Raw genomic sequence first — 121546 nt, 5'->3', positions numbered from 1 at the left:
GAGCCGGGCAACACCGTTGCTTTCGTAGGTGAGACGGGAAGTGGCAAGTCAACGATGCTGAAGCTCCTCTTCCGCTTCTACGACGTGAAAAGCGGCGGTATCGAGATCGATGGCCAGAACATCAAGGACGTCACGCTCTCCAGCCTTCGTGAGCACATGGGCGTAGTTCCCCAAGATTCCACCCTCTTCAACCAGTCGATAATGGAGAATGTGCGGTACGCACGACTGGAGGCCACCGACGAGGAAATCTACGAAGCTTGCAAAGCGGCGTCCATCCACGAGAAAATCCTATCGTTCCCAGACGGCTACGCATCTAAGGTCGGCGAGCGAGGCGTCAAGCTCTCCGGTGGCGAGCTGCAGCGCGTATCCATTGCGCGGGTGCTGCTCAAAAATCCCAAGATCGTCTTACTGGACGAAGCGACGTCGGCCGTGGATTCCGAGACGGAAGGGCAGATCCAAGATGCATTCAGTCGGTTGAGTGTCGGACGGACGACGTTCGTCATAGCCCATCGCTTGTCCACTATCATGGATGCGAATCTGATCCTCGTGGTCGACAAGGGACATATCATTGAGCGTGGCACGCACGACGAGCTACTCGCGATGAAGGGGAAGTTCTTCAAGTTATGGACGAAACAACGGGGGTTCCGCGACTCGAAGGACAGCTCAGTCACGGCGGGGGGCGATGACCTGATTGCCACTGACCCAAGTCAAGTGGATTGAGCAGCGTAAAGCAAGGTTAAAGTGGCGTGTTGCATTGGTGGGATACCGGAGACAGTGGATGGTGAAGAAGAGGAGAATAGTCGACCGAGTGAACAGGGTCCATTGCAGGTTTTGTCACCGAGGCCAACGGACGGAGCGGGAACGACAGACCAGACTGGAGATGTAGGCCAGGGGAGTGAGGAGCGATAGGAGAAAGTACGCTCGGAAGATGGCTGAGACGGCGCAGTGCGGTCTATTTACGATTTTATGGCGTCAACTCCTCACATGGCATTGCGAAGCATTGTTTCATCGGGCTCCTCTACCAGTTGCCCAGGAGAGATTGGCAGAACGAACGTCCCGTGGTTAGGAAACGAGCGATTCATGGTTTGTAAATACCAGAACTCTACCAGAGTTAGTTGAATCTAGCATCCCGAGCATAGTGTATGTCAGGGAGCGAGGCGCTTTGTGGAGCACCTGTCATTGATCAATATGATCCGTTCAACTCTATTCCTGACTCCACTTTCCATCTTGTTTCTCTCAGCTGATTGAGGTCTAAGATCTGTGTGCTTCCGGAAACCATCCACGGCAGTGATATGACTTCGATCAACAACCTGAATCAAGATGGGATACTTTCATATCTGAGACGCGGTTTATTTTTCGCATGGTCTATTTACTACCATGGGTTGGTGCCCATCTACGTCATCGGTACACACTTCCATCACGAGGCACACCGTAATCCCTCCTGGTTCGGTCCGACCGTTTCTCCAACGGCATTGTGAAATCGGTCGCCATCCATATCTAAAACTTTTCAATTCTTGTCAGTTATACAGCGAGTCATAACTTGTCTTTGTTATTTGAAGGGTGGTGTATAATTCCATCGCATTTTTGTTCTATTCTATCGCCCGTTCCGCGAGGGAGTCTGGATATGACTGACGCTCCAGTGAAGCTACCCCTGATATATCGATTGTCCCGCATCACTTGGCCATGGTTTACGTGCACGATGTCCACTGGTGCTATCGCCGCACTCCTCTCGCAGCAGCCATTTCCCTTCCGTGGGCTGGTAGCGATCGGCACAATGTTCTTCATTTTCGATGCCGTTCTCTTCTTCATATTCAATCTCATGATGTTCATCCGTATCACGCGGAATCCTCGTGCATGGCTTGCGAGTCTCCATCATCCCAATGAGTCTTTCTTCTTCGGCGCATATTGGGTGAGCGTTGCGTTGATCATCTATTCCATTCAAGCATATGGCGTTCCTAGGTCTGGACCGTGGCTCATCCGGGCGCTGGAAGTACTCTTTTGGGTCTATATATCTTGTTCCCTATGCGTGGCGATTTTCCAATATCAAGCGATTTTCTCAGTGGAGAGGCTGCTGATCGCAGACGCCATGCCGGCATGGATTTTGCCCGCATACCCTTCCCTCGTCACAGGGCCTTTGGCTGGTGTACTTTTGAAGTCACAGCCGGTGGAAAGTGGCCAACGGATATTAATTGCGGGGATTGCAATTCAGGGGCTGGGATGGACAATCGCGTTTATCATATACACGATGTATCTTACGCGGCTCACTACACATAAGATGCCTGCCCATGGGATGAGGCCGGGCATGTACGTTGCTGTTGGTCCGGCTGGTATGCATTCACCCAACCTACATTGTCCTAGCTAGAATGCTGATATCCACAGCATACACATCGGCGGGGCTCATATCGCTTGGCCGTGCGAGTCCAGGACTATTCCCTACCTTGAATCTCAGCTCCGCCTCACCCACACCTATCCCAGTGGGTTCAGTGATGGCGGTGCTCGGGTTCGTATCGGGAATCTTTTTATTTCTTGTCGCCTTTTGGTTTTGCGCACTTGCTACCATTACGGTGCTTCGAGTCGTACGAAGAATGAGCTGGACACTGAACTGGTGGGCCTTTATCTTCCCCAATGTCGGGTTAGCAATTGCGTGCATTCAGATTGGGGATGCGTTGGGGAGTAAAGGAGTGCAAGGAGTTGGAGCTGGCTTGACTCTCCTGCTCATAGTGATGTGGATATTTGTGATGGGGGCTTCCTTACGTGCACTTTGGAAAGGTCAAGTACTTTCTCCGAACAATGATCCAGGGTTGGACGATGTGGAGCTAGTCCTAGGGGATGCTATAACGACGGGTAGGAATCGAATATACTAGCACCATAATATTGCCAAAACACATGTTCTCGTTATATACCCGCCTAGTCTCTAGTTGTTGAATCCTCAGTGTTGAAAACACGGGTCATGCTAAGACAAAGCCACGTTGAGCCATCCGGGTATCATCCCTCGGCTTGTTGAAGCCATCCTAAACGCCGTTGATTCACGATAGGAAATGAACATCTTCCATACCGGCATCACGGCCTTTTCTCAAGGCCATACCCACCCTTTCCTTCGTGACTCTGGTAGCTCAGATACTGATTCCCCCTTTCATTTCTTGGACCTCTTTCAATGAAATCTTCCTGTAGCCATTCCAACACCAAATCGCCGAGCTTCGAATTACCGGTGCTTCCCCAAGTATCGAGCCGTTCTCCACGAGCCAATTCTTCCACGGTGCCTGCCTTCTTGATTTTCCCCAGCGACATGTGCACCAAATGTGTCGGCCACGTAGAGAGGTTATCCAAGATATGCGTCGCATACACAATCGTGCATGGTCTGGATTCCGTCTCTTTCTTCAGGAAAGTTAGGAAATTCGCGCGGGACAGCAAATCTAGGTCCACGGTTACTTCATCCAACAGCAGCACGCGCCAAGGCCGAATCAATCCCATTGCTACCTGCACGCGCCGTCTCTCGCCATCGCTGACGGCGTGCATGCGCCATTCCAGGTCGATGTCTAGGATGCGGATCAGCTCATCCCGTCGATCCGGATAGAAGTCTCCCCCAATGGACTTGAGCAGTTCGGGGACCGCAATATCGGTGCGAACAATCGGATTGAGCACCCATTCCACTCCAAGATAGGTGACGCCCTCCAATCCCGTGGTAAATGGGTCAACGGAGGCAATTTTGACGGTGTTTGTCGGGGGCATGCGCTTGCCAGAGAGCAAGCGAAGCAGCGTGGTTTTCCCCGCACCATTTGCTAAGGATGTGTAAGCCGACGATCGTGGAATCATTCAATGAAATGAAGGACGATACCTCCGATGAGAAGTGTTCTACTCCCGGAGGGCAAACTCAAGTCAAGGCTGTGTAGCCCAGAGGATCCATCGGGAAACTTGTAGCTTAAGTTTTGGACCTCGATTGTCGGTACCGAGATTGCTGAAGCGTTGTCCGGCATCGTACACCGAAAGAGTACCGATATGACTTAAACCGATTGACGGAGTGTACAGGCAGGTATAAATGGAAAGCGAGAGAATCTTCAGATTGACGACGAATGCCCGTCCGATAAACTCCTCAGTTTGATTTTATCAAAATTCAAGATACGAATCCTAAAGGTTCGACTGTTCCTACTTAACTAAAGTGCGGGATATTATTGCCGTAGTTGTTATCGCAGATGACGCTAGAACCGCGAGCTTCCGTTTGAGACCTAGAGTAGTGCAACGCTCCAGAAATCCCATTTCGTAATTATTATTATGGATAGTTAGAGTAGTTAAACCACCTTCACTTTCCATCTAATAAATGGTACTTTTATTCACATTTTGCATCTTCTTCACCTTAACATCCTAAAGAACGTAAACCCAGAATCTTCGTAGTGATAATCACGTACACGGACATATCCAAATATATTAAACCTTCCAAGGTGAAGCATACTCGTATAGATTGTGCTATCCACAAGGAATTAACGCTTCGCTGTCCCAATAATGATGACCTCAACACGCCTCGCAGCCTACGAGTTGATTTCTTTTGTCCAGCCCTCTTCGACTTTAAATCCTCCATATCGATATCGTTCATATCTTTCCAATCTTTTTTCCAGAAATACACTACACCCTCTCCGTCCCATCTCCAACCCCCCATCCCTCTAGCCCTCACGTTCTTCACCGTCTTCGAAATCTCTTTACCTTCTCCTCTTCAAAATCGGTATCGGTGACCGCTTCGCCTCGTATCCTTTTCCCAACGAATTTCCTCCCAAACCGACCTCGCCCAATCGCTCGCTCCCTTCCTCCTCGAAATGGAACGATCACATTGCGTTCCCCCCCTTGCTTCACCCCCCCCCCCCACTTCCCTCACCCCCCCAGTGTTTTCCCCCTCCCTAAACACTCCACCTAGATCAAGTCCTCACGATCATGCTGCTCCTCGAAATCAGACCGGACTGGGGTTTTCCAAGCCCCTTCGCTCCAATCTACGACCGACAGTGCCGCTCTCGGCTCTCCAACACACACGGCTGCAACAATTGCAGAGAAAAAATATGAGGAGGATATTGCGAGGGCTGTTAAGAGGGAGGGCGATCCTGTCTGCCGCTTCCCCCTGATCCGGGGATCGATCGGTTCGACTATTAAAAGGACACGATGATGACAGTTTTGATCAATTCCTTTCTCTGCTAGCTTACTCAGGCTTCCTCCTACCGCTTCACTCTCGTCGGCTGGTACCTCTTCCATCCTAATTTCCCCGGCATCTTTAGATCTCTCTTACGGTGATAATTCTACCCGACGCCGGCGACGATACCTCCTTCACCACCACTACTTCCTTCCCCTCTTGCTCCCGCTCCTGCAGCTACTGCTGCCATCTCTTCTCTTCTCCCCCAGGCTATGCCGGACTTATTAATGGGTCCGGGATTCACAGAAGCCCTTGGAGCGAGCAGGATTAGCAGCAACTCGGCACATGGAGCGTTACGCCATCTTCAAGATCGGTTTCCGAGCAAGCGCTTCGAGGCAGAACTATATGGTTTTGGCGCCATCAAGATCCTAGAAGTGCGGGGCGGGAACGAGGAGCAACTCAAGGAGTGCCTCCGTGGAGAGTTGGGTCCACTAGGGAGTACGAGCTCGTTATGAGCATGTTACAGGGTCCATCTTTGACGCAACAGCTCCATGTCCGCTTTAAGGTGGTAAGTCAGCTGCGCTCGGTATCACCTGCACTTAGCTGCGCCGTCATCCTTCTTTCCTTCTTCCTGCTCTCGCCTCCCTTCCACTCTCACCCACGTCCCTGGCCAGTCCCTGATCTATCCTTCCTTCGTTCTACTAGCAGCAACAACGCCATGCAACGCATAACTCCTCGCCACCACTGGTACAGTATCCCACCCCGGCTCCTCCGCCACTGCGGATCCCGCCTTCTTCATCATTTGAACCGCGCCCAGTAGGTCACGTCATGGTGCTTCCCGGTGCCCGGAACCAGTGCCTGGCTGAAATTGCGGACGGCTCCCATCAAACGAACCGCTTGGTCGCGGAACTACTTGCTTCGCAGTAGGTTTCGAACGACCTGGCACGTGAGATGCTCGACCACTACGTTGAGCTGCGGGGGGATCTGCGAACGGCTAGGGTGGAAGGTTACGGGTCCCCTGACACCTCCTCGCCGCCAAAAGAGGGTGAGCTGAGCGTGTCTGATGATAGTGGACGGACTTAGGCACCCGCGCTAGCACCGGCAGCGAACCTGTCGTTGCGGATCCGGATCCGGAATCCGAAGAGTTAGAGGGACCAGAGGGATCAGCAGGGGAAGCACGAGAAGAAGCGGGCGAAGCAGATGCGAAAGAGGATTCCCATCAGTCATGCTGAAGATGGCCTGCTTCTTCGCTTCGCCGAGAAGCACAACTGCCACTAGGGGACCGTCACAAAAGAACTGAATCGGCAAATGCCGACTGATCGAAACCCGGCTACGTTGAACCATCGCTGGAAACTTGTCTCGCATACAAAGTAGAGTACGAAGGAGTTGCGTGGCGGCGCAGCCATTCAAAGTCGGAATCTGGGAATGATTCTTCGGCCGAAAGGGGGGCATGGTTGTCTATTGATGGTCAATAGTTAAAGGGGCGGTTCTCCCTTCCAAACCGGCCTGTTCCAGCTGTTTTCATTTAGTGTAGGGGACCCAATTCGGTCTGTCCCTGTTGAAGGATTCTGGGGTTGCGCTCTTCCGGAAGTGAGTGAGGAGGCCTTCATGTTTGTCACTGTGCCGTTTGGTAACCCACTACTACTTTCAAGTCCGCCTTTCCCCCACCAACTGCGATATTAGTAGTCCTTGGAACTCCAATTTGCTCGCATGAAGGAACACGAAGAATTCACGGAGACTTCCAACGCCCTAATCAAATACGAGAGTTTTGTATGAGTTGATCTGACCGTGTTAGGCGGCTAAGCCGGCTCTTAAAGCCCACTTGCAAGTCAGGGCTTATCGTCCACTCGGTCCTTGCTTAGCTATCAACAACGTGCTGAGAGCAGACAATGGTTCTCAAGTGGCACGCCGCAGCTAGATATTAGCGCAGGGCCAACGAGCTTAGTAGCTGTTTGAGGGGGATCCCTCAACACTGATGATGTTGGAAAGGGAGGGTTCTCTCATTCCATTCCTCCAGCTAGGGGATTGGGTAGCAATGACCACGTCGCGACTCTGCCTCGCGGCCTTCGTCCTGTCGTCGCCTACCTTCTCTTCGCGATATTTTATCCGTATCTACTACATCTGCTGAAACAGATGTGTCCTGGCATTGGGAGTGGCTTGGCTTTGGTCGCCAGATCATCGATGGTCTCCGTCGCTATTTCCTTACCCAGAAGTTCAGTCAGGCCAGTCCTCAGCCTGACGGCGACCGTGTGAAGTTGATTCGATGTGAGTATCCGGAGCAGATCCGGCTATGCCTTCAGGGAAACAACGCCCTGCTACAGGGCGGACCGTACAGCATACAATTAGTTTGGTTTGGGCCTGTGGCGGAGACCCAAATGCCAGTGAGTCTCTCCCCCTCTCTCCACACTTCATGAGCCAACCCTCTTTCTTCTTTTACTACTACGCATGCGGGGTGGTCCCTTACTTTCTGTTTCAACCTGAGCGGTAAGATCTTCATCTCTTGCCCCCTGCATGGGGTTGATAAACTCTCCTCTGCCACCGATCATCCTTTTCGGGTATCGGCATCGACGTCCCGAACCCCAACGTAACTCGGAGCTCCAGCGACCAGCGAACCAACGAAATTCCAGGGACATGGATGACTCGGTCACATTGTCAACGGAAACCTTAGGCCGACTCCTTCCTCCATGAGATACCGACTTGGAAAGTCCAGGGCTATCGTCCACTCGTTTCCTCCACCTTTACGCCTGTCTTTAACTTTATCTCCTGACACCGTTCCCACAGCCTACGATAGCTTCTCAGGCCCTCGCCGCAAAGAAAGGGAGAAGCAGAGGGAAGAGCTAGGAGCGTCAAAATGAGGGACTCCCTTCTGCTGCTGGGAGGCAAGATGCCTATAAAGTGGGGCGATACCACCGTTCGATCCACTGGCTACTTATTTGCAACACCATCCTCTACTCATTTTCCTCTGCTCCTTTTCCTCTGCTCCATTTCCTCTGCTCCATTTCCTCTGCTCCATTTCCTCTGCATCCTCTTATGCTTTCTTGGTACTCTCCTCTACTGCAATACCATCCCTTCGGAACCCAGTCAGCTTTTCCAGTCGGTTTCTGTGTCTCCTTCTCTCTGAAAAACCGCTGTTCTCTTTTTACGCGCGCTCAGTCTCAAAGGCAACGGCAATGTTACCAGCACCGGTCTCAGAGATGGGGACGGACGAGCCCTGGTCTCGGGAGCTTGCTACCAACACAACAAAGCTTCTCAGGGCCCGTTTCTCAAGTGGACACTGTTCGGCATTCGTGAAACCGGCGAATAGACAGGAGACTCTGGTGGTGACTTGTCCTGATGAGACCAATATCGTTAAAGCCTGGCTCCACCACAGGCTGCGTTTACCTGACCATATCGTCATCCTCGTGCGGAATCATACCCTCGAGTCGTCATTTGTACAGCACCTGCCTTCTTCCTCCATTCCTTCTCAGCTTCCTCCTCTTCAGGCCATAGCTCCTGGAGCTCCTACTATAGCACCCCATCTTGGGTGACATATGTGATGAACCAAATCCTCGATCATTTCCGTCGCAGGCTTCCGGATCAACATTCCGCCGACGTGTTCACTCATCATCCCGATATGCCCCTGAAACCGGTGATACGGTGCTTGGATCCCACGTCCATCAAGCAATTCCTCAGAAAACCAGTCACTTACCGCCCCAGGGGAACTATGAGATAGAATTCAACCCATTTTCGCCTTCAATGGGGCCTAGGATTGTAAGTCGACCCTATTATTTTGACCCAGATCGCTACTGGCTCGACTCTCCTTCCTCTACAGCCACACCCGCCTCCGCCACCACCACCACCACCTCGGATTCTTAGCAATTCTCCACCGTTACAGTCAACTCCTCATCTGCCGAGCCAGGACTAGCCGCGCGGAATATTGAACATCTTAAAAGGTCTGAGCCGCAATCAATACAAAGGGCTTGAATTGCAGTAGGAAACGCTGAATATGATACGCGATGGCTTCCGCGAGCTCCTCAATCAACTTGCGACTTTGCTAGATACTCCTATAGGGAAGCGAGCCTCCACTCCCCCAAAGTGCCCCGAGGCTTCAGACGTGACCACTCCTGGAATTGCGCCCTGCACCGCCTCAATCTTGGCCTTTACCGCCGGCTTCTTCAACACCGGATCAACCGGCGAGTCGTCCTTGTTTCTGATGTAGAAGCTGAGGTCGCTCTGCTGAACTTCGGCTGCGCTGTGGCCATTACCCAGGTATATGTATTTGTTTTTGCCGGCTGGATACTTGTAGGTCCAGTCCTCCCAGCGTGGGCTCTTGATCGTTTCCAAGTAATGCAGGGTGCTGCCTGGCCAGAGGGCCAGAACTTTTCCGAGGCTGTTGCCTGCTTTGTACCACGAGCGGCATTCCTCGGTCCAGACTAAGAAGCATGAACGTCAGCTATAATGGATGCGCCGCAAGGTTATGGGCCTATTGCTTACTAGTGTCTTTCATGAACTCGTCTTTCCACTCGTTGAACTGATCCACTGATTCCGTCTTGACCTCAAACGAGTCAAGGTTCTCCTTTTGGAACTTTGAGAGCATCTGGATGATATACTCGATTTCGGCCTCGATGGAGATGAGCACTGGTCCATTTCCAATTGGGCAGTTGGGGCCAAGTGTAACTACATTTGCGTCAGTAGCTTTCATCATTTGGAGGCGACCCATTCGATGCTTACAGAAATAATTCGGGAACTTGTCAGCTGCAATACCAAAATATGCTTTCGGGTCGTCTGCCATCCAGCGTTAGCCTGTGAGCAAGTATGAATGGTCACTCGAGACGCTTTACCCTTCCAAAGCGTGCTCAACTGTTCTCCAGTCGATCCGATCAAGGGGAAGCGGGGCTTGAACGTAGTGTCAAAGCCAGTCGCACAAATCAGCACCTCGACTGAGTGCTCTCCAGCACCATCATCACAAATCACTCCCGTCTCCGTGATCTGTGTGATCTCTCCATAGACGACCTTGACATTATCATCGCTCAGCGACTCGAGATAATTCGTGCCCGGCGTCAATCGTCGACAGCCGACCGACCATTCCGGAATTAGTAGCTTGGAGAGCTTCTCATCTTGCAGTCTCTCCTCCATCAGGCCCTTCATATACTGGCGCGTGTCCTTCTGAGGCTGAGACTCAGAGTGGAAGATCGCGAAGCTGCTGTTCATGCGCGCCTCGATTTTCCGGCGCTCCGCGAGATGGTACTCTGGATCCTCGGCGAACCTTTGCTGTTCCTCGGGCGAGAAGGCTTTGAACCCCTCTCCCACGGGCGGAGCAACCCACGTGGCCTCGCGGATGAAGGTCTTGAGCTCCTTGACCTCGCCCTTGATTGCAGGCAGAATTTGGATACCGGACGATCTACACAACGGTCAGTCTCATATGCATTCATGATATTGTTTGCCGCCGTCTCCGCTTACCCATTCCCAATAAGTCCGACCACTTTCCCCTTGAGATCAAGATCCTCCGGCCAAGCGGCGGAATGCACCAGCTCCCCCTTGAACGTCTCAATACCCGGAATTGGAGGGTATCTCCACGCATTCAGGATCCCACCCGCATTGATCAGCACATGCGCCGAGTCAGTGCTCACACGCCCCGTCCGCAAGTCTTTCGTCTGCACATGCCACTTGCTCACCTTCGCATCCCAGATCGCGCCGATAACCTCATGCTCAAGCTTGACGTACTGCTCCAGACCGTACTTGGTGGAGAAGTCCTTAAAATACTGGAAAATCTCCTTGGAACCCGCGTAGTTGGCGGACCAGTCCGTCTTGGGCTCGAAAGACCAGGTGTAGCAATGGGACGGGACGTCGCATGCGCAGCTGCAAATATTGCAGTTAGCATCGTGACTTTCCACTTGGTTTCTCGCCCATCATGGAGGCAGATGCAGCGCCTGAGTGAAGTGACCTTACCCGGGATAACTGTTTTCAAACCATGTGCCCGAAATTTCTGGATTTTTCTCAAAAACCTTAAGGTCGAAGTCATCAAAGTGTCGTTGCAGCTTGTATGCCAACAGCAGCCCCGAGGCGCCAGCACCAATGCAAACCACGCTCAATTTGCGCTGTGGTGTGAAAATGCTGGGCAGGTTGCGGTGATCGATGCCATGGCCGTTGGCTATTCCGTTTCCGTTAAGATGCGGCATCTTGGCGTCGTTGGGGAGAAGTGAAGTGGAGTAGGCTAAACTGCAAAGAAGTTGTTCAAGAGTTGTTGGTTTCGAAGGTATATTCTCAAACTGACAACACTGTATTATTATATCTCCTTTCACCCGTAGTCAATCAGCAGCGTTTTACCATCATACTATGCGAACTACATGTGAATACCAGGTAACCATGACAATCGAAAGTTTCTTATTGTACCTGTGCTGCTCATTCCCCATTCGAGTAGTTGGTGTGGTATTGTCATATTTCCTTTTCGTTGTCAGATTTTAATGACAAGCACCGACGCGTGGTGGTTGCCAAGCCATGCATCTCGAGGCCAGCATCCCATGGATTCCCCGTATATTTCTCCAGGCCTCCGCAAACTGTGTGGACGCACTAATTAGTGTGAAGATCAGATTGGGACGCCGTATATGTACATGTGGAGCCTATTCAAACATTGACCATTTACAGCATCCGCTACAGGCTTTTCATACCACTTGGCATGGCCGCTTTGGCTGTGCCCCCGGTCGCACTAAGCCCAATTCCGGGTAATCATACCGTCACATTCGATTAGCACCAGAATCTCATAACTACAAAAGTAGATAGTTAACTACCCGTGCCCTACGCACCCACCTACCCGGGGTGGGCAAACCACGCAAAGACGCAAACCACGCAAAGACGCAAAATGGACTATACAAAGCAACAAAATGATTAATTACTGCAACGTGCCTTGAGTATCTACAAAATAAAGAGGATTTTCCTCCTGTCCAGTAGCCAGAGCAGCAATATCACCAATAATTCTGTCCGCTTCTCTGTTTCCTTGCTCCTCACGCGTCTTCTTCGCATCAAGGGCACGGCGCTTTTCACGTTGCGCCCACTCAGTCTTCATTTCCTTCGCCCTCCGCTCTTCAATCTCGCGATTTGCATCCTTAACATAAAGAGGACCTGCTGCTTTCACCTGCCGTCTAGTATCTTTTCGTTTGCGCTTGTGGCTAGCCTCCAAGTAGCGATCCAAATCATCTCCTCGCTGCGCGCCAAGCTCGGCTTGAACAAGGCTGCCACTGAACACCTTATTTATTCGCTTGTTGAGCGACGGAGAGGCCTCCTCAAGCAAGGTACCCAGCTCATTAAGGTTCTTTTTCACTTTCTCAATGCTGCGGCGGAGTTTTCGAATCGACTTTGGTGAGGAAAGTTGTGAAGAAGAGGTAGATTGGGGCTCTTCTGACTCGGCTTCAGAGCCATTAAAATCCTGAAGTTCAGGCCCCTCATCCGCACAGATTTTCTCCAACTCTTTAATCACAAGATCAGGTTTAATTGGCCATACTCCTCGCTTTGACCGGCCAGCTCGTAAAACGCGTGGTGTGAAGGCTTTTGCTCGTATCCCAGGTAAGGCTGTAAGGAACTCCATCCAAAGGCTGAAGATAATGTGTCATATGTGGAGGGAGGAAAAAGGGAATGGTCCGGTGATCTTCATAGAACTTGAGAAAGTCATATGTCAGGTGTGAACCATGGTTGTCAAGCAAGAGAAGTCTCCATTCCCAGGAGGTTGCTGGACGCGTCTTAATCTCAAAATGATGAACCCAGTCAAAGCCTCCTTCATCACTGGTGTACCCATTAGGAGAGACCAGAATTATCCAGTTATCTGGAAGCCCACAATCCTTGTACCAATCTTCAAGATGGTTCTTTCCTGGTAGAACAAGAAAGGGATTGGTAGGTTTACCCTCAGCAGAAATACACTCAATGACAGTGACCAGTTTGCGTGACATGGCACTTCCAAGGACTGCATTTTTTTCTGGAAAGGCAGTAATGACCTTCTCAACCTTTCCTTGACCAATTGCAAAGCCTGTCTCATCCATGTTGTATATATTTCATGGGCGTATGCGATGGCTCTCAATAATGACTTTCCAGTGGTCATAGAAGCTCTGCACAATCCCAAGATCTTCTGCTTGTATACGCTTTGGATCCTTTGTTTTCTGCTGAACTCGCTCATATTCAGAAGGAAGTCGTTTGAGAAAGCGGTAGGTCCACATCTTAGAGACAGTTGGTGCGGGTGTGGGCGTCTCAGGATCAGGATCATGGCTTCGACAGAGGATGGCATTTGCACAGTTTGTTACCATTTCACTGGTTGGTGGTCGGCCAGCTTCATCAAGCTGCTTAATCCATAGTTTAAGTGCATCCTCCTGTGTTTTATCAAGGGCTCGGTTCGTAGTTCGTGGGGTTTTATTGGAGGCACGACCGTTGATGCGCCCTCGAAGGCGATGGTAAGGAACTTCAATTTGTTGGTGCAACTCTGTGATATTTTTGCAATCACCGCTGCAGTATATATCAACGGCTTTAAGGATTCGTCTCTCTTCATCATCTTCAGTAATATCAAAAGTTCGTAGAGTTTTCCTTAAAGGACGACCGTGGATGCGAGTTCGGAGGCGATGGTAAGGAAGCTTAAATTTCCGGTGCAACTCCATGATATTTTTAATTTTACCGTGTCGGTACGCGCTGATGGAATATCTGCGAGAAGAGTACCAGCGGGAGATCCCATCACTCGATAAGCTATTTGAAGGATGATGGACGGCGATTATGAAGCAATGGATCTAGGTACTGGCCATCACTATGGGAAATGCCGCAGCCTATACAGCTAGGATTTCCACATAGAACATTTTGGGTGTCTGTAGGATCAATGGGGCCTGGAATCCTAATCGGGAGATCAAGCAGCGCCTCCGGATTATGGTAATAAGAGACGTATCCCTCCATCTTCTGAAATGGAGTTCCAGTCTGACCCAGAGGCCTCTTACTAGCCGGATCAATAGCTATATAAGAGGCCTCTCCATGGCGCCCAATTGGGCAATTAAGATATCCAGCGGAAGAGCCTGGAGGTGGCTGTAATGGGGACTCTGGTACGTCTGGGTCCACTTCTGCAGCGGATGTCGCGTCGGATCGAGCTCTTGATATAAATTCGGTGGCAAGCTCATCGTCGGATGTATCATCAGAGATAGAGGAGGCCACTGGGGCGGATGGGAGCGGTATAGACGACATTAGACAATACGTTGAGACGACATGATTATTGATTGCTTCGATGCTCCTGGGATCGAAGCTGCGTTTGGGTGTAAAGACCGTAAAGCTGAGTAATTTTTAGTTCGCCTCGTGATTGGGCTTTACTAGTACGCTAAGTGTGCGCCATTAAGCGCCATCCGGCGCTAAAATGGAATAAATTAAGTGGGCCATGTCAGGGATAGCATGTTGGATCTGAGGCTGTTTTTTGAAAATCAGGAGCTGCACTCTTCATCCCCTTAATCATGTTACTGTTCACGCGGCCTAGCCGCACGCAAAAGGACATTAAACAGTTAAACTAGCCCAAAACTATGAATCCCCCACATGGTCATACCTCCGCACTACTCTAACCGGTAAGGCGATACGTGGAAAGGGTCATCGTCTGTGCATGTCACTAAAGACCGGTCACCGGTGAGACTTTCGTCTCCATCACTGAAGGTAATGCTACTCGATCGCTGTATTCGCGCTCTTGACTCCAGATAATGCCCAGATTTGTGGAGAGGAGAGGGGCTGTTAGTGGCTTCAAGTAGGGCTGGACTCCAAGACTTTAGTCCATGTGGCGGGTCAACGGAAAAGGTCCAAAACCGAAAGTATCATTTCCGTCATTGTTACCTGACAGCCCATCTCTCGACCCCGATCCACCCAAATTGCTGGATGAAAATCTGGGGAAATGAGGGGTAAGCGATAGGAGGAGACGCTTGGCCAAACGAAACGTGTGGAGTCGTATGGAGTACTTAACCTAGCTGTACATCAAATCTGGGGTAAAGAAGCACTATCGACGAACACTTGGTCGCCGTCTCTCACTCTTAAGCAATATACTCTTGATCTTGTCTTGTAATCATGGCTGCAAACGATAAAGCGGAAACGGATCATGTAGAGATGGGAATGAAGCCCAAGAGCGACTGGTCTCCATCCTCCCTCGAAGAAGACAAGGAGGAGGTCGTTGAAGATTATCCTGATGGGGATTTCAAGTTCACACTTAGCAAGTTCCTGGCTTGCATGGTAAGTACATCTTTTTTAATCTTTTCACCCTCTAACACATGTCCCAGAGCTTTCAGTTTGGATACTTGAGCGATGTTTTTGTCATCTCACTTGCTTCCGCCGTTTTGGGAGACATCAACAACGATATTGGTAAGCCTTATTTGCCACCGCAGCTCCTTTTCCTCCGCTCATCCCCAGTTCAGGCCCCTCCACGGCGTACAGCTGGATGGCAACGGCCCAGATCATCTCAGCGGCCGTACTTTCGCCTCTTGTCGGACGTCTCGGCGACATCTTTGGTCGAAAGACCTTCCTCCTGCTTGGCAATACCATTGGCGCGGTAGGCTGCGCCGTTGCTGCAACCGCGCACGAGGTCAGCACAATCATCGTTGCCAGCATCTTCATCGGGTTTGGTGCAGCGATGCATCAGCTCGCATGGTCGTGCCTCGCCGAGGTCGTGCCAAGAAGCCAGCGAGCCTTTGCTTTGGGTCTTTTCCAAGTATCTCTGACACCAGCGTCACTCTTTGCTGCGGTTATTGGTAAGTAATATCTCATCCAAAGATGTCATGGAATATTCTTACCTAGCCGCTCACAGGCAAATCTCTCGTCGTTCATGCAAGCTGGAGATACTGTTACTGGATTCCATTTGCGCTCGATATTGCCGGCTTGGTACTTATTGTACTCTTTTACCATCCCATCAATCAGTTTTACAATCCTGAAAGGAAAACGAAGTTTCAGCAGTTCAAGGAACTTGACTGGATTGGCTTATTCCTTTTTGCTGCCGGCCTTACCCTGTTCCTTCTCGGAATTACCTTTGGGGGATCGGAATTCCCATGGTGAGTAACGCTTTATCCGAATATTATGAGTCCGAGAGAAATAAACTCACTCAAGAATTAGGAAATCGGCTGGGCCAATATGCATGATCGTTCTTGGATTCTTGACACTTGTCGCTCTCGGCTTTTACGAAGCTCACGCAAGCCTCGAATATGCACTGTTCCCGCCAGTTGTCCTGGGAAATATTAGAGGTTGCACAATGGTCCTTCTCACGACCGCTTTGGCCGGCATGCTATACTATTCTACTATCCTGCTTTGGCCAATGATGGTCGAGAAGTTGTTTGCAAAAGACCAAATCCAGGTCGGCTGGTATTGTACAGCTCTTGGAGCCGGCGGTGTCCTGGCCTCGCCCATCTGCGGTTGGGCATTCAGGAAATGGGGGAAATTTGCAAGGTATCAATTCACGCTTTATGCCATGCTCCTCACGGCTTGTTGCGGCGCTCAAGCCCATGTTGGTAAGTTGCATTTGGATTTTTCAGTCCCGTTCTGAAGCTCACTTGCGGTAAAATTTCTTCAGCTAACATGGACACAGGGATCAATACAAATATCAGCTGCACGGTGCTTACCGTTTTGTTGGGAATGGGCCTCACAGGCGCAACGCTATGTTCTACGACCATGGTTCAGCTGGGTCAGAAGCACGAGTATATTGGCATCGCTACTGCCATGGCCATCACGGCACGCTCTATTGGCGGATGTTTAGCAACCACCATTTACACCTCCATCATCGAGAACAAAATTGGACACAATCTTGTACCTGGCATTGCCAAGGCATTGCTTGGCGCCGGTCTGTCCCAAGCAGAATTGCCGGAAGCCATCGAAGCAATCGTAGAGAAAAACGCCGCAATTCTTCGGACGTTGCCACAGTCAGTCGTGGACGCTGGACTGATTGCCATGAAAATGGCGTATATCAATGCGTTCAAGCTGGTTTACTATGTATCCATAACTTTCGGTATCCTTGGTTGTTTGGCGGCGTTTTCAACTGCCGAAGTTGGCCACCTCATGACAGAGAAGGTTGACATCAAGCTGAGAGAGGGCCTGGCAGCCAAAGACAGGGACACGGACGAAAAGAAGTAGCGTTCTTCTATGCCGGAACTAACAGAATTGCTGATATCAAGGGACCCACGATTGTATTATGGGCCAAAAGTAAAGTCCCAGTTTACTGGGACTTAACTAACTGACGGCTAACTGCTAAGTTAGTTAACTACTTCAGAACAAGAGCGGACGAAGTCATTGTGGAATTAGCCTTGAGGTGGTTTATTAGGTTAGAAATTACAAGTTGGAGTATTCGACAGCTGATGAACGGCTCTCTTATGTTTGAAAATGTGGTTATCATCTCCACCTCAATGTCGAAATCGATAAGTTAACACAGGCATTGGTCCAGCTACCTAACTCAACACGCAATACGCTGCGCGACCATCCGTATCTCCGCGGAATTTTGGTGGCCAATTCTTTTTGTTAGTTCTCCGTTTGCTCTTACCTGGTAAGATCAAAACTTCCCAATGGTCTCTTAAACCGTTGATTTGTGTAACTGAAGCAAATGCTGGAAAAAGCGGTAGTTATATAACTTTCAAATAAAGCACGAGTTGGTCTTGCGGATGAAATATGTATTCATTGAAAACTCATCACAGCCGTCCCGCTTCTTCAAACACAAAGTAATTCTTTCCATTGCCTCCAGCCCTCACCCACCCATTCCTTCCAACTTGTTCTTTCGTTTGACTTGCAAGCTGCTGCAGGGTACCTTCGTCCCCATGATGGGCCACAAAGCGACGTCCACCCTGCAATAATCCTACAATATGACCGCGAGTCGGCTTCCCTTCCCTGGTGAACTCGACGGTATATGTCTAGAAGCGTGTCAATTCGAATCATTGTATTGATCCAGACTACTCTCATCACGTACCTCAAGTATTGCCTTTCCATCTGCCTGCTCTGCGATTGGTGGAATGACAGCTTCCAGTTTCCACTGTGCTAGAGGGTTCGTTGCGGGATAACGAGAGCCATCCTTGCGGGGTTTGCGGGAAAGGCAGAGCACATTGTGTTTCGTGAGTATCCCCCCATTTGCCAATACGAGGCCGTACTGCCGCGCTCCCTTTCTCAACTCGCGCGCCATTTCGATCACAGACTGCACTGTATGGTCAATATCATGCGGAATGCCTTTGGGATTGTCCGCTGATTGTAACTTACGTGCATAGAGTAATTGTTACCAGCACCACCGAACGATGTTAGTCCACCCAGAAAGGTTACCGGCTTAGGAGAATTGGCAATAGGCAAACTGAGATGATGGCATGCGAGTTTAGGAACTATGGGGAAGCATGAATAGAAGTCAAAGACTTCAATGTCGTCCTTTGATAGTTTACAAACTCTTAATGCCGCATCCAGTGCGTTTGAGAGAGCGGGGCTAGAGTAGTAGTTGAGACGCTCCCAAACTGATTCCATGTGGTTAGCCCTGGCCTCACAGAGTGTACAAGGATGAAGTAAACGCAACACACAGTTCTCACTATCTTCTGCCCCTGCGCCGCCCAGCGGATAGATCCATTTGTCCTCAGAAATACCAAACTCTGTCGCGAATTTGGTGGAGGTCAAAAGGCATGCTCCAGCAAGGTTGACAGCGTTGAAGGCGTTCATAAGTAGCGGATCTGAGACTGGAGTCAGCGGCAATCACCTGTGAGGGCCATAGTTGAGCCTTACAAGGGGAGCATATCAGTCTGTTCTTTTTGGTGACAGTGCCAATCTCTTTTGCTGATTTGGCAGGTTGTCCATAGTTCCAAGCCATGGGATTCTGCTCTGCAACTTGGGCAAATTCTGCGTACAGGTTTGCTGACTCTGCATTATTCTCTTCGGGTGTTTGGCGTCGCTTTGCTCGGAATCCGTTTTCGTATAATGGATAGATGTGGATTGGTAGCCCAATGGAGTGGACGGAGCCGGGAGCTATGATACGAGATTAGGAACACAAATTTCTTTGAAGCTTAGCATTTGAGACCTACTCTGCTGGGTGTCTGGCAGTTTAGATGTAGACACACTTTTCGTTTTTGGATCGCTTGGTGTCCATCTCGGAGGTGATTTCTTCGCGGCAGCACATGCATTTACTATAACGCCAAAGGTTTAGAATGTGCTTCTTAAGATGAGAAGTCAATCACATCCAGCTACTCACCGGAAGCCAAGGCCTCTCCACCGGTTACAATACAGGCTTGGCTCTGTCCCAACGAAACCCGTCTCGCAGCTTCATCTATAAGACTTACTGGATAGTTTCCGCCGTGAGGACTCAGAGTCTTGTGAGAAGGGCTTATTCCCAGTTTCTCTGAGAGAAGGGCAGGCAGGTCAGGATAGTTCCAAGTCCATGTTGCAACGACACTGACACTGTCAACACTTGCCAGAAACTGTTTCGAAGCTTCGGATGAGAGACCGGTGTCTTCAAGAGCACGTATGGTTGCCAGGCGCATTAGTTGCATCGGCTCGATCGCATCCTCAACTGTTAACTTTTTGTTTTTGATATCACCCACGCCAACAATAACAGGAATTAGTGCGGGTTGCGCCATTATTAATGAACTGGCTGATATAAATAACTGAGCAAGTCAGCAACACGTCGGTTTCTGAAGATAATTTTGAAAACATAAAAATCTTAAATGAAAAGAAATGTTTGTGACAAGACGAACTACGCAAAGAAGGGACCTTAAGGGCAAGGGAGATTGATTTTGCAGCTGCCACAGTGCCCGATACTCGGTGCATTGCGCATATGAACATGGCTTTTGTTTCAGCTTTACTATTCCATGTATTCGCCCACAAAAACTGTAGCATTCTCCATTCCTCATGCATGTTACAGTGTAAAGTAAGTAAATTCATATTTCTGTCATGAAAGCATGACATGCCGCCTTGCGGGAAGCGTGAGAGATTGCCCCATGAGCCATATTGCGCTAGCGCAAGACTAGCAAGCAGTAACCCCTTTTGGATTTGCTAGAGAATCCCATATCCCTGCAATCGCAGAGATAGAGTTTTTGGTGTTACAACTCGAGCATTTGAACATAAGTCGATGGCCCAATGCACATTCAAGTGAGCATTGTCTGACAGCGCGCTTCTCATTATAAGCAGCACTACCACAATTCCTTAAAAATCTGGTCAAAGTGCTCTAGATCATTGTGAGACGACATCAAACCCCGATTAGCTCAGAATAGGGAAGCCAAGGCAGAAAAACAATATCTAGAGGGAATATTCAGCTGCCCGAAACCTTGATAGCTATTCATGTCTTGTTGGTTTTGTTTGACTCTATCTCATTATCCGAAATATCCCAAAATTTTCCCCAAACTCTCTCTATCACAAAGATCCAACTCAACACAATGGCAACCAAAACTACAATGAGGGGCGCAACCGTAGTCGAGGTAGGTAGCATCTGCTCTCGCCTTGAGTTTATCTCACGGCAACATCTTGCACTTTACTGACGACAATCTCCCAGTACAACAAACCTCTCGTGATCAGAGACGATCTGCCAATCCTCAAACCAGGTGCCAACCAGATCTTGGTCAAGAACAGCTGCTGCTCGCTCTGCATGTCCGACATTTCCGGTATCCAGGGACACGTCGGCGGAGCCCTCCCGTATTGCCCTGGTCACGAACGTAAGCCACGACCCCTCTGCGGGACGGCCATATCTTGAGTCACAGACTTCTGATGTATGTCTCATTTAGCTGTCGGCACGGTCGCAGAGCTAGGAGAGGGCGTAAGAGGGTTTGCCGTTGGGGACAGAGTCGGTTTCATGCCAGCGAGCAATACTTGCCGTACGTCGTGGCCTCCATTACCCAAACTATGACACTTTGTAACTCTGTGATAGTGGACTGCAGCGAATGCCTGAGCGGGCAGCATCGATTCTGCTCTGGCAAAACGGCTGTCGGCTTTAACGGTATGCAGGGTGGCTTTACAGAATATTGTGTCGCGGATCCGCTTTCTACGGTCAAAATTCCAGACGGGCTGCCGGACGAGAGGTTTGAGGATCCTTCAACATGAGCAGAAAGAGCCAGAGACTGAATTCCGCATTAGTGCTGCACCGCTTCTGTGCGCTGGTGTAACAGCATATGGTGCCCTGAAGAAGGTCTCCCAGTTCCAGACCGGAGGCACGCTGCTCAACATCGTTGGAAGCGGGGGTGTTGGTGAATGATGTCTAGCCGTTGATATAATGAACATGCATGCTCATATTTCCCTAGGTCACCTTGCGATCATGTACGCCAAGGCCATGGGCTACCGGGTCCACGCTTGTATGTGTATCCTTCTCCAGAGCTATTCCGTCACGTTTAACCGGCCCAACAGTTGATATTGCGAACGACAAGCTGCAACTGGCGAAAGACTCGGGAGCTGAGGAGGTCTTCAACTCGATGACCGGTGACGCAGCCACGTTCGAGAAGACACTCTGCACAGTCGTGGTCAGCGGCGCAGCTCCAGCCTACGATCTGGCCTTCAAGATTACGGCAAAACATGGAAAGGTTATTGCCATTGGTGCGCCAAACGGCCCTGTAGCTGTTAACATTTTGAACATGATCCTGAACGACCTCTCCCTCATTGGTAAGATAGCCAACGGCTTTACTCTTCAAAGTGCACAACCGTTGACCGTTTCAAAGCTACGAACCAGGGTACGAAGGACGATTTGAGCAAGTCACTCACCTTGGCTGCTTCGGCAGGTATCAAACCAGTGTACCAAGTATGTTGTACCGCCTAATAACTTGAGAATTCAATTCTAACACGTGTAGTTGCGCGACATTAGCCAGATCAACGAAGGGGTTGAGGACATGATGAAAGGCAAAGTTAATGGCCGCTTGGTGTACAAGTTTTGAGATTTATCAGTGTCACGCTCTACCTTTGATCGATGATGATGATGATGATGATGATGATGATGATGGAGATACGAGGATAAGTGTTCTGCTACTGTAGGAGGTTTGTATGGTTTGTGCATGGCGAAAGCAAGAAGAGGAGTGAAGCTGAGGAGCAAATGTTCGGTATCTTATCAACGTCAATCAATCCCGTGGTTCCCTTGTATCCCCCTCCTGCTGGTAGTATGTCGTATATGTGTATATACAAGTTTGAGGTGTTTGAAGTCAAGATGTATGCGGAGTTGAACGGTATGCATTAGTTATGAACGGCTATATTTATTTATACATCACTCATAACACGAATCAGGTAACACGAAGGAATGGCACTATGACAATAGCGCAGGATATTTGTATCAAAGTCTACACAAATGTCTCCACAACCCCACAACCCCGCCCTCACTTAGGCCTCGGATGGGGCGGGGTTTAACCCCATTACCCCAGGGTTTGCGGTTGGGGTTGCTAAGAACCTCACCCGCGGCGGGTTTTACCTTATTATTGTCTGAGCCTGCGGGTTGGGTTGGGGTTAGGGACTTAGGGTGCTAGGTTTATAAAGCCCCACCCACCTCAACCGCACGCCAAGATAACCCGACCCCATCCGAGGCCTAGTTGTATTCCCAAGGGTTCCTGCTCTCGTCCTGTCCTCACCCATATTCTGATATCTTTGAAAACCAAACCTCAGCAGGTGATTCCCGTCGACGACAAGTGGACAAGCTCCCCATCATACGCCAGCCTCACAGCAGCATGGTTTCGAATACCACTGGCGTCCGGACCTCCAACCGAGGCGTCGGAAGACAAGGAAACGCCAGAAAAAAGCAGACCGCTACTGATGGAAAGACTCGCCATGAGCAGGAACGGATCAACCGAAAAAGAGAACAGAACCGGATATCGCAACAGTGTCTCCGTGAGCGGCAGCTTGCACACTCCAAGCAGCTGGAAACGCTAGCGAGCATCATGAAGATCTCGACGGGTGAGGATGCGGACCATAGCAGCCTCAGAGCCGCCCTGATGAGCAATCAGCTGGCGTTGATCGAAGAAAACAAAGATTTGCGGGAGGCGCTGTTGAGGATGAGGAAGAAAACACTCTCGCTGAGTGCGGCATTGTCGGCCGTTGCAGGTATGTCTGTTGCTCGGGAAGTTTAGGACTTTCAGCAAGATTCTTACCCCCTGGCTCTAGATGATGCGATATTCGACAAGTTATTCAGCAAAACCAGTCAAGAAATCTCGTTGAAACGGAAAGCGAAGAATATCTCTAGTCTAAGTGCAAGCTTCGCGCCAGGATCACCGCTGAATCCGGCACTGAGTGTAGGGGATGCTGGAAGTGATTCCGGAGATGATAGGGACCAGATCCCAGCTTACGATGAAGAGATGGCTATGCAGCTCCAACGCCAGAAACATCGAGACTTGGACGGAATGTCCCTGTCATTGGCTCCTGAAACCAATTCTACGCCACATGGCTCTCTGGGATCCTCCAGCTCCCATGCTTCTGGTCTACCAGCTCAAAAGGCGCTCCATACAAGTGGACCTGCATACAATGTCAGGCTTGAGTCTGGGTACGTCGTAGAGGGCGACGAGGGGCCCGGTCCCGCAAAAGGCGAATTCCACAAGGAGCTCTGCTTTATCGATCCCATGCTGAATCTGCTCGATTGGGGTGCTGACATGGACTTCTCATCGGCCTACGAGTTCTTTCCCCAAATCCCAGATCATGTCCCAGCCGAAATTCCCAGACGCTGGTTGTCGTCCCAGTCAGAAATGGTCGTCTGGAGGGTCGAAGAAGCCTGTCTTTGGTACCTATTGGAGGAGCTCGGTCTGCAAGGTCACGGCGTCGCTCGCGGTCTCGAACAGCCGTCCTCGTGCTACGAGCCCCTGCGCGCAGCCATCGCGACCCTAGACAACAGCATCAGCTACCCCGTTGTGGCGATCATCGCCAAGGCCGGCATCAGCCTGACCTCCAAAATGAGCGGGCTAACCAACTACCTATACGGTGTTGGTGCGAATGAAAGCATGGAGAAGGTACTTTTGTGGCGGCTCGCGGCGAACGCGAGTAATCGGACTGCAATCTCCGAGCCGTTCAAGCCGACGCCGCTGCAGTTTATGCGCCCGGATCACCCGCTCGCTATCAGTTTTGTCAATTGGCCCTCGATAAGGGATCAACTAATATATAAGCAGGGAACATACGAGCTGTCTGGTGTCTGTCATGATATCGTTCTGCATACGGTTATTGAGTTTCCAGAGTTCCATGCGGCCATCAACATCCATGATGCGTTCATTACTCGGGTGTTTTCTCAAGTGGCGTCATCACTTGAAACTGGGTATGCATACCTCCTTACCCTGCATTTACCTCCACTGACCCTCTTTTTAGTTCTTCCAATTCAGAGTCTAGCAATTTCAGCGCAGAATTTGAGGGCTTCATGTGTAGCGGAAGCGCGCCAGGCACCGAGGAAATTTTCCAGTGCCTCAAACACACGATGCAGCAGCTGCCAGACCCCACGCTTCCTGGGTACCAGCCATCGTCTACTACGGTAAGGGGCTCACCGCCCTTTAACAGGCTTATCGCAGATAAGCAACCATTGTCATCGAGATGGGGGCTCGACAATCTGGACCGCTGGAAACTGAGTAAGGAGTTTGAGATGGCGTACCCTTGGCTTGATTGCACTGGTGGTGAGTTTTCTCCTTGACAGCTCACCGGTTTAGTGACTGACATTCGCAGTTACGGCGTTGTATCCGATGTACTCTTCGAGGATACTCCCTGAAATGTGAAGTTGCTTGGTAAATACCGACAAACCGATTTAGATAGATTTAGTCATGTAGGAGTGGAGGATTATATGTTTCTGAGCAGTTATATGCATGCTAGCGTAGTTCTAGAGGTAAGTGAAAGCAGATTTAAACGCTTGTAAAGGACCACAGCCATGAATAGACCTACTATCAAACACATACATGCAACTCTTCAGCGGGAAGTAGGACAAATGAATATGTCGATACTTCGATAATCAGTGAGAGTCTACAATCGTGGTCATGCGCCTGTGTTTTTCGGTGACCAGAACTGCTTAACCTTTAATTATTGCACTTATTCTAACCTGATCCAAGTGGTTTTCGGCTCAGTGTAATGCCTCAGAGCATATTCTCCAAGCTCGCGCCCACTCCCGCTCATTTTCATTCCTCCCATCGGAACCTGAGGACCAACTGACAAAGCGCAATTGACCGAAACAGTGCCAGCTTGAAGCTTCGAGCTCACCCTCAAAGCCCTGGAAAGCTCTTTTGTGAATATCGCAGCGGCAAGTCCGTACTGCGTGTCATTCGCCCACTTGAGCACCTCCTCTTCCGTCTTGAAAGATTTGGCGCACAGAACTGGGCCGAAGATCTCCTCCTTGTAGATCACCGAGTCCTCGGGTGGGTTGACAAAGATTGTTGGCGCGATATATGTTCCGTTTCCGTCATACTTCGATCCTCCTGTGAGTAGCTGAGCACTCGACTTCTTACCAGCTTCAATATACTCCCAAATCTTCTTGAACTGCTCCTCGTCGATCACCGGACCAAACGTTGTTGCGAGCTGTTGTGGATCCTCACCAAGGGCATTTCCAATCCCTTCAAATGCATCTTTCAGGGCCCCCATAAAGGGCTCCATAATACTTTCGTGAACATACAAACGCGAAGAAGCAGCACAGACCTGCCCCGAGTTGATAGTAATGCCTCTGACCGCCCACTGGACTGCCGATGGAATGTCAGCATCGTCAAAGACAATGGACGGGCTTTTGCCTCCCAGCTCAAGAGTGACACGCTTGAGATTGCTCCTTGCCGCTGCCTCCTGGATCTTCACCCCCGTTGCCGTACTCCCCGTAAAGCTCACCTTCGCAATCCGCATATGTCCGCTTATCGCCGCCCCGAGCGCGCCACCACCCGGCAGGATCTGGAAAACGCCGGGCGGGAATCCGGCGGCGGCGATCAAATAGCCGATGGCCAGGGACCCGAGCGGGGATTTCTCAGACGGCTTGATGATGACGGTGTTACCGGTTGCGAGCGCTGGGGCGGATTTCCAGGCGAGGAAGTGGAGCGAGGCGTTCCAGGCGGTTATGCCGGCACAGACGCCGAGGGGAACGTGGGAGACGAACTTGAAGTGTCCGTCGTCGGGGGGGTAGGCGTCGCCTTTTATTTTGTCGGCCCAGCCCGCATAGTCTACGTATTGTCAGCACATTTCCAACCTCACGTCACCGCAGGGAGGCGAGTGCACGCAGACTTACACCTGAATACCCGCGCAACAAGCGGGATCTCATACCTCACCATGGACAGCAGGCGCCCAGAGGCCACGCTCTCCAAATAGGCGATCTCCTCCACATGCGCCTCGAGCAGGTCGGCGAGTTTGTTCATGCATTCCGCGCGCTTGAGGGCGGGGAAGGTCGACCAGGGACCCGACTCAAACGCTTCGGTGGCGTACTGGACGGCTATGTCTAGGTCGGACGGACTGGCTTCCTGGAGAGAGGTGACGATGCTGGAGTCTTTGGGGTTGGTGATTGTGAGAGAGGGGCCGGAGCCGGCCACCCACTGGAAGTTTGGTCAGTTAGGTATCCATGTGTATGGTTTAAGATCCTGACCTCGTTGTTTAGGAATAGCTTTGATGGGACATCGTTTGTGATGAGCTTGGCGGCCATTTCTCGACTGTAGGCAGTTATTTTCCTGGGTACAATTGTGTTCTGCCGCTATTGTGGGAGAAACATGGGGAGGCTTGAAACTATATGTTTTCGACCATATGTGTATGCAAGCAACAATATTACGTTTATATGTTCTGTCGGAAATGTCTGACAGCACAAATACACTCTAACCTTAACTTTGTAACTTTGGCCTACACCAAATTCCATATTGACGTGTTTTTACAAAGTCAAGATAGAAACAAGAGCTTAAAGTTTATTCTTTCATGTTAGTATCACATATTAGGGTTTATTTCTCGTCTCAGTACTCAACACCGCGCATCCGCTTGTTTTCTTGAAGAGGGTAAGTCTAGGGGAAATGCTTTGTGATATCCATAAATAGCATGGGGATGGGTGCTCACTTCGTTCCCATTACTGGTCGCAAAGCCTTTTACGGAGTACGACAGGGGAGACTATCAGAGCCCTTGGGATATCCAGATTTCTGCATGAACAGCAGTCACCCACGTGAATAATAGAATGCGTAGGTTTCTCTACGTATCTCCTCTAATCTAATATGTCGGGGACTATAAAAGTTATGCGTGGATGTTTATGAGGGAGCCAAAGCGGTCAGGTCATCTTTTTCTGACAGACCTGATGGCAGTAACTACTTTCATAACATGCAAGAAGGGTCCATACCAGGGATATACTCGACAAAATCCCTGAGCTAGAGTCCAAAGTCCAAAACCTATGTTTTCGCCGAGGCGTCAAGTAGAAGAGAAGATAATCGATGAAATATCCAAGATGCCAGGGGCAAATAAGTTGCAATTGAGGCCTCATTCTATTTTCTGAAACAACAACCCAAAAACCGAGTCTTGAACATACACCAATCTTGCCTCCACACAAAATGGCATCGCCACGTAACTCTTCTCCTCTCCTCATACCTTCAATGGACTATGCAGCTCACGTACCGACGCAGAGAAGATCCGCACCGGAGCGACAGACCTTCTAGGTATTAAGCATCCTGTCCTGCTCGCCGGAATGAACAAGACCGCTTCACCCAAGCTTGCCGCCGCAGTCACAAATGCCGGAGGGCTCGGTGTTATCGGCGGTGGGATGTACACGCCCCAGCTCCTGCGAGAGTCAATCGCAGAACTGAAGTCATATCTTGTCGACAAGAATGCGCCGTTTGGGGTGGATCTGCTGATTCCAAAGGTCGGCAACGGCGCAAGAGCAACAAAGTAGGTCGCAGGTCTCCTACGGGAACCACTTTCAGAAAACAAGCTAACCTTGCTCTCAATAGCTATGACTATAACAAAGGCAGGATCATGGACTTAATAGACGTCATCGTTGAAGGTGGAGCAAAACTCTTCGTCTGCGCTGTCGGTATACCTTCTCAAGCAGTCGTCGACCGCCTCCATGCCGGAGGCGTCTTATACATGAACATGATAGGCCATCCCAAGCACGCGCAGCGGGCCATCGATCTCGGTGCCGACCTCCTCTGTGCCGCCGGCGGTGAGGCAGGGGGCCACACAGGCGATGTTCCAACAGTCATCCTCATCCCCGCTGTGAAGAAGATCATCAAAGGCCAGATCAGCAAGTTCACCGACAAGGAGATCCAGCTCGTCGGCGGCGGCGGCATGCACAATGGCCATTCCCTCGCAGGCGCGATGATGCTCGGCGCCCAGGCCATCTGGGTCGGCACGCGGTTCATCCTCTGTGAGGAGTCCGGATCGGGCGCAGAGCACCAAGAGGCCGTGCGCTCCGCCGACCATGGGCAAATTGTGCGGACAACCATCTTCTCCGGGCGCCCGATGCACGTCCGGTCGACGCCGTACATCGAGCGGTGGATTAGCAAGCGGCAGGATGAAATGCAGGCGCTGCAAGCGAAGGGTATTATACCTCTTCAGAACGACTTTGACAAGTTTCCTGATGATGCCGAGCTCACTGAAAATGCGTTTCCAATGATTATGGGGAAGGTGGCGGCGGAGGTGAAGGAAAGGAAGAGGGCAAAGACGATTGTGGATGAGATGGTTGAGGAAGCCGCGGAGTTGCTTGCAGAGGGTGCGCAGACGCTAGATAGTGGCAATAAGTCGAAGCTGTGATCGGCGAGTTATGAGCATGTTCTTATAAAGGTCGTAATGAGATAATCCAAATGTAATATCTAAGAACCTAATGCTTGTATTTGCTATCAACGGTTACACAACATACTTCACCTCTCGCCAGGCCAAGGGATCCATCCATCAAGGCTAGAAAGCAACGAAAAGTGCAGCCGTGACAATTGTAAACTTTAGAAAATAGTCCTATCGAAATACTAGAGACATCTTGTCGCATTACGCGTGGGTGATGATTAAGCACGTTCGCAGCTTAAGCTCAGTTACTCCAGAGTCACAACGCAAATTGGTATTGACTATTATTCCCATTCTCTCCCAAAAGAGATCTAGCTAACTAGCAAAACAGTTGAAGATAACTGGGACATAAATCAAGACTGAGGAGTCCTGATTAGGCTTAGCTCAGGGGTAATGGGCTGCGAATGGAATGCTGCGTGGCATTGGAATCAACAGGGCACCTTGCGACACATCTTAACTCTTGCACATCTTCATAATCTTACAACATCGAGTTAAGACCTATTTAATGCCTCAAATAGCTATACCAGAAATCATTGATCCTAGCCTACTTTCTAACTAATAAAAAGCTTCCGTGGGTATCGAGATATTCTAGTTATAATAGTAGGCCATGGTTGAGATGAGCGACTCAGTGGTTTGGGCGACTCGCTGGCAGATTACGTTTTCTCTGTCACACTACTTTTGAGGAGATATACATTGTGGTCCTGCGTTTTTCCTTTTGATATGGGTAAGTGTGCCCTTTGCTCGCAGCTTGTTGAAATTCCTAAGCATCTTTTAATTTCTCTATCACAGGTATACCAATAAAATATACAACCGTTTGGTTAAGTGAAGAGGATCTCGATAGACCAGCAAAGAAAAATTGAGAGTAGCTGAATCCGGGCACTTTACGCAGGAAAGCTTATTTTCAGCTAGTCTAGCATCAAGGAATAAAGCTAGTAATTGGGACATGATGTGAGCTTGTAGATAGAGTACGGAGGTGCGTCAATAAAGTTTTGGCACACTCCATTTCAAAAGTTCTTGCTCGCCGAGAGAGTGGCTTGATTATATAAGCGGTTTCGAGAGCCCTACCACGGGCACTAGACTGCCTATCAACTAACTAGGCATTTAATTTAACTAGGTCTCACAGAGCCTAATTCGAACCAAGGGCGCCGGATATTCGATTTACCGCGCCTAGTACCCGCCCGTTGGCTAGGCACCCTACCGCCTGTGCTATCGGTTTTCCAAAGACCATCTAACTAGTTGAAAAGAGGCTCAATGTCATCAATACGTGACAGACAGATCTTATTACTTCTGCAACATTTCTGCGGCATTTACAAGATGTGGTCTACCAAGCCATTTATTATCGACTGCGCTTTATGTAGGCGCATATTTTCATGGGCCCAAACCTGTCACATATTTATCCTCAAATTTATATATGCATTGCCCAGTTTTTAAGGCCTCTTTAATACAAAGAGCCACCCTCAACAACAGTAACAAACTGTAAACCACAACAGATCACACATCGCACCGTTTCTACAATGGCGGAAGACTGTGGAGCCAAGAACTTTACTACGCTTCCTCCTCAAACCACGACATTCTTGCTTTTGTACCCGAGTCCTTATGTCCTTCTCGTCACCATCGATAGGGCCCAAGCCATGAACTCGATCCCGATAGCCGGACACTGGGAAGCGCACGACCTCTTCCAGTGGTTCGACAACGAGCCCAACCTACGCGTCGCCATTATCACCGGATCCGGGACGAAGGCCTTCTGCGCCGGCCAAGACCTCATCGAGCAGAACAAGAAGCGAGCAGAATCCACCAACGTCTCTCGATCCTCGCACCCACCAGGAGGCTTTGCAGCTCTGAGCAGACGGCTTGGGAAAAAGCCGGTCATCGCTGCTATCAATGGCTTTGCGCTTGGAGGGGGGTTCGAGATCTGCTTAAACTGCGATCTTGTCGTCGCATCCCCAAAGGCATCGTTTGGTCTGCCCGAGTCAACTGTCGGCCTATATGCCGGAGCTGGAGGACTCGCGCGAGTGGTACGCAACTGTGGTCTGCAAATCGGCTCTGAGATCGGGCTTACGGGACGCAGGCTGTCAGCACAGGAGGCAAAGGGGTTTCACTTGGTCAACGTGATTGCGCAGACGCCCGAGTCTGTCGTGGAGGAAGCACTGAAATTGGCGAGACATATAGCTGATATCTCTCCGGATGCGACGTTTGTCACCCGGCAGGGACTCCGTGAGGCTTGGGAGACGGCCAGCGTGGAGAGAGCCACGCAGCTTACTGGCGATCGGTGGGCGGAGAAGCTGATGAGGGGCGAGAATGCTAGAATTGGTCTGGCAGCATTTGCAGCAAAGAAGAAGCCACAGTGGGTCTCTTCTAATCTATGATTATACTCTGTACTGTGAGGGTTCACAATAAATGAGGATTATGAATGGTAGGGACGTTATCGAATTACTGGAGAAAAGAAGAAGAAGAGAAAAAGGCCTCTCCTCCCGAAGTTCTAAATGCACGTTTGCCATCCTCTGCACCTTCCCGAATACTTTGGTTGGAGGCCTCTAAAGCCGATAGTTCGTAACCAATAGTCTGGGCGTACAGCCCAAGACTCTTATATGTACAATACATAAACAATTAACTATATTATCGTATAAGAGTATCAGGGCACGAAAGGATGAGGTCAAACTCTGTGATTCGTGATATACGAGAATCAATCTACAAAGGAGGAAAGAAGATCTAAAATACAAGCCGCTGTGTGAGGGGATGATAAGTAGGCCTTGGGGTGAACACAACCTTTGCAACGTGCAAAGCTGGTGAGATTTCCCCCCCGTATTTGAGATTTCCCCCCCTGTGAGATTTTCCCCCCGGCTAGCAATGGTGGAAAATAATCTCTCAACTAGGCGTAGCTGACAGCCTGACACGGTTTGGATGCGCAAGGTCTGCGATTACCAAGTTCCATTAATCTAAACTGAAGAGAGAGAAGGAAGAAATCTCCCAGCGCCTTTGTGCGCGAGGTATAAACTCTTCTCTCTGCTATCCTAACACAGCTCAACACAGCTCCTTAACACAGCTCCGTCCTAACATAGCTTCTATATGACTATCTCCTTGATAATCCTCCATGCCATCCACTAGCCACATCCCTGTGGCGTCAGCCATACTCAAAGGCCCAGGCCACAGGCCCGGGACCATAACATAGTCGCGCTAAGATCTTATATAGCGTTTAACACCATCATGCTTTCGAAATTAGCATGGAGGCATAGCAGTTGCGAAGGTCGAAATACCAAAACTTGGGAGATGGAATCCAAAATCGGATCCCTCCCAGTTTGGACTAATTACGGTAGTTAGAGCAAGGATCCGGCGTGGTGAGCCCCCGCAGGGTCTTGGCACCGTAGCAGAGAGTTTTGGGCACTGCCGATAACGAAACAAAGGCGTTTCGCCTAGGCGGAAAGTCCGCAGAAAACGGCGAGGCAATTTCGGTAGCACACACATTTACTCCGTAGACTGTGTGCTACCAAATTCATGTATAGTTTAGCGCTGGCATGTCGGGTAATTCTGTTTATCCGTTTTCATATACTAGTTACGTACGTAGGACGGTGTGGGGCGACAGATATGGGCACGGATAGTACATGTAATTAGAAGAGAGAGGATTAGCGTGGGGCTTAGCAGATCTGCTGCGCCTCCGTAGTCGGGAATGACGAAGCTTACTACGTATACTCATGGCTCCTCACAACCTTTACAGGCCATCGCTGCAGTATGTAAAGCGTGGAGAACTTATACTTTGACAGCGGGCAACTAATCCAACCTCACGAACGGCTTTTTATCTACAGTAAACAGTTCTAGAGTCTTCACCTCATCTTCACGGCCACTATTATATGCCAGCATGGGCGGAATGAGCCATGACGGCAATGGTGTCAAGCATGTCGCACGCGGAAAAGAGGAACACGACTCTCAGCTACCAACATACCAGGAAACCGTGGAAAGTCCATCCCCAAGCGCAAATATATCAAATGATGGGCCATCGACAGCACCACTAGGACCGACAGTCTCTTCTCCGTTCACCTTCCCATCTACAAATCTACCTCTTGGTAATACACCTCCTCCCACCGGTCGCAGACCAATTGCGATACCCCAGAGATATCCCGATCCGGCATCACCGTTTCTCGCAGCTTATCCTCCGTCGCTGTTAAGGCATGGCATCCCAGCGATGACTTGGTACTCTTTTGTGGATACAATATCCGCATTCTTGACTGCGCGTGTCGGGAAGCGAGCCATCAGCCATGCTGGTGATATCGCTGCTGGGCTCGGAAAGGTGCCTCAGCAGTTCTGCAAAGATACCGTAAATCACGCCAAACCAATAGTCAAGGACCTTGGCAAGCATGCGAAAAAGGGAAATATCCTCAGCGTCGTTGGAGGTGCCATTGGTGGAGCAGTTAGATTGACTGTGGGCACTGCTACTCGTCTAGTTGGCTCGGTTCTATCGCTTCCTGGTAACGCGATTACCACAGCAGCGAACCCGCAAACACCCCGAGGCCGAGCGGAGGCGTACGCGGCGGCGGCAAATAAAGACTGGCTATATTCCAGAGGGCTGCAATTATCTTTGATGACTACTGAAGAGCTTTGTAACCTGGTTGGGGTGTCAGTTGCACAGGTGCTTAACACGGTTAACTCGCAGTCTGCCAGCGGTGGTATCCAGCTGAGAGCACTAAGGGATATTCTCGAAGATGTTGACATCCAAGGCGAACGACTCGACGAAGAGCCACGGATAATGCCCGTATTTCCCGCTGAAATTCCTACAGACGTGAAGAAAGAGTCGGACGAGCCTGCTGCCTCAGCCTCAGGTGGAGAGGCTAGCTCGAGCGCAGAAGGTAGCTCAGCAAAGGTTTTGCCACTGAATTTATCTGCGCAAACAATCTGGCTAGTTATTGTAAGGACACAAGCTGCCGGCAAGGGGTGAAGGGCTGCTCAAGGGTCTTTTCGGTTGCACAATTTATCCTCTTGATATCCTGCTTATATGCATCCAGTCACCTAACAAATAGATTGCACTGCTCGCTGTTCATCCTTCGGTTATTATCAGATTCTACGATAGTTACAAAGACAGACAATCTGGACGTAGCTCGATGTAAATCGGCGCCGCTGTGTTAGGACATCACCAGGTCGATGATCACAATGATCACAATGATCGGATCGATCAGAATGATCAGAGGCGATCAGGACCAGGACAATGGGAGCTGGGCAGCTATGTGTATATAACTGAGCAAAGCCTGCACTCACTCACTTGCGTGCCTCCTTGACTGCACACTCTGCTCCAAGAGTTCTAAACCCATGTGTTGTATCCCTGATACCAGATCATAACACATAAACATTGTCCATTATATGAGAAAACAGAGGGAGACTCCGCTGCAGACCCATAGTGTTTAACATCATCACGCTTCCGAAATTAGCATGGAGGCATCGAAGTCGTGAAGGTAGAAAAACTGAAACAGAGAGTTGGAAGTCCAAAACCGCCCCATCCACCTCCCCAAAAAGTATTCTTTGACTCTATAGTTGCCCCGTACATTACTTTACCTAACTTAACTAAGTTAAGCCAACTAAGTTAGGTAAAGTCTATCTATCAACTTTTAGATTTTATTATCATGTTGTTGTTGAGATATCGGGATATGAAATATCCTGATTCTGGTGAGATTCGAAGTTCGCAGCTCGGTGGTATTCGCAACTCGGTGGTGGATTACGTTAGTTAGCGTGCTAAGTTAGTTAGCGTTTACGATGCGCTAGCGCTGGTCACCGCCAAGGCGCTAACCCTGCATATTCCCCAGACTTTCTATTCGAGGTACTTTCCCCACAATCTACCTCAGTTTATCACCTCTAACTAGTTAGCACTAATTAGTGCTCTAAGTTAGTCCTGCTCCGGTTTAACGTGTATGTACACCATACCTGTACCCTACTTGCCGGTCTCATTTTGTCAGAAATGGATGACTTCCTTTCTAGCGTCAATGTCTATACTAGTACTTTGCTCCTCATGCTACACTCATTCCAGCAACTACGACCGCAGTTCACGGCACAAGTTGCCATTTATACCATGATGCCGTGATATGATATTTCTGACTAGGGATTATGTTCGTCTCGGCTGCTTGGAGAGGCGACTATGTAATGTCGCCCAATTACCGTCATGGCTCTTAACGCGCTGCTGCACTACTTTAAAATATTGAGTTGAAGTGTTGTCTGCGTTGTTGATTTCTTTTCGCCTTGCTCCGCACATCCAGACAGAACCACACGTCCACACATCATGGCACCAATAATCTACAGCTCGATTTATCCCGAATATTTGGTCCCAACCAACAAATCACTCGGTCAGTACCTGCTCGATGTCAATCCAGATGATATCTCGCCGGACAAGGTCATCTACGAGGACATTGACCCAAAGGGCAGCAAGATTACATATGGCGGGCTTCGTAGAGATGCCGCAAAGCTCGCCGCCGAATTGGTGCATGCTTTCAACCTAAAGATGGGCGATGCCGTAGTTGTGTACGCTGCAAACTCGGCAAATTATATTCTACTGGCACATGCCGTGATGTGGTTTGGTGGAACGATCATGTGAGCTTCTTCAGGTGTGATGTCGCGAAATGAAGTTTGCTAATGTAGAGCAGCGGAATCAATGTTGCAACCTCGGAACATGATCTGGGGCATTATCTTTCAGTAGCGGCCGCAAAGTTAATTGTCGTGGAGCCTCATCGTCGCGGCGTCGTTGAGAGGACAGTGGCCCACCATCATACGACCGTTCCTTCGGCACCAATTATCAACATTGACAATCAATCGGCGGTTGCCGTAAGAAGTCCAACTCCAAACGCCAACCAAATCAAAACCTAACCGGTCTCAGTTCCCACACAAGTATCTCCGCTCGACTGCCGTAAATCCAATTCCGCCAGTCGACCTGTCAAACATCGACAACCGCACCCTCCCGGCTGCCGTTGTTTTCAGCTCCGGGACGTCTGGAAAACCAAAGGGTGTACACCTGAGCCACTACGGAATGATTGCCAATGCATTGAGCAACCGCACCGCAAATCCCGAGGACGCGAACGCCGACTCGCGCGAAGTCTTCTTCGGTCCCTGTCCGTACACCCATTGAACCGTTACCCTGCAAGACTAACATGCTAACATCGCGCAGTCCCACACCTATTCGGTCTCCTGGGCGGCGTTCTCATCCCCGCCTTCCTCGGAAACTACATCGCCATCCTTCCGGCATTCGTCTACGACCAGTATATCCAGTCCTGCTCTAAAGTCGGCAGCACGGTCATGAGGATGGTTCCCGCAGTCGCCGTGGCGATTACCAAGGACCCGCGCATCGATCAGCTCGACCTGACGACCGTCAAGACGCTCATGTGCGCTGGTGCGGCGCTGCAAGTCGAGGTTGTGCAGAGGCTGCAGCAGATCATGCCAAGGGTTAGCATTACGCAGGGTTACGGGTAAGCAGAAATTGTCCTCCAATTGCAGTGTTGCAAGCATTTTCTAACGTCTGGCGTAGCATGAGTGAAGTTTCCGTCGCTGGGCTCCGCGGCCGGCGCTCAGCAGAGAAAGCAGGCAGCGTAGGACGGCTCTACCCAGGCGTGTACGTTCCCCCTCCCCTGTCTCTCACTACACCGCTCTAACACCAGTCTTAGCAAGATGCGCATCATTGACGACAACATGAATGACGTCAAGCTAGGTGAGCCTGGCGAAGCGCTCATCAAGGCGCCCACCGTGTTTGCGGGCTACCGCAATAACCCCAAGAGCACGCAGGAGTCCTTCCATGATGGCTGGCTGCGCACTGGCGATACACTATCAATTGATAAGGATGGGTTTTTATGGTTTAAGGATCGGAAGAAGGAGATGATTAAGTATAAGGGGTAAGTCCGACAATCCACCATCTGCTGCCCAGATAGCTGACTGTTGCAGCATGCAAGTCGCCCCCGCCGAACTCGAAGACCTCCTCGCCTCGCACCCCGAAGTCGAAGAAGCAGCCGTCTGCGCCCTCTGGCACGAAGATGGCCAAACCGAAGTTCCAATTGGCTACGTCGTGCTCTCGTCCTCCGTGGCGCAGAACGATCGTGAAGCGGCGCTGAAACGCATCCGGGAGTCAGTGGATAAGATTGTGAGCCCGTACAAGAAGCTAAGAGGGGGCGTTTTTGCAATCGATGCGATTCCCAAGAACCCGACGGGGAAAATTCAAAGGAGTGAGCTGCCCGCCAGGAAGGAGAAGGCGGGGAGGGGGGCGGCCGCCGCGAAGACGAAGCTGTAGAGTGAAGGAGGCAGATTTGAAGAGGTTTATTTCGTTTTGTAAATCTTTAGAAATTGTTAGCATAGCCGTTATGATTGGAAATCTGACGCTTGATCTTAATTTCATCGACTACTCCAAAGTCGCAAGCAAGAATAAACTCACGCTGTGTAGTCTCATATAAGAGTTGTAGTGGCTACAGCTGCAGTCAATCTAGACACGTTATGCACCAATCATTTAACAGGTCTGAAGTATTCCATGTTTATTTAAACAGAACCGTCCATACCTTTTCAAATAAGTTATTATTCACCCTCTAACTTTCTATTCCATCCCTATCCGCGCATCCACACCCCTCAATCAAAAACCCCCGCAACTGCCCTCCCAATCCTCTCCACGCCCTCCATCTCTCCCTCATCTCTCGCCCCCCTCTCCTTCCCCAAAAACACCCCAGCATTCTGCACACTATCAAAAAGCTGCCAATCATGGAATTTCCCACTCTCAATCTCGTACTCCACCTTAACCCCACTCTTCCTGGCTTCATCCACGAAGCTCGTAATATTATGCAGAAAAATCTCGTCTTCGCCGGCAGACACCCACACGTGCTCAGGCAACAACTCGTTAAAGTTGCACGAGCGACTAGGCGTTGGTGTGGCGAACTCAAGATACGGCGCTGCGTCTGCAACGGCAGCAGGAGTAGGCAGCAAGTAGCGCACACACCCCGCCAAACTCGCGGGATGCAATATATCGCTCGCCTCCTTCTCCTTATACCCCTTCTCACTCGCCAGGCTAACCCAGGGACTCAGCAAGAACAGTGCCTTTGGCTTTTCCTCCCTCGGCAGCACCATTTCCACCCCGGGATTCGGCTGGCGCAAATGTGTAAGCAGTGACAGCGCGATCGAACCCCCCGCGGAGTCGCCCGTGAGCACGATGTTAGAGGGGGGAATGTTTAGTTCAGTGGTGAGGTACGTGTACGCTGTTGCAGCTTGGGAAAGTTGGCAAGGGAAGGGGTGTTCGGGGGCGAGAGAGTAGTCGAGGGCAAAGATAGAGACGGTAAGGCCCCTGGTGGCGGAGATGGTCTCGGATAGGCGGAGAAGGAGAGGCATGTATTGGTGTAGGTGGCCGGTTACATACGCGCCGCCTGAAATTGGGGATTAGAATGGCGGGGGTGGGGACTTAGAAGAGGTTGAGGAGGGTACCATAGGGGACGTACCATGGATGAAAAAGATTACGATGTCTGACTTTGCGACGTCGGCTCCGCCGTCAAAGTTGGCCTTGCAGACCCAGTTTCCAGCGAAGTCTGCGCGCTGGATACGCTGATTGAGGTGCCCGCCATCAAAAAGCGCTTTATAGCGCAGGGATGTCTTGACAGGGTCTAGACTGACTGTTTTTCGGCTCACGGACAGCACAGGGAAGTGGAGAATGCTAGGCAAACGTTAGGATCGGCACGTCAACTCTAAAACAGGCGCGTTTTGGCGCAGTGAAAGAAGGAGGAGAAGGAGGAGATGGGAGCCGTACTTGCGTACGAGGGCCCGCCTCATGTACTCCCTGAAGGAAAGAGAGGTGTTCATGAATGGGCGAGTGATTGCTGCAGTTGTGAGGTGAAAGGGGAGACTGAGGAGCAGCCAGGCGGATTGTAGGCGGTCGGAGAGGGAGGCGGATTGGCCGAAGTTGGGGTTGGGGTCGTATTGGGATTCTGCCATTGTTACGGCGAGAATGGTGAGAATGGCAACAGACAATCAACTGCTATTTGGAACAGACAGTATAAAGTTTATCGTGACGGGTCAAATAGCGCATATTGAAGGAAAATAAATCTCAATTGAAACCCGACGTGGTTGCAGATCGTGAGCCATGTCTATATCTATAGTCCTCAGTATTTTAGTTCGTGTACCATAAGTTAACTATGTGAGAATTTATCTTTCCCGTTGTATCCATACTCCGTACAGATTTGATTTGATTTGCTCATTGTTTACTCGTTTGCATGTCTCGACGTTTTGCGGGGTACGTACCGCGTACATGGGTTGGTGTGACGTTGTGGGGAAGCTAGTACAGGGGCACCTGCAGCTAAAGGATAAGCGACCAAACCCGTAATCGCGGCTCGTCATAAAAAGATGACAGGAATACTTATCGCTGTTAGCTCCGCCCTCATAACGTGCACCGTCTATGCCTCCTAAGTTTTGAAATGCAACAACAACAGGGTGGTCAAAGAATGTCAGAGATCTTCTAATGATGTCATGTACTAACTAGCTGCACTATTCTAGAATAGCATAAACTAGTATAGCCAAGCATAAAAATGAGGTGAGTCCTATAGTATTACCAGCCGTAACGTACCACCTCCACTCTCTCTCAGCGATTCTTATTGTTTTTCTTCGTTTCTTTATCTCTACTCTCTGTCATCACTCCCTTCTCCATGTCTCCAAAAGAAACATTCGGCGAGCTCAGCCCTTGGGCCGAGCCAGCCTGGTACAACATCCTCGACTCGCCCTACTACAACTCCACGCACAGAAAGCTGGCCGCCTGGGCCCGCAACTACATCGACGAGAATGTTCTTCCGTACGCGCAGGAGTGGGAGGAATCCGGATGTGTCCCAAAAGAGGTATGCCTCCGCAAACGTAGTTCCACCGCGAAAGCAACCAGACTCGGCGGCTGACACGCATCCCAGGAAACTATGAAGTTCGTCAGCGCAGGCTTCGTACTCCAGAGCATCCCGCAAAAGTACCGTCCGGGGACTTCTCTTCCTGCCGGCATCTCAGCCGATGGTATGAAATTGGAAACCCAGCAATTCCTCAAAAGCTTGAAAAGGAAAACACCACTAACACTCCACTCCACAGACTGGGACATCTTCCACCACCTCATCCTCACCGACGAGACCGCCCGCGTTGAGTCCGGCGTGCTGACTGCCCTCTCCGGAGGTGGCACGAAAATCGGCGTCCCACCCATCATCGCCTTCGGCACGGAGGCGCAGAAGCAGGCCTGGCTGCCAGGCATCTTTACGGGCGAGACGCAGTTCTGCCTCGGTGCGACGGAGCCGTCTGGGGGCTCGGATTTGGCTAATCTGAGGACGACGGCGAGGAAGACGCCAGATGGGAAATTCTATATTGTGAAGGGGACAAAGGTGGGCAGAGACTTTTTCAGAAAGATATTCGGGCATTCAAACACAGTGTGGACGCTGATGGTTACGCACAGAAATGGATCACGGGCGCACTTCAAGCAACACATATGACAACCGCTGTGAGGACCGGAGGCCCTGGCGCGGGCGGCGTCTCCGTGCTGGTGATCCCTACCGATCTGCCCGGTTTCTCGGCCAAGAAGATCTACAACAGCGGTGCGAACGCAGCAAGTATGACAAGCGTTCCTACTTTTAGGCTTTCGAGTCGTGGCGCATGGTACTGATCGTTTCTCCAGATAGTGCGTGGGTCTACCTCGAGGACGTCAAGGTGCCAGTCGAGAACATAATAGGGCAAGAAAACAAGGGCTTCCTCACCCTTATGACAAGTACGCCCCGTCCCCATCCCCCTTCCCTCTGTTTCCTCCCTCCACCCATCGCATGCTAACACCTTACACCAGACTTCAACAAAGAGCGCTTTCTCATGTCCGTCGGCTCCAACCGCAAGGCGCGCACCTGCCTCACCACGGCCCTGAAGTACGCGCAAGACCGTGAAACCTTCGGCGCGCCCTTAATAAGCAACCAGATCATCCGTGACAAATTCGCCACCATCGCGCGGGGCGTAGAGTCGAACTTCGCGTGGCTGGAGCAGATCGCCTACCACGCCAGCCGCCGAGGGTGGTCGGGCCCGGAGCTGGCGAGCCGCATGGCGCTGTCCAAGGTCAATGGCACGAGGTTGCTGGAGCTGGCGTGTAGGGAGGCGCAGCAGGTGCTTGGGGGCGCTGGGTATCAGCGAGGGGGGGTGGGTTGGCAGGTCGAGCAGATTAGTAGGGATCTGAGGATGTACTCTGTGGGTGGGGGGAGTGAGGAGATTATTTCGGATTTAGCGGTGAGGCAGGAGTTGAAGGTCTCGAAGGCGCTGGGGGCGAAGCTGTAGTTAAAGAGCTGCGTCTTGTGTCGTGTGAAACGATGTATACGTTATGGTAGAGTCACTAGAGCACTTTGCAATTGTGTTGTACGGCAATAACCTCTTGGAAACGCAGCGCCTTTAGTGCGCATTAATCCACCGCTTTTCCGCATCTTCTACGACTATCTCCCAACTATGAACGCCTAACAGCATGACAACCCCAACCTTTGCGCGATATAACGGAAAGGTGCAAGATCTCAAAGCATCCCCACGAAATGAGGACCATGGAGTCTTCACCCGCCCACCTCAATATCCGCACCGTGGTTTAGCTCCCACATAGAACCATACCCGAAATCTGCAACAGAGGCTGGGCGGAAGGCAGCACATATCATCACTATCTGACGAGTGTTGCAATGTGCTTATCTCTATACATATGCATGCCAAAAGAGCAAAAATGGTTGCTATAATTAGCACTTATATGGGAAGGTCCGCATTGAGAGCATGCCCAAAGCACCCGTTCCAACCGTTTCCGTGCGTGGTGTAGTAAGCCAAATGTTCGGTGCCAGTTTTGGGTAATGTCTCCTTCTGACTGAATAACCTCCATCGCCTCGTTCAGCCCATTCGCATTTTCATCGTGGACTAGTTCGTCAAAATCATCAAGCGGAAATGTCTCTTGCAAAGATTCTTCGTGTACAACGGGGTTAATGAGAGGTTCATAGGCTTGAGCCCACTCTTTCGCAGAGAGCGATGGGGCACTGATCAGTGTATACCTAGCTGCTCCCAGCGGTTGTCGCAGCAGCTGCCCTATCGTGGGCATTTTGATTGAAAACGAAGTAGTGGGGACGGTTTCGGTGCTGCGACTGGTGCTTCTGGCCAAGTAGGAGCGCCGAACAACCACCCAGTGATCTACTAGGTATATATACTTGATTTCTATACGAACTCTAAGCGATATCATTTCTCAGCTCCAGTAAAGCATAGAACTTCAAAATAAAGCAGTTACCGTGAAGTAAGAGAAGGTCCTGCCCTACCCTGGCCTCTCTGGTAGACAGATATGGGTGAAGTTGGTGCGCCGGTTCTTGCATGATCCTGCAGTTCGTATTGTTTGATCGCGCTAACACTGATCGTTATAAGCGATAATTAGCAGATATTATCTTCGCTTGTCTTCCCATCTTCCCTTGTCTTCCCGTCGTCCCTGGACAATGGTTTCACTGATGTATCCATGGCATACTATCCCACACCTGGTGCTGAACCCATCGATCATGCCCACTGTGCCTTGTCAATTGCTTCCTTCTACTAGAATATTTTTATTTGCGGGAAATACCGAGTTGTGCAAGCCCAGCCTCGAAAATCAATATTCATTTGAAAGCATGGATTTGCTAAATAGTCGCTGAGAGTGACCCATCCGACATGACCCTTATTCAGTGGGTAGGCAAGGTAGTAGAGGGGATTCAACCACTAATTACTACTAGTGGATACTCTAGGAAATGCAGATGTACATTTGCCGTGACCCAAGGTAAAAGGAATGGGAAAGAAGATCCAGCACAGTAGCCTATCCATGAAATGAACCCCGTTAGAAGTATGCTTTGAAAGACTCATTCATCACTCCATCGCCCATGAAACCTGAGCGTACTGCATATGCAAAATCCTTTTGTCAACTTTGCTACCTGCTAGCAGAAACCTCGCTGATTATCTGAAGAAGCACGTACAATGCAGGCGGATACCATGTACTGTGGCCACATGATTCTTGAAGTGCATCCGGCTGTCGAACTCCAAGTCACGACAGTACGGATATAGACCTGATATGGCGCTCTCAGTGCTGTCACAGAATATACATATATGTTTCTTGGCGTTTCCGCAGGGATTAATTCCATATTCGATTCTATATCTCTATTCTGTCCCTTTTTAGGGATTAGATCTCCATTGTAAATCATATAAAATAGCTGCAGGAACAGCCTGTTTTCGCAGGATTCCTGTTGGAAAGGCCTGGCGGAAGTTTGTGTTTCCAGAATAGTCTGGCATACCTTTGTACTAAGAAGAAAGAACACGGCAGTGTTAGGAACGCCTTTAAGACCGTGGTTACTCTGTATTCTAATCTTGCTTTTCTATAACTAACTTAGCTATCTCAATCTAAATGAGTTCGGTTCGGAGAAGCTTATGGTCCGTTAAGTTCAACAATTCCTGCTCTTCAGGATCAAGGTCAATCTATCTATGCTCTTTTGGAATCTAACGGTGTTTTCCCACTGTGTCGCTGCACCAATCACCTGATTGAGCGAAACTGCTATTTATCTCACAGGTCCATATGATACATCAAGAGTTCATCTACAGGCCGGTGCATGTGTTGCATTCATGCCACCCGTCCTAGGAAGCCTGCTTTCAAATTCCCGTTCGCTAATCTAACTGTCTACGTCTCTCATATATCCCCATTCATCCTACAACTGAACTTGATAGTCGCTAGTTTATTTTGCTAACATGTCGAGGGTAGGTAATATGGGTGGGCAAATGTCATCTCATTTGAATTATTTTGTTAACTGATCGCATGAAAAGAGCTTAAGAAAGTCGAAGTCCCCATGAATTCTGCTCTTCCTATCACAACCAGTTTAAACACGTCTCATTGTGTTAACTCTCTTCCCTTATCAATTGTCTGTCCTATGGCAACAGATAGTCTACAGAGACAAAGGACAAGCATTACCAAGTTCTTCCTTCGGAGAATTGTCTCTATTGTACAAAGGAATTGCTTCGTTGAATGATACCCATTGTGCTTTTGTCACTATCACAGTGTCTATCAAACGTTTCCCCCAAATGGGTTCCATTTGGCATTTGCTCTATCCAACTTTCCTCCTCTTTCAAGCTCCCTTTACATTATACACCTCATCTAGTACTCAGTTGCAGCATGTCCAATTAGAGCAGATTCTTTTCTTTTCGTTTGCTATTCGGCATCTGAGACTGCCACAACCATGACTCTAGTAAACGCAATCCTCCAGGAACTCATCCCGGTTTCGTACCGGTGCTGTGTATGCGGTGAAGTTGGCTCTAGACGGACTGACAAGCCGATCATGTGCACTGCGTGCAAGCATGAAATGAAACAGTGCATCCTTACGAACAACGGGTGTCGGTCGATCTCCGAATGGACCAAAGCAAAACTCGCGGTCTGGAAGCGTCGATCTTCCAAAAATGCAGAGAGACCCGGGGAGAAGCTGGAGGAATGGATTGTATTGTCCAATAAACCGTCGCAAGTACTTTCATATTTCAGAAATTGGCGCTCTTCGGTATCAATGTTATGATTTTATAGTTCTGCGTTTCATGTTTTAGTTCATGAAGCTGATACTTAATCACAGACTATTGGATTCATTCCAAAGCGGATCAGTCAGTCCCAGTCATGTCCTAAGGTAAGCGAACAATTGAAAAGAACAAGTCATAACTCCCAAATATTGTCATGGACTAAACAAAGTCCACAGATCCTACAAGCACAGTATCCGGTCACCATAACGATATCAGGCTGGATAGTCTGTGTAACTTTTGACATCCTAGTAGAGATAGACACGGCCACTACATTGGTTTTGGGGCGCGGTTAATTGCAAATATGTATGCACTTTCTATGTTTTCTGATCTGTGCGAGCTAATCAAAGACATGGAACCCCTGACCACATAATCACATTGGATAATTTTCTCAACCCCTCTTTGACCTATAACCTGCCAACTATTGGCCACAAGGGTATCGCCTGCTTTACAATAGGACATCGCGGTAGCTACCAGGGACACTCCTCGCATCATCATCAGTATCGTGGTTCAGTTTGGAAATGTTGACGTGAGGGCGAGGCCAGCACTACAAAGTAAACATGATAAAGGATCAAGTGCGGCTGATACAACGCGCCAGTACATCTTCTTTTCTGTAGAAAGTGGTCAAGCCCTATATAAAAAAACGATTGTTGCCAACCTTAGCATTTTGGATGATGAAGACAACGTGAATATCTACGTGGGAATTTGTCCACTGATGGAAGTAAACGTCCCTCTTCTACAGAGTACTAGATTAATTGCAGACTCATGTTGCCACTCCACCTCTGCCTGATTTAGGAATAGTTTAAATTACGTTCTGATACCGCTCCGTGGGGAAAGGACTGAGGTTAACTGCGGAAATTGTTTTAATTCCACTAACATTGGCTGAGACCATGGCCTTGCCATTTCCAGTTACTAACATACCAGCCAAGATAGCTGCTCCTATGATAATCACTTGGTGCTTGTGCAATATACCTAGACTCAAAACTAGCGGAAAACTGTGTACATAATCAAGGCTCAATCAGAATCGCGGGGACATAATATCCAGTAAAGACCGTCTAGCTACAGCTCTGTGCCTTCTCTCTTGGACAATATCGCGACTTTGGACCTAAACAGGACTAACATTCTTCTCCGTAGCAGTATACTCGACCTTAGTCTCTTCAACTGCCTCTCCCTCGATGCTCGGAGTAACGTCTCCGATTTGCGGCGGAAGCACTGCCTCTTCAACCAAGCTCTCTTTCTGGGGCCAGATCCACGTGCAGATGACATAGTAGGCCAAAGACGAAAAGGTGAACCCAAAGATCCATGCGAAGGAGTATATCCTCCAGCCACCGCCGACATTGAGATCATGGTCGATGCTCTTAGCGAAACCCGGCATCAGTGGCGCGAAGCCGACGATGAATGCAATGTAAGCACGGTAATTGAAGCCTCCCGTGTACCAGTAGATGCTCTTATCTTGGTACATAGCATGGACATCAAGTTTCCCTTTCTTGATGATGTAGTAGTCGCAGACCATAACACCAGCAAGAGGACCCATGAGACAGGAGTAGCCGGATAAAAAAGCGAGAAGACCCTCGGCATTTTTGATGATGTTCCATGGCGTGGAGACCACGCAGAAAAGGCAGATGAAAAGGGTGGCGCGGAAGATATTGATGTAACGAGGGAAGAGTCCGCTGACGTCGTTGGAGAAGGGGTATGTACCTGTGGCATACACTGTTAATATCTCATGTTATGCTAGGCAACATTGGGATGAAACTCACCAGCCGCAACCTGGTTGCCGATGGTAGCGAGGATAAAGGACGCAGAGACAAAAAATTTGGCGGCACGGGAATCGAAGTTGGCAATGACAGCTGGCATATACCATTCAAATTCTCCCCAGATGTACTGGTGCGCCGAAGTGACAAAAATGGGTGTGAGAGAACCAAGGGTTCCGATGATGGGAAGAGCGAAGTACTGGTGAATACCAGCTAGCCGGTTCTTGGAGAATCTATATGAGCCTGTCAGAGCTGGACCGTTTCACCCCCTTGTATGTGAAAGGCTAGAGCGGAGCAAGGGTGACGTACCGACCAAAGTCAGGCATGTTCACTGCCATTGAGGAGAACAGGCCGATTATCGCATTAAGTCCAGTCAACGCGGAGTACGCCGTGTTCATGTAGCTAGATGTGAGCTCAGTGCGACCGGTGACAAGTGGACCGCCGCCCTTCGTCACGATTGCAGCCCAGAGGAAGAGGGCAAGGAATGTGGGGGGAACAACGACACCCTTGATCAGGAAAAGAATTCGGAGCTTCCTGATGGGCATGAGGGAGAGGCCTGTCTGGATGAACCAGTACAGGAAAAATGAGAGAAGTCCAGCGGCTTCCTTGTGTCAGATTCATTTCACGCTCCGGTTGACGGCATACTTACAAGTAATTCCAGCGCTCTCTGGTAAATGGTTCGGGAAAACGATGAATGATGGCCAGATGGCCTCAATGCATCGCTGGAGGAAGGAACCGGCTTGGACGGTCAAAATAGCAGTCCACATGAGAGCCACAAATGCTCGAATGCAGATCGCCGGCAGAGACCCGTACATGCCAAAGATGCTTCGAACAATGACAGGGAAGGGGACACTATATGTAGCGCCCATCTTCCCGGTCAGGGTAATGACCCCGGAGCAGATCATGAAACCAAAGAAGACAATGGGAATGGTCTCTCGAGCAGTGAATCCTAATGCCATGACACTGGACACTGTCGATGCAAGCGGCGGAGCGAGCTACACGGTCAGCTCATCATAATAACTATAGTAGAGCTTCACTCACCATATCGGACGTCCAATATGCCCAATAGTCCAACCCACCCCAAGTCCTCCCTTCTGGAGGAATGGGATCTAGGTCTTTGTTGGACCATCGTGGACTGTTGGCATAGATACCAGGCTCAAATGGTACTCTCCTGTGGAGCTGAGGCTCGATCTTGGCTCTTAGCCTTGATGCACTCAGTAATGAAGGCCGACGCATAGCGTGGATCTACCATAAGGTACAATGAATATAATAAGTTGGTTTAAGTTGAGACCCAGGACGTTGACTTCTGAATACTTTCAACTCTGACTTGAAATTGCGGAGTAGAAATGCGATAGCATACAGTATAGGGAATGAATACGGACATCATCTGGTTGATACATACACCTTCGCGACCACGACGATAATCGACCCCAGCATTAGAGATAGATCGACGGGAATGCCTTGATAGCCTGTCGCCCAGTGCCATCTCCACGGCCCCCATGCCGCCCGATATATCGGCATCGCAGATATGGACAGCACGTTGCAGCCTTGCAGGTCCAGCCCTCGAAGATCGTGTTCTAGACCACATCTATCACAACGTCAAGAATTGCGACCGTTTGTGATTGAAGGAGTGAAAAGAAGGCTGAAATGGTTGTACGGTTTCGGACAAGCCCTAAAACCATCCACTGTGGGGAAATCCCTGAAATGTGTATCAAAGATCATTCGCAACACGATAAGCGGGCGCCGACGCGCCGGTAGGCCCGCCGTCGGGGTGCCGCACAGCTGATACGGCGTGGAGATTGGAATGTTTGCCTTGGGATATTTCAAGGATCGAGAGCAATTTGTGACGATCTCCTAACCAGATTCCTCCTATCTGGACCCGGTGGTCGAAGACGCAATTGCAACGTCCGCTACTTTTAAATACGGCAGGCCCTGTCGAATTACCTGAAGATAAACCTACTCGTGAATCCGATTTGTTTTCAGGTTATTATTCATGCGTTTCGACTGCGCAGTGCCCAATAAGATGGAGTTCCTCACGGTAGATGCGAAGCCATACCCTTACGCATTTCCACTAAGGAAGACGGCTCTGGTCATCATTGACATGCAACGAGACTTCCTGCTTCCAGATGGCTTCGGTGAGATCGAAGGGGGTGATCTAACCGACGTCCAAGCTGCAATTGAGCCTGTCGGGAAACTCCTCGCAGCTTGCCGAAATGCGGGAATGACAGTATTCCATACTCGAGAAGGCCAGAGGCCAGACATGTCCGACATGCCTTCAAATAAGACAGTTCGACAAGCAGAAGCGCCTGATACGCAATACAAACTCGGAATTGGCGACAAAGGAAAGATGGGAAGGCTGCTTATCCGCGGCGAGTACGGTCATGACATCGTGGATGAGCTCCAACCTGTGCCCGGAGAAGTAATAATTGATAAACCCGGAAAGGGGGCATTCTGGGATACCCAGATCATGTACAGGCTAAAATCCCGCGGAATCACACATTTATTGATTGCAGGTGTGACTACAGAGTGCTGCGTGACAACAACATATCGAGAAGCAAATGATAGAGGCTTTGAGTGCTGTGAGTATCATCGGAATGTTAGTATACTGTTAACAAGAATGGCTAACGAACAATAGGCGCTGTTTTCGAAGCTACCGATGGATACAACCCCGGTTTCAAGATCTCGGCTCTAGATATGTTGCATTGGTCTCAAGGACTTTTCGGATTTGTGGCCAACTTACAGCCTCTCCTTGATGTCCTCAAGCCTCTCTCTATCACCACACCTTCCAGCGGTCCAAGCCCCCTAAAGACTATTCCAGAGTGGGATGGTGATTTACGTCTCGCAAGTCTACAGGCAGCGTACCGATCTGGGCTCCCAGCAGTCGCCGTCATCGAAGCCCTCTATCAGAAAATCGAAGCCTACGAAAAAGTCAACCCTGGTGCCTGGATCCATCTCCTCCCCAAATCCGATATCCTGGCAGCAGCAGAATTGTGCATCACCAGATTCCCCGACCGCAGCAAACTTCCTCCCCTCTTCGGCATCCCATTCACCGTGAAAGACAGCATCGACGTCGCCGGTCTCCCGACCACCACCGCATGTCCCCCTCTCACGCGCACCCCCACCATCTCTGCCCCAATCTACACCAAAGCCCTCGAATCCGGCGCCCTCTTCCTCGGAAAAGTCAACCTCGATCAACTCGCCACCGGCCTCACCGGCTGCCGCAGCCCCTACGGCCTCCCTAGCAGTGCCTTCCACTCGGACTTCATCCCCGGCGGCTCCTCGTCCGGCTCCGCCGTCACCGTCGCCGCGCAGCTCTGCACCTTCAGCCTCGCCACCGACACCGCGGGGTCTGGCCGCGTGCCCGCTGCGCTGAACGGCGTCGTCGGATACAAGCCGACGCGGGGACTGCTTCCCTTCGTCGGCATTACGCCGGCGTGTCTGTCGCTAGACTGTGTCGCGCTGATCACGCAGACCGTCACGGATGCGCGGGCGATCTGGAATGTTTTGGAGGAGTATGACCCACAGGATCCGTACGCGAAACTTCCTGAATCCCGCGCGGTATCCCGCCATATCAATAGTACAGGGAAAGCGAGCAAAACATTCAAATTTGGGATTCCGCCTTTTGAAGCATTGGAGTGCTGCTCGCCGCCTTATCGCCGGATGTTCAACATAGCGATCGCGCGGATGCAGGAGATAGGAGGGATCTTAACTCCGATTGACTGGTCGCCGTTCGAGAAGGCTGGCCGGCTGTTGTACGATGGTTCGTTTGTTTGTGAGCGGTTGGCGTCGTTACCCGATGATTTCTTCACGAAACATGCGGATGTACTGCAGCCTGCCATTCGGGAGCTGTTTGGGGCTGTGGAAGGGAGGAAGTCAACCGCCGTAGATGCCTATCGAGATCTACAAGAAAGGGCCGCGTTGACTCGGGCGGCAGAGATTGTATTTGCGGAAGCTGCGGAAGGGGTAGACGTGGTCGTCTGCCCGACATTGCCCACACATTGGACGATCAAACAGGTTCAGGAGTCGCCTCTTAAGCGGAACACCGTCAATGGCACTTTTACACAGTGCGCAAATGTCTTGGATTTATGCGGCATTTCAGTGCCTTCAGGGAGGCTCCATGCCTCTGAACTGAGGCTTGAAGATGTCAAGGAGGGAATGCTACCGTTTGGAGTCATGTTTTTGGGTGGAAGCCGCATGGATTCCGAAGTTTTGGAAATCACTCGACGATTTGAAGAAAGCATCATAGTTGGAAAGTAACAAGTAACAATGGGCGATTTGACGATTGTTGAAACGACTGGATCTCATGAGCATCACAAAGGTATGGAATTGGCGCATTTGTTACTAATTAATTCATTATTTGATGTAGCAATGCTAGGGATGCAGTAGGAATAGTGGACATGTCCTGTGTGAAACAATTTTTATGTTCCACATGACTGAAATAATGAACAGCCGCAGTCTACCACAGCTCACAAGTCGGCTCCTTGACAGGACAATTAAATGCCTCCTTGAACGGCCGAGAATTCGCAAGAGTGCCCAAAATGCGGTATTGCGGCGGGCTATGCGGATCCGTGTACACCCGATTAACCGCCGTCTCCTTCCTCACCTTCCCACACCACGTCGTCCCGAAGCTAATGAAGAACATTTGCTCCTTCGAGAACCGTTCCAGCCCAGGCAGCAGCTGGTTCGGCTGCGTGAACTCTCGCAGTGACCACGCGCCGTACGCGGCGGAGACACCGCCTGCGTCAGCGATGTTTTCGCCGAGGGTGAGATCGCCGTTGACATGCAGCGGCTGGTTGTCGAGGCCGGGGACGGTGAAGTTTCCGTATTGCTGGACGAAGCAGTTGGCGCGCTGCTCAAAGGCCGTCACGGTGCTGTTGTCCCACCAGTCGGTGTAGGTGCCGTTGACGTCGTAGTTGCGGCCGGAGTTATCGAAGCCGTGAGAGAGTTCGTGGCCGGCAACAGCGCCGAAGGAGCCGTAGGAGACGTATTCGGGGAGGCCGAGTTGGAAGACGGGGTATTGCATGATGCCGGCGGGGAAGACGATCTCGTTGCCGGGGGGGTTGTAGTAGGCGTTTACGGTGGGGACGGTCATGTACCAGCGGTCCTTGTCAGTGGGTTCAAGGAGGCGGATCCACTCCTTCGCATCGCCAAACTTGGAAAAGGCCACGCCATTGGCAAAGTACGTCTCATTGCTGATAGATAGTCCAGAATAGTAGTCCGACAAGTCTTGCGGGTCCAGAACGTTGGGGGACTTGGTGGGGTATCCGATCTTCTGGACAATGTTGCGAACTGGATAATTATCAGTGAAACCAGTCTCAGTGGGAATAATCCCTTGCATATTCAGCTCACCTTTCTCTTGGGCAACCTTCTTGACATCTTCAGACATCCAGTCCAAGCCAATCAACTTGGTATTGAACTGAGACCTGATATCGGCGATGATACGGTCACCAAATGCCTTCTGGTCTGGACCAAATTCACGTTGCACATATACTCCACTCTCAAGCCAGCCTAGATTTCCATCCACTTCTGCTACACATGTTCTCCACCGATCGGCAATGGCGTCTGGATCGCGCCCGGCTAGGACATTGTTGAATTGCCGCCATGGCTTATTGAAATCCTTGTGCAAGCGTCCAGACCAACGCCGTATGATTCCCCATATAAAGTAACCATGGAGGACCTCTCTGGGAGTGCTGGCAATGATTGCAGATGCATTCTTGTAGTAGGCCGGGTCAGTGTTGATGACTCGGTCAGAGGTGAAGTTCTTCGGAACCTGGCCCCTCACAATATCCGTAATGCAGATGGAGGGAATCCAGGCATCGACTTCCGCAAGCGTCATGGGGTTGTAATATTTCGTTACATCGGCAGCATCAGCCGGGTCAGCTGTAAGGACATCAAGTGAACCCTCGAAATCCGAGATCTTCTTCGCTAAGTCTGCAAACCCGGCGGCTTGACGGTTTCGATAGCCTGAGGGGGCCGCGGGACCAGTCGAGTTTCCGTACATGGTTTCGAACATGGCGGTGATGGCGGTTTTATATTTCTCCACGACATCGGAGATGTTGTAATACTCTTTCGACGGAAGTCCGACGCTGCCAGGAGACAGATATACGGCCATGACATCGGGCTCCTTATCATCGGCCTGTGTTTCGTTAGCTGGGTGAAATACGATTGTATTGCAAACATACAGATGGACCGGCGCCCACCAGGGCTCCCACGCCTTTCCCGGACAGATTCAAGATTGCTTTGGTCAGTTCATCCTTTCCCACGGTCTCAGGTCCATCAAGTGGGAAGACCTCCTCAAAGCTATCTAAGATATCTGTGAGCGGCTTGATGCCGAACGACCGAATGGTCTCCTCGTCAGAGCAGGCATGGTAAGCACTTTGCATCTTGTCAAAGTTGGCTTTGTCAACCGCAGGGTCTGTGCCTGGTGGGATCGAATTGGACGTATAGGGTGACTCAAGGATGGTGTGGAGCACCTCCTGCAGTTTGTCGTCCATATCAGAGAGGGTTCCAATGGCTGTATCATGTTAGTTTAGCGCAGGTAATATACTAGCAGGGACTTACTAGACTGTTCCGGCCGGTAATCATGAGTAGCCTCCCAACTACGCCGAGTTAGTCTATCGCAATGCATAAGGTAGTGCGTGCTACGAACCCGGTGCAAACCATTGCGTTGAACTCCGTGCATGGATCCATCACCGTATAGTTCGAAGCCATATTGGTTAGAATCTCCGCAGCTGCAGCCTTGCACGCCTCCGTTTCGCAAACCGACGTCTCATTCGGACCAGACTCTGGGCGTGATTGATCAACCAGAGGTATAACCCGCCTCCTCTCCAGCGTAGACTGCACAGAGATATCGTGCGCTTCGAGCCTTGATACGGGTACGGGAGGCGCTATCTCGACATTAGAAACCTCGGAAAGCAGAAGGCTAGCCGTCCTGTTCCTGTTGCGCGTACCTAACCCGAAGCTGATATGTCGACTTAGGCAACTATAAGCCGCTACCAGTCCAAGGAGAAGCCCCATGTAGACTATCAGCTTCACGAGGCTTCGAGTCCTCGATTGACTTTCGCGAATCCTGCGTTCGTGGTCCATATCTTGCTCCGTTTCCTCGATATCCAAGAAGGGTATTTTTTCCTCGCTCCTTGAGCCTTTTAGCGGCGTTTCTTTAAACGACTCCATCGCGCCGGTGAACAGAACGAATGACTTTCTTCCGCTGGTGAAATACCGCTTGAGCGCTGCAGTAACGACCGATATAGAGGTTATTCAATATAGACCGGAAACCAATGCCAAAGAAGTCACAGCGTCACATGTGAAGACGACCGCATGGGATGTAACTAATATGACTCGAGCAGCGCAGGCTTCGACGACGAAGCAGAATTGAAGCAGCGCAGTTGAGGTGAGGTCAAAGTAAGAACGATCGACGCGAGTTCATATAGCTACGGTACCACTCTTTCCAACCCTGCAATATCAACGGTGGAAGATCACTGTGCAAGGCTGGGATCACGCTGTCGATGGGGAACCCCTGCCATCCACTATCGTGGTAATTGCAGTTAAACCCAGAGCGGCAAGTGAATTGTTGTCTCGTTGAGAATTGAGATGTTGTCCGTGGGGGCGACGTCTGTACAAGGCTGCAAGACTGGAGATCGGTGGTGAGTCGGTGGTGAGCCGGTGCTTGTATCACTCTCTTGCATGTCCTGATACGTAGAAGGGGAAAATGAGATGCCACTGTGCCACCATTCCTTGGGTATCACACGGGTATCAAGATGTTCTGGAGGCCTTGGGATAGGTTGAAGAGTAAGAGGATGACCATAGTAGAAGAATCAAAACAAACCGATCTGCAGTTGCGGGGATGTTTGTTTGTAATACTTCGGTTGCCCCTTATTTCAGGCTTAAACAAGCTTCCTCGTGTTGGTTAAGCTCGGTTGCGTCCGCAGCCACCATCGGACCCTTGCACAGGTACATACTATGTATGGTGATTAAACATGGACTCATGGAGATTCGGAGATTCCTAATAGCAAGATTCAAGGCTGAAGGTATTCAAAGCGGCTGGGAAGGTTTTATTGCGTTACCTCCTAGGTCTTGCGGAATGGGCACGTCTTCGCAAGTCCAGCTCTCTAAGCATAAATCATTCAGTGACATCGAACGAGGGCTGAGCCAACCCCATACTGTATATTCCGTATCCCTAGCGGCAATGAAACAATATCCAGCTGTGTTTCATACGCATCCTATGACCCATTCTGTAAAACCCCAGCCCAGGCCACCCACCCTCCCTCACCCAAACCTCTCCTTTGCCAACGCCCGCAACATCTCCATCGTCCCCCTCTCCTTATCCTGATACCTCTCCAACCTTTCCGCCCGCTCCTCTGCCCTCGCCCTCCACATCTCCTCCTTCCTCACCTCCCGCTCCGTCTTCTTCCGCTCCTCCTCCTTCTTCTGCACCCGGTATCCCTCGATCCCATCGTCGCCCATCAGCTCCCCCTCGCCGACCTCCGCCGCACCCGGTGAGCGTCGGTCCGCGAACGTGCGGTGCATCGCGGTGGTATCGGCACGTTTTTCGAGGGCGCGCTCGCGCGTGTTGGCGTCCGCGCGGGGCGCGAGCTCGTCGAGGCGGGCGGTTTGGAGGGCACGGTCGGATTTGCGGGCAGCGCGGTGCGCCTGGAGGCTGTCGTGGCGGTCTTCAGCGGCGATCTCTGTGGTGGGCGTCAGTAGTGGAACGGTTGACGCGAAAGGTGTCGGAAATACCGCTTCGTAATGCCAGGTCTTGGGCGGTAGGTATGGCGGGACCAGATCGCTTCCCGCGGCCAGATTGCTCGGGAAGAACCGGACCTATCGACTCCTGCGATGACTCTCGTGATGTCCGCTCCATCTTCCGGCCACGCTCTCGACTCTCATGCTCGTTCTTGGTAGACGGAACTGCCGCAACCTGCTCCTCAACGCGCTTCTTCATCTCAGGATCATAATAACTCCTCGCTAATATCCCCCGATTCCTCACCCAAGTCAGCTTTGCTTCCACACCTATCATAAACCCTCCATTTAGCTAACTAAACCTACCATTTTCCAAGAAACGACTTCCACCTCCCCTTCACCTCCTTCTCATCGAGCTCCTCGATGGCCATGCCCTTCTGGATATCAAGGTATAGCCCGAGAAGTCCGCGGTAGGCGGACAGATCGGACTTCTCTAGCGGACGGGCATTGTATGGTAGGTTGTCGGCGTGTCGAGAAGGGCTGGAGGACCGTCGACGTCGCTTGGATCCGCGGTGCGAGTCGACGTGTCGGGGACGGGGACTGCGGGAACGGGAGCGGGTGACATGGGTTTGGTGTCGGTGCCCATGTGGTTGTCGCTCGTGGGAAGGCATTGTACTGATTCTGGAATCTAAAGTCCTTGGATTGATGGAGTGGAAATATATATTCCTGAAGTGAGGCCGATTCATACAGTTCATTCTCTTGTCTGGCGATGATATCACATTGCCGCCTTGCTGCCTTGGTAATTACCCCACAAACGTTCCAGGCGTCACTTTTGCCTGTAACCCATCCAGACCCTTTGTATTATGTAATCCAGGATTAGGGACTTCATCGACTGGCACAGGAACGTGGAAGTGATAGAGCGTCACTCGCCAAGTCCTGAGGACGGGAAGCTATGATGATACTGGACAGTGTAAATGCAGCTCGGTATATCCTAGAATTCGACGATCACATACTGCTCATATACCTGACTACCGGTATCAATGAACCGTAATCCAACCAATATATAGACCTTAAGACTCCATGAAATGCAGCCGCTCGACGTCCATGATGCGCCATCGGATAGACATGTATTTCCCTTGCTCCATAAAAACAACGTATTCCATCCCCCCCATAAATCTCTTTCACGGTCTCTTCCCCCGACTATTTCGCATTCGCATACTTCTTCGTCCACTCCTTCGCCGTCTTCTCAAACGCCTTCCGATCCCCCCGATACTGCTCCGCAATGCTCGTCTCGATGGCGTCCTCGGCGTTCGGCTCAACCAGCAGGTTCCTCGCCATGTTGAGGACGGCGAGGATCTTGTTCGGGGGCTTCCATTCGTCGGAGCGAAGCATACCGAGGCACATGGAGCCCTTGTCGTCGTTGCTGACGTTGGGGTGGTAGATTTTGGTTTGGAAGGAGAGGATTGGGGGCTTGAAGGGGTATTCGATGGGGAGGGTGAGGAGGAGTTTGAAGTGGCCGCCCTGGTGGGTGTGAGCGAAGTGGAGCTAGAGAGGCGTTGGATAGATAAAGGAGGTACCTCGTAGGGTGATGACGCGGGACCGTCCATGATGATCTCCCATTTGTGGACATTGCTCTCGTCTACTAGACGCACTTTCATCCCCGACGGAGGTTCTCTGGTGATTTCGTTCAATTCCTAGGACGACGGTTGTTAGTCTGGGGTAGCGGTTCGGTGCGGGACGGTCCGCCCACCTTCGCAATGCGTTTGTTTGCTCCTGCGGTCGCCATGGCTAGTGGATGATGCGAGTGATCACCGAGGAGTCTCAGATGATCGATACAGCCCTAGGAGGAGTGGTTGGAAGGAAGGGAGTCCTTCAACGAGGGATGCGAATATGGTGGTGACGTGTAGCCTGTTGGATGCTTGTTCGACAGCGGGGTACTCAGCACTAACGAGGGGATTTATATCCGGGACGGTGTTTTTCTCGTAGATGATAGGATGGCGTTTCAAATCCGGCTAGACAGTAAAGAGGGAAGTGTTCATAAGTGAATTAAAAGTATGTTTGAGGAACCAACTGGGTATGAAGAGTCTCTCTCGAAGTCTCATCCTACGTCAACGCCTCATGGCCTCAGCATCATCAGGGTCCACCACAGCCAATCGCCCTCCTCTCTCCACGCCCCCAGACACCAACAGTCACTCACTACTTTCTCCTCATTTCTTTGGGAAATATAAATGCTTGATCGTCCCCATTGATAATCGGAATCGCATGAGAGTTCCATTTGACCAGTCTTTGCATTTCATTCTTTACTGCTTGTTCAACCTCTGATCCGAACCATTCACTTGCCGCTGTGCGTCATTCAAGCTTGCGTACTCCGTACTCTCCAAAGGGCTCAGGGCAATAATTTGTGTGACTCAAGCCCTTCTAGGACACTGATTATTTCGTTCAAGTGAAGGGTACAAATAATACGATGTTCCCTTTCGTTTAATCATTGCCCCATCCTCAATGGTTCGATGTCATTCCATCGCTATCAACTACAAACTTGGGCGAGTCTCAGCCAAAACCAATTGAGCATGGAATTTCATTCAATTGGCAAGGTTTGGCAAGGTTTGGCCAGCGCCCTTTCAATTCTAGTTTGTCCAATTGCCTTGTTTTTATCTGCGAAGTCTTATTTGTTGCCGTCATATGCTGTTAAGTATCCAGTTTCTTGGTTGATATCTGGTACTTGTCCAATCGTACCGCTGTATGCCTGTATCGTGCATAGCCATGCACGGAACACATGAGCAAAGTTTCCAGTTGCCATTAATGGAACTCTTTTAGGGCGATTGGTGCGAACCCCAGCCAACCGGATGCCCCAACTTTCGGGTTGAGCACGGCTTACACAGCCTCATCCCGCATCGCTAGCCCGGGCCCCGGGATGTGTTGGCGCCCATGCAGGGGATGTGGAACCAAAGGTGAGTCGACGATTAGGCGCCCCAGCCCTGTTTGGAAGGGTATATAAACCACCCCAGACCCCCACCGTTCGGTGCCTTCTGTTCTCCGCACGCCAGCAAGTCAAGTTAGAGCCAGCCGAAACCACTTGGTATTCTCACACAACACTGTGTGCAGAATCCAGCCGAGTCGCCAGAACGCCGATTTCCGTCCGACGAATCGCGATTCGCTGCGGGGGAACGTTCTGAAGGCTTCCGGAGCTCCATTCATGCCCTCCATCGCGTCAATCTAACTCTCCTCGTTCACTTTCCGCATCCCCCCTCTCGTCGCTCGTTACTCGTTCTCCTTCGCTCAAAATGTTCAAACGCTCTTTTCCCCCGAAAGATCGTTCGGGCAAGATCACCAAACCCACGAAGAGATCGATTAGCGGGACTGCGAAGAAGAAGATCATCGAGAAGGTGGACAGTCCGATGGAGGGAGGGTATGATCGTCCCGCTGCTGCCTACCGACGGAATCATTCTCACAACTCTCCCAGCGCCTCGCCGCCTCTCACCAGCGCCATCGTCACCATCGTCGTGGGACGAGACGAGCGACTGTTCGCCGCTCACGAAGACGTACTGAGTCACTCACCTTGGTTCACCGAGGTGTGTCGGGACCAGTTCTTCGAACCCAACTCTCGACGTATCTTCCTTCCCGACGAAGAACCCGAGGTTTTCTCCTGTATCCTCGAGTACCTGTACAAAGGTGACTACTACCCGCGGCTCGTCCACGACAAGCGGCGGAACACCTGGCTACTCGAGGGCGAAAACCTCGACCTTAAAACCGGCGGTCGCGGGGCCGTCGAGCCGACAATCTTCCATTCCGGCGTGGGCGACTTCATTCTCCGCGACACGGCCGTGTACTGTGCGGCGCATCGATACGGCCTCGACGAGCTCAAGAAAGTGGCTCTGCGCAAGCAGGGACTGCAGTCTGGCATCGAGGTCGCCATCATCCTGCGCAGCGCCCGGTACGCCTACGAGAACACGCCGGACACCGACTCGCGCCTGCGCGCTCACTACCTAGCACTGATCATCCGTTGCCGCAAGACCTTCAAGCGTAGTGGCACTATGCAGATGGAGATGGAGATGGGTGGCAAGCTGTTCTTTGATCTGTTCGTCGCCATGTGCAACCACATGGATGATTTGGAGGGGTTGTCCACTAAGGCGTCTCCCCGAACCATCTAACAATGTCGGTTTTCATATGTGCGATTCGGAGTAGGTCGGAGTCATGTTTGCTATTTCAGACCACCGAAACAGAAACCCTAGATTGGTCCCAACTGGTTTCGATGTTGGGCAACCCTCAGACCGCGAGAACCTCGAACCCGTGCCCAAGGCGTTTACCTGGATTTTTGCTTTGGCGGAACCCACTTCGCTATGGTCCTCGTTCCCCTTTCTTTCAGTCGACTGGATTGCTTATCCTTACCACGAGTTCCCTCAGACTGCCAACTTCATCACTCTGGTACCCTCGGCACCCCTGGAACCCCTCTCCTCGGAAACATTCTTCCCCGTCAATTATCGCGAGTGTTTTCCCCTGACCCTCTGGTCTCTCACTGGACTGAGAGTCCCCAGAGCCAGGATCCATAAATCCCCAAAAAACGGAACAAAAAAATCCATATCACGCAACTGAAATAAACAAACCGGACGTCTGCGACGACACCCGTCTCCTTTGTTTGGACCATTGCTGATCGCACCTCTACTTCCCAAATTGTCAATCAATTCCTTCCAGCCTGCTACTTCGGCTGCCACTACACCTACCTCCTTCACGCCATCAACACTCGTTTCTCGTTACCTTTCCTTTGTTCTAAACCCCCGCTAACACCCTCATCCGTACCACGCAGACATTCACGGTTTTCCTGCTTCTCCCCTCGTCAAGTAGTCATGGACGGCTCAGCTTAGTAACGGCGAAAGCGGAGGGGAGAAGGGAATCCCGTCTGTGTGGAGTGGGTGCGAGGATAGCGGGGATGGATGGAGGAGATAGAGAGTAGATGTTGTGGATTGTTAGGAGGCGGAAAATTGTTGAGAGGCGCGCGTAGAAGCGTATATCGTGCTAGGTAGAAAGAAATTCGGCCGCCTCAAAACTTCATGGTGCCATTTATTGCTTGTGAGCTGTGATTGTTTGCCGACCGTCTTTTGGAAGGCCGTCCAATCCCACGGGACTAAATGCTGCACCAAAGTGTCATAGTATTGACGCTCAGCTAATACTTTGGGCTTAGAAACATACAATACTTCCTATTGTTCTTCCTATTGTTCTTACATTTAGTTTTCGGAGCACTATGGCATGTCAAGGTCCTGAAAACCCGAAAAATAGCAGCGCCGGAGAAGGTAATATCCTAAGTATCACACACCTCTGATTTTATCCAGCATTCTTCTACCATTCTGCTGAAACCTAACCAGTCAATCAAATTAAGTAAGGATCTAGGTTCAGTCCTACCATTACGGCAATGAAGCCGGCGCTACACTGATACATAAGGTATATCCTCATCCACTCCCGTTTTTCATGAGTTACTCACCGCAGGTACATTTTAGGCGCTGTTCATCCGTTGTGATAGGTGACCGAACTTTCACTGCAAGCACTGAGTGCTGTTTGCTGTCTACACACGTTTAACGCCTTATATATCTTCCGATAGGCTCCCTTATCCTTCGCTCTAGTTTTCCATTCAATCTTGTCTTTTCCCCTCTCAAATTCTTATTCTACCTTATCTTGCACCAATCTTTCGCCTGGGTATTCCTATTAGTCTCTCTAGCAGCATGCCAGCAAAGTCGACATTAATCTTCAAGCGTGCCATTTGCTTGAAGGCTTTGAACGGAATCCAAATGAAACTTTTCAATACGAAAACGTATGAGGTGCGGGAATTTGTGGGTGACATTCCAGATTATGCGATCCTCCCTCATAACTCGATGTTCAGTTGGTATCAGGATGCCGCAGTGTGCTATGTCTATCTTTCCGACTATTGCAGTGAAGTCCCCTTCAACCTCGATCTTCCTGTGGAGCGCGATTCGTTGAAACATTGCAAGTGGTTCGGGGGAGGTTAGACTCTTCAGGAACTGATTGCACCTATAGATGTCATCTTCTACAACAGATCCTAGCACGATATCGGCGACAAATACGGAATGGTGAAAACACCCCAGGAGATCATGCATATCGACACGGCGCTTCTTCAAAGCCGAAATCAATTGTGAGATTCTAGCGTCGCTCAGAAGAGGTCCTGGGCAGCCAACAGGAGCACAAGAAGGCTTGAGGACCGGACCTCTTCTTTGCTCGGAATCTTCGAAGTCAATATACCGCTTATATATGGAGAAGGTAGCGAGGCTTTCAAGCGGCTCCAGGAATAAATTATTAGGAGTTCTTCCAATTATACAATATTTGACTGGAATGAGCCGGGGACGATATTACCCCAGTTTGCGCGGTTTATACTCAAAACCTACACCCCCGGCATGTTTGCAGTATCACCGGGCGCATTTCAGGACTCTGGGGATTTTATCCATGATCCGGATGCAAACAGGGCTTCGTTCGCTATTACAAGCCTACGTGTAGAGATAACGTTGCCGGTGCACCAAACAGCCGACGATGATCTGTATCTAGGCCTCCTAATCTCCTATGCATCAGAGGAAATGATATCAAGAGAAGGACCTTTATTGGGCCCTTTATCAGACAAGACCCGTCAAATGCCAGTGGTCTGCTGTTGAACTTCATTGACAAATCCGGACGAGACACTCAAATTCAGAAAGCACCATATCGGGAATCTAACCGGAGTGGAGAACGCACTTGTTGAAAGGAAGGCCCTTGTGATTTGTCCAACATGGTCCAAGGACAAACTGTGGAGGAAACCGAAGCTGGACGTACAACTCTTGTTAGAGTTTCCGCAAATTGCCCGCTCATTGGCCACGCCAACGAATTTTGGTCTTCGAAGAGGGGTGGAGAAACCAGTCAAGCCGACTTGGCACTTCCGAGCGAACGAGCCGCAACCACTTCCGGCAGACCACGCGGAGGCTTAGATGAGAGGGGCTTTATTGGTGACATTATTCAAGCCGTTGTACATGAGAAACAAGGTGTCATAACCGGGCGTCTCTCATCGCCTACGCGTTGGACTTGATACGCATATCCAGAAGTGGTCTCGAAACCCCAGAAGTTTATGGAATCGAAAGATGAGATGGGATTGATCTAAGAACTTCGCGCGATTGAAATCCCTGAGATTGTGAAGAGGAATAAGTCCAAGATTCTGAAAATTCTCCCCGCATACGCGGCTTCAACTCCGTGGGACTCGGTGCAACGGCCGCCGCAGCATAGGGTCGCCCCAAGTGGAAATGGACCCTACGTTGGGCAGCTAATCCCAGTTGGAGGCATCGGATTCGGATGGACAGCAGGAGAGGCCTCTTGAAGACCAAATAATTGAACTAAGACAGACAACTCTAAGATTTTCAGGGGGAGATACTAAAGAATAGAAGGGGAATGATGGCCTGACACAGTTCCTGCCGGTGACATTATCGTAAATACTTAGGTATGTCCAAGAACTCGGTATTAGTACATCCAAAGCCCTCATCCATGAGCGACAAAAATACAAACAGCCTCCTACCCTTGCCAAAACTACTGAACAATGAGCACAAAAGTCGAACGCCCCTTCACCAACATTGACATGAAAACGAAATGACCCTACCATGCACATAAATCCCCGAAGTTCACCTGATAAAAACGCTCATCTCCAACCTCTCCACCTACTTCACATCGTCTACACCCTCTTCCTCTTCGCCCCACCCCCAGGCTCCCCCTCATCCTCCCCCTCCCGCTCCACCGTCTCCGCCGGATTCAACAGACTATGCACATTGCTCGCCATACTGCTCCTCCTCGTCGGCGGCATGCTCCCTCCACCTGGCGGCTCCAAGCCCCCGCTGCTACCCGGCGCGCCGAACCCCTTAAAGTTGAACCGCGCGCCCGGCAACTGCCAGCTCGACCCGAACGGCGCGTCCATCGGCGGACCGTTGGGCCCGTCGCTAGTCAAGGAGAGCGTGGGTGGCGGCGTGACGTTGCGAGCGAGACTGGAGGTCGGGTTTGTGGAAGAGGGGCCGCGTGGGAGTTCATATTGCGCGAGGGTGGCTTGGATGGCGGAGTCGCCGACGGGGGCGCGGGAGGGGGAGGAGGGCCATTGGGTGGAGTTGGCGCCGGACGCGTACGGGGAGTGGGCGTGAGGTGGAAGGGGGGGCTGGGAGGACTGGGGTTGGCCGGCGAGGGAGGGGTTCCAGCCGTGGAGGCGGATGTCAGCGGATGTGTGGCGGCGGGGGAGGTTCGCGGGAGGAGAAGAGGAGGATGAGGTGGCGAGAGGGTGTTGTGTAGGGGGTGCCGGGGGTTGTAGAGGCACGTGCTGGGGGGTGCGGGCGGATGAGGGTGAGTACGTGTTGCTGGAGGAGCCGATGGAGCCGTAGCGACGCGGGGAGATGGCGAGGTGAGGCGCGAGAGGAGTGCGGAATGGAGACGGTCGGGGGATGGAAGCAGTGAGGGACCCGCGGCGCTGTTCAAGGATATCTTGCGGTAGCTGACGTGGGGATAGTGATTGGCCCGTGTCGTGGAGGCTGTTGAAGTATGTTTGTCGAGACGACGACAGGGGTTCTGGAGGCTCGTCAAAAGATCGAATCTGGTCGATCTGCCGGGCGATTTCCCGCTGCATCATGGTCACTGCCGCGTGTTAGCATATTGGATCTGACTCGCGTAGCACGTTCGTATCCGGGAAACAAAATTACCATCTTTGTGTACAGGATTCTCAGGATCGGGAATCATGTGGAGCAAATAGCTGGAAAGCTCATGGTTCCACTGTACACGAGTCAGAAATCGAACTTCAATTGTACTCGACACAAGAGCGGGGAAAGAACTGACTTGGTGGCACCGTAACAAGCCATCACTGACAAATTGATATCGCTGGTTAAGGTATGCGTAGCTGTCTTCGGTGCGGTTGGCACGATGCAGCAGCTCATACATAGTGTGATCCATCTGCTGTAATCGGGAATCGAGTGCATTTCCCATGGCTTGCGGATCTTGCATATGCTCCACACTGGCTTGGGCGCCAGGTGGTGGCGGCGCCACTTTCGGTGCAGTGGAAAACGAATCTCGATGGATCAGTGCATGCCTTGAAGCTCTGCGTTTGATCTCTCTCAATCCGACCAAATCGCCTCGTTTGAAGCTGCCATTCCCGTGCTTGAACTCCCACAATGGAGAATCGGGCTGGCCGGTGTGAAAGACATCGCTGACTGCTAAGAATTAGCAATACTATCGTCGGACCTGTTGCGAGCTTATGCATACCTTTATGGAATCCGTACATGTTCAGTTGGCGAACAAAGGATGAGATATTAGTGTGTTTGAAATAGGATCTGCCAATAAATAGTTAGCTTTGGACTGGTACATATCGCTGGCGATATACGTACGATAACACTTTGGAAAACTCGCTAGATGGCGACATGACAAAACTCTCATTTGTACTTGACCAGGAAATCAAATGTTGTATACTCGGATCTTCCAACATACTGGCATCCGTTAGTTGAGTTCACGGCCCTTCGTGGCAATTTGTCGGCACTCACTTGTATAGCTTATGAATAAATGCGGTCTGAACAACTTTAGGCTGCTGCGCAGCCGCGGCAGCACCTACTGGCAGAGAAGATGAGCCGTTCGTAGTGGGTGGTGTATCCAAAGCTGCCGCCGGAGACTCCGATTGACTTTGCGACGACTGCTGGTTCTGATTTTGGGAGGCCGCAGGTCGATCGCCATTTTGGCTATTGGCAGCTGGTGGTGGTCTCATTCTTTGGGAATCGTTCGAATTGGTCGGTGTGATATCCATTGGATCTCCTGGGGGAGTGAAGGACGACGAAGGTAAAATCGGTATTGACTTGTGTATCGGCCCGTGATTGTGATCCGTTGCGAAGGGGCTTCGGCGGATTGATTCTGCCGTTGAAGCCATCGTGTCGACCTTGCTTCTCAGCCGACTTGAAGCATGTAAATCCTGGACCTTGAAGGCTTCAAACACCAAATTTTTCAGACTTCCCCGGAATGTCCCAGCGCGCTAACGAGACACCAATCCCGACGTACTGAGGAGCAACTGCAGCAAGGGATGAATGCCCCAATAAAGAAAGAAATGTGCCACCGGTTTCAGATGGCCCGTTATATCATCGCAATGTCAAGGAAGGTAAGGGGAAGCCCGTTTGTCCCTGAGTCTGGCAGAACTATTCACGAGGTCGGGTCCAAGGAGTGTATATGACCTCGGAGATATTCGTTGGGCTCGATTTCCAAAGCTAACGCGATGCTAAGAAATTGGACGGTCGTAGATCATGACAGGACAGGCCGTGAGAAGGTCAAGAACAAAATGTGGAAGTCTTTGTTCACTGCAGCACCAATGGCGGTTTAGCTATGAGTACCCCAAATTGGTCGCTTGGAGAACGCTACATGTGCGAATAGATAAGATAGATTTCGCAGAGCAATGCTGGATGGCAAAGATATGCGTCGCGAAGATCGGCCGTGAATAGGAGTTCCAAGTCGGCGGAAAGGAGAACCGAAATCGTCAAGTGGTGGTCGCGGGGTCTTTGAACACGAATCACCCAAGCTGTCGCGACTAATGGATCAGTGCGCCAAACAAAGAACTCGATCGTGAGGGCTGGCGAAGAAGACGAGGAGAAGAGAAAGATGGAGCGAGGATCGGGGCAGGCTCATTGTAAAGCGCAAGTCTCGCAGGAAACGACGGTTTAGGAGACTTTGGGACAGTCTGGGTATATGGCGGACATGGATGTGAAGGTTTGAGAAGACTGTATTGAGTTTAGAATGGAGTTTCCATGTCGATTTACTGGCTTGCTGGGCTGCTGGCATCATGGTGGGTGGCTTTTGCTTAAGCTGGAGATGGAGAGTTCCGAGGCGGAAGAATGGTCAGTGCGGTGCTGCCCGTTAACGCATAAACGCAAGCGACGTGACGCCTCCCCCATCTCCAGGTTCCCCAAGTATCCTCCGTATCTCCTAACCTCCTAACCAGCTGCAGGAATCCAATCGAACCCCCCGAACGCCTCACTCCCTATTCGCTATATTCTCCCGCGAGAAGGATCGCAAAAATGCCATTCCGGAAATTGTTTCATGGGTCCTGACAGCCCAGAACCATGGCTCTTCCCTGCCCACGAGGTGTCCCAAATTCCTCGTTCAAGCCATATCATAAATAAGCCATTGTACAACGCTGGCATACCGCCGCAATCGGTCGGTTTCTCCAGTGACAGCTCGAGAGAGCCACTTTCTCCAGGGTCTATGGAACCGATCAGCAGCAGCCGAGCGCTCGACGCAATTCCAGAACGCCTGATTCAGAGGCGGTGGGGATGGCGGTTCCGCAAGTCTTGCTCTCCCTCCCGTTCCTTTGACATTTGGGAGTTGGGACCGTTTATCCCCTGGGCGCATCTGCGGGAGAGTCTTAGACTCTTCGTAGTAAATGCGCTCCCCCTAACTGAGACCTTGGCGGCTTGACATGGGTGATGGGATCCCCGGTTTGATGACAGGCAGCGGAACGGGTGCCCTAGCTCCTGGCCAGAGCTCCTTTTCCGCCTTCAACTCCAATGAAATGGAGGGCGAGATTTCCTGGGCAATGATAACGGCGCTTCCTGCCATAAGTTCGATAACGCTGTACAGCCGCAGGTGCTTTTCCAACGGCATATTTCTTAACTTGCTCGTCTGTGGAAACCTGCTGATTACTCCGGTCCATGTATAGTAGTGGCCTATGATTTGACACGTATCATTGACAATGCTTTTGTATTGACTCGAAAATGAACGACATTCCCATAGCCGAAATAGTGCCAGTAGTAGTGTCGTTAGCGTCACATGCCGCGACTGCTAAATTCCCACCACATTAAGCTCCATGATGCGATATGCTCATAGGAGCGCTGTTGACTGGATTTATTCCCAGCGGCACAGCTTTACATTCCCTTGGCACTCTAGGGAGGGAGCTTGCAAAGACTGGCCAACCGATAAATTGGCCCCAAAAATAGGCGCCGATCAATCTCAATATGAAGCAGTTGTCATGCCTAGGTACCTGTACCTCGAATACATGTTGCAGATTGAAAGATAAATCGCATCGGAATCCTTGGCGGTTGCGAACAGTGACAGGATATCAAGCCCGCTGATCAGCACGGTCAAAGAGTTGGTCAAAGCCATCGGCAGAGCGATCTCCGATTCCCGGTTCCTCTCACTGCCTCAAACTCAGCCGCCAGGCCACCTCAACCTTGGGGTCCATGGCTGATGGCTGATTCTGAACGTCCGAACTCGCGACGACGCGCCGCCAGAAGGCGTCCATTGCTCGTTCCGACGCGTGTGCTCAGTGCTGCCCAGGACGAAATTTCGCCGAATCCTGTGGCGACCGTTCCTACCGTCGCCGATTAATCTCATCGACAGGCATCTGAGTTCGGCAGAGGTCGTCGTCTATTTAGCATTTCCACGTTGGCTCTGTTCCTGGACGCAATTCGGCGCCCCTCAAACCCGGGGTCGCCATGAATGGGATCCCCAGCCGAAAAGGACGTGCCAACGCTGGGGGGGTGGGGATGGAAGCTTCTCCTTTCCCATAGCTGGAGGCGAGAAGAATCTCCGAGCGGTGTTCGCAGCTGAGTTGAAGCCATGATCGCTCCTGAAAATCCTGATCAGTTAGCGTATTTTCCTGGCTAGACTTCAACATCGGCGTCCGGTAGGCGGTATACAAGGTGCTCATAAGCCATAACAATCATGGATGAGGTCACATGCCCAGTCCCATGCCTAATGTACTTTTAATATCAAGCCCTAATCTACATCTCCTTGGACAGCTTACCATTAGTATGGAAGATGATTCTCGCAATCACATCCCAGCTGTATGCGAAATGCGCCTGTAAGGGGAAGTAACATCGCATGAATATTGCGCCGCACACGTGCTATTATACATACTACCAGTGGAGCGCCTTCTCGTGCAACGGATACAGGTCTGGTACCGAAACTGAGAGGGCGCTGTTCGTGGTTGCGAAGCATATGCAATCCCCTATGCATTGAGGGACATTGGTACACACTTGATGCATTGTCGATGATGTGCCCCATATCCACCCTCATGCGCGTGAGATGAAATTCTCGAGTCGTGTAACGGTGGTGGAAGCGTACAAACGAAATGAGATTGGCTTATTTCATCCTTATCTGCAATAAATGCTCTTGATATTGCATCTAGCTTGATACCTTACTTTCTACTAATATTGGGAATGGGCAAATGAAACCGAGATGGGAATGGCAATACCTGGCGATATGTAGGACATACAGACGGTAAATAGGGGAGCCTTGCCAATTTCCATGGAATCCCTCTATTCTGGTCAGCCCATGTTCCCATTTGGACGGCTGCACTCTGACTACAAGCAATGACGCAGTTCGACTCGTTCTTGCCATCCCTACGTTCATCGGTGCGATATAGGATGCGTCTTTCTGTTCATTCATCACCAGAACACCCACCCCAGGCGACTACGATTGAAGAAAACGGAGTGAGGTTGAAAGGGCTGAAATATGCTTCTTACATAACCTCAATTTTCAGTGGATTTGCCAGTATACTTTCCTGATCGAGCTTAGCGGTCCATCGGAGGGCTCCGCCGACAGAGAAATTCCAGTCATGATGAGTTAACGCCCACCGTAAAGTACAACATCAATTCTTTTTCTCTGGCAAAATACTTGCTTAAGCGCCTCTCTCTTCTCTCACTTTCGAATCCTTACTCCGAACGGTGGGAATCTCTCAAGATGGCCGAGAAGATCTACGTTACATATAATGAGGTTCATCTCCCCACTATCCACCCCTCCGCGTCGCTTCAGATAGCCGTATCTGGCGCTTCGAAGGCAGGCTAGTACCGGTAACATGAAGATGTGCTAATCACGCTATTCGGGCGTATAGGTCCACAAACTCTGTGCCCGTTCCGCAAAGGATATCCTCCATGAGTTCCAACCGACTCTCATGATCGCCATCGGTGGTGGAGGTTATGTGCCGGCACGGATCCTGCGGTATGTGAACATCCGCCCACAGCGTCCGAGTTTCTCTCGTTCCACCGTGATCTTCCTACAAAACCAGATGGCTGAGATGGTTCATATAGGTCCTTCCTCAAGCAGCCAGGCGCGCCGAACATCCCCATTCAAGCCATCGGCCTCTCCCTCTACGAGCAGCTAGGCGTCTCCGACAACCCGATCGAAACCCCCGGCACCAAAGTCACCCGCACACAATGGCTGGACCTGTCGTCCCTGAGCATGACGAGCCTAGTCGGGAAGAATATCCTTATCGTCGACGAGGTGGACGATACGCGCACGACGCTGGAGTACGCGGTTCGCGAGCTGGAGAAGGATGTGCAAGAGGCAAAAGAGCGGATGGGAAAAGAGGCGGAGGGAATGGAGACGCGGTGGGGGGTGTTTGTCCTGCATGTGGGTTGGGTTGACTCTGGAAACGTGTTGGCGGATGCTGATTGAATGTAGAACAAAGATAAAACTAAGAAAGGGACGCTCCCGACCGATATGATGAGTGGCGGACGGTACATGGCCGCGCGCACGGTGGGAGATGTGTGGATTTGTTATCCGTGGGAAGCGAAGTGAGTTTTCCGATTCCCCTGCGTGAAACACTACTGATTGGAATATAGGGATATTGAGGAGCACGACCGGTTGGCTGCGGAGGCCGAAGCCAAAGGCAAGAACTAGACAAAAGTGACCAATTGCATTGCAAGGGAGGTGTTTGGCGATTCGGTGGGAACGGTGTGTATTATCAATAAAGAGTGCTTAGACACGGCCTTGATATGTCCAGGAAGCGATTGGCGAGTGAGTATCGAATGGGGGATCGGTCCGCTGCATAGAGTATTACACTATTCCTAGAGAGGGGATGATTACCCACTTGGGACTTCAAATTATGTCAAAAGGTGATAACAAGGAGCGAACCATTTTAACATTACCCTTTAGAGCCGCCCACCCACAGTTCCACTGGCCATTACCTATTGCTGCCCACCCAGGATATCTCCACCTGCCATCCAACCCGACTCGACGAGACATCACTCCCTCCAGACCAAAATCCCCTTCTCATAAAGCCCGGCCACAATCCCGATCTTCTCCCTCACGTCCCTCACCGCCGTCGTCGATGTCCCATACTCATTCCCCAAATACAACAGCCTCAGCACCCCCTCTGCATTTCCATCCCACTCCGCCACCCCGCTCGCCGCCCTCGGCCGCTCTTTCACATCCAGCCCCTCCCCCGTCCCTTCGAAGTCATACCTATGATTCTCCCTCGCCACCGTCCCCAACGCCATCGGGAACGGATGCCCCGCGATTAGCAGCTTCCCGTCGCCGTCCATGCTGAGGTTGTCGGTGAAGAAACCCGCCCGGATGGTCTGCTGCAGGGTCAGGGCATGGGTGGCCGCGTCGACGGAGTAGAGATATACGCCGGGGAAGGTGGTCGACGCGACTGCGAGGGTCGTCGCGTTGAACATGACGATTCCGTTCGCAAAGGGGGCGCGGGCGACGGTGCGGAAGGCGTTGGTGGCGAGGTTTACGTACGTCACTGTGCCGCCGGGGAGGGCGAGGTAGGTCTCAAGGAGGTTGAGCGGGCGGCTGTACTCGGGTTTGAAGTAGTGGTCGTTGGTGATGTACAGTTCGTTTTCATTCAACGCGACGAGGTTGTTGGGCGCGTTCAGGAGCGGGTGCGAGATGCTACGCTTCAGCACGGCGCGATGCTGCTGGGGTTGGTATTGGAAGACCTCTATAGTGGGGCCGTCGGCGTCGTGGTTGACGAAGAAGAGCGTGTTGGTGGGCTTGTGGAGTTCAACCCCCAGAGCGTGGATAACTTTGTCGTACTGGTGGAGCTCAATGGGATACAAACCATTGCTCTCGCCCGCGGTGTCCGTATAATCGTAATGGTACAGCCGACCCGAAATGTTTGGCGTAATGAATATCCCCTACACCCAGTGAATGAGGGTTGTGCGTCTCTGATTCAAGCAACCATATTTACCAGGACGGTATTCCAGCGATCCCGTCCGGGGTCACAGCTCAAGATCGCATACTTGTGCTCCGGAACCATGATCACGTCCTCGCAATTCCGTAATACATTCTCGAACTCGATCGTCTTTGCCGCGAACTGATCCACCTCGATCATTTTTCCCGGGACATTGTCCAGAATGATGCGAACGGTCTGATACCGCCCCACAATGGACGGATAAAACGCTGCCGCTATAGCGAGCAGGGCCTGACTTCTATGAGATTGAGGTCTCCGAGATACGGCAAAAAACATGGACTTACAGCAACAGTCTGGTACCAAGACATAATTAAGTAACCCAGCTTTTGTTTCCCGATTGATGAAACGGCGAGAAGTTGAAGTTGAAGTCTCACGGCATCAGTCGGATGTCAGCGCAGAGAATGAGCATGCACGGTGCGGGTCGTGCTGAACTATGCATGTTGCATAAATCAGATTCATTCTGGATTCCATTACAGAGCCGAGGAGCAAGGATACGGCAGGATGAATTCCTTGTAAGATATTCCACACCTACAGGTAAGCAAATACGGTCCTACCTATCAGCATGATACTGATCTTTCATGCTTTGATATACCCGAATCCGCACTAACCACCTATTCAATCTTAGGTACATTTTATTTATTCTGGGTAAATGGCGCAGTGGTAGCGCGTTCGCTTTGCATCTCTAGCTTGCGAAAGGTCCGGGGTTCAATCCCCTGTTTATCCATTATGATTTTTCTTTTTGATTTAATTTTGGCAATTTGGGGTTGACATATGGGGGGCAGATAGATTTTTTTGGATAATGATCAAGAGGCATGAAGAGGGCAGAAAGATGGGCGGTTGTGGAAATAGGCGTTGCCATGAGCCCATGCTGGAATATCGTGATTAGAGGGGAATGTCCGTTGTTGCCTTGAAATGGCACCACACATGGGATAACTAGATTTACATAGGAAATGAGTCTAGTGAAGAAACGCTTGGTATGCATCAATATATTTAATACTAATGAATCTATGTACACCAATGCCATGTGGTCTATGGCAATTGACGTTATTTAAAGTATTCCCCTGTTGAGCAAATGCTTGAATACCATGCAGGACTGATACGCCCGCAAAGCCCGGTCAAGTATTTCTAAGATAGCATAGAAACCTTGTCTCTAACGTTAGTATTAGGTATAATATGTCTAACAACCTGGATGAAAGTTCCAGATTGAGCGATTGGAAGCCTTCCGTGACCCTTTTCGCAAATGGAATTGTGCAGTCCGCCCAGGTCGACTGTAAGCCCGATGAGCCCAAGGATAATAGATTACTCCTTATGGTCATCAGGGTGCCATTGGCCGAAGCCCTTTCGCTATCCTTGCTATCTGCATGACATAGTAAACCTAACAACCGATTAGCACTGGATCCCACCTCAAGCCAACGACCAAAACCTACCGTCTCCGACCCCGCGGCCACGAAATTCAACCCTAATTTCTTCGCGAAACTCGGAATATTGACCGGATTCAGCAACAACTGCGCCTCCTCGTTGCCCATGTTCTCGTTCAACAACACCTCTTTTGGCCATGCCGGGTTGACGACGGCCGGCCGCCCCACACCGATGAGGTCGCACGCCCCGTCAGCCAGGGCGGCTTCCATGCCGGCGCGGGTGCGGAATCCGCCGGTGAGCATCAGCGTGAGGTTCGGGAATGATCGGCGGATTTCCCGGGCGAAGTCGAGGAAATGGGCTTCGCGGGCGGAGGATTTGGTGCTCTGAATGTTGGCGGCAGACCGCGCGTGTAACATCTGGGGAGGGTTGTCAGTGCTACGATTTCTTGGAGTCGCACGGATTTTGGCGAGAGCATACCTGGGGATCCTCGTAAGTTCCGCCGCTGATCTCGAGGAAGTCGATTCCGGCGTCCACGATGGCCCGAATTTGTTCGATGGCATCGTGTAATGACTCTTCCTGTTGATGATCGACGCTGTTGAATTTGATCCCGACTGCGACGTCCGCCGGCACGGCCTGTCTGATTGCTCTCGTGACCTCTACGGCAAACCGGGCACGCTTCAGCGGAGTACCGCCATACTCGTCCGTTCGTCGATTTGACTTCGACGACAGGAACTGCGCGAGTAGGAAGCCATGGGCACCATGGATCTGAACGCCTTTGAATCCCCTTTCCACAACATAGCATGCGGCGTCTGTAAATAGCTGGGTAGTCGTCCGGATTTCTTCGATGGTCATCTCCCTCGGCGTGCCCCAGATCGCAGCGCTGAGGAACCAGGCCAGCAGCCCGGACCCCACGTTCAGCGGTACGGCACTGGGCGCCATATTTTTTGTCCAGAACCATTTTCTACCGCCCATGACCGGCGACTGTCGTCCCGGATGATTGATCTGTACGAACCCAGGGGTGCCATGTGACTGAGCAGCTTCGGCATACGCCTCCCACGCCTCGTCCGGGCGTTTAAAGGGATCTGCTTCGAAAAGGACATCAGTTGAACTGCCGCAATGGCGCTCATCAACCATTACATTTCCGGTGAGGATACCACCCCAGCCCCCAGCGCCCCATTGGCCGTAGGCCTCGAAGAACTTGAGGTTAGGCTGGTGGGACGATGTGGCGAGTCCTTCCCCAAGGGCGGCCTGTGTGGGATATCAATAATTGGGCGCGGGGATATCTGATTAGGAGACCAATTGTTACCTTTACCAAGCGATTGGGTAATCGAAGTCCACAGGGGAGGTCAACCGGATCGGAGAGTGAAGGAGCCATATCTACAATTTAGAAAGGGAATGTAGAAAGAATTCGGTTGTGCTTGACTTTGACAAAAACTTAGATAGGAATACAGTTCCAGTTTTATAAAACTTAGATTGGAGAATGCAATGCCATTACCCCGAACCGTGAAAAGGGAAGTTAGAAAGTCTAAGCATTTAACCAGTAAACCGAGGCCCAGGTATCTTCACCAAACTGATACCTAAATAACGCATCACTTCAGATCCAGCAACGCCCCACAGAACTCCGCCAATCTTGTCCAAAGATCGAAGGACTCGGCGTCCTTTCACACTTGAAATGGTAGAGAGAGAAAAAGAAGATGAGAAATCGGACATATGGTTCGCCCGAGTCCGTATTTATGTCACATGAAATGTAGTTATGGATAGGGGACAATCTTAGTCTCGGCATCCAAGGCCATTAGGCCACCGAAGTTCAGGCGCTCGGACACGGAGGGATATTCCATGCCAGCAATTGGACCGTTCCACTTGAACGACAGGTCAATGTCGATACATTGATGAGTATCCGTATTGACTATTGAGGGGTGTATTCTGTAGAATAATTGAAAAATGGCAACATTGAAGTTAAATTTACTATGTAAGGTGATGTTAGTAATATGTACACGCGTAAAGCCCCTTGCTAGCTAGTACCCACAACTGCCGCCACTAGCTGCAACAGGTGCATTTCAGCCAACCCAGCCATAGCATGTATCCTAATTGCGCAGCGTAGTGGAGCAGTTTAAAATCCAAATGGAGCTCCTTTTCCAAAAAAGCACACACGCTCATTGGACAGTTGAAATGTCTCTGTGATTTGTCCATACAATTCCTTGGCAAAATGATTGGCTGAAAAAAGGTCCGGAAAGTTCCGTGTCACATCATTCTTTCCTTCTCCATGTATCTCTACTGTCTACTGTCGAATCCTGCTGGGTCGCTGTGGTCGAGACGCTGTCTACTTATCATCCTATAACTGCTATCATTCTCTACTGTAATTATATGCCACCTGTTCTTCCATCTCTGTTAACTCTGTGGACTTCGTTGTCGTCGCTGTCCCCAGGGCCTGCGCTCTCGTTAACTAGAAGCTCAAAGCTCGACATAGAGCACCTTTTCACCAGCATCACGGCATCAGACACGTCCTATATCCGATTTCAATGGGACAACAGCAGATTAGCATGTATGTAGTCTTCTACATTCTAGGGGGTTGTTCGGGGAAGTGAGATATAGTATCGCAAAGTATAGATAATTCGACACTGCAGAGCAACCGAGTCTTACGGACAATATTAATAGAAGAAAGTAAAGAGAAGGAAAGCAAGATCCTTGAGACATCTCCGGGCATTATCTATGTTCTTATACGGCCTATAGTCCTGAAACCATCTATATGAACACTCGTTGCCTTCAGCGTGTACGATATAGTGTCGTCTTAGGCGATTCCGTCCCTCAAAATCAACCAGAGGAAGTCATGCGGGCGAAAGCGGGTAGAAACAGATATACATATAATCGAGGTAGAAGAGTGAACAAAGTAGGGCCGATCACATAGATTCTACTCAGCTCCTCTGCTTAAAATCTATCTCTTTTTTCATCTCTTCCTTATTTCTTCCTTCTCTACCTTATCGCTTTCCTAACACCTTTGTCGACTCTCTATCAATTAACTACTATCGGTCTAGCATCCTAGTCTATACTGTCGATTGGAGATTCGTCGGAGCGATCCCGCATCGCGAGGTTAACGGCGAAAAGCTCGTGCCTATATTCCGGTCCCGCCGAGACTTCGTTCGCGGTTCTGTCGCCTGCCTGTGTACCCAGTTTCCATTGGTCCTGGCGTATGCTATCACCATCCACAAGAGCCAGGGAGTGACACTTGAAAAGGCAGTTTTGAACATCGCTGATAAGCGGGACTTTGCGCCGGGATTAACTTATGTAGCTGTCTCGCGTGTTAAGTCGCTGAAAGGGGTGTTATTTGAAGAATCGTTTGATCTACCGCGATTGGGCATGCAAGTAACTGCTACAACTCGAGCCAGGAACGATGATGTCGCTCGACGCGCATTGCATCATATTGCGTCCTCCGTACATACTATATACCGTCTACTCCTTGCGCAGCATGGCTAATGTGTCTATACAGGATCCTCAGCAATTCACGGTCGGTTTTATGCCACCGCCTCTACGACGTGTTCAACTTCCTATCCGATCATCCTCTCCACCTCGGAGGTCGTCCCCGCCACTTGCGAGTGAGATCGATACACCTATAACTGGGTCTAATCCGTCCGGCACTTAAGGTTCCTGAATGGAGATTTGGAGTGCTTAAAAAAGTTCATGGTTTGCTTAATCGTCACATCGATCAAAAGAACACCTCAATAAGGTTGGTTGTTAGGTGTGACCTAAGTGAGCGGGAATCGCTTGATTCATATCCTCTATAACATTGCGGATATAGAGTCTGCGTAGATAGATCAAATTCAACTAGTTATAGTATACCATCTGCTGTTTATTTAATTATAGGCGGTTTAGCTACCGATGGAATCAGTACTAATAAGCGCGTGTGCTTGACTCTGATCGCCCAAGGGCGATACAAGATACACAGATGAATGAATCAAGCACACGGTCAAATCAAAAGTTGCTGTTATTGGCCGCAGAGGTTCAGGACTTCATCAACAAACTGTGGCTGGGTAATTATGCTGTTAAAACTTGGGAGGTTCTGCTCCCTACGCTCCGCATCCCTTGGGTCCATTTATGACCCTCGGCCCTATTTTTATATATAGAAAGGTGCACTGTCCCTTTGGGTTCTCTTGGGGTTTCGTTCGGCGGGCCTCAGGATCCAGAGCCGCCGTGATGTGGTGTTGTTTTGATAATTGATACCGTCTTAATGATATGGTTTATGAATGATATCGGTATGTTGATGCTGCTCTGAGAGACCGACGTGCAGTCCTCATTGGTACCGAATACAATCGTTCAGTGGCATCCCTCCGAAGTCATCATTCTCCAAACACAATACGTATCCGGTTGAAAGATGAGAAAGCTGGCCTTGTCATGGCGCCGATTGTCTGTCGGCGCCCTCCTTCTTCTCGCCGCTGTGGCAAAGGCATCCATCGGGGACCGTCTTCCCGAGTTTAAGGACTGCGTGGAGGTTGACGCATAATGTATCCCCAGCAGTATAACCCCCCGCTGACTTTCCTCCAGGTCTGCAAAGAATCGAACTGCATCGCCAATGGCCCCTCAATATGTACGTTCCACAATCACCTCCATCCACCGCATCCTAACCATTCCAGCTCTCCAAAACCGCCTCCTCCTCTGGGACTGTCCCTCGGAATGCGACTACACCTGCCAACACCTCATCACCGACGCCCGCCTTTCCCAACACCCTCCCCCCCCCGACCCCGTCGTCCAATTCCACGGCAAATGGCCGTTCTACCGCTCCCTCGGCATGCAAGAGCCCTTCGCCGTCCTCTTCTCCCTCCTCAACTACCTCGCCCACGACCACGGCATCGCCCTCCTCCGCGACCGCCTCCCCGCCTCCTACCCCCTCCGTCCATACTACCTCTGCTTCGGCTACGTCGGCCTGGTGAGCTGGGGCTTTAGCATGCTGTTTCACACCCGCGACTTTGATTGGACGGAGAAGCTCGACTACTTCGCCGCGGGCGCGAACGTGCTGTATGGGTTGTATTTCTCCCCCATCCGCATCTTCCGGCTCGACGAACCCACCCCGCGGAAGCAGAGCGTCCGCCGCGCGTGGACACTCCTCTGCATCTTGCTGTACATCGCGCACGTCACCTACCTCACCGCGTGGCGGTGGGACTACACGTACAACATGACCGCGAATGTGGTCGTGGGGACGATCTCGAACGTGCTGTGGACGTGGTTCAGCATCGCGCGGTACCGGACGGTGAAGCGCGGGTGGGCGGCGTGGCCGGGGATGATCGTGGCGTGGATCATCATGGCGATGAGTTTGGAGTTGTTGGATTTTCCGCCGTGGGGGGGGATGGTGGATGCGCATAGTTTGTGGCATTTGGGGACGGTGTTGCCGACGGTGTGGTGGTATAAGTAAGTGGAGATGGCGCGGTTTGATGAAAGACGGATGGCTAACGTGCGTACAGTTTTATGATCAAGGATGCCCAGGAGGAGCTCCAGGGGGCGCATTTGAAGCAGTAGTTTCGGGATACACTCGACGTGTTCCCTGCTGCAATAGTAATGTCAGGACCAAACGCTCATGGTGCCCATTATTGAGACGGACGCCTGATGGCCGGTGCTATTTTTCTATGATTTGTTCCCAAACGCTCCGATGAACCGAACAAAGACCAGCGCGAACCCTACGCGATGAAGCTAACAACATCCTTCTTCTTTGCCTGCACCTCCGCAATGGCGTCCACGTAATGCTCATGCGTGATCTTCGACTGCCCACCCCTCAACGCGATCATCCCCGCCTCCACGCACACCGCCTTCAACTGCGCGCCCCCAAACTCATCCGTACTCCGCGCTAACTCCGGCCAATTGACCGCCTCGTCCACCGTCATCTTCCGGCTATGGATCCGCAGGATCTGCGCCCGCGCCTCCTCGTTCGGCAATGGGAACTCGATCTTCCGATCCAGCCGCCCACTGCGCAACAGCGCCGGATCCAGCACGTCCACGCGGTTCGTCGCCGCGAGCACCTTGACGCGGTCGTCGCTCGCGAACCCGTCCAGCTGATTCAGCAGCTCCAACATCGTCCGCTGCACCTCGCGATCGCCGGACTTCTCCGAGTCGAAGCGCTTGGTGCCGATGGCGTCAAGCTCGTCGATGAAGATGATTGAGGGGGCTTTCTCCTTGGCGAGCGCGAAGCAGTCGCGGACGAGCTTGGCGCCGTCGCCGATGAACATCTGGACGAGTTGCGGGCCGGCGAGCTTGAGGAAGGTGGCGTCGGTTTGGGCGGCGCAGGCTCGTGCGAGGAGGGTTTTACCGGTTCCGGGGGGTCCGTACATCAGGGCACCTAGTTGAAGTTAGTCGAAGTAGTTTCGAGGTTTTTGATATATTGCGCATACCCTTTGGAGCCTTGATGCCTATCTTCTTGAACCGCTCCGCTTCCTTCATCGGCCACACGACAGCTTCCACTAGCTCCTCAATCTGCTTGTCCAAGCCTCCAACATCCGTGTACTTTTCCGTCGGCTTCTCATCCACTTCCATCGCCTTGACTCGGCTGTCGTACTCGGCAGGGAGTGTATCTAGGACGAGGTAGGAGTCTTTGTTCACGCCGATGAGATCGCCTGGCTTCAACTGCTCGTGGTCGACAAGGCCGATGAGCGGAAGGAAGATGGTTTGGCGGGTGGAGGTCTTGATGACGGCGGATTTCCCAACGCGGGTGGCGTCCAGGTCGATGTTGGCTCCTTCTTCGGCAGCTTCCTCGGTGACATCTAGATCGAGGATCTCAACAACGTTGCCGACGAGATATGGTAATTGTCTGTCGATGATGTTAGCTTTCCTGGGTTTTCTTGAGTGGCGGGAAACTACCTGTTGTTCTCAATCTTGTCCACATTATCCTTGATCTTCTCCTGCATCGTAGCCTTCTCATGAGTTAACCGCTGGAACTCGCTCCTCATTATCCGCGTGTCATTCTCCAGCAGCCGCCGCCGTGATGTGATGTCTCGTGTGTTGGATCGTAGAATGTCCTCGTCAATGAGCTCCTCTTCCTTCTCGGCTTCGGCGGCGTCCTTCATATCCGCATCACCATCTTTCTTACCACCCTCTCCACCTTCTCCACCATCGATCTTCTTGTCTTTGCCATCGTCCTTCTTTTCTTCATCGTCATCTCGGCGTCCATCGTCGCCGAGGAGGTCTTCTAGTGTTGACATGATGTGGCGGTGTGATTGGCAGAGGTCTGGTGATTTGGTGTTGTTAGAGGAGTAAAATAGGTGGGGGATGGTCGTTGGAGGCTTTTCTGCCGTGGAATCTCACTTTGCAGGTAGAATGGAAAGCAATGTTTGTATGAGTTCAGGCAGATGAAGCTTACGATGCTTGTGTCGTTCGTTGGTAATGGCGAATGATGCTCGGGAACTCAACCGAACTTCAACCGATGGGGGTCCCTGTTGGCCCACTTTTCTTTTTTCTACCTCCGTCTGCTCAAACCACTGTTGTAAACAGAAAGTGATCTGAAGTACTCCGTAGATACATCTAAATGCCGGTACCTGTAACACATGCGTATTGCGGTAATTTAGATCATCGAGTTGACAGCTACGCTCAATACTCCTTGTTGTCAATCGTGTTTCTGCAGTAAGTCATTTTGATACATATCAATGAAATAAGGCCCTCATACTGGATAGGAACAATTAACAGTCTACCTACCGCGGGCATATCGGCCACAGGGTTTCCTCACCAAACGCCGACGTCCTCTTCTGGGCCTCCAATTATGACTTCAAACTTTCAAACCCTCGATCCAGAGGGGGATCTGACCGTTAATATCACCATCCCAGAAGAAGATATCAAACGTGAGTCGTTCCTCGCCTCCTCACGTCATTTATCTGTGGCTTCTCCTTATTTCGATCGCATGTTTTCCGGCCCTTGGAAAGAGTCAGAGTCCGTAAAGTCTGGAAGTTTGGATATCGACGCCCTTCCTTCATGTGGACCAACAAGTTACTCAATCATTTTGAATGCAATGCATGGCCGGTTTCGAAAAGTGCCTAGCTCGTTGTCGAAGGCGGAACTGGTCTAGATCGGAAAATTGGTCGATTACTACGAGTGCCTAGAAGTTATCGAATACCATGCCGACCGATGGGTAGATGACACGTTCGAACGCGATAAATTTGCACTTGAAGGTGCGAAACGAGTCTCGAGTGGCTCTTCCTCTCTTGGATTTTTCCCAGTTCCACAATTTTTCGTCTAGTTTCAAAGAACTGGTTCCGCAAGGCAAGAAAGGCAGTCGATCCAGGAGAACTGCCAATCCCTAAAATCGTCACAGGTATACGAATTACTCCACGACTACAAACCATACTCTGACCCTTTATTAGATGCGATAGATCGGGGAAGAATTGATATTGTATCCAATGTGATGACGAGATTCGAAAAGGTTTTCGATCAATTGGCTTTCGAAGGCCCTGGCTCCGGCTTCGATCAGTCCAATAGAGGACTTTGTAGCACGCCGGCCTGCCAACTTTATATGCTTGGACTGCTGGCCAAACAGTTGGCCGAGCTGCAGGTTCTCCCGGCATTTGGAGGGAACGCGGAAGGCAATTTTACATCGCGAGAGCACGGTTATGAAGGCATTTCATATGACAACTTATTCAACATCACTAACGAGTTTACTAAACCCTCTATTTGCGGCGGGATCGGGCCATACTCCCGTATGTACCACACCGTCCAGCACATTAAAGTAGCTCTTTTTTCTGAAAGCAGCACAGAGCTTTCTGGTCTTGATCTTCAAGCTCTCCAGCGTGAGGATCTGTCAAAAGCGATTCCTGAAGTGGAAGGTCTCGATGCAGGCTTAGTATCAACAAGTCTCAACTAATGTGTCCAGTATGTTGGGCCTCCACCCCTGACATTGTACCTCAAACCCCTCTCATCGACATCAATACATTACCGAACTCGCATATGCTCCTGTCTTGAAATAGCCTGTCCTTCATAACAATCATGCTATTGGAATGGGAAGATCACTGATTCGATATAACTACTACGCAATACACGAGCTGATGCCAACTTGGGACTAACAAAAATTGAGCCTGGGGAGCTGCATCGGAATTTCGGACATCTGGCGGGATGAATTCGGCCTAAATGGGCGTTAAGAGTTATCCATGCCTTTCTCTATGCATCTCGGAGTGGCCGATATGGCTGTTAATATGGGCACTTTCCGTTGGGAGACACTGAAGGGAAAACTTCTGTAACCGATAATTATTAGCCAGGCAGATACTGGTTTTTGATACTGTGTTCATTCATTCATTCTATGACTATTTCCATAATAAAACCCCAATAGAAAAGGAAACAGCATTCCTACAGCATTCCTACAGCATTCCTACACCATTTCCATGTCGTAGCTTTATCCAGCACTTCAATACCTGATTACTACTGTTTGGCCCGGATGTCTAGAGAGACTACGTTTGCTCCAGACCTAATCTACTACAAATCCCGCACTGTACTGTATGGCGAATATTCCCTAATCACTTTGCCCTCGAACTTCGGTACCAATTCTAGTGATAAGGAATTGCAACACTGTACTGTTCTACTTGTCGACTTGGTGAATATACCAAGATGAGGACTAAATGGGGACATCCTCCATTTCATTCTAGCTCTAGTGCTTCAATGAATATATCGCTTTAGGAGCACAAGAAAAGGAGAGGATTTCTACCGCATATTCATGATCTTGCTGCACTCGACTGTCCGGAAGTCACCAAAAAAATAAATGCATGAAAAATTCGCTCTACGACAGTGAATTCAGTTCTACACCACACAGAGGAAACCCATTACGGCGTATATAATGAATGAAAAGATTGCCAATTGTCGCTAGATATCCAACCAGTAACAAGGAAACGCTCAAGTACGAGGTCGAGATTCTCCTTGAACAGCAAGTAGAGCTGATTATTCGCAAACAAACGATCCGAGTCGCGCTAGCTATCTGGTCTCATCTAACTATATCATGTTGATACCTCCGTGGATTTACAAATCCGATGTGAAGAGAATTTTTGATATCCAAAGCGATCGTCTCCAGGCACTCGCCGTTCTTCTCGGCCGCGACCGGCTCCCCATCCTGCGAGGCTACCACGGTTGTGCTCACCATCTAAGTGACCAAATGTCAGAACATCAAGGAGTTGATTCCATTTATCTACTACCTAAAAGTTGAAGTCTATCTCACCATTCGTTGACTGCATAATTTCTGGTCCATGGAAGGAAGCTGAAGATGTGAAGAACGCCAGTTCGGAGATCCACTCAGTGTGAGTAAACCAGCCGCTCGCGGGACTTCCTAATTCTCCTCTCTATCATCCACCGACTCAAACGAGGATTGCCAATTCCCCCCGACGTATTCCGGCGGCTTTCTCGACCTTGACTGACTACCTCCATAGTCACGAGGCGATTGAGGGCGGCGGTAGGGTGTGGACGAACGGAATCATTTGAAATCTCGTAACACCTGCTGGAGTATATTTTCAGATGCTGTGCTTCCATAATCTTCGAAGCGAAATTCGGTTCACACAAGTTTGCCAAAGCCTCACCATAGGGAGCGCGAGATATATCTAGCGGACCGAGCTAGTAATACCAGGAATAGTGATAGGTATAAACGAAGCATCGGCAACTAGTACAAAGGAATGACGTTGCTAACAGGTGGACTGTAGTACTGATGAACGACGTGAGGACTGGGCTTGTAAAGGCGACCATGAATGGAGTAGTATGCTTTCAAGGAGATTCCTGATGGCGCTCATGTCTGCTATGACGACTGCTGTCCCGAGATGCTTGGGCATCTCATCCGCCAGATGAGAAAACTTGACCCGTATCCGACCACGTATCGTAAGATCGGCCAGTAGACTTGTTTCCGATCGAAAGATTCAAGCTACGGCGGAATCCGTTCCCACGCTCTTGAAAACCCGCTTTTTGGGTGCAACTTGGTGCTAGATCCCATTTGATGGGATGACAGACCATCGCAAGCCCGAGAAGATGGATTTCTCCTGGTGTGGTTGCAAACGCTCTTTCAACAATGGCTGGGAAGACAAAAAATGCTTCAAAGAATTACTGGACGGAATGATCTAGCACATGCTAGGAGAGGAATTGAGGACTGGATAAGAACTGCTCGAGGGAATATTGGATGCACTTCAGAGAGTGTAAATTTGCAAAAGACAACATGCTCCTGAGAGAACGAGGACGGATGCCTCCCTGTCCGGTCGTACGCTCTGGTTATGGCCTCATATGCTCAACGAATTACGATATCATTCGGACTTTCCGTCCCAGTGGCAGGTTTTCCATGGAAGCATGCGTCAAGACACGCAGATATTGAGTGCCAACGAGCGTACTCCGGAAACGGTTCCATGGAATGCTGGAAGAAGACTTCGAGAAATTGCATAGCTTGGAGTATCGTTAGATATTAAGGTAGGTATCATTGAAGAGACAATCTATTAGTTATGCGAACCCATGGGGAAGCTCATTTAGTCAAGTTTTCCTGTTCCGGCTTCATCTGCTCCGTGACGTTGTTGGGATCTTTCCATGCCAGTGCGACATACCTGAACTGTTAGCCTGCACACGAGACCAATCGAGGAGTAAGAAAGCCCTACTTTGTATGACTTCCGCGAGCAAACACTTCATCGTTACCGTTCATGAACCTGATTGACGTATACGCCAGGGTTTTCCCGACTTTCTCCATGATCAGTTTTGAGAAAGATCCAGAGGTGGTGAACTCACACTTGTCACATGTAACCTCCTATCAGATGTTAGAGCATCGCATGAAGTTTGAAATACTTCCGACTTACTGCGCGGATTTTGTCTCCTATTTTCCCTCCAGAGCTGAGGTATGTGACTTACGCATTATTAGTGCCGTCATTCAGTACGATGCCAAGACGCCATACCGTTGAGATCGGTCGAGACACCGGTAGCAAAGAGTCCTCGTGAAGCTACTGCAAGGGAGCCTCCCAAGTCAACTACGTTGTCAAATGTTAATCAGATGCTACTGTCAGCGGAATAGGACGGCGCCCACCCATTGATGCGATCGTCCCGCCATGGAGGATCTTCAATCGATTCTGCGATGAAATTAATCATTGATTCGGATTTCCCGACGGTTTCCTCTACCGTATGCTCTTTCCGAATGTCTAATTCAAATCTGACCTATATCGCGATTACCACTTGGCATGTCACGAGGTGGTAATTGTTTGCGAATACCTTGCCTGGAGTAGCAGAAACAACGCGGAGCTGATAGTGTTCATTAGTAAGTTCTAGTGTTAATTGAACATCTCGGGTCCCACGCACGCCATCCAGGAGTCTATCGTCAGTTAGCATAAGCATTTTCATATGAACCTGAAATGAATCACCTCGGTTCTAGGCCGGAACTAGAACGGAAAGAGTCCCAAACCTGATATAAGATACCTGTCAGCGTCGATCATTAACAACAATTCGATTGCGGGGCCGTACCGATCTGACAAATTTGAGGGCAGCCATTGTGCACAAGGAGACGAGGTCTGGTGCACAAAATAATATATTATCATGTGCAAGGTCTGCGTTTCTTCAAGAAAAGAGACGAGATGATGGGGTTCTACGTTAAGTGGGATATTAGCTCCGTCACTAATACACGACCCTGGTGGGGGACATGCCCTGCGAGCTGCGGCGTCACCGTACCACCCCCCCAGGGTGGTTGTGGAGACAGATATGGGGTATGTGGAAATCATTATCTCAATGTATGAATTGCAAACTTATCATATCCCCAGAAAATAAGCATACGCCAGCTTAAACCTATTGATGATGGTACTTTCCAAGCGCCAATACTATCCCTCTGCTCTGGGCAATAACAGCCTAGGACATCCTAGTAGGGTGGCTGACAACGACTATCACATGCATAGGTTATCCATGGATAATGCATCATCAATATGAAATCACCCCTGGGCCTTAGCGAGACGAAGGAGTGCGAGATCTGGTGGCAGGTCTACCGAGAATCTCTTCCGACTTTCTGATCAATCAGCACGTAGAGTGCTTTCGCTTCATACAGAATGACATCCGACCGTTTCAAACATCGACAGGGATCGTAACGCTCCTGTAATATGATTTGTGCTATCGCAGGTATATCCGAGAAAGCCCTACGCCTAGAAGTCTGGCCTAACAAGCAACCTAGTCAATGCGAAATGTGTGTAATTTACGAGCTTGAGCCTCAAGCCCACACCCGCGTTTTGGATTAAAGTGCTAGACGACGCCAAATTGATCCTGATTGTGTCATTTCATGGTCCTTCCTCCTTCCAGAGCCCAGAACCCTGTATCGAAAGAAAATGGAACGAATCATACATTCCAGGACCGGAGCGAAACGCCTACTGCGTGTCACTGACACTCGTCGTGTGCTTGATTGCCAAACGCAGTGTTGATTGCTCTCGAGGATCCAATCGGATCCAGAGGCCCCATAGTTTATGCTATATGTTGATTATGGACATTGTCACAGGCTTTCTCTTGAGGCCACGGGCCCTAGTATTTGTGGAGGGATATGCTGGACATCAGCCAGCTTATCCATTGTATCAATTTTATGATGGTATTGGCTGTTCTATTAAGTAGAGACCTAATGTCGTATTGCATAAAGCGAAACATGGAGTGGAAAGACGGGACCACATAGCTACATTATACATGTATACTGCTGCTGGTTTGGTGGCTTAGGGATAGCTCTTCTCAGTTTCCATCATCGCCTGATGTTCTCGACATGCCGGAAGAGAAGTATGTCCTGGACAAGGAAATATTGGCCACTTATGGTGAGCCCATGAGTCGACGGGAAAGGCCTCATTCGGACGTCAGACATGCTCGGCGACAGACTCTCCGGAACGGCATCGCATCGATTAGACAGAGCTTCGTTGGAGGATCCACCAAGCTCTACGATACGAACAACCAACTGAAATATATACCGATACCTACACCGGATCCGAAAGGTGAGGAGAACATCTGACCCAAAGAAACAAGAGACTGATCAAATCGTAGATCCTCTCAATCTTCCTCCATGGAGAAAGAGACTTGCCGTCGGTTCATTAGCGATATGTGAGTGATGAAGAGCATTCGAAATCCATATTGGCCTAACATGTCTCAGTTGGTGCTGTTAGCATCGCAGCGGAGACTGCAGTCGCCAGTCTCGTCCCCGTCTTCATAATATATTATTCCGGAATCAGCATAAAGGAAGTCGCGAAGATCAAAAAGCTTCCATCCGATTCAGTATCACACAATCCACTGGAGTTCTATGCTGGATTGAATGGCCCACCAGTCTGGAAAGTGTACTTTCTGGCCTCCATGCCGTTATTAACCACAGGACTGTCACAGTATCTGATTGTTCCTCTCACCCTTGCATTAGGACGGAGACTCGTCCTTGTGCTCTGTGGTATGATAGCATGGACTGGAGCTATCTGGGCGGGCCTTAGCGCTTCGCTCGACAGCCATGTTGCCGCCCTCTGTTATATTGCAGTTGGGACGGCAATAGCGCAGAATGTCCTACCCCTTGGTGAGTAATATCTTTATACTCAGTGCATTTACAGGCGTCCCTAACTGCGACTAGTAATTCAAGACATGTTTTTCATCCATGAGAGGAACAGAAACGTCAGTGTCTTATGGGCGATGCAGGTTTGTGGACTTTGTACCATGTGATTTCGTACACTGACGTGAGCAGGGTGCTATCAGTGTCGCATCTGGCGTCCTTTCCCCAATAGTGATCATCCACTGGGGCTGGCGGGAGCTATACGCCATTCTTGGTGGAGCAGTTTTCGTCGCTTGGTTGCTCGTTTGTATATTCGTACCTGAAACCCGATGGGAACGGACTCCAGAGGAGCTCAGTACGTTCAATGGACTGATTGGTAAGAGCAAAGCTGATGACAATAGATGGACAATCCAAGTTCCACTTGAAAATCGGCGAATATCGACCGGAGCTTGACCCAAAGATATATGGAAGTCGTAATTTCTCCTCTAACTTCGGGATCTTCAATCGAAAGGCGAATTGGAGGACGACACACAAGTCGTTTATCTACACCGCGAAGTCATACTTCTTTCCGAACATCTTCTGGATTGTGCTCCTGAACAGCGCCATGGTCGCGATCGCAAGCGCTGCTGCTCAGATGGTCGCCCCTGTTCTGCTTGCGAAAGGGTGGGAGTTCGAACGACTCGGATTTGCTACGTTTGCCATCCTCGTCGCATCCCCGGTTTCATGGCTCATCTGCGGGAAGGGGGGCGATGCACTGGCCAACTACTCTGCTAAGAAGAATGGCGGCAACCGCGAGCCGGAAATGCATCTGTTGAACCTCATCATCCCCATCGCATGCGGCTGTGGCGGATGCATACTTATTGGGTTCGGTGGCGAACATCTTGAACTGCACTGGATGGTCATCATCTCTGGAATGTTCCTCATCGCTATTATGTACCTTTCAGGGGCTACCATTAGCTCGGTATACTGCGTAGAAAGCTACCCCGAGTGGGCTGGGTATGTCGGGATCGTTTCGACTTTCAGATATATATGCTGACTTTCCTTTAGACCCGTGTTGATCAACGTCTCCGCATTCCGATCGATCGTCGGATTCGCCTTGTCTTTCAAGGTATCCAGCTGGGTAGAAGAGCGCGGATATATGTTCATCTGGATCATATATGCCATCATGTTAGGCGTCGTTTCGATGGGCCTACCGATCATGTATGTCTATGGGAAAGACATCCGAAGGGGTATGAGACGACATGTGCGTGGGAAGGCTCCACGAGCTCCTCGGGTGCGGACCCCAAGCAAAAAGCTTTCGAAACGAAATTATTATTCCGAGACATCCTCAGAGGATTCACGGTACAGGGAGCACCAATTCTCAAAGGAAATGGGATACCCAATGTCACCTCAGGATTCTCAATACACCAACCACCAACTCGCAAAGGATATGGGACACGCAATGTCGCCTCGGGAGTTGTCGTTAGGGTGGAGAGATACCATGCGACCTGGTCACCTCTCAATAATGTCTGTTCCAAGGTATATATGACCGGAATGGGAACATCCGTGTATTTTTATTATCAATCCTTGGTTGGATTTGAATGTACCAATAGAAACGGATGTTACCAATCTGCTATCCCACCTGATGCCTCGTGATAAAATGCGATGGATCGGAATCTTGACTGATTTGCTACATTCGACAGGCGATGACTTGCAACTCGCATCAAGAAATCTAATATGTCTCGGGACGCTACGGAAATTAGCTCCATACGGTACATAGTACAGTATCCTTGGCATGACTGACAGCCCAAACATTGGCGGAGAAGACACGATCGAATTTAGTATAGTTAGTAGGGATAAGTTAGGGCATTAAGGACCAAAGGGAGACTGGGCAACTTTAAAGTAAGAACATCTCAGAAAGACTACGCATTCTTGAACCAAACATTAGGATTGATGAGACTCATTTTAACCACACATAGATTAGGTCCTCTAGGTAGCGAAGCCAATCTGCTTTCTACAAAAGTTTCAAGTAGCAGTACCGTACCCGTTCGTACTAGAAGCGAGAATCTCGCATCATGACGCATCATGAGGCATCATAAGGCATCCTACTTTGGTGGGAGTCATGCGAGAACGGTTTCAATATTGAATCCATTAATCTTACATGTACTTGAAAGTGGCCAATTATGAACCTGGATAGTATGTCAAAAAGACACAACTATCCCGAGTATGACGGCAAGGCCATCATATACACCCAATCCACGGGGTTTTTAGAACCGCTATAAAGAGGTCCTTCACTCTAGTCGTTCCTCCAATGGCATCCGACTATGATCAAACTTTTTGAAAAATGAGGTGCTCGGCACCAACAATATCTCAATCTTCATCTTCGTCCACCTCAACCCCCGCCTCCACTTCATATCCGCGATCCACCTCATCATCCATATCCACATCTTCCACCGGCGCTTCCAACGCCGGCATCTTCCCTCCTTCCGCCTTCAGCGCCTCGACCTTCGCCTGCGTCATCTCATAGACATACTGGCCCAGATGCTCCACCCCTTCCATCGCTACCGACTCGACTTTCTGCGCGTCGAGGAGGCGTGGGGTCGGGAAGAACTCATTGGGTACCAGGCTGAGTTTTGTATCGCGCGAAAAGAGCTGCCCGAAGGCTTCTTGGAGCTCGTAACATGATTCGAAGACTTCGCGGCGACCGAGGATGTAGAGACCGAGTCGTGCACGGGAAAGAGCGACGGTGAGACGGCGGATGTCGCGGAGATAGCCGATACGGCGACTCCGGACGAGAGATAAAATGATATCTGTAGTAAAGTTAGCCATTGTGACGCATGACGTTGAGACCATTCCACTTACAGTCGTTTTGCTCGCCCTGATACTTGTCCACCGTCACCACGATCCTTGGCATGCCGAACAATCGATTCTTCGCGCACCGATGCTGGAGGACATCGCGGATCAAAGCCCGCTGCCCAGCATACGTTGTGAGGATCGAGATCTTGGAAGCTGGGTAGCCTAACAGTCGCATGTACATAAACAACGCCACGGCATATTCGGCTTCTCCGAGATTCTGCATGAAGTGCGGACTCGGTTCATGCTCGCCTTTGCCCTTATAGTCTGGGACGTCGATGAACTGGTAGTCATATCGGAATCCCGCATTGGCAGTGAGAAATTCCGCCCCGGTTTCGACGTTCGGTAGGTTTCCAAGTTTGGGGTATCTCCACTTGTATAGCTCGGCAATGGAAGGCCGGGCACGACCTTGCTGGTCCAACATGATGGTTGGCACTCCAAGTCTGACGAGGCGTAGGAACATACTCTGCTCCAGTTTGGCGTACTGTCGGAAGGCCATGTTCTGAATGATTGGGGAATTTTGGAAGTGGTCGCCGCATAAGACGATGCGCTGCAGAGGCAGGTCACCTTTGTCGGGTTTCTGTAGAGCAAGCGGGATGAAGTTCTCAATCTCGGTGATTTGCGCTGCTTCCTCCATGACGACGTTATCGTAATGGAACCCGAGATTAGCGATTTCTTGCCGACGCATGGCCGCGTGCGTCGATGTCATGGCGATGATCCGGGCTTCTTTGATCAATAGGTAGTTCGCTTTGTCTCGCGGGCTCCGTAAAATCTCAAACGGACGGATATCTTCGAGCTCCGAGAAAATTTTGCTGACATGGCGGTAGCAGCCTTCGGCGATCTCCAGAACTTCGTCCTTGGAGGCGGTAGCTGGGAAAACAGGCTGTGGGGCGTTGGAGAAGTAGTTGTGCAATGGGAACGTCTCGATGACCTCCTCGACGGTAGTCGAGGCATCTTGTGCTTGGTCCCAATATTTCGTCCAAGCCGGTTTGACGTAGACGGAATTGAAGTAGTCGGCGGTCTCACACGAGCTTCCATGCGCACCGGGTGCCTCAAAGTTCGCTGCTAGGCGAGTCACTTCGCCCAAGTACTTTTGCCCGATCTCCAGGAAAGAGTCGACCCTGCCATGCTTGCTGTAGCTAGATTCAGTCTCGAGTTCTTCTTCGCCGTGGCCCAGCCGGAGAAGATGGCGTTCGTCGATGTCGAGAGCCACGATTTTCTGGAAGAGCTGATTCAAGGCCTGGTTGCTATGCGCGATTAGGAGAGTCCGTTGCTGTGGGAAGTTGTGGTAGATGTTGTTGATGATTTGCGTGGCGACGTCCGTCTTTCCGGTTCCGGGGGGGCCGACAATCACGGTCAGCCCAGGTTGCGTTCCGGATATGATTGCTTCGACTTGGGTAGGGGTGAACCGTACGGTGTTCAGCTTCGGCGCGTCTGAGGGGTATGGGCCCATGTTCGTGGGCTTGTACGTCGATACCTTGACCGACTCTACCACTGGCTGAGGCTCATCGTCCTGGCCTCTCCGCCGTTTTTTGGAAGTACGCGGAGGTTCGTCCTTGGCGGACTCGGAGAAACCAAGCACGTAAGGCGGAGCGAAGCTAGATTGGGCATCGTCGCTTGGCTCGATACTTCTGCCCTGGAGACATTCGACAAGATGCGGCCAATCCAAGAATGTATCTCGGAAATCAATGGATTGAAGACGGTTCGGAAGTTTCTTGTAGGACGCACTTGACGGGTCGCCATAACCAAGGAAGACTTCTTGCAGCCAGGATGGTGCTGGTATATCCGATAGTGTTAGCTTCCGGATGGAATCCAAGATGGATTTGAAGTTGTTTTCACGGGCCCTTCTTCGGATTATGAGGTTAATGTTCTCGTAGACCTCGACTCGGGACTTCTTGCTCGGATCGGTATCGTCATGGTATGCCGCAGGGTCCAGATTCACAATCAACCTCAGCTGTTTCCGTCTTCGACCTTCTCCATTCGTCTGATTTTGCTGCTGCTCTCGAAGCGGTTTGCCGTTCTCGTCTTGCACTTGAATGATCTGCGCTGAACGGAGATGCGCCAACCCAATCTTGTCATTTGGCTTGGCGAAATCATTTCCATCTGTCATCAACTCTTTCGTAGCCGGATTAATCGCGGCGAGGAACACGACGTCGTCGGGTTTCAGCGATTCCCAATCTCGCCGAACCGGATACGGCAGCCTGGCCACATCCAGAATGATCTCGGCGCGAACCTGCGAAGGGAGGACCTCTCCGACCTTAGCTGGTGCCACGTCCGTTATCGCAGGTTTGGATATTGGCAACGCCATCTTCGAGGAGCCATCAAATCGGACCGTGTTCAGCCCGTCACGCCGTGGCTGCATCTTTTTGATGACAAGCTCGACATCATTGCGGATGGCAAAGAACGATTCGGAACGGTAGAGGACGAAGGAGCGCCATAGGAAGTCACCCACCGTGAGGTACTGAAGGTTGAGTTTCGGGAGAGCAAGGGGTCTGGAGCCGTCGTATGATTCGCTTCTTGATATTGCCGGCTCATACAGCGATCGTTCCGTTGGGACAACCTGAAGTTTGCGTGCTGTGTCCTGGAATGTAGGTTGTCGCTCGAAGGCGGAAAGCAGAACTTCCAAGTAGAATTCTCTATCTTGGACAACGTTGCTAGATGAATGATACTCGATTCTGAATCCAAGTTCTGCACACAATTGCTTGAGTTCCTCCAGATCGAGGTCCTTAACGTGCGCGGTCAACTCATCTCGTTGCTCCAACGAACCGTAGTTCGACAGCGACAGTAGCTTCAACTTTGAGTCCAAGGTTTTCAATGCCACCCGTTGCAGTCGTGCTAATTGTTTGCAATGCAACTCATGATACTCCTGCTGTGAGTAAGGTCGACCGGTCTGGTCATTGACGGGGAAGCTCGTATAATGCTGAAGGAGGCTGCACATGTCACGGAGCAACGATTGATCTTCATCGTTGAGGATTGGAGAAAGGCGGATGGCGGGAAGAAGGTTAAGGTCTCGAACCAGAGCGTTCACATAGCGCCTGGTCGGTACCTGGCTCTGTAAATCGACCAGTAGCTCCAGAACCCGCTCGCAGTAGATGACCACTGCAGTGGAAGGAAGCGCTTCTGAGGAGTACAGCTGGTTCAGGAATTCCGAGAGTAGCGTTGCGAGCCATGCACGATCGAAGTTCAGTTTGACTTTGGTGGGCTCGTCCGCTGCATCAAACCGCTTGTTCGCGGCCCTCCACGCTTTCTTGAATATGGAGTTATCCTCCAATATCCGTTCCCGGGTAGAAGAGCTGTGTAGATTGTGCCATACTCCAATGGAGACCAATGGGGCACATTCCTTCCGGACTAGTCCCTTGTCCAAGGACCCAAAAGCACCGATGACGAAGCAAACCAGGTTTGTCCGGAGGGAAATAGAAAGCGACTCATCGATAGTGAGAGAGAGGACTCGGCGGAAGAATGCTGAGAACTCGGCTGGTCGCTCCGAGAAGAGATCCCAGGCCGGAAGGTTTTCGCGGATTTTGACGTTGACGAAGAGGGCAAGGAGCAGGACGTGGAAATTCGACGAGTTCTCAGTGAAGCCAGGCCAGAGATAGCTAGATACAGTCAGCGCCATCCGTATGTTTCCTGAAAATGCCAGAACCCAGCTTACCTTTCCACGACCTGGAGGTTTTCCAGCGCAAGAAGCTCTCCATAGGGGAAGTTATTCTTCTCCAAGGGATCCCATATTTCCTCCTTCACAACGTTCGGCCTGACCTTGACGGCTTTTGAGCTCTTCAGCCAGTGCTTCTTCGCAAGTTCCGCATATTCGTTCGCCGTATCGCCTTGTAGGTCCGCGACAGGAGTTCTTGCCGTGGGCGAGTGTCGAAACGGTACGGAGTTGCCGTTCGACGGACGTGATGATGATGATGACTCCATATCGAGGAATTACACAGCCGGACGCGTCATATCAAAGGCTGTAAAGAAAGAGAAAGAATCCCTAATGCATTCGTCGTTATCCCGTTCATGCGCCTTGATTTCTTTCACCCAAAAGTTGATCGCGTTACGTGAACGAGCGTTCCCCAGCGCCATATCAAGTTTCTAGCCGAAGTTCAGCCGGCGCTGCCAGGGCACGGGCCATCGACCAATGAGAGCGCAGCTGAATGAGGACTTGAGGAGGAGCAATTCAAGGCTCAAGCTGCAACCCGTTCTTGAACCTTGATATCTTCCATTCACTCCGGACGATTCCTTTCCACTCCATCTCAATTGGCCTTGGGGGAAGCGGTAATCATGGCGGACGACGAATATGAGCCCTCCAATGTGGCTCCCATGCAGACCGGCAAGGTCATCCCACCTCAGCGATCCGTGACGGCCTATCCAGTAAGTGATGCTTCCGCTTCTATTACGGCACGGAGATGATTGCTAACCGATCTTCTACAGCCCATTGACCTCGATCCGTACGTCTGATGTCCTTATCCCATTGACAAATCCCCCTTCAACCGACAACATGCTACGGACGCCTCCCTGGTACTAACGCTCCCTCAGCCACTTCACCCGAGTCGTCAAGTACGCTCGCCCATCCGACTGGGCCGAATTCGCCATCCTCCCCTGGACCGGTGTCGGATTCTTCCACTGGTGGCACGGCCGCTATGGCAGCGACACCAAGATGGCATATAAAGCGTGCCAACGGGTTAACTTCTCGGTCGGGTTGATGACCGCATTTTGCGTGCTCTACGTCCGCTCATCCTGTGAGTCCGCCCATCCTCCCATGGATTCCTCAAATTCGAATGTACGGGATAGGAAGATGGATGCTAATGATTGTTGCCAACCAGACCGATTTATGGGCTTCCGTGAGAACGCCCGCGAGACGGAAATGGACATGCGGGAGATGACCGATCGCGTCAAGAAGGGTCTGCCGCTGTACGGCGAGTCTCGGCTCTCGGAGTACATGCAGGGCGTGGCGGCGAGGAACTCACGGAACTCGCAAGTGCTGCTGCACGTCCTTCCTATGTTCAACATCGTCAATCACAACATGGTAAGCCTTCTGTTTAGTCCGGCATGGGGTGGTATGCTTTCATTAAGGGTAGATCAGCTGACTTGCATTTATTAGCATGGTGTGGACACGGCGAAGTACTACCGGAACGCGGAACGGGAGTTGGAGGCGGAGGGGAAGAAGGCGGCGGGGAGCTAGATCCACGAGTAGAGCAATGTTGGGCGGATCAGAGTCTCGATGTGAGACGAGCTTGTTCGAATAGATCAAGTGCATGAAGCTATCTCGGAGTAAAAGCAGCTGTCTGGCGCAGAAGGTGCCGTCATTCTTTGCTATCAAAGTCCAACGACGCGGAAACCTGGTCTATTGATTTGTGGGGTATTTGACGGACGACGAAAGAGATAGATCAACTGGTATACAACGCCGCGAACCACTGTAGCTAAAACTGTTCAATGGGAACCTTTTCAATTATATCGTCGCGTTGGATGCACCCCGATTCCAAACGCCGGTACCCCCTCAATATGCCAACTTAGAGTTCAAGCGGCGTCACAGGGCTGGAGGTCTTTCGTAGGCGGTGGCCCTCTATCTCGCCGACCTTTGTGCAGATCCACGTCGACGCATACATATTCACCCTAGATGTAGTCAGTACCAACCCATCCACCGAAATCCTCTAACAAAAACTCACCGATCCATACACGATCCCGGCACCCGCACCGCCACCCGCTTCGGTGCAAACCCATTCTCCTCAAACCGCTGAATATACCACGGATTACACCCCGCGCTCCTTAAAAATACCCGCCCGCCCATCTTCAACGCGCGATTCAGCCGCTCGATCTGCGTCGTGGCTTCCCGCCCATCCGTATCGAACCAATCCATACTATCCATCACCACCGCAATCGACAGCGTCCCCGGCGTCATGCGCGAGATCACCTCGTTGATCTCGTCCGTATGGATGCGCAGCCCGTCGAACGCACCGGGCCGGGAGAGCTGCACGTGCGCTGACGGACTGAGATACTCGGGATGCGAGCGCCGGGAATATCGTCCCTGAAGACACATCAAGTAGTAGTGGTTGTCGTCGCTCAGCAGCGTGTTCTCGACGACCGGATCCAGGGTGTTCTCGACGTACGCCCAGATGGCGCGGCCGGTGTTGTTCGCGCGCGCGGTGGGGATATCGCGCGAGGCGTCCTGCGCGTCGCCTTGGCGGATGTAGTCGTGCTCGATGAGGGCGCGCTGGTTGGGGGGAACGCCGAGGGCTTTCCAGAGCCATTTCTCGTTGCTGACGATCGCCCAGCAGAGGAGGCGGCTGAGCAACACGCGGCGGATGCTGCGGTGCCAGACCTCCTTCTGCTCGTTCAGCGTGCCGGCGGTGCAGAGGCGGTCGACTTCCGTGCGCATGCCGAGGACTTTGAAGAGGTGACGGAGTAGGACGATGGCGTGGCGGGAACCGCCGGTACTGTAGAGGCCGGTCTTGCCGAAGGTATCGGGGCCGCGATGGAGCCAGAATTGGAAGGCTGCGCTGCTCATGTGAGGGGAGAGCTTTTCGATGAGGAGCTGCTGGAAGTTCTCGTGGCGGCCTTCACCGAAGACTTTCCAGAAGTCAGCATACCCAAGCGCCTGGAATGCGGCTGCTTTCAGTTCCAAGAGATGGTTTTGTGAGGGGCTAGATATCGTTAGAGGGGGGGGTTGAGATGGAACGCCTCGAACTTACTTGAGATCCACAGCATGCACGCGTTTTGAGCCTTGCAAAAGGTATGAGAGAATATTGTCGCCAGCACTGCTGAGGGCCAAAATGACGTCGTCTGGTTGGATTTTCAGGAGTCGAGCATCCACGCGGCTGTCTTCCCACGTAAATGCATAGATGTAGTCATTGTTGAATTGCGTGTGCTTCGGAAGCCGGTCATCGTAGTATATCCTCCAGTGATGGTTCTGATACCAGCTTGAAGGGAGCGGCAGACTCGCCGCAAGATTGACGACTGCAGACATGAACGCCTTCGATCGGTTATCGAAGTAGTTGGTTCTTTGGTACTGCGTTTTCACTTGTAAGTCTAGTGCTGAGAGGAACGGTGACTCCGTTGCGGCGGCATCTAGTTCAGCGATTCGGTTTTCAGTCAGGGCACTCTCCTTCGCACAGCCGATCCAGACGTAGTACGGGATCCGCACGCCAAAGAAGTGGTTTCGGCCATTGGTACTCAGCACTGTCCCAAACTTATACTCGAGATAGTCCCGCCTCGCAGGCTCGAGGTTCACCCGGTCGATCTCAAACCACGTGCGCCAAAAGGTACGGGATATCCAAGTACAATGTCGATCGACAAAGCCGCCGGTGTAGTTCCGATTCTGATAGTCGTGTCGGCTTTGGACATAGAAATCGCAGACGCCAAAGATCCCTGTAGGTGACAGGAGGTTTGCGAGGCTATCGATCACCGAATAGTACTCTGGAATCATCGACAACGCATAGCTCATCGTCACCAGATCTGCGCCGACCAGAGCAGGGGGCTGATCGGGCTCATACGGCGCTCCTGATATCTCCGACGCCGCTTTCTCGACGTCGGGTGTCTCGTGGTCCTGGAGTCGGAATTTCCGCGCATCCTGGCAGATGACCTTGACATTCGCCCAGCCCAGCCGCTCGAAACGGGCGCGGGCGACTTCGCACAGCGACGGGGAGAAATCGACGAGGTAGACGGCGTGGAAGAATGTCTGAACGTCAAGAAAGCGACCCATCTCCTCGATGTTCCAGCCCGTGCCGCCTCCGATCTGCAACGACGGTCATTATTGGTCAATTGGGACGGCCTTGCATAGCGCGCGGGGTTGTCTTAGTCAAGCTGCATGGGAATAACGAGCTGGGGGGGGAAGCAAACATAATTCGTTTAACATCATGCATATGCGGTGGATTGAAAGCGTGGGGAAACTCACATCCACCCAGATGATCTTATTCAACAGCGCTCCTGATTCTTTCCTATGCGCCATCTGCGCCGCGACGAGCCCCAACATATCTTCCCGACCCCGCAGCAGCTTCTCCCGCGTCGCATCATACGCGGACGCCTGGGCACGGTAGAAGCTCTCGAGGGCATCCTGCTGGTTTCCCGTGTCTCCGCTATGCGGTTTGAGGAAGCAGCCGTACGCGAACTTGCCGTAGGCGTACGCGGACTCTTTGAGGTCCGCGTACTTAAAATGGGAGGAGAAGGCAGCGACTAAGATGCCGGAGAGGAAGACGGTGAGGGAGGCGAGGACAATGAGGACTTGGAGCATGGGGTCCCGTGTGAGCGGGCTAAGCAGTGCGTCGAACATGGTGGGGTTTTGGGGGTCGTTCAGAGAACGACTACACGCATACACCAAGGTGGATAGGAGGGGAGGAGGTGAAGGGCCGGAGGGATAGCGGTGATAAAGGGCGACTGGATAGAAATAGGCATCTTTGCCAGGCGGGGAGTCGCAAGTGCCACCGACAGCGGAGGGCAGCTACCTTCTGATATATTCACGATCATCCCAGACCCTACACTTATCGACCGTGTTAATGCAATCTGCATCCACAATCACCCAGGGCGGTGGGAGAACACGCGGGATGAGCATCGTTTGCCGCATCCCCTGGCATCTTCTCCATTGCAATCATCATTACTATGGAGAGATGCTAGTAATGATGGGAATGGTAGACAGGTAGCTGAGGGGGAGTGACCAATCATTGAGACAGATCCGGTCACACAGCGGTATTATATTAAAGCGGACTTGGAATCGAGGACGATAAAATCCAGCCATTGAATATGGGTGTGAACATGGGCAATGTAGGAAGTGAATGGAGGGGGTCAAGGCTGCCCCGCGTCAACAGTGAGGTCAGTGATGTTAAGCCTATCGCAACAGGCTATGACAGCATGCCGATCGGGTGTTGGCTGATATGCGGTTTTCTCAAGGGATGTGGAACGAACGGAACGGTTGACGATAACCCAAATCAACTCTTTTCACGAAATCCCGCAGTTAAGCTCAGGGGCAGGGTCCACGAAACGGACCAATCGAAGGGCGAGAATCAACACGCCTTGACGGGAGGGAATTGTGGTCGTTGAGAATCGGTGGAGGGGTCTAAATGTTCAATTGATCTTCGTCTAACATCTCAATGCGTGTTTCATATGTGATTGGATTTTGTGGTTTATCGGCTTTGAGGGCTGCTGATCGATGGATGGTGCATCACTGAACGGCAAAATCAACGACCTCTTGCATGCAGCAGTCCAAACTCCTACTTCGTCAACCCCACATTCCCACGCCGTTACTAAGTTGTCCATCGCCACACTGCCAACTGCTAGAACGAGGAAATCGGTAGACACACACCCATCCCGGTATCGGATCTATCCTGGAATAACCTGATCACATGTATTATATTCGACTGGATCCTTATGGTACATGTCCCCCCACCCGCAGCAGCCGCTACGGAAATCGATGACCCCCGATACTCATTACCTTTTGATATTGGAATCCAAGCCCGTACGCCATTGCTGATCGACACATGTCGGCCAGGACGACTCGCCATGATCCCTTTGCGTTTCGAATGCTCGTTATATTACCCAAGTTCAAAAGCTCCGCTGAATGTAAAGGCCGTCGTCAATGATCGACCGCATCCGTTCATCTCGAGCTACCCGCATATCGTGTCTTGCCCACGGTGAACGGGACGTATCGGTACTTGATCATATGTTGGATTTGCTTCCGCACTGTGGGCATGTCAGTATCGCGATTGCGGAAGCAGAGGGTCGGGAGAACCTACTCGTCAATATGAAGAGAATAAACCAGTACATCACCAAGACGGGCCAGAACACCGGTAGGTCAAACATCTCGAACCAGCTGCAGATGAATCCAATCGCGATGGCCCGCGTCGCGGAGTACCAGAACTTGAACTCCGGCAACCGCCGCACGAACGGCTTGAATTCCTGCGTCTCCTTGGTCGGCAATGCGCCCGCGGAGCCGTCCTCCATATCCTCATCCTGCTCTAGTGACGGGTCGAATTTAGGGGATAGGAAGGCGAGGAATAGGTTGAGAAGGTAGATGCCCAATGAATACGCCACTGCTCCCGTTAGCTCCTGTCCCGAGGATTCCATATGACATTCGTGATCGCAGCATACCGATATACCATCCTTGGGCCAGGAATATCCGCAGTGCGAAGAAGAAGAACAAGGCTCCCGTGCCAATCCATCGATATGAGATAAAAGGGGTCGCTCGGTCAAGGTACGATTGGAATAGCTAATTGGAAAGATGTTAGCGGTTATCCTTCACATGCAACACCTATCCCTCGGACGCATCGCCACGTACTTTTCCGTATTTCGTCGTTTGCGCCGACACGGCCGCCATAGGGGTATCCGGCTCTGGAGAGTCCATCGTGCGCCACTCCCAACGTCTGAGAACGCCCAAGAGTTCCGCGTCCGCGATTCGGGTGGGGACTGGGGAATCGGTTTCGCGAGGGGAGAATATAGGGTCGGTGGTATGGGGAAGTTTAATATGTCGCGTGGCGTGTATTAACGATTCGGTGGTGACGAAGGCAACTTTGTCGACAGATCATCAAACAAAAGTTGTGGAATGGGAATCGAGGCGCAGTGGTCCGCTGTAAGGCTCCGCTTCCCATAATTCGGACATGGCGGAGATTTGCTCCCGGCGGAACGGAGCGGAATGTGCAGAGATATTATTGCCAAGAAACAAATGCGGGATATCACGTGCATACATGGTAGCTTCGGCTTACAACCGGGTAACAGGTTCCAACCTGACGGCATATCAGGGCCATAGTGGGAGTTGGTCCTGTAGCTTCAGATATTGGCAAACATTTATTCGTCACGATCATATACGGCTTAATTGACTAAAATATTCCCATCAGAATCCGCTGATCAAAATGAATTCATTCCGAGTCTTACAAGTAGCAAGGCCAATGGCCTCAAAATTCGTGGCTCCCGCATTACCACGTCTGGTCCGAATGTACTCTACAGAGCTTCCAAGCTATCAATTCGTACAGGTATCGACGCCGAAGAAGGGTGTTGGTCTAAGTATGATATAGTCTTGCACATCCATTCGAATATATGTCTAATATGGCCCTCTTCTAGTTACCCTCAACCGCCCTAGAGCCCTTAACGCCCTCAACACCCCCCTCTTCCTCGAGCTCAACGATGCCCTCCGCCGCCTCGACTCCGACAAGTCCATCGGCGCCCTCGTCCTCACCGGCTCCCACAAAGCATTCGCAGGTACCATCCCCCTCCTGCCTCCCAACCCCTCTCCATCCCCCCTCATTCTAACTAACCAACCCCCCAGCCGGCGCCGACATCAAAGAAATGAAAGACCTCACCTTCTCCACCGCCTATGCCACCGACTTCATCGAACTCTGGTCCACCATGTCCCACGCCATCAAGAAACCCGTCATCGCCGCCGTCAACGGCTACGCCCTCGGTGGCGGCTGTGAGCTCGCCATGATGGCCGACATCCTCTACTGTAGCGCCTCCGCCACCTTCGGCCAGCCGGAGATCAAGCTCGGCGTGATCCCCGGCGCCGGCGGCTCCCAGCGCCTGACCAAGACCATCGGCAAGGCGCGCGCCATGCACTACGTGCTGACGGGGGACACGTGGAGCGGGGTGGAGGCGGAGCGGTGGGGGCTGGCGGCGAAGGTGTTTGAAGGCCCGGAGGAGTGCGTGGAGGGGGCGTTGGGCGCGGCGGAGAAGATCGCGGGGTATAGTCAGATTGCGGTGAAGGCGGGGAAGGAGGTGGTGAATAAGAGTCAGGATTTGGGGATTCGGGAGGGCGTGGAGTTCGAGCGAAGAGTGTTCCACGGGTTGTTTGGCAGCCAGGATCAGAAGATTGGTATGTTGGATCGCAGATATTTGTGTGAGATTAGGCACTGACTGTTGCAGGAATGACGGCGTTTTCGGAGAAGAAGAAGCCGGAGTGGACTAACGCATAGATGTTCGATTGAATGAATCGATGTAATGCCCTGAAACGGCTCGCGAAACTTGGGCCCTTGGATTGTGATTCATGTTTGTCTCTTGTACATCAGGCCTGTCTGTGCATAGCATCAGTGTATAAACTCTGTTTCCAAAGCCAGCCTCCACCTCGAGCATCCTAATACCAAGCAGTTTAACATCACGAGTGCCAATAGCTATCCAGGCGAGTGTCCCTCATGAATTAGACGTCCGACGGGACTTCCTCTCCTTGGTTGCCTCCGTCGCGGTACTGTCGCCGAACTTCGCAGGATAGCAGCCGTATTCCATCGGTATTAGCATTACTGCCAGCCGCTCAGCCGTTACGTGACTCGCTTTTCCGAAGGTTGAGGCGAATTGGCCATAACATCGCAGAGTTTCGGGGAAGCCATCAAGGCGCTCTCTCCTGCGTTCTCACCTCCCACGTGTGCAAAAAAGAGCGATAGACGAAAAGATAATTATGATGCCTTGATTGAGTAAGGAAGGCAGTTGGGGGGAAAGAAAAAATGATAAAAAATATTGATAACTGAGGGGGACGAACCCCTAACACTCAGGCGACACCGACACCGTGGGGCGCGTATCTCATTAAGTCACCACTGGCTTTTGGCCCATGCAAACGATGCCCTACTACCACAGTCACCATTATAGAATGAAATTGGTTTTAATAACCTCAACCTATAAGTAAATACTCATCCCCTTGTGAATCTCAATCCACTCCCCACGAACCTAACACATTCCTCCTCCCAGGCTCAGCGGCTCGTTTCAGTCGTTTGAGACGCCGTACAATGAGCCCAACGGCGATGGGGCCGATAAATGTACACAGCAATATGGCCCACGTCACTATGACAAATATATCACTGCTGGATTCTGTACTTTGGCCACTGGCTTCAGTCCCCCTTTTTCGCCAGATGCCTTGACTCTCCGCGACCGAGGAGATCAGGAATCCGATTTCCCCGCGGGAAACCATCGCACATCCGAGAATGGCTCCAGGATAGAGGGATACAGGGGCTTCATGCGGCGTGGATGGCTGATTGGGTTCTGATTCTGACTCTACCCCTTCAATCGGAGTCGGACTTCCCCTACTCTGGGCCGCACTCTCGCTCTTCTCCTGCGGCCTCGGGGTTTCCTTTTCCTCAGGGGACTTCCGTCGTAGCAACTTCATCGCGAGACGTCTCCGAAAGCGAGTAAATAGCGGAGTGCCACTGATACTCGTCCCGGAAAGACGCAGCAATCGGACAAGCCAGGTGCCACACACTAGCTTTCCGACGATCATAAGAAGAGTATAAACAACTCCACGCCAAAGTACCGCGCCTTGGAAAAGATCGGATATGGGAATGGAGAAGCCAATGCTGGCCTACGACATTTGTCAGGTTCTTGGGTCGGCAAGGTCGGGCTGGAATCACTTACGAAGAAGAACGGGCGCAGCAACCTTGCTACCGGTTGGGAAAGGTATGATTGATAGGTACTCATACCGGAGAGTCCATTCAGATCTATACCCGCATCCGCACTGCTGACGGGAATCCCTGACGTAGCTACATCTTTTCCTGCCATCCCTTCGGCCCGTCCACCAACCGCATTACCCCCCGTTATATTACCGACTACCGGCTCCGAAACTGCTCCGCTAGTTGTCGGAGCCATAGCCGGTTCGCTATCCCACCAGTTCACTATAGCCCCTGAGAGATAGGCCGCGAAGAGAACCGAGGTTCCACTGTAACTCGCCGCGGCAACGAGTCCGAATAGGAAAATGGAATGGAGTACAAACCGCGCTCTCCGATAGGCGAAAATGGCTCGCACTTTATACGCAAAGGTTTTACCGTGAAGAGCACGTCGTACAGGCCGCACAACATACCGGCAGAGCAACGGCACCACAATCGCGAACCCGAGGGATACAACAATGGGACGAACAACGGTAACGGGGTCCACCATGTTGGAAGACGACCCGAAGTTTGATATCACCTGAACCATTACAAGCCCGACAACATCGTCCATCATGGCCGCAGTGCTGAGGACCGAACCGAGCCGCGTGTTGGTCAGTCCACTGGTGCTGAGTACGGTGAAGGTCGTTCCCAGGCTTGTCGAACACAGGGCTGCACCCGCGGCGAAGGCTTGAAGGGGGGACGCATCGAGTAACGGCTGGAGAACGAATGATAAGCCAATGGGAACGACAATACCTGTCACGGCAACTCCGATGGAAAGGCCGATGTTCGCTTTAAGTGACGTCAATGGGACGGAGAGACCGCCTTCGTAGACTAGTAGAATCAAGCCTATATAACCAAGTTGAACGATTATCTCCTGTGCTTGATAGGAGAGAAGATTTCCGCCTGGGGCTCCGAAGGCGATCCCGAGTAGGACTTGTCCTAGGAGGCCGCAGTAGAGCGCATGGTTCAATAGATAATCAATGATATTCAGAAGCAGAAGAAAGGACGATTGGGTGAGGAGCGTAATTATGTCAGGTTCATGATATGGAAGAGATGACATGGTTTTGAGAGCTGGTTGGATATTTGTCCTGAAATAAAATGGAAGAGGTTGCGTCAGTTGAGATACCATGAAGAGTTGATCTGGTACGCCATTAGTCAGCAAACCGATCCGCTACGCTGCTCGTATTCCTCCGACTTGACGACGAGTTATTATGTAGTATGGGAACCAGCAGAGAAGGGAGCGTATCCAATTATATTTTTCTATGTACCACCGAAAAGACTGACTTTTGGACTAAACGGCACTGACAAGATGAAAGCCAGTCTACCAAGGGACGGCCCAAGGAAAGTCATTGCGACTAAAAACTGATGATGTGATTATGAAGATGTGAAGACCCCTAATCTGACTTCTGCCTGGTTCGACTTGCGAAAGCGAAGACTTTCGTGATGGTTGAGTGTTGTGTATAATGCGATAATCGGAGATTCTTGTAAGAGAGAAGGAAGAGAAATGAAATGGTCTGAGGGAATGAGGAAGTAGAAAGATCGAAAAGATGAGTACAAATTGAAACCAGCCCTGCGATCACTTCACTATTGTCTATTATCTTCTCAGTTCTATATTTTCACTTCTCCTATCTGGTTACTTCGCCTAGGACTTCAGTCCTGCCACCTTTTCCTTCCTGCTTCCTAATTCCCTTATCTTGATAACCGCTCAGCAATTGCAATGCTCCCACGTTGGTGCTTATTCCAACTTTCTACCTCTCAGTGGACTTAATTCGGCTTTTCGGAGCAGCAGTGTTAATTCAGGGCGCCGCTCATGGCACCGGCGCCTCTCCTATCTTAAACTGACTTCACTCAGTCAGCAATATGCATAGCGGTAGACATCCGTTCTGTTTATTGCTTCCCGGGAAAGAAAAAGGGGGTCTAGGATGCGTGCTTCGATATATCGGGTTGTTTACAGTCGACGGACTCGGACCTCTAGCTGGAATTAGCAGTTGCAACTCTATCTATTTTCTTATTTCCCCGTGAGCAGGAAAGGTCCGTAAAAGAGGGACTCCCAAACGGATGTGCTCGAGACAGCGGCATTGTAACAGAGCAAAATTATGCAAAGAGAAGGCAAGGAAAGGGTTAGATAGGACGAAAGTGACCAATAAAAGGGGGCAGTGAGGTGAGTCAACTGGTCGCCTTGCTAGAATGGTCTGATATTGAGACCATTGGGGAATTATGGGCCTAGAGTGGAGTCTCAGTCGTCCCTCTCTTTTTGAAACTCGAACTAATTATATTTTCTGAGATATCTGATCCTTAGAAACTATATGTATCCGCAACTAGATTGAGTCGTATTTGCCAAGGGAATGGTTACTGAGAGCAACTTCAGTCGTTAAAAATGGGACGGTAAAACGCCCATTCTTCTGGTGAATCAAGGTATCATATACGACTGGAGGCCTTCCTCGCAACTATACTGGTATTGAACAGACAAGCTTAAAGAATGCGAGAGTAGACGGACTACACGTACCAAAGTATTCAAATCTGCGAACGACAATGACCTTAAGCGCCACAAGCACGTTCTCGCTACTGACGCCTCTCCCAACGACTGTCCGCGGTCGTAACCACGCATTCTTTGCCAATGCTGGGCCTCGAAGGATCCATCTCTTGTCGACGCACTTGGCAAAACCAAGAACTCTTGGTCCGCCCGTAGGTTCGGATAAAACCTATGCTTGCAGTGAGGCTGTGTAAATCGGGTCGCACAGAAACGGAACGACGGGCTTCGTCCCCGAGGCGCTTGGAGGGAAAATCAGCGGCGGTTTCCCATATTTGAAACCAGAGAAATATACGGGGCGGAGAGCAGAGTGTCTCCGGCAGAGAGCGCATGTCGATGAAATGAGAGTTGCTGATAATGGAGCAATTATATGGTAAGGTAACATGACGTGGAATTTCTGACATCTTGATTGGAATATGAACCTAGAACGGCTTTTAGCCCGTGATGCGCGCGAAACTGGATCCGAACGGGAATATCATGTTGATGCATGCACGGCCGGACTTGTTGAGGAGCAACTAACCCGACGTTCGCGATCAGATCAGCGCAGTCAAGCGGTGCTCCTGTACGATGATCATGACCGCATGCCATGAAACGGGATGGTGTGAATAACGAACAAGTGCTCCTCTCGACCAGGGAGTACTCCAATATATCAGAGAACGGGGGCCGATGATTTGCCAGGTTTTACCTCTTGCTGAGTTGTCAGCGAGCAGACCCCGATGTTGATGATGATATTTCTGCGGTATTCGAATGGAGCAGCTGAACGGAGCACACCTATCGACTTCGCCTTCCTGTCACGGGGATATCCCATAATCGGTTTGCTCTCCCAAGCCCGAAGTTTAGCTGTGGTGGATATATTGTATCCAGAATTCCAGGTTGTTGCCGAGTCAAATACTCCGCGGATACATGCATATATGTAAGTGCCGAGCGGATGTGGGGAGGGCGCGCTCATTTCTGAACAGCTGCATTGTTCAAATAGGAATATCAACAAGCCGATCGACAGTGGGAAATCGTATGGATATTACCAGTAGATGGACGGAGGCCCCATTTTCCTGAAGGCCCCCGTAGGAACCCAGTACCCGATAGAGCCTTATCACCATCTCCACAACGTACGCCGAGAGAATGTGTTGTGCTATTGTCTCCGTGACACTGTCGATGTCATCTAAAGACAGCTGCTGTCCCTTTCGTCGCTATAGAATGTCGTGGTTCGCTTTTGTAGCAGCGACCTTGGGAGACGATATGACGTGCTCTACTAATGTACTGTGATTGCCCGGTATAAGTACAATGCATCTATTCCAATCATGGTTTGTCAAGGCGAGACGAAGCAATCTCGAGGTTTCGGATGTCCCAACCTGGGACTGGAGCGGATTGATCGGAACGGGAGCGGGATCGACCAATCCGATGGACTGGCATCTGCCATGGATGTGTGCTGGGGGCTTGTAATCAAGCACATGGCGAAGCTTCCAGGAGTGGCGATGCATGACGAGGAGGAAAATTCTCGCGGTTGGTCATGCAACGCTTCAGCCCGTCATTTTTGTAGTTGATCGGATGAAAGCAGGACTTGATGGAGGGACTGCTTGAAGCCGGGAATAGAGCCAATCATGATGGTCAATATATCTCAACCGCGTCGTGTATCTAGCATCGCTCCTATTGGGCTGTCGTCTGTCGACCACGAGACTATGGATAGAGAATGATTCAATTTGTGGAAACTTCTCGTTCTCTAATCCATGGATTAAGATTTTATGACTGCGGGGCAACTGGGCTGACCTCACGCTGGAGTCGGGTCTGCTTTGCTCTGCTTTGTTTAAACTGGGGTTCTTAATTGTTCTAGCTGAGAAAAGTTAAGGCGTCCTAGGATATACGTGTACACTTTTGGTGTCATACGTAACATCGCGGATCCCGAGGAAGCGATTCTGGATTTTCCGTTGCCGAGAAGCAGGAATGAAAGAGTCCGTATTCCGCATAGGTGTCACATTGGGTCGACGCGCCACGCGATAGGCATAAGCAACGGGAATGGGTCGTCCGATCGTCTCTCGGACGGTGAGGCACCTAACCTGATGTTCCTTAATAATTAATAACTACCTGGGTTTATACTCTGTAAATTGTAATTTGTGCCACACGTACGTAGTAGGTCGGAGGTCAGGATTGGGCTCCAACTCCACCTGGTGTAGAAGCTAGAATGAAATCCTGGGCTCATAAATGGGATGCCAGGTTCACGGCCGGAAGCTATGGGAACTAGTGGCTGGATTGCATGAGCTAAGCTCCCCTGAACAAAGTTGGAGATGGAAGAGGGAGCTAGGACTTGCCACTTGATACATGTCAGATTATATGACTGCTTATGTCGGTTACGGTGATCGCCTCGGAGGTTCGACCAACGGGGGAATTCTGATGAGGCGAAGAGCTGCATATGTGCTGTGTGGTCAATGGTCATGCATGATTGCATATTGTTAGCCGTGAGCAACATCCATAATAGCTCCATATCCATCAAGGATCCAGGATTCTAATCTCCAGGGTAAACCTCCCCGATGGCTGGCCTCTACTGGCTCCCGACAGACCGGCTCCCGCTAACCGCGATTCCGAGTCCAGTTTGGAGTCTGGAGTCTGGACCAGGACGAGCGAGCTCCTCCATCGACTGTAAAAATATCAACCTCCTGCGAATCAGACGCGGAGATCTGCACGAATGCAGTGATTTGGAGAGGTTCGCGGAGCGGCAACCTAACCTTTGTCCAACCCGGTAATGTGTACCACCGCCTCCAGCAATCATCGTCCAGGACCTTGGATCGCACTGTAGCCAGAGTTCTGGGCATGCCATCGATGGCTGAAAGCTCCATCTTTCGACAAAACGCCATGTGGATGCGTCGAAACTGGTGATCCTTGGGGCCAGCTGGCACTTGGACCATCGTATGCTCTAGCTGGACTGGAACACTCTGTGCAGGAGCCGTAAATTCATAAGCTCCGAAACGTCCGACATGTGAGATATCTTTTTTCTACGTCCTTGCTCTTCGAGGCGTTCCGAACCTGCTTTTAGTCTTTGACCTGCCAACTGTCTCTTTGTCTCTGCTGGAGAGAGGCTGACTTCGTTAACTATTGCTTGCCTGACCAAGTTGATTGTATCTGACGCAATCATTACTCACCCTAACAACGCAGCTCGTCTCGTCTGCTCTCACCATTTTCGAACGCATCAGGTGTGCCTAACCGGAAGATTACTGGCTCACCAAGGCTCGCGGTAGAGCGTGAGTTAGTACATCGAGTTGCAGACGTGTCATACCATTAATATCATCTCCTGTAAGCTCCCGCTAGCCAGCCGTGGCACGAACATTTTGGAAGAACAGAGTAACCTGACTCCAGCCTACAGGAATTCCGCGGTTGAGATAGTCCGATCGTCTCTAACGAACATAAGACCGTCGAGAATCGCCGTGTTTGACCTCGATACTCTCAACAGAACACAAGTTGGACCGCCGAAACCTCAACAGGTGACACGACTTCGTGCCTCGCGCATTCCTGAACGACACATCGACACATCGAACCAACGGAACCCGGAGCACCGTATACAATACATCCATCTCTTCCCCGATCGCTCCTCCTCCACTGCGCCAATAATAGGTGGGAGTCCACCCACGTGTTATCAAGGACCAAATATGCTTCGTCCACCTATCACGCAGTGAAGACTTTTGGAAGAAACCGCTTCTATTGTTGAGCTAAGCAATTCACTATTACTCCTTCCATATCAAGCGATATCATCGCATGTGAGCGAGGCAGGTTCCTTGAGAGAAGGCATCTTATTGTTAAGATCTGTGACTCAATCTTCAGCTGGCAAGAAGGCCAGGGACCTGTAGATAAGGGGATAAGATAAAAGAGTCAGGGTGACACCTGTATTGGAATCTACTTGTTGAAGATTGACACGACTTGATTTTGCGTGGTTGAAAAGGTACTTCTCGGCGCGAACTCTCAGCGTCGTCGTTCTCCTCCGCAGCTCATCCTCGCAAACCACTTATATCAGTTCGACAACCTCCATAAAGGGTTACAGTTTCACCAAATCCCAGCTACTTACCTGAGGGATCACGCACTCTTCTCTCCCATCCAAGCGCTTTAGAAACTTCCGATCAACCCGCCATCATGTGCCTCGCGGACCTGCATCTCTCCACGCTGCCCTGCAAGCACCGATACTACCGCCTCCTCCGACCCTGCACTCCGGGCCACAACCTCCTCAACTGCCCCATGAAGCTCGCCCTCTCCGGCTGGGAGAGTCGATCGGCATCCTGCCCCTTCTGCATCTCGGTCGATCCATCCGGCAACTCATGCGCAGTCGACTACACCACCTACCGCCTCATCACCGAGACCTCTCTCGGCCTCACCACCCGCGTGTCGCGTTCCTCCAGCCTTGCCGACACGCGTCGCGCCACGCGCAGCGCCTCCCTATCCAACGCGATGAAGCGCAGCGACAGCTACGTCGACGCGCTCACCTGTGGCGGTGCTCCACCTCCATCATTCTACTCCAACCACACACCCTCCCCACCCCTCTCTTCCGGTACCTTCTCCACCCCACGCTACTCTCCCTCCGGCTCTGTCTCCTCCCTCACCTTCACCACCCCCACCATCCCCGCCGGTGCCCCCTACCCCCCTCACCCCGCGAACTACTGCCCCATCGCCACCTCCACCTCCATCCGCAACCAAGCCGCCCTCGCCCGCATCGACACCTACTTCTCCCCGAACCGCGGAATCCTCAGCGGCGGCGGCTCCCCGGGCTCCGCATCCCGTCCTGACTCGTCCGCCACTGTCACCCCCGGGGACAACCTGGAGATGCTCGCGCACCGCCGTGGGAGCTACGCGACGAGTGCATCGGGCGCGAGCGCGGGCAGCCCGGCGAGCTCGGCGACTAGTGCGGGGCAGGGAGCTGGGGAGGAGGATAGGGGGAGTGAGGCAGGCGAGGCGTCAGGTCCTGCAATTTCGGCGAAGGGGGGTTGGTCGAGGAGGGATAGTGTGGTGGGATTAGGGCTTCCAGCGAGTTTGGGAGAGAAACACAAAGAGAAAGGATACGGATATGGAGGGCGGAAGCGGAGTTTGAAGGAGGCGGTGAGGAAGGGAAGGAAGCTGTCGATTGGGTTGTTTAAGTGAGCGGGCGGTGTCTCATGCTCGCTGTGGGAAAATCGGTGCAATTGCTGTGGGTTTTTGGAGTGTATGCGAAACAACACAGGACGGAGCTATAGGACACGGACATGACAGGCTTGTCATCCCCTCTTCGAACTCGAACAACTCCACTCTCCCGCCCCGACTCGTTCGGTCGAGTGTCCGCGCGGCGCTCTCGAGAGTAATGGGGCTTCTTTTATTTTCGGGTCTCGGGACATCTCTACTTCACGGGTTTGGCAAAAGTGGTTTTTATACCAAACAATGATATCCAACAGGGCAGGTGTTCACCTGCGAACTGGCTCACGCCGTGGTAGCGGCATCAACGGGGAGTGCAGCAGAGAATAGCGCTTCTGGGACAGGGTCGGGTCATCGCAGTCGGTTACCATATCGGACGATGAGAGTCAGATGGGATTGATATCAAAGTTCGATGGTTAAGGATCAGTCAGATGGTTATAAATGAATATATGATCTTAATCGAACTGACTTGTCATCCATGTGACTACCATCACAGCACCTTAAGAAATAATGCCCTGGCTACTGTATCGCCTGGTATTTTCTCGAAATAGAACCGAGTGCATCGATATTTATATTGTCGTGAGAATCGTGATCATGATACGCAGTAAAACCACACCGGTGCCTCAGGCACAAAAGCGTTACTCTATCAATCAGATTTGACCTCAACCATGACGTCCATCAACAATTATCAAATACAATCCAAGCCTGAGATCTTAAAACTCCAGTTCATCTCAAATCTTGTGTTGTTGCCATCAATCATTTCAAATGAGACCATAAAGTTATCCAAATAGGCCAGGGACATAAACAGCCACAGTAAACTCAATGGCAGCCTTGGAGGTGAAGAACAGCCTCCTCGCAAACCCGCTCGCAACCCCTGAGCAGCTATCAATCTCATCATCCCAACTCGATGGCGTTCCAGCAGATCTCGAGAGATCAATCATTCACGCAGGTCAGAAACTCATTCAATATGCGGGGATACTACTTCGTCTCCCGCAGGAGATTATAACCCAAGCGATTGTGATCTTCACGCGGTACTGGGTCGGGGCCGAAGGGGGTAGTCTTCTTGATATACACGGAGCGAAAGTGAGCATATCCCAATGGATTGCGATCAAAATAATACTAACCGATCCTAGGATATATCCGCCGCATCTCTCTACCTCACAACCAAAGGCTCCCTATCCCCCCTCTCCCCTCGCAGCATCCTCACCGTCTACGCGTACCTCTCCACCCTCCCCTCCCTCTTCCTCACCCCCCGCAACCTCCCCAGCGCCCCCGACCCATCCACCTACCACCTCACCGAAGGTGACCTCCAACGCCGCCGCCTTGCCCTCTTCTCCGCCGAATCCAAGCTCCTCACCACCCTCGGCCACCACTTGCACGTCGCTCTCCCGCACGCGCTCGCACTCACCTACCTACAATCCCTCTCCGTGCTCACCGGATTCTCCCCGCAAGGCGCCGCCGTCGCGAAACGCGCGTTCAAGCACCTCAACTCCTGTTTGTTCAACCCCCAGTCGCTGTACCTCACGCAGCAGCCGAGCGCGCTGGCGACGGCGGCGATCTACCTGGCGGCGAAGGAGGTGGGGGTTAGGTTGCCGGAGTGCGAATGGTGGGAGGTGTTTGATGTGGAGAGGGAGGAGTTGGGTTTTTTGGTGGTAGCGATGGTGAGTTTTAAGGGGTGGGTGGAGGGGGAGAGGGAGAGGTGGGGGGAGCGGAGGGTACCGTTGACGAGGGAGGAGATTGTGGTGGAGATGGGGAGGCGGGAGGGTGGTGTGGAGGAGGGATGAGATGGGGAGGAGACGACGGGGCTTATATATATGGGATGGGTTTGGTTGAGGAAGAGGCGGGGCTTGAAGGTGCTAGCGAGCGCTCGGTGAGCGCTGGGGAGAAGCTAGAAGACAGGGAGACACGGAGGCATGGGCTTAATCCAGTGTGCTTCTGCGTCAGGGAGTTGCAACGTACCACAAGCATGTGCGTCCGTACATCTGGCAAACCTGTATTAACTGGTCTAAGATGGTATCATAACTCCTATCTAGCATCAGGCTACGTGTGATGGGAGGATATCCGTTTCTGTTACAGTCGAGCCCTCGCTGGAATATTCATTGGACGGCTGAAAGGCAGAGAACCCCATCCAGCGTTCGATCTCAACCTACTATGAGATTGGCTCCCAACGCTTCTAAAACCTTGCGGATCGAGTCAGCCGAGAAGGAGTAATTCAATATATCTAATCTTCTTGGTATCGTTATCGTGAACAACCAAATCCCATGTCTAATCCAGCGCCGCGCAATCCGCGGAACAAGAACCAAGACCGGATAAACGACTCCTAATCCATCCCGGAAGTCGTGTTAATCGCAGAAGGTCCCTCTATTAGTACAGCAGCGCGCCAAAATCACCTCGCCGCCTTCTTCCCCTCCTTCCTTCTCCCCTTACTCCCCTCGAAATCCACAATCCTCCTCATCCGATGATCCCTCGCCATCCGCCACCGCACATACAACATCAATGCATCCTTCAACACCACAAACACGCACCCCCCAACCAACGTCCGCCCCCACCGCATCTGCAGCACCCCCGTCGGTTTCGCTGCGCCCGTCAGCTTATCCATCCACGACACCACCGTCGGTCCCGCGAGCTTACCGAATCGCGCGCTCAGCGTCGGCGCCATCACCCATGACGCCGGCAGCGCGTGCTTGAGGAGCTCCCCTACCCCCGAGGCGATCGCGGGGAACAGGAGCGCCCCGAAGAGCGTGTCAGCCCACGTCGTGCGGAGGAGGAGTTGCCCCCCGCGGTCTTCGCGGCGGTTGGGTGCTGGTTGGGCGCCGGGAGGGGCCTGGGGGGGGACAGGGATGTTTGGGGCGGGGGCGCCACCGTTGGGGTCGGGGCCGTTTTGCGGGGGACCGTGAGGAGGAGTGGGTTGGTCGACGGGAGGAGTGTGGGGGGGTTGCGTGTCTGGGGGGACGATTATCGTGTGTGGTTGGTTTTGATTCGGTGGTGCGGGTTCAACTAATGGCGGCATCTCGTCGTCGGTGTCGCCGTCGGAGTCCTCGAGGATCATCTCCATCTCGATGCCGACGCCGGGTGCGGCGTCGTCGTTGTCGTCGTTGTTTTGGCCGTTCTCGTTGGTGCCGTGGCGCGGTTGGATCTCTTTGAGCCACTGCTTCTCGTACGAGGCGAAGAAGTGGTGGTAGAGGCCGTTGTATGCGGCGCGGATGTAGGGAAGGATCGCGAACGAGGCGGACGCGCTGGGCGGCCACAGGTCCGTGACCTTGGGGTTGGAGAGCGATGTTGCTCCGCTTGCGAAGAACAGCATCGGGACGAGCGGGAGGTAGTTGTCGAGCGCGGAGGTTCGGTTCAGGGTCAGGAATACGGGGATTAGCGGAAGCCCGATGTTCAGATGCCAGTTCGTGGCCCAGTGGCCCATCGCAATCGCCAGCTCGTCACCCCAGCCCTCCGCGTTGTGGAATAGAGCCACCCGTTGCTCGACAGCCATGTGTATGGGAGCGAGTATCCGCTCCGCGTCTTCCCGCCCAAAGACTGTCCTGATCGTCCATTCGCCATGTCCGAGCATGCCCTGGTAGATCGGATAGGCCACGACCACCGCAAGGCCGGGGAGCATCATGAAGCTGACCGCATATTCCATCGCCCGCACCGCCTGGACGATTACGCTCGTCGGCCTTGTAACTATGATCGGGCTCTTGCACTGTGGACATTTCAGCTCCGGACTTTGCCCTGCTTGTCGGTTGGAGCTGGGGGACTCCATGTCGGCTATCCAGTCCAGCAGACATGATTCGTGAGCGGCGAGCGCGCATGGGCAAGGCGTCCGCCACGTAGTGGGCTGTGGATCTTCGGTCTCATCGGAGAAGCAGATCCAGCATCGACGAGCCTCGGAATCGTCTGCGGGCTCATCCGATGTCGAAGCCGGTGGCGGTTGTGATGTGGACATTTCGGTCGGTTTTGAAGTGGGGTTATCTTCAAGGTTGGGTTGCGACCCAGGTAATAGGGTTTGGGAATCGGCGGACTGTATGGAGGCGGTGGACTGTGACGTATGGATTGGTCCAGCGTCGGGCGATTCGATATTCGGTGTTTGCTGGCTAGATGGAGAGGAGCGTCGCTGTCGCGGTGGTAGGGAGGCCATAACCAATGGGTTTGTCGGTCATAGGAGATAGAGAAAAGTTAGGGTCAAGAATAGAGACAGATCTAAGGTAATTAAGTCAGGTATATGTTTATGCGAATAGTTTGGAGCCGTAAATCCACGCGAATCTGCTGTCAATTGTCATGTCAAGCCGTTTGGACTTTAGAGGCTTCGGCTCAAATGACGTTTGAAACATTCGAGCCGAGAGAGTTGGCAAGTCGAGCCGAGAATCACGTGCACAGACATGTGCTTCTGCTTGATGTTCACGATATCGGGCAGCCATGTATATATCACAAGTATGAATACAGTATTGTATATCTAGAATAGTAGGTAGATACAGGAAAACAATGCCAGCCAGTCCAGTCCATCATGCAAGAAATCATAATAAGTCATAACGCCAAACCCTCCTCTCGTCATAGGGGTATCGTGTTCAGTCACTAACCAATTTCACCTGGACGCTCACCTCCCACTTGATAGCCCCTTTCCCCCCTCCATATCCCCCTCCCAATCGATTCCGAACCAAGCTCACCACCCTCTCCCTCAACCGCGGAACCTCATCTTTCCTTCTCCCCTCCACCGCGACCTTCAGATTCGCCATGGACAGTTCGTAGTGTACCTGCCAGAACCTCGCATCTTCCACATCTCGGACAGCGTCGTCTCGTCGGATCGCTTCAACTACTTCGTGCACGGCATTGGCGCCGCCAGCGCCAGGGCAGGACATGAGTAGGATCCGACCCAGCGCCACGCAGAGGCGTCCACCGAGGGTCATCATGCTCGCCGCGGTGAGGACGGCCAGGGCTGCGTCGGCGAATGGTGTGATTGGGAGGCCGAGGAGAGGGAGAATGAGCAGCAGGGCGGCGCAGGAGAGCGTGAGAAGGTGAGATGGGTTTGCGAGGATGGAAGGAAGCGTGAAAGGGAGGGCGGAGAACAAGGTGGAGGATTTCACTGTTCGACCGATTCTGGCGTGGTTCTTCAGCAGTGTCGCCGAGACGAGGCTTGCGGCAATTGCGGCCACGGCGGCAAAATCGATGGAGTAAGCCGGGACACGGAGATGGCCCGAGCCATGGTTATCAGTATGTGGCTCATGGGGACCGACAGCCTCCAGGGAATGCGTCAATGAGTGAGAAATGATGTCGATGCCCATGAAGAGCAGTCCAACAGACATGGCAAGCGATGTCAAGATTTCGAGTCTGGACAGTCCGAACGGGTGGGCCACCGAGCTACGTCCCCAGACATCAAACCCCCGGGCAACGTCCACAGCGACACAGAGGAACGCGCCCAGGGCGTCGAAGAACAGAAGATGCGAGAGCGCGGTTGTGGCAAGGCTTCCTTTGGACGTCCATTGTACATATCCGGCGACGGCAAGATGACAGCAGCACCAGACAAGGCGCGTTCGTTGGTCAAGGGACATGCTGTGGCGGAACTCGGCCATGGTAGGGATCGGTAAGGATGTGGGGATCTGGAGAGGTGTCCGGTTGGGAGGAGGCTCGAGGATGATCTGATGGGAGACAGAGGAGTGCTTGTATTTGTGTCCGCGACGTCGTCCAAGGTCCTGTAGAGACTATATGGTTAGCGTGCGGGACATCAAGGTTCTACCGACGCTCGAAGAACGTACCGACTTCGCTGCATTGGGCGGCGCTGCTCTTCCAGCGGTATATTGAACCGTCTGGAAGTTGAATGGATTCTTGAAGCTATCACTCGTCCCGCTCTTCAGACCCTCATTGTCGTTCGGCACCGCCAATGGCGTGTACAATGAGTTCCCCGTCGCCGGAGTAAGTGGGCTCCGGGGCGATGGAGCCACACTCGAGCTTGCAGCTGTAAGAGAGCCATATTTCTGGGATGGAAAGGCACCCGACAATGGGGATAGAGCGTCGGGATTGAATTCAGCTGGGGTAATGTAGGGTTCAAAGTGAGGGTCGGTCCCGTCATCAGGGGGAGGAGTCGGGGTTCGCGGAGGGATTGGGAGAGGCATGGTGGAGACAGAAGCCATGGAATCGGCGACTAATTGCCTCTGTAGGTGATGAGATTAACGATAGCTCATAGCAATGGATAGATAAAATGCCCAGGTGGCGAAGAATATATCACAGTGCAGATGAGGTTCTGGAACATGGAGCGGCAGATCTATTTAGGCCGCGGCGCCATGGCGATGCCTTACACAGGGGCCGCACGTGGGGCCTCCAGAGGGTGACAGAAAGGGGTTCATGAGTTCGCCAGGGGATCATTTCGTTCGCGCTTGGCGAGCTTGTTCTTCTCCATGTCGCTCAAAAGTTTGACGTCAAATACAGGAGATTTCATTTGAGTGTAACGAAGCTGCGTACCCGCAAACTCAATGGAACGACGGAATATCAGGTGATGGCAAGGTCGCCTACAAAGAGAATTCATGGGTTCAGATAAGAGACCGGTATCTGAAATTAATCAAAAAGCACAAACCAAGGAGATGCACCAAGAGAGGGGAGATGATTCAAATCACATGGAGGGTGTCTACAATTGAAGATGCTTATATCTGAACATTGGTGAAATCTAAAGAATGGACATTTCAATATCCACGCCTGGTCAGCTGTCCCCGCCCGTCTCTATGCAGTGGCTGTTAGATAAAGGTCTCTCGAAACAGCGGAGGAAACCATCAATCGCTTCGTGGCCCGGGTATCTCGACTCTACTAGGAATATCGCCTGTTGCGAAAAAATGCACAAAGCAAACTCCGTCTAGTCCACCAACCACGGATCTTGCAATAGTTCCCTGAGGGTTTCTGTCATAGCATATCTATGTTTCTTGCTAAGACTAGGTGAAACGCCTAATCACTGGAGAGGTCTCAATGGTGTAAGTGTGCAATTGCAAAGGTACAGAAGAAATGGTAAATTGATAACGTACACCATGGAATAGAAGTATCTCAACGACATGGAGTGTCTGGGATATGCTGGAGGCCTCCCAGTCCTCACATCAGATCGGCGAGGCCACAAGGCCATCAGGCAATAACACATTAGGCAATAACACATTCTAGAATCTAGAATCTGGATCAAGAGTTGAATCGTGTCCCCAAGCCCGTCATGAAATAATATTTATTTATCTTGGAACTTCCAGACAACGTCCGACTTTAGTTGCCGAAGAGGAGCAGCATTCTCGTGTACAGTGGAAACCGTTCATAAAATGCAATGGGACAGGGTCAGCCTTGAGAAACAGTGATGCTATAGGACAATGAATATCTGTACTCGGTGCTGGAAACGGAGCCTGCTGGATATGGCAACAACTAAGATCCTCAATACCTCCTCTGGATCATCTCCCTAGATCGATAACGCGACTTTAACTATGCCGTCGGAATCGCAGAAAAAGAACGGTCCATCCGAAGATGGTGAGGTCAAGAACAATTCGTTGTATACAGTGAAAGGGCGGAAGAGGAAAGGATCACTCCGAAAGACCGCACTACTAGGACCCGGACGTCTGCGGTCCAAGAGTAATTCTCCACATAGATTACCCGAACTTGAAAAGAGCTTGGATGTGGAAGAAGAATGTTCTAGCGGCCCAGCAGAGGAGAAAAGAATAGAGAGGCCAGAACCCGTCCTGCATTCTCTGGACGACGGCACGAATGCCGCCATTCCTGTGGATTCCCCCACGTCCTCCTCAAACGACTGCACTTCAGAACCATCCGATCAGAATCCAAACCCAACACTGACATCTCCTACTGAACCTCCGTCGCAAAATTTGCATTCTGAGCTAAACCCGCTCGCGATTCCCCAAGTCGTTTCACGCTTGAGATACGCCTCCACAACCGATGATGATGATTCCTCATCCTCGGTCTCATTGCACCCCCCGAATTCACTCCAACGCAAACGGAGTGCCAGGTCGACCCACCACAGCCCGCCTAAAGCGCATCCACTCGCGCATGTACACCCCTCTGCGGACGAATACCCCTTCGAAGAATGGGACTACGCCGAGACGGCGACGTGGGGCTGGGTGATTCTCATTCTTACTTGGGTGGTATTCATCGTCGGCATGGGCTCCTGCCTAGGGGTGTGGTCGTGGGCATGGGATGTTGGGGAGACACCGTATGCACCGCCGGAGCTGGAAGACGATCCGACGCTGCCGATTGTCGGGTACTATCCTGCGCTGCTGATCTTGAGCTCCGTGATGGCGTGGGTGTGGGTCATTGTTGCGTGGGTGGGAATGAAATACTTCCGACATGCTAAAGTTGGGGTGGATGAATGAATCGGACCCATGCACGTGGATAAAAGGCTGGATTTGACCTATCTCAGAGAGGATATACGGCTACTGGGGCGTTCTCAACTTATGGCTTCCTCAGCCACTCGCACACCGCAGGTCCCCATACGACACTTCTCTTATACACCCGCATATTCTCTACGTTGCCCTTCCCGAGGCCTTCAATGGCCTCTGCGAGCACTTCGGCGTTGCCTTCCGCTTTTATATCCTCGATGGGATACACATACGTCTTGACACCAAACACAAGTGCTTTCGTCTTTGGCAAGCGATGGAGAGTCTGTCTCTCGCATCTGACCCAGATATTCTTCTTGTTCTCCTCCACCTCCTCCACGGCCATCTCCTTCACCGCTTCCTTCTCCTCCTTATTCAACGCGTATTCCTCTTCGCTCATATGGCTGCCAGCCATGACGAAAAGTTCCCCACCCGTCGTAATGCTCCAATTTGCCCGCTGCACAATCTTCCCCACCGGCAACGTCGCGAAGAAACGGTCCATGCTTTTGCGGATCTTATCGTATCCCGGCACCGGAATGTGGATGTCAGCGAGCGTGTTCGAAATCTTCTGAGCCGTCGCAAATCCTGCAGGGAAGCAGGTGATGAAGGCGTGGAGAATGTACGGAGCGTGCTCTTGCGTTTTTGAAGATCCGGGAGGTTCGGGTGGTGCGTCACTCGGAGCATGGGTCGTTGATGGGAGGAGGACCAGAAAGTCGATGTCAATATGCGACCCGAGAATGGCTAAGGCTTCCTCGGATGTCGGTGGTGGGGTTAGGTTTATGACTTCCCCCGTCGCACGGTTACGAAGGGTGTTGGGCTCTGAAACCCGGTGTTCAACGGCGTACATGGAAGGGAAACGCATCGGGAGATAGGTTTCCACAAGCCATGAGTACAGCTCTTGGATCGCAGGCGAAGCCACCGGATTCACACCGATCACGTCCGCGCGATTGTTCTTTATGAGGGATCGTCGGAGTTCGATCCGATCCATATATGTCGAGTCTACCTTGACCAATTCAGATAAGGAGCATGGAGACAGAGCTTGGTTGAGGTTAGTCGAGCATCAAGCCAGTCACCGACTGTGTATTGGCTTACCCATTGTCAAGTGGTACTTGGGTTTGAAAGGCCGCATCTGGAGGATTTCCCCAGCCTTCCAGTCCACGTCTTCGAGTGGTTCAATGTCAGAATATGGATCAGCATTCTTCGGGTCATCGTCGAAGGTCTGGGCAGTCTGAGCCTTGGGAGATGATGTCAATTATTACGCAGAGTATATACCAACTTGTCCGCTCTTGTAACATACCTTGCGGTTCCTCCTCATCAATCCCAGATATATGGTCCATCCGGTAAGTAATACTATTCCACATAGCGAGAGCATGTGGATATATGACCAACGATCAACGCCCCATGCGGGGTTACTCAACTCCATCTCGTCCAGAGCAGTTACCCGAAGGAAATGATGTTGAAATCACAGTCCGGTTATACAGTGACAAGAAAATCTAGAGCAACATGAAAGTAACAGGAAAGAGTCCGGTTATTGAGTCAACCGTCCGCAATGCATCCATGGGTCACATCGAGGATGGAATTACTCGATCTGTCTTAGTCTGGCGGAGGAGTGTGTGGGGTGGAGGGGTTTGCCTGCCATAAACATCACCTCTCATTCTGTAGAACAACTTGTTGTCAACATCTTGCATCTCTTTTCAAGCAGTCTTCGGATCTTCCTTTCTTATCAATAATGGACCGAAACCGTGCAGGACTTCTAAGCCTAAAGGAGCCAATTCTCAGTCTGAAGCTTTTGTGATAACTACAATTCGTCATTATGTCCATTTAGTATTCAGCTATCTTTTTCCTATTCACTACGGCATGCATTATCTTCGGAGGTTAAGTGTTGCTCTTTGTCCCTTTCATAAATTCTCAAGACCGAGTGAGTTCTAAACTCCCGCAATGAATGGCAGATACAGCTTGATCACAAGAAGAAGGCCTCAATCTACAATCTATTAGGAGGTACCCTATGGCTGTATTCTGATTCGGTGGTTCATTCTTGACGCTCATATTTACTTAAGTCAAAAGTTTGCTTTTCCTACATATTATACCGTATGGAGCTGAACATTTTTCTGCAAAACAGCCCACAACTTGGAAATTAGCTGAGATTATGATCGTAATCGATTCTTTACACTTCATTCAATTATAATCAACTATTGCAGCCCTCTCAAATAATGGTTGGAGGGCGCATGAGGGGGAAAGGCCCGCAGGCCAAAGACGCGTCCCCGACGCGTCCCCAGCAGGCGGACCACCCACGACCCAACACCCGCAACGGAGTGGGAGAACAAAATGGACGGATGGATGAGGGGCGGATGCTCCAAATTATGGAAAACCATATAAAACTCGCGTTGGAGAGCTGCCGTGGATGGGCTGGGGCGGGGTCGCTCCGTGGAGTTCTTGAGGCTCACCTAACGCCCGTTCTCCGGCTCATTCCGGAGCTGGCACAGAGAAAGAGTATGGAAAAGGCGCAGGCGGGAACACCCGCCAGGGACCCAGCGATGGGTCAAATATTGGAGCGTCTTGGACGTATTGAAGCTGGAATCGCGAAAGACCGCGGTCGCCCAGCCGCGGCCCCAACCACCGAGACACGAACCTGGAGTGAGATCGCCGCAGGGGGAAAGACCAAGGCGGTCGTTGAAGTGCGCCTCTCTGAAATGGCAGGAGCCGTAGAAGAGACGACGGAAGAGAAACTACAGAGAATCAAGAAGGTAATCCCAGACGCGAAAGCGATCATCCCCCACCACCGGGCAGCCGGTAAGGTGTCGGTCGTGGTTCCCACCACTACCCGACGGGACCAGATCATCGCTACTGGAATCGCTGGGGATGACGGCATCAAACTGATCCGTCGCCCGAAGCTACTTATGGTAATGGGCATCCCGATTCACACACAGATCACAACCGGTGAAAGTGAGGGGAACACCGAATGGGCGAGACAGATGTCGAACCAAAACGCTGTCAAAATTGAACGAATCTCCT

General features: G+C 51.2%; 46 protein-coding genes and 1 non-coding gene across 47 annotated transcripts in view; 23 read left to right on the top strand and 24 right to left on the bottom strand.

Annotated features, from left to right (window-relative positions):
• The window catches only part of P152DRAFT_396283 (uncharacterized protein), a gene marked incomplete at both ends in the record, with an annotated part of 2490 nt that extends 1770 nt beyond the window's left edge, over positions 1-720 (top strand). Inside the window, one exon of the mRNA XM_033676347.1 lies at positions 1-720. This exon is cut by the window's left edge and continues 1770 nt beyond it. Within this exon, the coding sequence (XP_033534405.1) occupies positions 1-720 (720 nt within the window).
• Positions 721-1172: 452 nt separating this feature from the next.
• On the top strand, positions 1173-2962 carry P152DRAFT_325632 (uncharacterized protein). The gene is made up of 2 exons (XM_033675238.1): positions 1173-2327; positions 2380-2962. The coding sequence occupies exons 1-2, from the start codon at positions 1625-1627 to the stop codon at positions 2862-2864; spliced, it is 1188 nt and encodes a 395-aa protein (XP_033534404.1). The 5' UTR covers positions 1173-1624; the 3' UTR covers positions 2865-2962.
• Positions 2876-4181, bottom strand: P152DRAFT_457974 (putative ABC transporter). Its single transcript, XM_033679350.1, has 2 exons — positions 3836-4181; positions 2876-3779 (listed from the first exon to the last, which is right to left on the bottom strand). The coding sequence occupies exons 1-2, from the start codon at positions 3972-3974 to the stop codon at positions 3061-3063; spliced, it is 858 nt and encodes a 285-aa protein (XP_033534403.1). The 5' UTR covers positions 3975-4181; the 3' UTR covers positions 2876-3060.
• A 698-nt stretch (positions 4182-4879) lies between these two features.
• Positions 4880-5376, bottom strand: P152DRAFT_457972 (uncharacterized protein). Its single transcript, XM_033679349.1, has one exon. It carries the CDS (start codon positions 5230-5232, stop codon positions 4900-4902), a length of 333 nt encoding a protein of 110 aa, XP_033534402.1. The 5' UTR covers positions 5233-5376; the 3' UTR covers positions 4880-4899.
• A 2633-nt stretch (positions 5377-8009) lies between these two features.
• On the bottom strand, positions 8010-8910 carry P152DRAFT_457971 (uncharacterized protein). The gene has a single exon (XM_033679348.1). It carries the CDS (start codon positions 8505-8507, stop codon positions 8250-8252), a length of 258 nt encoding a protein of 85 aa, XP_033534401.1. The 5' UTR covers positions 8508-8910; the 3' UTR covers positions 8010-8249.
• A 44-nt stretch (positions 8911-8954) lies between these two features.
• P152DRAFT_481677 (flavin-binding monooxygenase) lies at positions 8955-11491 on the bottom strand. The gene is made up of 6 exons (XM_033681836.1): positions 11039-11491; positions 10550-10948; positions 9931-10490; positions 9821-9874; positions 9584-9766; positions 8955-9522 (listed from the first exon to the last, which is right to left on the bottom strand). The coding sequence occupies exons 1-6, from the start codon at positions 11266-11268 to the stop codon at positions 9128-9130; spliced, it is 1821 nt and encodes a 606-aa protein (XP_033534400.1). The 5' UTR covers positions 11269-11491; the 3' UTR covers positions 8955-9127.
• A 3755-nt stretch (positions 11492-15246) lies between these two features.
• P152DRAFT_415832 (trichothecene efflux pump) lies at positions 15247-17459 on the top strand. The gene is made up of 5 exons (XM_033677057.1): positions 15247-15439; positions 15493-15825; positions 15882-16122; positions 16184-16575; positions 16653-17459. Exons 1-5 carry the CDS (start codon positions 15349-15351, stop codon positions 17192-17194), a joined length of 1599 nt encoding a protein of 532 aa, XP_033534399.1. The 5' UTR covers positions 15247-15348; the 3' UTR covers positions 17195-17459.
• A 185-nt stretch (positions 17460-17644) lies between these two features.
• Positions 17645-19653, bottom strand: P152DRAFT_434911 (uncharacterized protein; the record flags this gene model as incomplete). Its single annotated transcript, XM_033677505.1, has 7 exons — positions 17645-17961; positions 18018-18239; positions 18302-18543; positions 18607-18753; positions 18806-19045; positions 19102-19203; positions 19269-19653. 7 exons carry the CDS (start codon positions 19651-19653, stop codon positions 17743-17745), a joined length of 1557 nt encoding a protein of 518 aa, XP_033534398.1. The 3' UTR covers positions 17645-17742.
• Positions 19654-20188: 535 nt separating this feature from the next.
• Positions 20189-22175, top strand: P152DRAFT_434910 (alcohol dehydrogenase). The gene is made up of 9 exons (XM_033677504.1): positions 20189-20490; positions 20565-20724; positions 20794-20883; positions 20937-21087; positions 21143-21252; positions 21307-21357; positions 21410-21661; positions 21718-21797; positions 21847-22175. The coding sequence occupies exons 1-9, from the start codon at positions 20449-20451 to the stop codon at positions 21928-21930; spliced, it is 1020 nt and encodes a 339-aa protein (XP_033534397.1). The 5' UTR covers positions 20189-20448; the 3' UTR covers positions 21931-22175.
• Positions 22176-22525: 350 nt separating this feature from the next.
• Positions 22526-25001, top strand: P152DRAFT_481672 (uncharacterized protein). Its single transcript, XM_033681835.1, has 4 exons — positions 22526-23080; positions 23141-24275; positions 24326-24624; positions 24674-25001. The coding sequence occupies exons 1-4, from the start codon at positions 22708-22710 to the stop codon at positions 24721-24723; spliced, it is 1857 nt and encodes a 618-aa protein (XP_033534396.1). The 5' UTR covers positions 22526-22707; the 3' UTR covers positions 24724-25001.
• Positions 25002-25028: 27 nt separating this feature from the next.
• P152DRAFT_434905 (aldehyde dehydrogenase) lies at positions 25029-26683 on the bottom strand (the record flags this gene model as incomplete). The annotated part of the gene is made up of 3 exons (XM_033677503.1): positions 26553-26683; positions 26202-26502; positions 25029-26136 (listed from the first exon to the last, which is right to left on the bottom strand). Exons 1-3 carry the CDS (start codon positions 26607-26609, stop codon positions 25031-25033), a joined length of 1464 nt encoding a protein of 487 aa, XP_033534395.1. The 5' UTR covers positions 26610-26683.
• Positions 26684-27392: 709 nt separating this feature from the next.
• On the top strand, positions 27393-28740 carry P152DRAFT_481670 (2-nitropropane dioxygenase). Its single transcript, XM_033681834.1, has 3 exons — positions 27393-27502; positions 27562-27823; positions 27886-28740. The coding sequence occupies exons 1-3, from the start codon at positions 27490-27492 to the stop codon at positions 28685-28687; spliced, it is 1077 nt and encodes a 358-aa protein (XP_033534394.1). The 5' UTR covers positions 27393-27489; the 3' UTR covers positions 28688-28740.
• Positions 28741-29994: 1254 nt separating this feature from the next.
• P152DRAFT_457961 (enoyl-CoA hydratase-like protein) lies at positions 29995-31374 on the top strand. The gene has a single exon (XM_033679347.1). It carries the CDS (start codon positions 30226-30228, stop codon positions 31075-31077), a length of 852 nt encoding a protein of 283 aa, XP_033534393.1. The 5' UTR covers positions 29995-30225; the 3' UTR covers positions 31078-31374.
• Positions 31375-32720: 1346 nt separating this feature from the next.
• P152DRAFT_385417 (uncharacterized protein) lies at positions 32721-33338 on the top strand (the record flags this gene model as incomplete). The annotated part of the gene is made up of 1 exon (XM_033675819.1): positions 32721-33338. A coding segment is annotated over one exon (618 nt), but the record flags the coding sequence as incomplete, so codon positions are not given.
• Positions 33339-34669: 1331 nt separating this feature from the next.
• P152DRAFT_415809 (acyl-CoA synthetases/AMP-acid ligases II) lies at positions 34670-37149 on the top strand. The gene is made up of 7 exons (XM_033677056.1): positions 34670-35275; positions 35329-35506; positions 35559-35790; positions 35847-36144; positions 36204-36287; positions 36340-36564; positions 36614-37149. The coding sequence occupies exons 1-7, from the start codon at positions 34968-34970 to the stop codon at positions 36954-36956; spliced, it is 1668 nt and encodes a 555-aa protein (XP_033534391.1). The 5' UTR covers positions 34670-34967; the 3' UTR covers positions 36957-37149.
• Positions 37150-37256: 107 nt separating this feature from the next.
• On the bottom strand, positions 37257-38348 carry P152DRAFT_457958 (alpha/beta-hydrolase). The gene has a single exon (XM_033679346.1). The coding sequence runs from the start codon at positions 38033-38035 to the stop codon at positions 37286-37288; it is 750 nt and encodes a 249-aa protein (XP_033534390.1). The 5' UTR covers positions 38036-38348; the 3' UTR covers positions 37257-37285.
• Positions 38349-39087: 739 nt separating this feature from the next.
• Positions 39088-41105, top strand: P152DRAFT_481665 (acyl-CoA dehydrogenase domain-containing protein). The gene is made up of 6 exons (XM_033681833.1): positions 39088-39525; positions 39592-39688; positions 39761-40044; positions 40116-40269; positions 40335-40424; positions 40497-41105. Exons 1-6 carry the CDS (start codon positions 39340-39342, stop codon positions 40970-40972), a joined length of 1287 nt encoding a protein of 428 aa, XP_033534389.1. The 5' UTR covers positions 39088-39339; the 3' UTR covers positions 40973-41105.
• A 4121-nt stretch (positions 41106-45226) lies between these two features.
• On the bottom strand, positions 45227-47205 carry P152DRAFT_434884 (uncharacterized protein; the record flags this gene model as incomplete). The annotated part of the gene is made up of 5 exons (XM_033677502.1): positions 45227-45916; positions 45976-46202; positions 46279-46570; positions 46619-46964; positions 47011-47205. The coding sequence occupies 5 exons, from the start codon at positions 47203-47205 to the stop codon at positions 45324-45326; spliced, it is 1653 nt and encodes a 550-aa protein (XP_033534388.1). The 3' UTR covers positions 45227-45323.
• Positions 47206-47856: 651 nt separating this feature from the next.
• P152DRAFT_434881 (amidase signature enzyme) lies at positions 47857-50412 on the top strand. The gene is made up of 2 exons (XM_033677501.1): positions 47857-48548; positions 48605-50412. The coding sequence occupies exons 1-2, from the start codon at positions 47963-47965 to the stop codon at positions 50224-50226; spliced, it is 2208 nt and encodes a 735-aa protein (XP_033534387.1). The 5' UTR covers positions 47857-47962; the 3' UTR covers positions 50227-50412.
• On the bottom strand, positions 50363-52971 carry P152DRAFT_457954 (peptidase family M13). Its single transcript, XM_033679345.1, has 6 exons — positions 52920-52971; positions 52619-52856; positions 52531-52568; positions 52152-52483; positions 51319-52105; positions 50363-51258 (listed from the first exon to the last, which is right to left on the bottom strand). Exons 2-6 carry the CDS (start codon positions 52678-52680, stop codon positions 50426-50428), a joined length of 2052 nt encoding a protein of 683 aa, XP_033534386.1. The 5' UTR covers positions 52681-52856; positions 52920-52971; the 3' UTR covers positions 50363-50425.
• A 1018-nt stretch (positions 52972-53989) lies between these two features.
• On the bottom strand, positions 53990-55392 carry P152DRAFT_457953 (uncharacterized protein). Its single transcript, XM_033679344.1, has 3 exons — positions 55015-55392; positions 54706-54933; positions 53990-54653 (listed from the first exon to the last, which is right to left on the bottom strand). The coding sequence occupies exons 2-3, from the start codon at positions 54908-54910 to the stop codon at positions 54235-54237; spliced, it is 624 nt and encodes a 207-aa protein (XP_033534385.1). The 5' UTR covers positions 54911-54933; positions 55015-55392; the 3' UTR covers positions 53990-54234.
• Positions 54968-55538, bottom strand: P152DRAFT_325043 (uncharacterized protein). Its single transcript, XM_033675236.1, has one exon. It carries the CDS (start codon positions 55401-55403, stop codon positions 55011-55013), a length of 393 nt encoding a protein of 130 aa, XP_033534384.1. The 5' UTR covers positions 55404-55538; the 3' UTR covers positions 54968-55010.
• A 1-nt stretch (position 55539) lies between these two features.
• On the bottom strand, positions 55540-56568 carry P152DRAFT_324915 (UBC-like protein). The gene is made up of 3 exons (XM_033675235.1): positions 56399-56568; positions 56226-56342; positions 55540-56169 (listed from the first exon to the last, which is right to left on the bottom strand). Exons 1-3 carry the CDS (start codon positions 56432-56434, stop codon positions 55849-55851), a joined length of 474 nt encoding a protein of 157 aa, XP_033534383.1. The 5' UTR covers positions 56435-56568; the 3' UTR covers positions 55540-55848.
• A 1361-nt stretch (positions 56569-57929) lies between these two features.
• On the top strand, positions 57930-58796 carry P152DRAFT_395990 (uncharacterized protein; the record flags this gene model as incomplete). Its single annotated transcript, XM_033676333.1, has 2 exons — positions 57930-58054; positions 58109-58796. The coding sequence occupies 2 exons, from the start codon at positions 57930-57932 to the stop codon at positions 58794-58796; spliced, it is 813 nt and encodes a 270-aa protein (XP_033534382.1).
• Positions 58797-62021: 3225 nt separating this feature from the next.
• P152DRAFT_325320 (uncharacterized protein) lies at positions 62022-64880 on the bottom strand. Its single transcript, XM_033675237.1, has 5 exons — positions 64176-64880; positions 64023-64121; positions 63901-63968; positions 63345-63848; positions 62022-63279 (listed from the first exon to the last, which is right to left on the bottom strand). Exons 1-5 carry the CDS (start codon positions 64550-64552, stop codon positions 62339-62341), a joined length of 1989 nt encoding a protein of 662 aa, XP_033534381.1. The 5' UTR covers positions 64553-64880; the 3' UTR covers positions 62022-62338.
• Positions 64881-68284: 3404 nt separating this feature from the next.
• On the top strand, positions 68285-69788 carry P152DRAFT_457944 (hypoxanthine guanine phosphoribosyltransferase). The gene is made up of 5 exons (XM_033679343.1): positions 68285-68385; positions 68504-68610; positions 68700-69021; positions 69073-69185; positions 69234-69788. The coding sequence occupies exons 1-5, from the start codon at positions 68353-68355 to the stop codon at positions 69289-69291; spliced, it is 633 nt and encodes a 210-aa protein (XP_033534380.1). The 5' UTR covers positions 68285-68352; the 3' UTR covers positions 69292-69788.
• Positions 69234-71112, bottom strand: P152DRAFT_457943 (calcium-dependent phosphotriesterase). The gene is made up of 3 exons (XM_033679342.1): positions 70876-71112; positions 70590-70822; positions 69234-70536 (listed from the first exon to the last, which is right to left on the bottom strand). The coding sequence occupies exons 1-3, from the start codon at positions 70897-70899 to the stop codon at positions 69636-69638; spliced, it is 1158 nt and encodes a 385-aa protein (XP_033534379.1). The 5' UTR covers positions 70900-71112; the 3' UTR covers positions 69234-69635.
• Positions 71113-71234: 122 nt separating this feature from the next.
• P152DRAFT_t33 lies at positions 71235-71315 on the top strand. The gene has a single exon. It is a non-coding gene; the product is annotated as a tRNA-Ala (tRNA).
• Positions 71316-71906: 591 nt separating this feature from the next.
• Positions 71907-73325, bottom strand: P152DRAFT_473297 (NADH:flavin oxidoreductase/NADH oxidase; the record flags this gene model as incomplete). The annotated part of the gene is made up of 4 exons (XM_033681222.1): positions 71907-71966; positions 72019-72366; positions 72428-73198; positions 73257-73325. 4 exons carry the CDS (start codon positions 73323-73325, stop codon positions 71907-71909), a joined length of 1248 nt encoding a protein of 415 aa, XP_033534378.1.
• Positions 73326-76256: 2931 nt separating this feature from the next.
• On the top strand, positions 76257-77534 carry P152DRAFT_324785 (Mn2+ homeostasis protein-like protein Per1). The gene is made up of 3 exons (XM_033675233.1): positions 76257-76529; positions 76576-77347; positions 77401-77534. The coding sequence occupies exons 1-3, from the start codon at positions 76445-76447 to the stop codon at positions 77453-77455; spliced, it is 912 nt and encodes a 303-aa protein (XP_033534377.1). The 5' UTR covers positions 76257-76444; the 3' UTR covers positions 77456-77534.
• On the bottom strand, positions 77316-79298 carry P152DRAFT_457939 (26S protease regulatory subunit 6A). Its single transcript, XM_033679341.1, has 4 exons — positions 78790-79298; positions 78331-78739; positions 77401-78278; positions 77316-77347 (listed from the first exon to the last, which is right to left on the bottom strand). Exons 1-3 carry the CDS (start codon positions 79126-79128, stop codon positions 77614-77616), a joined length of 1413 nt encoding a protein of 470 aa, XP_033534376.1. The 5' UTR covers positions 79129-79298; the 3' UTR covers positions 77316-77347; positions 77401-77613.
• An 8-nt stretch (positions 79299-79306) lies between these two features.
• P152DRAFT_324873 (uncharacterized protein) lies at positions 79307-80127 on the top strand. Its single transcript, XM_033675234.1, has 2 exons — positions 79307-79546; positions 79597-80127. The coding sequence occupies exon 2, from the start codon at positions 79683-79685 to the stop codon at positions 79983-79985; it is 303 nt and encodes a 100-aa protein (XP_033534375.1). The 5' UTR covers positions 79307-79546; positions 79597-79682; the 3' UTR covers positions 79986-80127.
• Positions 80128-83337: 3210 nt separating this feature from the next.
• P152DRAFT_457937 (putative PaaI_thioesterase family protein) lies at positions 83338-84487 on the bottom strand. The gene is made up of 11 exons (XM_033679340.1): positions 84371-84487; positions 84271-84311; positions 84209-84221; positions 84122-84151; positions 84032-84067; positions 83940-83982; positions 83812-83883; positions 83716-83762; positions 83648-83666; positions 83521-83599; positions 83338-83469 (listed from the first exon to the last, which is right to left on the bottom strand). Exons 1-11 carry the CDS (start codon positions 84395-84397, stop codon positions 83391-83393), a joined length of 486 nt encoding a protein of 161 aa, XP_033534374.1. The 5' UTR covers positions 84398-84487; the 3' UTR covers positions 83338-83390.
• Positions 84488-85215: 728 nt separating this feature from the next.
• P152DRAFT_503253 (MFS general substrate transporter) lies at positions 85216-88325 on the top strand. Its single transcript, XM_033682346.1, has 8 exons — positions 85216-85857; positions 85907-85963; positions 86013-86417; positions 86472-86536; positions 86583-86745; positions 86792-87386; positions 87438-87619; positions 87983-88325. The coding sequence occupies exons 1-8, from the start codon at positions 85635-85637 to the stop codon at positions 88147-88149; spliced, it is 1857 nt and encodes a 618-aa protein (XP_033534373.1). The 5' UTR covers positions 85216-85634; the 3' UTR covers positions 88150-88325.
• Positions 88326-88482: 157 nt separating this feature from the next.
• Positions 88483-93244, bottom strand: P152DRAFT_457935 (intron-binding protein aquarius). The gene is made up of 3 exons (XM_033679339.1): positions 92875-93244; positions 89232-92818; positions 88483-89179 (listed from the first exon to the last, which is right to left on the bottom strand). The coding sequence occupies exons 1-3, from the start codon at positions 93138-93140 to the stop codon at positions 88740-88742; spliced, it is 4293 nt and encodes a 1430-aa protein (XP_033534372.1). The 5' UTR covers positions 93141-93244; the 3' UTR covers positions 88483-88739.
• Positions 93245-93436: 192 nt separating this feature from the next.
• Positions 93437-94823, top strand: P152DRAFT_457934 (uncharacterized protein). Its single transcript, XM_033679338.1, has 5 exons — positions 93437-93581; positions 93642-93658; positions 93747-93949; positions 94034-94236; positions 94312-94823. Exons 1-5 carry the CDS (start codon positions 93492-93494, stop codon positions 94390-94392), a joined length of 594 nt encoding a protein of 197 aa, XP_033534371.1. The 5' UTR covers positions 93437-93491; the 3' UTR covers positions 94393-94823.
• P152DRAFT_324651 (uncharacterized protein) lies at positions 94516-97709 on the bottom strand. The gene is made up of 4 exons (XM_033675232.1): positions 97102-97709; positions 95900-96942; positions 94877-95851; positions 94516-94823 (listed from the first exon to the last, which is right to left on the bottom strand). The coding sequence occupies exons 1-4, from the start codon at positions 97474-97476 to the stop codon at positions 94721-94723; spliced, it is 2496 nt and encodes an 831-aa protein (XP_033534370.1). The 5' UTR covers positions 97477-97709; the 3' UTR covers positions 94516-94720.
• A 647-nt stretch (positions 97710-98356) lies between these two features.
• P152DRAFT_503237 (golgi membrane protein) lies at positions 98357-99540 on the bottom strand (the record flags this gene model as incomplete). The annotated part of the gene is made up of 4 exons (XM_033682345.1): positions 98357-98879; positions 98933-99232; positions 99288-99405; positions 99475-99540. The coding sequence occupies 4 exons, from the start codon at positions 99538-99540 to the stop codon at positions 98794-98796; spliced, it is 570 nt and encodes a 189-aa protein (XP_033534369.1). The 3' UTR covers positions 98357-98793.
• Positions 99541-99929: 389 nt separating this feature from the next.
• P152DRAFT_457932 (ClpP/crotonase) lies at positions 99930-101589 on the top strand. The gene is made up of 4 exons (XM_033679337.1): positions 99930-100196; positions 100254-100391; positions 100459-101001; positions 101052-101589. Exons 1-4 carry the CDS (start codon positions 100046-100048, stop codon positions 101099-101101), a joined length of 882 nt encoding a protein of 293 aa, XP_033534368.1. The 5' UTR covers positions 99930-100045; the 3' UTR covers positions 101102-101589.
• A 196-nt stretch (positions 101590-101785) lies between these two features.
• On the bottom strand, positions 101786-103628 carry P152DRAFT_513788 (Sodium/hydrogen exchanger). Its single transcript, XM_033682822.1, has 2 exons — positions 102525-103628; positions 101786-102471 (listed from the first exon to the last, which is right to left on the bottom strand). The coding sequence occupies exons 1-2, from the start codon at positions 103593-103595 to the stop codon at positions 101824-101826; spliced, it is 1719 nt and encodes a 572-aa protein (XP_033534367.1). The 5' UTR covers positions 103596-103628; the 3' UTR covers positions 101786-101823.
• A 5550-nt stretch (positions 103629-109178) lies between these two features.
• Positions 109179-110177, top strand: P152DRAFT_448865 (uncharacterized protein; the record flags this gene model as incomplete). The annotated part of the gene is made up of 1 exon (XM_033678080.1): positions 109179-110177. The coding sequence occupies one exon, from the start codon at positions 109179-109181 to the stop codon at positions 110175-110177; it is 999 nt and encodes a 332-aa protein (XP_033534366.1).
• Positions 110178-111026: 849 nt separating this feature from the next.
• On the top strand, positions 111027-111988 carry P152DRAFT_396402 (uncharacterized protein; the record flags this gene model as incomplete). The annotated part of the gene is made up of 2 exons (XM_033676353.1): positions 111027-111287; positions 111338-111988. 2 exons carry the CDS (start codon positions 111027-111029, stop codon positions 111986-111988), a joined length of 912 nt encoding a protein of 303 aa, XP_033534365.1.
• A 236-nt stretch (positions 111989-112224) lies between these two features.
• Positions 112225-114474, bottom strand: P152DRAFT_457928 (uncharacterized protein). The gene has a single exon (XM_033679336.1). It carries the CDS (start codon positions 114331-114333, stop codon positions 112591-112593), a length of 1743 nt encoding a protein of 580 aa, XP_033534364.1. The 5' UTR covers positions 114334-114474; the 3' UTR covers positions 112225-112590.
• Positions 114475-114623: 149 nt separating this feature from the next.
• On the bottom strand, positions 114624-116615 carry P152DRAFT_457927 (uncharacterized protein). The gene is made up of 2 exons (XM_033679335.1): positions 115946-116615; positions 114624-115882 (listed from the first exon to the last, which is right to left on the bottom strand). Exons 1-2 carry the CDS (start codon positions 116300-116302, stop codon positions 114761-114763), a joined length of 1479 nt encoding a protein of 492 aa, XP_033534363.1. The 5' UTR covers positions 116303-116615; the 3' UTR covers positions 114624-114760.
• A 1619-nt stretch (positions 116616-118234) lies between these two features.
• On the top strand, positions 118235-118531 carry P152DRAFT_396376 (uncharacterized protein; the record flags this gene model as incomplete). The annotated part of the gene is made up of 1 exon (XM_033676351.1): positions 118235-118531. A coding segment is annotated over one exon (297 nt), but the record flags the coding sequence as incomplete, so codon positions are not given.
• A 79-nt stretch (positions 118532-118610) lies between these two features.
• P152DRAFT_473281 (uncharacterized protein) lies at positions 118611-119957 on the bottom strand (the record flags this gene model as incomplete). Its single annotated transcript, XM_033681221.1, has 3 exons — positions 118611-119572; positions 119627-119768; positions 119832-119957. The coding sequence occupies 3 exons, from the start codon at positions 119955-119957 to the stop codon at positions 118611-118613; spliced, it is 1230 nt and encodes a 409-aa protein (XP_033534361.1).
• A 623-nt stretch (positions 119958-120580) lies between these two features.
• Positions 120581-121546, top strand: P152DRAFT_324387 (uncharacterized protein; the record flags this gene model as incomplete). The annotated part of the gene is made up of 1 exon (XM_033675231.1): positions 120581-121546. A coding segment is annotated over exon 1 (802 nt), but the record flags the coding sequence as incomplete, so codon positions are not given.

The sequence above is a fragment of the Eremomyces bilateralis genome (genome assembly GCF_010015585.1).
Source record: "Eremomyces bilateralis CBS 781.70 unplaced genomic scaffold P152scaffold_8, whole genome shotgun sequence".
NCBI classification, from domain to species: domain Eukaryota; kingdom Fungi; phylum Ascomycota; class Dothideomycetes; order Eremomycetales; family Eremomycetaceae; genus Eremomyces; species Eremomyces bilateralis.
This window is presented reverse-complemented; position numbering and strand designations above follow the sequence as displayed.

What these genes read in the sequence shown, in the direction of transcription:
- P152DRAFT_325632 (XM_033675238.1), top strand. Translation starts at nt 1,625, where the DNA reads ATGACTGACGCTCCAGTGAAGCTACCCCTGATATATCGATTGTCCCGC. An exon ending in CGTTGCTGTTGGTCCGGCTG is followed by an intron (nt 2,328 to 2,379) that starts GTATGCATTCAC and finishes TGATATCCACAG; the next exon opens with CATACACATCGGCGGGGCTC.
- P152DRAFT_457974 (XM_033679350.1), bottom strand. Translation starts at nt 3,974, where the DNA reads ATGCCGGACAACGCTTCAGCAATCTCGGTACCGACAATCGAGGTCCAA. An exon ending in TAGAACACTTCTCATCGGAG is followed by an intron (nt 3,780 to 3,835) that starts GTATCGTCCTTC and finishes ACACATCCTTAG; the next exon opens with CAAATGGTGCGGGGAAAACC.
- P152DRAFT_457972 (XM_033679349.1), bottom strand. Translation starts at nt 5,232, where the DNA reads ATGGAAGAGGTACCAGCCGACGAGAGTGAAGCGGTAGGAGGAAGCCTG.
- P152DRAFT_457971 (XM_033679348.1), bottom strand. Translation starts at nt 8,507, where the DNA reads ATGACGATATGGTCAGGTAAACGCAGCCTGTGGTGGAGCCAGGCTTTA.
- P152DRAFT_481677 (XM_033681836.1), bottom strand. Translation starts at nt 11,268, where the DNA reads ATGCCGCATCTTAACGGAAACGGAATAGCCAACGGCCATGGCATCGAT. An exon ending in GTCGGACTTATTGGGAATGG is followed by an intron (nt 10,491 to 10,549) that starts GTAAGCGGAGAC and finishes ACCGTTGTGTAG; the next exon opens with ATCGTCCGGTATCCAAATTC. An exon ending in GTTGAGCACGCTTTGGAAGG is followed by an intron (nt 9,875 to 9,930) that starts GTAAAGCGTCTC and finishes GCTGGATGGCAG; the next exon opens with ACGACCCGAAAGCATATTTT.
- P152DRAFT_415832 (XM_033677057.1), top strand. Translation starts at nt 15,349, where the DNA reads ATGTCCCAGAGCTTTCAGTTTGGATACTTGAGCGATGTTTTTGTCATC. An exon ending in AGACATCAACAACGATATTG is followed by an intron (nt 15,440 to 15,492) that starts GTAAGCCTTATT and finishes TCCCCAGTTCAG; the next exon opens with GCCCCTCCACGGCGTACAGC. An exon ending in CGGCGCTCAAGCCCATGTTG is followed by an intron (nt 16,576 to 16,652) that starts GTAAGTTGCATT and finishes ACATGGACACAG; the next exon opens with GGATCAATACAAATATCAGC.
- P152DRAFT_434910 (XM_033677504.1), top strand. Translation starts at nt 20,449, where the DNA reads ATGGCAACCAAAACTACAATGAGGGGCGCAACCGTAGTCGAG. An exon ending in GACGGGCTGCCGGACGAGAG is followed by an intron (nt 21,088 to 21,142) that starts GTTTGAGGATCC and finishes ATTCCGCATTAG; the next exon opens with TGCTGCACCGCTTCTGTGCG. An exon ending in CGTTGGAAGCGGGGGTGTTG is followed by an intron (nt 21,253 to 21,306) that starts GTGAATGATGTC and finishes ATATTTCCCTAG; the next exon opens with GTCACCTTGCGATCATGTAC.
- P152DRAFT_481672 (XM_033681835.1), top strand. Translation starts at nt 22,708, where the DNA reads ATGGTTTCGAATACCACTGGCGTCCGGACCTCCAACCGAGGCGTCGGA. An exon ending in GCGTCATCACTTGAAACTGG is followed by an intron (nt 24,276 to 24,325) that starts GTATGCATACCT and finishes CCCTCTTTTTAG; the next exon opens with TTCTTCCAATTCAGAGTCTA. An exon ending in TTGGCTTGATTGCACTGGTG is followed by an intron (nt 24,625 to 24,673) that starts GTGAGTTTTCTC and finishes TGACATTCGCAG; the next exon opens with TTACGGCGTTGTATCCGATG.
- P152DRAFT_481670 (XM_033681834.1), top strand. An exon ending in AACGGCGCAAGAGCAACAAA is followed by an intron (nt 27,824 to 27,885) that starts GTAGGTCGCAGG and finishes TGCTCTCAATAG; the next exon opens with CTATGACTATAACAAAGGCA.
- P152DRAFT_457961 (XM_033679347.1), top strand. Translation starts at nt 30,226, where the DNA reads ATGGCGGAAGACTGTGGAGCCAAGAACTTTACTACGCTTCCTCCTCAA.
- P152DRAFT_415809 (XM_033677056.1), top strand. Translation starts at nt 34,968, where the DNA reads ATGGCACCAATAATCTACAGCTCGATTTATCCCGAATATTTGGTCCCA. An exon ending in CGAAGTCTTCTTCGGTCCCT is followed by an intron (nt 35,791 to 35,846) that starts GTCCGTACACCC and finishes AACATCGCGCAG; the next exon opens with TCCCACACCTATTCGGTCTC. An exon ending in GGACGGCTCTACCCAGGCGT is followed by an intron (nt 36,288 to 36,339) that starts GTACGTTCCCCC and finishes CACCAGTCTTAG; the next exon opens with CAAGATGCGCATCATTGACG.
- P152DRAFT_457958 (XM_033679346.1), bottom strand. Translation starts at nt 38,035, where the DNA reads ATGCCTCTCCTTCTCCGCCTATCCGAGACCATCTCCGCCACCAGGGGC.
- P152DRAFT_481665 (XM_033681833.1), top strand. Translation starts at nt 39,340, where the DNA reads ATGTCTCCAAAAGAAACATTCGGCGAGCTCAGCCCTTGGGCCGAGCCA. An exon ending in ATATTGTGAAGGGGACAAAG is followed by an intron (nt 40,045 to 40,115) that starts GTGGGCAGAGAC and finishes GGTTACGCACAG; the next exon opens with AAATGGATCACGGGCGCACT. An exon ending in CTTCCTCACCCTTATGACAA is followed by an intron (nt 40,425 to 40,496) that starts GTACGCCCCGTC and finishes ACCTTACACCAG; the next exon opens with ACTTCAACAAAGAGCGCTTT.
- P152DRAFT_434881 (XM_033677501.1), top strand. Translation starts at nt 47,963, where the DNA reads ATGCGTTTCGACTGCGCAGTGCCCAATAAGATGGAGTTCCTCACGGTA. An exon ending in TGATAGAGGCTTTGAGTGCT is followed by an intron (nt 48,549 to 48,604) that starts GTGAGTATCATC and finishes AACGAACAATAG; the next exon opens with GCGCTGTTTTCGAAGCTACC.
- P152DRAFT_457954 (XM_033679345.1), bottom strand. Translation starts at nt 52,680, where the DNA reads ATGGCTTCGAACTATACGGTGATGGATCCATGCACGGAGTTCAACGCA. An exon ending in TGGTGGGCGCCGGTCCATCT is followed by an intron (nt 52,106 to 52,151) that starts GTATGTTTGCAA and finishes AACGAAACACAG; the next exon opens with GCCGATGATAAGGAGCCCGA. An exon ending in GAAGGTTGCCCAAGAGAAAG is followed by an intron (nt 51,259 to 51,318) that starts GTGAGCTGAATA and finishes ATAATTATCCAG; the next exon opens with TTCGCAACATTGTCCAGAAG.
- P152DRAFT_457953 (XM_033679344.1), bottom strand. Translation starts at nt 54,910, where the DNA reads ATGAAGAAGCGCGTTGAGGAGCAGGTTGCGGCAGTTCCGTCTACCAAG. An exon ending in AGACCTGGCATTACGAAGCG is followed by an intron (nt 54,654 to 54,705) that starts GTATTTCCGACA and finishes CGCCCACCACAG; the next exon opens with AGATCGCCGCTGAAGACCGC.
- P152DRAFT_325043 (XM_033675236.1), bottom strand. Translation starts at nt 55,403, where the DNA reads ATGAACTGTATGAATCGGCCTCACTTCAGGAATATATATTTCCACTCC.
- P152DRAFT_324915 (XM_033675235.1), bottom strand. Translation starts at nt 56,434, where the DNA reads ATGGCGACCGCAGGAGCAAACAAACGCATTGCGAAG. An exon ending in CAAACAAACGCATTGCGAAG is followed by an intron (nt 56,343 to 56,398) that starts GTGGGCGGACCG and finishes CCGTCGTCCTAG; the next exon opens with GAATTGAACGAAATCACCAG. An exon ending in CCGCGTCATCACCCTACGAG is followed by an intron (nt 56,170 to 56,225) that starts GTACCTCCTTTA and finishes CACACCCACCAG; the next exon opens with GGCGGCCACTTCAAACTCCT.
- P152DRAFT_325320 (XM_033675237.1), bottom strand. Translation starts at nt 64,552, where the DNA reads ATGGCTTCAACGGCAGAATCAATCCGCCGAAGCCCCTTCGCAACGGAT. An exon ending in GAGTTTTCCAAAGTGTTATC is followed by an intron (nt 63,969 to 64,022) that starts GTACGTATATCG and finishes ATTTATTGGCAG; the next exon opens with ATCCTATTTCAAACACACTA. An exon ending in GAATCCTGTACACAAAGATG is followed by an intron (nt 63,280 to 63,344) that starts GTAATTTTGTTT and finishes AACACGCGGCAG; the next exon opens with TGACCATGATGCAGCGGGAA.
- P152DRAFT_457944 (XM_033679343.1), top strand. Translation starts at nt 68,353, where the DNA reads ATGGCCGAGAAGATCTACGTTACATATAATGAG. An exon ending in GTGCCGGCACGGATCCTGCG is followed by an intron (nt 68,611 to 68,699) that starts GTATGTGAACAT and finishes TGGTTCATATAG; the next exon opens with GTCCTTCCTCAAGCAGCCAG. An exon ending in GGGGGGTGTTTGTCCTGCAT is followed by an intron (nt 69,022 to 69,072) that starts GTGGGTTGGGTT and finishes GATTGAATGTAG; the next exon opens with AACAAAGATAAAACTAAGAA.
- P152DRAFT_457943 (XM_033679342.1), bottom strand. Translation starts at nt 70,899, where the DNA reads ATGTCTTGGTACCAGACTGTTGCT. An exon ending in CTTGGTACCAGACTGTTGCT is followed by an intron (nt 70,823 to 70,875) that starts GTAAGTCCATGT and finishes CATAGAAGTCAG; the next exon opens with GCCCTGCTCGCTATAGCGGC. An exon ending in GATCGCTGGAATACCGTCCT is followed by an intron (nt 70,537 to 70,589) that starts GGTAAATATGGT and finishes TCACTGGGTGTA; the next exon opens with GGGGATATTCATTACGCCAA.
- P152DRAFT_324785 (XM_033675233.1), top strand. Translation starts at nt 76,445, where the DNA reads ATGTATCCCCAGCAGTATAACCCCCCGCTGACTTTCCTCCAGGTCTGC. An exon ending in CGCCAATGGCCCCTCAATAT is followed by an intron (nt 76,530 to 76,575) that starts GTACGTTCCACA and finishes TAACCATTCCAG; the next exon opens with CTCTCCAAAACCGCCTCCTC. An exon ending in CCGACGGTGTGGTGGTATAA is followed by an intron (nt 77,348 to 77,400) that starts GTAAGTGGAGAT and finishes ACGTGCGTACAG; the next exon opens with TTTTATGATCAAGGATGCCC.
- P152DRAFT_457939 (XM_033679341.1), bottom strand. Translation starts at nt 79,128, where the DNA reads ATGTCAACACTAGAAGACCTCCTCGGCGACGATGGACGCCGAGATGAC. An exon ending in TGGACAAGATTGAGAACAAC is followed by an intron (nt 78,740 to 78,789) that starts AGGTAGTTTCCC and finishes AACATCATCGAC; the next exon opens with AGACAATTACCATATCTCGT. An exon ending in CAAGAAGATAGGCATCAAGG is followed by an intron (nt 78,279 to 78,330) that starts CTCCAAAGGGTA and finishes ACTTCGACTAAC; the next exon opens with TTCAACTAGGTGCCCTGATG.
- P152DRAFT_324873 (XM_033675234.1), top strand. Translation starts at nt 79,683, where the DNA reads ATGACTTCAAACTTTCAAACCCTCGATCCAGAGGGGGATCTGACCGTT.
- P152DRAFT_457937 (XM_033679340.1), bottom strand. Translation starts at nt 84,397, where the DNA reads ATGGCTGCCCTCAAATTTGTCAGATCG. An exon ending in CCCTCAAATTTGTCAGATCG is followed by an intron (nt 84,312 to 84,370) that starts GTACGGCCCCGC and finishes ATCTTATATCAG; the next exon opens with GTTTGGGACTCTTTCCGTTC. An exon ending in TGTCTCGACCGATCTCAACG is followed by an intron (nt 83,763 to 83,811) that starts GTATGGCGTCTT and finishes ATAATGCGTAAG; the next exon opens with TCACATACCTCAGCTCTGGA.
- P152DRAFT_503253 (XM_033682346.1), top strand. Translation starts at nt 85,635, where the DNA reads ATGCCGGAAGAGAAGTATGTCCTGGACAAGGAAATATTGGCCACTTAT. An exon ending in GCAGAATGTCCTACCCCTTG is followed by an intron (nt 86,418 to 86,471) that starts GTGAGTAATATC and finishes AACTGCGACTAG; the next exon opens with TAATTCAAGACATGTTTTTC. An exon ending in ACGGACTCCAGAGGAGCTCA is followed by an intron (nt 86,746 to 86,791) that starts GTACGTTCAATG and finishes TGATGACAATAG; the next exon opens with ATGGACAATCCAAGTTCCAC.
- P152DRAFT_457935 (XM_033679339.1), bottom strand. Translation starts at nt 93,140, where the DNA reads ATGGAGTCATCATCATCATCACGTCCGTCGAACGGCAACTCCGTACCG. An exon ending in AACCTCCAGGTCGTGGAAAG is followed by an intron (nt 92,819 to 92,874) that starts GTAAGCTGGGTT and finishes GACTGTATCTAG; the next exon opens with CTATCTCTGGCCTGGCTTCA. An exon ending in TCAGGGCGAGCAAAACGACT is followed by an intron (nt 89,180 to 89,231) that starts GTAAGTGGAATG and finishes ACTTTACTACAG; the next exon opens with ATATCATTTTATCTCTCGTC.
- P152DRAFT_457934 (XM_033679338.1), top strand. Translation starts at nt 93,492, where the DNA reads ATGGCGGACGACGAATATGAGCCCTCCAATGTGGCTCCCATGCAGACC. An exon ending in GCTCTACGTCCGCTCATCCT is followed by an intron (nt 93,950 to 94,033) that starts GTGAGTCCGCCC and finishes GTTGCCAACCAG; the next exon opens with ACCGATTTATGGGCTTCCGT. An exon ending in ACATCGTCAATCACAACATG is followed by an intron (nt 94,237 to 94,311) that starts GTAAGCCTTCTG and finishes TGCATTTATTAG; the next exon opens with CATGGTGTGGACACGGCGAA.
- P152DRAFT_324651 (XM_033675232.1), bottom strand. Translation starts at nt 97,476, where the DNA reads ATGTTCGACGCACTGCTTAGCCCGCTCACACGGGACCCCATGCTCCAA. An exon ending in ATAAGATCATCTGGGTGGAT is followed by an intron (nt 96,943 to 97,101) that starts GTGAGTTTCCCC and finishes CCGTCGTTGCAG; the next exon opens with ATCGGAGGCGGCACGGGCTG. An exon ending in CCGGGATCGTGTATGGATCG is followed by an intron (nt 94,824 to 94,876) that starts GTGAGTTTTTGT and finishes GACTACATCTAG; the next exon opens with GGTGAATATGTATGCGTCGA.
- P152DRAFT_457932 (XM_033679337.1), top strand. Translation starts at nt 100,046, where the DNA reads ATGAATTCATTCCGAGTCTTACAAGTAGCAAGGCCAATGGCCTCAAAA. An exon ending in GAAGAAGGGTGTTGGTCTAA is followed by an intron (nt 100,197 to 100,253) that starts GTATGATATAGT and finishes GCCCTCTTCTAG; the next exon opens with TTACCCTCAACCGCCCTAGA. An exon ending in CTCCCACAAAGCATTCGCAG is followed by an intron (nt 100,392 to 100,458) that starts GTACCATCCCCC and finishes CCAACCCCCCAG; the next exon opens with CCGGCGCCGACATCAAAGAA.
- P152DRAFT_513788 (XM_033682822.1), bottom strand. Translation starts at nt 103,595, where the DNA reads ATGTCATCTCTTCCATATCATGAACCTGACATAATTACGCTCCTCACC. An exon ending in TGCTGCGCCCGTTCTTCTTC is followed by an intron (nt 102,472 to 102,524) that starts GTAAGTGATTCC and finishes CAAATGTCGTAG; the next exon opens with GCCAGCATTGGCTTCTCCAT.
- P152DRAFT_457928 (XM_033679336.1), bottom strand. Translation starts at nt 114,333, where the DNA reads ATGGCCTCCCTACCACCGCGACAGCGACGCTCCTCTCCATCTAGCCAG.
- P152DRAFT_457927 (XM_033679335.1), bottom strand. Translation starts at nt 116,302, where the DNA reads ATGCCTCTCCCAATCCCTCCGCGAACCCCGACTCCTCCCCCTGATGAC. An exon ending in CGCCCAATGCAGCGAAGTCG is followed by an intron (nt 115,883 to 115,945) that starts GTACGTTCTTCG and finishes TAGTCTCTACAG; the next exon opens with GACCTTGGACGACGTCGCGG.